This window comes from Macrosteles quadrilineatus, unplaced genomic scaffold (genome assembly GCF_028750875.1).
Source record: "Macrosteles quadrilineatus isolate MER2022 unplaced genomic scaffold, UCM_ALF_1.0 Scaffold_240__1_contigs__length_144371, whole genome shotgun sequence".
NCBI classification, from domain to species: Eukaryota; Metazoa; Arthropoda; class Insecta; order Hemiptera; family Cicadellidae; genus Macrosteles; species Macrosteles quadrilineatus.
Window position 1 is genome coordinate 156 of NW_026542833.1, and position 144179 is coordinate 144334.

The window sequence follows — 144179 nt, forward strand, 5'->3', positions numbered from 1 at the left end:
AGTGGAAAAATCTTAATATCACAGAAACTCTTAAGATTATTTCTTATTAAATTGTCTTATATCTATTCCTATTGTACGGGTTGGTGTCTACCTTTTTGACCACTTTTGCCTATATTTTATTATATTATTCAAGACAGATCAAACTCAATACTACAAAAAAGTTCAGGCGAGAGCCATTGTAATGCGCTTGGATTGTGACATTTATAATTTGGCTTTATATTTAGGCTTTATTATTTGGCTTTCTCTTAACCAACAGATTATTCATCTGCAGAAGAAGTTCATTGTGCTTTTATCGTGTCTAATAACATCCAAACACAGAAACCCTGCCTAAAATAGTACCTATCTTGACAGATGATTTGCAGTGGCCTATTTCGCACCGTGGCCCACTTGCACGTGAGATTTTTTTAAATAACATAACACACTTCGAGTGTAAAAAAAATGGCACAAAGAGTAATTACTATTTAAGCTGCTACTGTCATGACAGAAAGGTTATGCTCCTTTTAAAATAGATCTTATCATCCTATATAAGATACGTTGATTAACAATAATGCATGTAAACGTTGCTAACTATGTAGACTAACATAGAGATAGAGATTATATTGACAACTTTAACTTTATGTAATTGATAAGACTGATGAGCTAACTGATATCCGCATGTCAAGTAATTTCATCTTTTACAGTAACCCCACGACCAATTAATTTCTCAAAACTATGCTAGAGGGTTATATTCATTTGCATTGTAATACGGTATGATGACCGACGTGACAAAGGAAAAAATCAAACTTACACAGCTTAAAGGTGGACCTCCCTTTGAAGTAAGAACGTGCCTTCTCGACAAACATATTTTTTCTCAAATAAAGCATGGATTTAATCTGCATTACGCTGAAGAAATCACAGAAGTGTTTACCACTAAAGATCGATCAATATGATTTTAATACTATTTAAAAGGTTCTTCCAAAAGAAGAGAAACCAGTTAACATTGTAATAATAACTCCTATGATCAACCATATTTTGTAACTAACGCAATAGTGCCAATAGTCATTATTTTTTTACACTTATTACTTAAACAATGCTAAATGCTCAAAATTTGTATAATTTCACTCTATTTATCACAGATAAATGAATTAGTGTAAGCCTTGAAAGTAACCGTTGATTTCGACGGGTTTCACCTAGTTTATTATAATTAACTTAATTCATAAAATTTATAAACTCAAGTTATTTTGCATTTCCAAAGATGTTTTTGTTTGATTTTTAATTAGGCCTACTGTATAATTAGTTCTTCCTTGTACTTGATTTAAGTCAGCTGTTATTGATTTGTCATCTATAGCTAGAACTCAGCTATTTGAACTCAGCTATTGATTGTTGAGTAATTTGTAGTTTTAATTTTGTGATTCCAAGTTAATTAAGAGTTTTTCACATTGATACTGGAACCTTTTACCAATCAAGAGTATGTTGATACTCCTGATATCATGATCAGTACTTGATTGGAAGGGGAGGGACGGTTTCTTGGCGCGATCCCCAGACCTTACGTCTATAGATTTATATGTCTGGGGATTTCGGATTTCTCAAAGCGGAAGTCTACCGTTCCCTTGTACACAATGTCGAAGAGTTATGACAGGGGATTGTAACAGCAGCCAATCGTCTTCAGGAAGAAGTAAACTTGAGAGCTTGTGTGAGAGAGCTAAGGAAGAGAGTTTGTGCATTTAAACTAATGGTGGATATTTTGAAAATCTATTAAAGTAAAATGTAAATATGCTTACCAGCCTTATCCCAAAGTGTACGTAGACTGTTAATGAAACAATAGATATCATATCAAACTTGCTAGTTTCTATAAATTTTCAAAAGGTAAATAGATTTTTTACATCTTCTTTTTTACATAATTTTAATAACAACACCATAGTAAACATTTTGGTTTTAAATACTATTATTTTAGGAGTATTAAATAAGGGTATAGGGGCTTTGTAAGCGTTTTATCAACTTTACATCAATCAAGACTAGTTTTGGTAGTGGATTAAACCATCAATATTAAAGTATTTGATGTATTTTTTTATTTATTTCCATCACAACATAGCATTTCAAACTATTCAATTACAAAAATTTATGAATAAAATTAGATTCATTACAATTAAATTAAACGAAAATTAATTTCAGCTATAGTCGGCATGAAAATGTCAGGTAAACTTAAAATTAGCATTTAAAATTCCCTACTAACGACACCAAGTTAAAAAAAGATTGAATAAAAAATAACTTAAATACCTCGATTTTTAGTTGTAAAATTAGGTAAAATAGGGCTAAGCTGGTCAGGTTAGCCTCATTTTACTTCTACCAGTACATATTTAAATTAGTAATAGTCTATTGTCTGTGCTCCAACATACCTGTACCTGGTTTACTCCACAAGCAACCAATCAAGCAGCCGGCAGTGGGGTACTAATTGCAGTCTGTGACCGTATTTCATGGTTTACTCCCTGGACAGTCTGGGCTTCCATGTACTCCGCATTATGTGATACCGTTGATGAGATCATGAGTTTAACCAAAGATCTAACCTTTATTTTTGTTATTGGTGACTTCAACCTCCCAGATACCATCTGCACTGACCCAGATCCTCAAAGGATAACGTTATCTTCATGCTACGTCAAGGAAAATTTTGTCATATGAACTCTCTCAGGTGAACAGAGTCTTAAACCATAGGGGAGTTAGCCACAACTTGATCTTCTCAAACGACGAGGATCTCGATGTAAGAAACACTGAGGATGTATTGCTACCAGGAGATACGCAATATTTCACATATCAAAACAGGACGTACATACAAAAACACTTAGAGCGCGTGCACGGCTTGAAAATGGTCGGACGTCAGTTTTCAAGCCGTGCACACGCTCTAAATGTATTTGTGTTTTCGTATGTCCGTCCTGCTTCGATATGTGTAATATTTATTCAACCCCTGATTAATATTATTATGTAATATTCGATTACACATATGGAAAAAGGACGGACATACGAAAACACAAATACATTTAGAGCGTGTGCACGGCTTGAAAACTGACGACCGACCATTTTCAAGCCGTGCACGCGCTCTAAATGTTTTCGTGTATTCGTATGTACGTCCTGTTTCGATATGTGTAGTATTTATTCTACCCTGACGCAATGCAAATGAAGACTTTTCTTATTAAATGTGACAGGACTATAGTTTAGTGTACCACTACGCACCTGACGATGGATTTATCTCCGAAACGGCGGTAGTGGAATATCACCCCTGATTGCGAAGACGGTAAGAATCATATAAATTATTATAATATTTTCATGCAATCTGCCACACTCAAGAAGATGTCTGCCTATTGTACATGTGAGTGCTTCCAAATAATTTCTTAACCCTTTTAGCTTACTCTTCAGCCACATATAGGCCTACTCTAGCTGGAGCTTGCAACCTAAGTCTTAAACTTTTACGTTTTACAGACTATGAATCACAAGTGCAATTCATCAGTATAGGCTATATTTCATCAATATGGCCTAAAGTGTTCCTTTTGGATTCACGCTCATTGGAAAGTGGGGACAATCAAATTTGTGGTTATATTTATCAAAAGTATTGGATTAAGATGCTTGCTCCACACTCAATATTACAAGCAGACAACTGCATTATACATATAGTTGTTTATGTATGATACAAAAGATGTTAGAATATGTTATACAGTATAGTTTTCTTTAATTTGGCATTTCACATTACACTTTGGCTTGCTTAGAAACTCTGTATAGTCCATACAACAGAAATTCACAATTTACAGAAACACACACCTGGGGCTCAACTATACCTCTTTCATTTATATTCTGAAACTGGCAACACATTCAACATGAGAATGGAAGATATATTTACTATAAAATTTACTGTAAAATATATTAAACTTAATAATATAGGCCTACAATAAATTTTTACTTCATATTAAACGACAATCATGGATCATGGTTGAAAAAAATTAAAACTGATGTTTTGTTTTCAACAAATTAGTACTAAATAAAAACAAAACATCAGTTTTAAATTTTTTCAAGACGAAGGCGCCTAACCATAGCCCTCTCTTAAAATTAAAAAATCAAAACTTAAAAATAAATGATAACGTAAACTATCTTGGAATCAAATCAAGCCATCTATCTTGCTAGCTATCTATCTAGCTAACTATCTTGGGTGTTCCATCACCTTAGATGGAATATACATATTGATCATATAACCTCAAGACTTGCGGTAGTATGCTGTCTTATGCGCAGACTACAAAATATAGTGGATCATCTTATCTTGATGAAGGTTTATTATGGCTGCTTTCATAGTGTATTAAGTTATGGCATAGTACTTTGGGGCAACAGCAGTGAAGCAAGCAGAGTCTTTCTACTACAAAAGAGAATTATTAGAATAATATGTAAAACCCATTTTTTAGAACATTGCAGACCACTTTTTATTAATCTTAAAGTTCCCACCCTTACCTCCGTTTATATATGGGAATCAGCCATGATGATATGGAAATTTCCGAAAGTCTTCAAACGCAACCACGAAATACATAATTATAACACCAGAGGCCTACTACAAATTGGAAGAATTTTTGGAGGGTTAAGAGAAGATAGGCCCTACCTGAAAATGAAACACCTTTAACGACCACGGCTGGAAAGCTACTAGTGGGATCATCACAAGTATACAAGTAAGTAAGATCAAATTAATTTAATTTAGTAATCAAGCACCTTATCTTACATATAGGCCTATCTTACATCATACGTCACACGTGTGGATAAAAATTACATAGTGTTATGGGTCTGAAATAAATTTCTAATCCAACTTTGAACAAAGCATTAATATTTAATTAATTATTTTAATGTTAAACAAATACACATAGCCTAATAACATTTAGCCTACAAACAATTAGGCCCTATACATAATAAAAACGCATGAATCATAGGAGTTTACTTATAAGGAACTAATACTATCACGATGTCTTTTTCCATTGTAATTTTACTGATCGATAGATTAAAATAAGTCATACAGTGTTAGCTTACCTAAAATAAAGAGCTAAGTTTAGGCTTACCTAGTATTGACTACTATGTCCACTTATTTAAGAGGTGAAGCGTTTTTCCTTGTTTATCGTTAAAACACAGCAAATAGAGAGACTATGGCATTATTAAATTTCAATTACTTATCATAAAAATGCCCACCCATCATTATTCCCCAAAAATGTTTATGAAACACACATTGAAATATCTTTCTTGTCTGTGTGTTAGCAATAAAATTAAACGTTTAACAGTTATTAATAATCTTTAGATCTTTTTATCGTATCATCACGTATTATCACAAAATCATTCAAGAGAGAACGATGAAATGGTGAATGATATTTGCTAAAACTTTGATGTCATCAGAGGATATATTTGTTAAACTAGAAACTTCTTCGTAAATTTCCTCACTTGATCCACTGGAAGCAAAGGTAATAGATAATACAACCACTGCTGCGGCTCTATACATCAAATTGCATCCAGCTTTTGTGAAAGTTTCTTTCTCATTCAGTGTCAAATCCATTCTTCCTGTACACAAGTAAGACAGCTTACGGAAAATCTCTTGATGATGAAGATAATCTACATCTGTGAAGAGGTTCACACGTCCACCAATATTGTCCAGATTTAAATCAAAATTAATCTTTAATTGCTCCAAAAGAAGGCTAACGTAAGTATATACAGTGGGAATGAAAGCTCGAAAGTTTAACGTTTTCCACACTCTCATTTCTGATCTTTTGATTGAAGCTAATGTCATTAATTTGTTTTCGGCTTCTAAGTATCTTTGAATAGCTTTTGCACTTATTCTGGTCGGTTGAAAAACAACTTTAGAAGCAATTTGAATGCATGATAACATTGCCAAAGACGTCTTAGTACACACTTCTTTTTCAACAGAAGACCATTTTCGATGAAATGAGGTTTCATTTCCATCCCAAACTTTCTCAAATAGATCTTTGAACTGAAGCCGAACAAATCTGTCGAACAGCTCAACTGATAAACAACGAACCTCGTTTTGTTGCTTGAAATATGAACATATGAGAAATATTAACTCAACAACAGGAGTGGTAAGTACTAAACCTGGCTCCATGAACAACTTTTCTTCTACACATATTTTATTCCACAATATCAAGTCCTTCGTCCAATCTGATAGTAAATCCATAGTTGAGGTGGTATTGCATTAATTAGTATCACTGTCTATTGAAGTGATGGTGCTAATTTGTAAAACTTTTTATTTGTTTGTGTGCAATCATTATTGACAACTTTAACCCACAATAATAATGATCAATGGAATCGATCAGTTCCAGTTGTAGGTTATGTTTCACAGGAAGTCATTGTTAGTTAATATCACTGCTACCTAAATTGAGCTTCATACAGATCTAATTGTACTATTGTACTATATTGACATTAACATTAGCCAGAAAAACAATAACGAAAGCAGTAATAAACTATTATTTGAATTGTTAATCATTTCATGGTGTCTATAATCTAACAACCACTACTTAATAATTGACAACTGAATCGACACACTTCCGTTTTTGTTAGTAACTTTCAGTGTTCTATAGGATTATGGTGGTTGATACCAGTGTGTTTTAAATACTGATTCCTTAAATACTGTATGCAAACGAGTAGTTAGGGGTTTATAAAATACCTCCGTTGCAGAAAACACGTATACCGACAGAATTCCCGGTTGACTTATTGAATTTTTATCCTAATAGTCCTAATAACAGAATAACATTTACACTTAAATCAACCCCTAATGAATTAAATTATGCTAATTACTCTTTTTGATTAGCTACAATAAGAATTACTTTAAATACATTTAAAATATGATTCGATTTGAGAAATTCACCAAATTTGAATAACTTATTATATATTTTCTAGAAATAAAAATTTGACCGAAGGGTGTTTTATAGACGTATTTTAATTTTAAGGCTTGGTTTATAACTTATTTTAACAATATTGAATACACAGGAGATAAATAAACAAATACCTAAACCTGTACGATAGATTTATTTTACATTAGAACGTTTCAAATATGTAGTACATCTAATTCGACAGCTGATGTTGGCAAGACTGTTTGGGAGGGGATTAATAGTTATAAAAAAATGAAGTAATGAAGTAAAGTTAGTTTAGTTTTAGTAGTTAACTAGTTAACTAACCAGCCAAACTACACACTCTGACACTAGATAACGTTTAATATCTTAACCTCAATGAAGTAAATGTTTTAACAATTAAATAATTTAGCAGTCACAACCTCATCGATTTTTTAAATAAAAAAAACTAGTAATCGCTGAGTTGAGTTGGTATCGTATCTGTGATTGATGTTGGTATTTCAACTAACCTACCATCACGTATTTTCCAGATGAGTTATGAAGTCAGTCTGGGGTTACTAAGTTTAGTTTGTTTACATTTATCAGTCAAATGATTCATAACATAATATCAAGTATTATACTCTATACATTCTTGAAAGCTGTTTTTTTGCTTAAATATTGAATATTAGTACTATTACATCATGGCAAGATCTTTAATTCCAAGTCAACAAAAACTTGCTGAAAAGCTTACCATTCTAAATGACAGAGGAATTGGAATGTTAACTAGGATATACAATATTAAAAAGGTTAGTATTCCTTACTGTTACAATATCATGCTATAGGCCTAGACCTAGTTTTTATCATTGGTAGGCTAATAGTAGCCTATTTTCACTATAACAAAAGAAGGAACAGAGTGCCCTTGGTTTCATTAAAGGCTTATTTAATTCCATTTACTAACCACCTGTTATACTTTTTTAAATCGCAGAGGATACGCGTCCGGTAACCGGACGTGGATTAGGCGTCCGGCAGTTACTGTCATAACCTAACCTAACCAACCAAACTTGCTGATAATTAAAAAATCAAATGAAGGTTCAATTCTCTTTATAACATAAAATTATAAATGCCAAAAATTCTAACAAAAGATGTACAGTTATGAAGAAATTACATTCAAAGCAAAATCTGTGACAAAAAGTTAAAGTTACCGATGTGATTCGAACCAGGGACCTGTAGGATATCAGCCGAGCACTCTATCCACTACACCACGAACAACGCTGACCAAACATCGTATCGTTGTGGTAATGGCGTTCCGGGACCCCACAACCCGGTGACGTCACTACCGGACGCCTAATCCACGTCTGGTTACCGGACGCGTATCCTCTGTGTTTTTAAATTCTTTTTATTGAAATGGTGACCATACAAAGTACCGGCAGGTATTTTAAGCCAAGTATGAATATAGGATGAGTGGCGCGATCTTGTAGTTTTGTTAGTCACTATTCCTACTAGGCCACTAGGCCGACATATTCCTTAGACAAAGCTGTTAATTAATAGCCCATACAGCTAATGGCAACTAAGGGACCTAGGCCTACACTTTATAATGGTATCCAAATTACATTTTTTCCTTGGTATTATCAATTAGTCTAATTATCAGGATAGTACTGCGGATAGTCATAGTTCTCATTAACTTAGTGTGGATGTTAATCCACACCAGGGAGTATCAAAGATCCAAAGATTTTATTAGGCCATTGAGTTTGTAGCCTACAATAGGCTTTGCGAACTACAAAAATGCACTAAAACTAAATATAAATATGGTTACAGTTTCTTAACTGGGATAACTTACGCTAATATTGATTGAAACTATTGATTTGATTCGTAAACCTTAATGCGATTTTTTCACCATCAGCAAGTTTGGTTGGTTAGGTTAGGTTATGATAGTTTTATTTTATATTTAGATAGGCTACATTAAAAAATATTGATTACTAATCATTATTTTCAATTCTATAGTTTCAATCAATATTAGTGTAGCCCAGTTAAGAAACTGTACCCATAAATACCCTCGCCACAGCAAACCTGCAGACTAAGCGGATTTCCATTTGCCTGATTGAATTTACACTAAAATGTTTCCTTAAAATTAACTGAGGCTATCACATTTATTCCCTATTTGAATACAGTATAGGCTAATTAATTTAACGAGTAAGTTATTTAGGTTTGCTGCAACAGGGATTATACCTAAAACTCTTTTTTAAATGTTAATAATTTAACTTAGTAAGGAATAAATCCATTGTCCTATTCCAAATTTTATCAAAATACCTATGTTCATAAACCAGCAAACTAAACTTACAACAGTTTACTTAAAAGTTATTCTCCAAAAGAATAACATGGGAATTTTGAATTTAAATTTTGTTGGAATTCTCTCCGTAACCATTAGGCGCATAATAACGCTTCAATATACTAAATTATTTGATTTTTTAAGCGCTACAAAATGGGTTGGAAAGAAATAACTAGCCTAAATTTTATGTTTTTTGGGTTGAAAATGGGAAAAACCAATTTTTACCCTATAAAACCCCCCATAAATCCCCGTTCCCATAGTTCGATCATGCTTGTTCGCAAAATCGTTAGAATAAATGTAGGTTTACACGTTTAACCCTCCGAGTGTTATTTGTCGATGCTTCGACACATAACACACTTTGTGTAGTGTTTTGTGTCGATGCATCAACTCACAAACACTGTTTACGGCGAAGACTCTATGACTGACAAAATCGGATTGAACTGGATCGAGTTAGGTATCGTTTTATTTGGCAGATTCAGAGCTTTCTCTGGAGGTCTGTCTGTAAGCGCTTTTCATTTTAGTTCCGAAAATATTGTAGCCAGACAGCTGACGTGCGTATTTGTAAACAGCTTGGTTAACCTCGGACCGATGACTGATGTGTTTTATTACGTTTATCATTGTTTTAGTGTTAAAAATCAAAAGTAGTGATATACGTGGTGCATTATAAGAAGATTTAAGTGATTTTGAAGGGCTGGTTGATGATCCTGAAGAACTAGGTAGTGATATTGATGTAAATTAATAACCAGATTCGTAGCTATGGTTAGGCTATGCATTCTTAGCTATACACTATGTACTGAAATCTGTTTTTTGCCCATAAGTTATTTATTTGCAAATCTACTTCCTTATATTATTATATATTTGTAATCCTCGTAAACTTTAGAACAAAGTGGCTATTTTCAGATATTTATAGGCCTATAATTTATACAATTTCATTGAGCGCAAACTTATTTATTTTTTTTTTTTAAATTTTCCAAAATATTTTTTTTTTTACCTAAAAAATTTTTTTGAAACAAATGTTCCTTATGTTTTATGTATAATATTGAAGCCCATGATTTTCCAAACAAAATGGTATATAGAACAGTATAATTAACATTGTTTTCAAGCTTCTCAGATCCGTTTTAATAAAACCTTGCAAATGAGCAAAAAATAGGCAGACATTAAGGCCAAAACAAGGGACACTCGGAGGGTCAAACCAAATGTCATCAAAATCGAATAATTTTTGCTTGAGTTATCGTGCTAACAGACACATATAATATAATACCTGTAGCTACAAAGGACAGAGACAGGACAAAGGTCAACTCTGCAAGTAATGTCTGACCCCAGTCGAGACTCGACACACGACCGACGCACGTCTACATGTCCGTAATAGCTCAAATAAAAGTAGGCCTACCGCGTATTTTTATGCTTTAATCGTGATGTATCCAAGTGTAAAGTTCGTGTACGTGTTTCAAAACTTCAAAGACACACCCAATAGGGAAGATCTAGAACTTTTATTAGGACTGATGATGGCAATTTATTCTGCCAAAATGCATCTCCTGTAATAGGATACAGCTTTATTAGGACCGACCGGCGGACACAGGTAATTTAACCTTTTATTGAATGTCAATCCGATCCGGAACAACAACAAACAACTTAAAATGAACTAATGTTTAAAAAATGTGACTTTCAGTTCAATTTTTCTACGTAATTAGATATTTGTTGGCAGTTCTAACTGCAGTAAACTCGTTTTTAGGCCCGAAATAAACTATTTACAAAATTTGAAGAAAATCGTCGGAGCCGTTCTCGAGATCTTCGTGCAAGCAAGCATACATACATACATACATACAAGCAAACATTGCTCATATTAGAGTATAGGATATGAATAAATCCGAGGTTAAAGCAGTAGCTAGCAGAAAAGACACCAGTCCCATTTCCATTAGCCTACCTTAAAAAGCCTAAATCAGACATCATTAGTATTAGCGCTCATTATATTTGACTGTTCTATCTATGTATGTACTACCTTGTGTTACTACTTTGTGTTACTTGTGTTAGCCGTGTCACCCGACTGCATATACTGCCCAGGCATTCTCGATGACGTGGAACATACATTTTTCCACTGCTAGCGTTGGGAAAGGCCCCGCCTGGAGGCTCAACAATTAATAGGACTGCTGTCGGTGGACACGGTCATACCGATTATGACGGAGGGTGAGGACAATTGGACCTGTGTGTCACATTATATCCAGGGTATTCTCCACGCCAAGAAGATCGACCTTGACCGGGATGCGGTGTAGGTCATTAAGAATCTAAATGCCAGAAACGGTGCGAGCCCTGAGGGCTTAGGTCACACGTTGACCTGACCTGAAGTAATGTGACAAACAATCCCAGGTCTGTGTCCAACAGAGTAGAGGGGGTTTTTTAGTGAGTAGTCTGACAAGCTCAGGAGTCTCACACTACAGGCTGGCTACCTGTGTGCGTAAAAGCATTTTTACCTCCTCTCCCTTAAAAAAAAAAAAAAAACCTTGTGTTACTGGTTTAACTCTCAACATGTTGATTTCAGGCTTGTGGGGATGCAAAATCAAAACCTGGCTTTTTATCAGACAAAACACTTGAATCATCTATAAAATATATTGTCAGAAGATTTCCAAATATTGACACCAAAGGGGTAAGTTTTAAAAATATTTCAATAAATTTAAATTAAGATAGTAGACATTTATAGATTTATTTAGACCAGTCTAATTCAGTTATGCCTATATTTGTGCATTCTCAGTGTTCGCCAGACAATTTTGTAGTTTGTAACATGTTAAATTTTGCCATGAGATTTTTTTTTTGAGTGTAAGGGGCCGATTTGGCTCCAATGCAGTGACACAAATGTCAATTTGTAAATCCCGCTAACGTTTGAGTCGGAGGCTTCCATTCGCTCAGCGCCGGGTACTCTGTACATGCCCGACTGGACCTGTGCACAAGCGCCATTCCCGACTGTTGTCCCATCCGCAGCTCCTAGAGACAGTCGAGTCCACGACAACGGTCAAAGGGATTCGGTCGGAAGCAGTTGTCTGTAAACTACGTGTGCATGAGACAGACGATTGTCAACCACGCACGGTTTCATGAGGACTAAGGACCACGTTTCTGTATAAGGTATTCATCACCTTGCTTTGAATTAGACATTTGTCGTACAGTTCGTTCAAGTCTAGTACAAGTTCAAGTTTCATTGAAGGTTCTGATAAAGTCAGCTTAAGGTCAATCTTGCTTGCGCTAATTTGTCTGTATATTTAATATTCATCATTGCAGGCATACATTAACATTTTGTTTCTCACATAATTTGATACTTTTACTTGTAATCATTTATTGAACTTTATTGAACAATAATTACGTTCTAAGATATTTACCGTTACTCTCATCCCCCCACAGAGGACGAAACAATTTAACTGTTGTAATCATATTAACTTAACGGCTATAATCAGAGCTAGCTATCCAACGTTTTGTGTTACGAATTATCTGTAAGTAAACAGGTAAATACTGTGCAACATCAAGACGTGTGATTCAATTTAGTTAGCTTTAGTTCTCTGTGGTTTGCCGACAGCATTTAGTTATAGTTAGCGATAGTTCCCTGTGATTCGCCCACAGCATTTAGCTATAGTTAACGATAGTTCCCTGTGGTTCGCCCACAGCACATAGCTATAGTTAGCGAAATTACCCTGTGTTTTGCCCATAGCATTAAGCTATAGTTAGCGATAGTTCCCTGTGGTTTGCCCACAGCACTTACAAATAATAGATCCTGAACTGTGGTCCGCCCACAGCACTCAGTGCCTGATTTAAGGTACTTGCGGCCCTAGGCCAAATTACTTGAGCGGCCCTCGCCCTGTGGTGGAAATTACTTGCGATTGCGGAAGAAATCGTGAATATCTCCTATGCATCAAGGGGACATCATAATCGACACCCATGATCGTGGATGAAATCTTGGGCATCTCTCCTAAATCATGTCAAAACCATCATAGGTATCCGTGACCGCGGCAAAATCATAAACATTCCCTGCGAGCTGCAACGGTGCATCATCTTTGACACTCGCAACTGCGGCGAAATCGTCATCATATCCCGTGATTTGTAACCTTGAGGACATCATCACTGTCACCCGAGACAGCAGTGAAATCGTGAACACCTCCCGCGGGCCGCAATCACGGGGACATCATCATCGACACTCGCAACCTTGGTGAAATCGTGTTAAATAATCTCCCGTAGACTGCGATAATGAGGACATCATCATTGACACCCCCAGCCCTGTCGAAGTCGCGAAAATCTCCCGCGCAATCACAATCATAATCGACACTTGTGACTGCGGCTGAATCCTGAACATCTTCCGCGGGCCGCAATCACGGGGACATCATCATCGATACCCGCGGCCGTGGTGAAATCTTGAACATCTCCCTCAGTCCACAATCACGGAGACATCATTATCATCACCTGCAATCAAGGCAAACTAAGGGTTTTAAAGAAAGATTTTTTTATATATAAAAATGTTTTTTCAATCCTCTGCGGCCTAATGGGCCTAGTGGTAAATCCGGCACTGACAGCACTTGTCGATCCCAAACTGTGGTTCGCCCACAGCATCAAATGTAAGTAGGTTACTACGCTTGTGTTTTTATATAAATATATTTTAGGTGCTGCAGTTTTAGTAGTGACTAATACGTGTGTGTCTTGAATAACGATATTTCAGGTGTTGTAGTTTTAGCAGTTAGGTACTCGTGTGTGCGTGTCTTATATAACTGTATGGTAAGTTGTGTAGGTTTAATGCTTACTAATACTTGCATGTTTTTATTTAACTGTATTGTAGGTGTTGGTATAGTCGTATTTAGCAGATTAGCTTCTTCCCTTTCCCCAAGATCGACGCATCTGTCCCCCACCACTACTGCACCTACCTCCGGACCTGTATTCTATCCTAACTGTGGTTTGCCCACAGCACTCTGTCCCGAACTGTGGTTTGCCTGCAGCACACCTTTCTTTCCATATAGAGAACAAATTTGGCAATGATGATAGCGTGGGTTTCATTGTTTAAGATTTTATATCTTATATTCTTTGTCTGAGCCATGCGTTCAGAATATTAGTTCGCCCTTTACTTTCGATTCGTTAAACATTTTAACCCCTGGAACCGCAACCCAGCGCGAATAGCTATCCGGCAACCGGGTCAAAACCGGGCTTGCATATCTTCCAACGACTTTCGGGAAAATACATCGTAATTTGTAAATAACAATCACGTTTTAATATATATACCATTATAATGACCATTTGTATGTTTTACTTAGTAGGTGCTGAATGGTATAACACTTGTAACATACTTGATTGAGATAACCTAGTTAGTACTTATTCACCCTGGGTGTTTGTAATGTGTATGAGAAAATAATAAGAAGTTTATATCTGGCAACTTCCAATATCAGGTCTTGAAATTTTGCAGAATCTAAGGTTTTCTGCTAGAAGAGCACCGTCCTTTAGGTATATTTTTAGTTTAAGCTGTTGTCTTTTTTTAATTATTTCAAGACATTATTATGCCTCAATGTAAGCCTGATAATATTAAGATAAATATGCCATCATAGGATAATAAAAAAAAATTAAAAATCATTGAGCACTCAGGGATTGAGCTAAGGTAGCTAACATCTTAAATCCAGTATGCTGCAATTCACCTTACTTCCTCCCTCTACATACATACGCATAGTTTATATGGAGAAAGTATTGTTTTGTCAACATTTTTTAGTTTTGGTTTTGTGTGGATGGGTGAAACAATTTTTTTTGGGACAGTTCCAAAAATAATTTATAAGATTTTTTACTTTGTATTTTTGTACATGATTAACTCTAAGTTATATAAGATTTATAGATGTATTAAATTTATTGTATGACCTACTTACCGCAACATCAGTTACAAAAGTAGCGCCGGTTACTTGTTTATTTGACCGTCGCTAAGTTGTGATGAAAAATTATCATATACGAGATATAACCTAAAATGCCAGTATTGGTTTCTAGCAAACCTGTCCACCAGCATTTTTTATTGAAGCAATATCAACATTTGACTGTTAATCATTGTGCCTTTACTTCTCGCGACCTTTGCTACAGTATAAAAAAATAAAACATCTAGGTTTATTTAAGTATTTTATAAATTATTACTTACCGGTACATAGCTGAATTTCGAGCACACGCACAATGGACCTCACTGACATCCCCTTCACAACTGACAAGGAACTGGCGCTCGACTTGCCATATAACGGCTAGAAACATAAATATCGAACCTTGCGCTACTCAACATGTTTAGCTACCTACTCAACATGGAGACCAAGTTTTAAAGCGTTATATATAAGTTTACAGATTATCTATGGTGTAGTACTCATGTTTATACGTTAGGATACGTTGTTTGGATTAATAATAAGCAACTAAAGTTGATTTTTTAACATTAAATTAGGACAAACAGATTTTTAAAGTGGAACAAGACCGTACTGGGGACGTGTTACCAGCGCTACAATTCCGGAAGTTATATTTATTATACATATAAAAAAAATTATTTTACTCAAAATAAGATATCCAGTTACAATGAACAGTGTATTTTGCCTTGTTTTCAATTAAAAACAAATAGTTGAAACCAGATTCAATTCATTTCTCAAACAAGGACAGTGATTGTCCCTAAAAAAAAGTTCACCTATATATCCGTTTTGGGTCACACTGAACACAAAAAGTGGCTTTCAAAGTGATGTTTGTGGGTTGTGTGTGTGGATGTGTACAGAGCTATAAACTTCACCTTTGGTCTGATTTTGATGAAATTTTGTGGGTGCGTACTAATCTATAGTATCTCGAGGTGTTTTTTTAACTGTGATTTTTAGTGGGGATTTTTCCATAAAAACCCCATAAAATATCTTTTTATTTTTCAGCTTCAAGCCATCACACAGATTCGAAGTGAGATCATAAAGTCTTTGTCTCTTTACTATTACACATTTGTAGATCTCTTGGATTTCAAAGATGCCGTTTGTGAACTTCTCACAACAATGGATGCATGTCAAGTGCACCTGGACATTGTAAGTATGTTTTTTTAATATTTGATCAACATGTATTGTTTACATCAATTCATATATTCAGATGTACGTAATAGAAACAGGTAAACATTTTTTTTCAAGAGGTTGGCGGCCTCTCTTAACCTTGCATTTGTCCATCCACATAGGCTAACTGCCCATGCGTAGAACGTATCCAGCAAAGCAAGGGGTGAGCCAGTACAACACGAAGGTGGACTGTAATGATAAAATGTTTGCAGCAGTGACCAGGATCCGAACCCACGACATCGCTGCCTTGGGCCCGAAGTCTGTGACACTACCGACTCACCACAATTATATGATATTTATCTATTCTACCATTCCTTTGTTTGGAGGGTCACTTTTTATCCAGAAAATAAATCACAATACCCCCCTCTAAGCCAAACCTGTAGACTAAGTCAATTTCCATTTGCCTGACTCAAATATTTCCTTAAAACATTAATTGTAATTTGAGTACCAAGGTTTGATGCTACAGGGTAGGCAATAAAAATGTCTTTTATTGAAATGTAATCAAGCTTAGCATTAAATCTAATTACTAAGCTAAATTTGATCAAAATTCATCCATAAACAAGCTTACTACAATAGTTTATTTAACCTCCATAAGAAAAACTTAAATTTAAATTTAGTTTTTAGAAATGTTCTTCGTATTCTCATTAGGTGTACAACAATGATCAATAGGCTATACTAAATTATTTGTTTTAAGCTCTACAAAATAGTTAAGAAAGAAGGTGAAAAATTTTATGATTTTGTGTTGAAATATGGGACCCTATAAACCCTATTTCTGTAGTCTGGTCATGCTAGTTTGCAAACTTGTTCGGATACAATTAGGTTTACTCGAGTTATTGTTCCAACAGTATCTGAACGGAATGTGTTTTTGGTCTCTGGGGATATCAAAACGAAAAAGCATATTGGTCTTGGGTCTAGGTCTTACGTTGAGACCTACATTAATAGCTTATTCCCAGGGCCGATTTGCCAAATAGGCACCGTAGGCACGTGCTTAGGGCACGAGACAATTGGCTTTTTTAAGGGGGCCAATCAAATTTTAAAATACAAGAAAATGGTGGTTGTATTTGCATGCGGTCGTGGTAAACTTCTGATAATCCCCCGTGTAAATATCGTAATCGTCTCCCGCGATCGCGGCAAAATTCTGACTATTTCCCGCGGTCGTGTAGACATGATCGTCCTCCATGATCGTGGCAATATACGAACATATCCCGCGGTCATGAGGAGATTATCATCGTCTACCGTGAATGAGGCAAAAATATGATTTTACCCGCAGTCATGTGGACATGATCATTGTCTTGCGTGATCGCGGTAAAATTCTGATCATCCCTCGCAGCAGTGTGTAGACAATAGACATAGTATCGTCTCCCGAAGTCACGGAAACATCACTGTTGTCATGCGCGATCGTGGCAAATTGAATACTCCAGGTAGAAATTCCAAATTCACGCATAATTCCCGGTTCAATAACACTCAAACATAATTTCCGGCTTTCTCGGTCAGTGGACATTGTGTTATAGGCCTATACGCAATACATTGTATATCGCAATGGGGCGCTACTATTACTTCATACTGTGCCTAGGGCGCTGAGAGGGTCAAAAACGGGCCTGCTTATTCCTCATATGGAAAATTTGCTGAAACCTTAATTTGATCCAAACATGGCTTAACTACATAATCCTCTTGTGAACATTCTTGAGTGGGAAATCTGTTGGTACATATAATTTTAAAATTCTATTTAAATGTGATGTTGGTTTTTAGATAATTTTTTGTGATGATTTTCAACCCTTTTTGTGTTTGGAGTTACTTGCCATGCCATTAATGATACTAAACAGTAGTTTGATTTTATAATAAGCTAACATAAAATGTTACAGTGAACAAACTGTTTTAATCTATAGTAAAAAAAAGATTCAACATATAATGTTGATGTGTAAAACCCCTACAAAGGGCACTCGCTGATCAACATTGTACAGCATACACCTAATAACTTCTCTCCTTGTGTTGTATGTACACTGAACTATATGAAACACTGGAACAAACACCGAATATAAATAGAATTATAAGCAAAAACATGGCAGTAACTTTAGTTCACTAACCAATTGATAAAATGTTTCTCCTCAAATTTGACAAAAGGAACTCACATTGGTGGGTAATGAAAAAATTACATACAAAGTGAATAGCCTACAAATAAAGATCAGGGGTAACAAGTAGCGATGTAATATGCAAGCAGTGGAAGTTTGATGAGTCATGCGTGGGGACCAAAGTGATGAGGATTATACCTTCGTGCAATTTCAGATATTTTCCAAATATGTCTGTTGCTTGCACCCAGAACAAAATAAAAAACTCTCGCGCCCCTGACTATAGACGCGGTACTGACTATCTTGTCTAAATACTAGATATGTTAAATAAATATGTTAAACAGCCAAGACAGATATTTCCTCATATCTTTGGTTTGAAAAATCTATTCTCGTATTGAAATACAACAATTGAACAATAATGCTAATCCACTCATTTCACTGAAAACACATGTTATTACCTTCCTTGTAGCAAACCTAAATACAGTACTTGTTAACATTAATTATGTTTGAATAGAAAAAAATGTGATATTATTAAGGGAATATTTGAGTGAAAATCCAATTGGATGTATGGAAATTCGCTTAGTCTGCAGGTTTGCTGCAGTGGAGATATTTATTTATAATCAATATTCTCAGTCTCATATCGTACAATTTTAAGAAAATTTTGAATATAAAAATTATGAAATGATTCTGATTAGACAATATTTATTTTGAACTCAGTTCTTTGTTTCGTATATAGTGTATTAAAATGTTATTTGATTATAGACATCAAAAACCAAAATGAATTTTGAAAAAAAGAGTGAACTTATTGTAAAAACATAATTCATCACAGAAGCTTAACTGCAATAAGCTGGAGGTTCACACTTGTTTCTAAAAGCTTTCCACCTCTATTTTATCTATAAAATTTAAGTACTCTGTCTAGCAAATAAACAATATTTTTACAAACTGTTGTTCTACAATATTGATTCATATTATTTGACCTTTTATTATTTGTACCTGTTTGTAATTTGGTTTCCAGACCTTAAATTTCGAGCTTACCAAAGCTTATTTGGACCTAGTTGTTGCCTATGTCACTTTAATGATCCTGCTGTCTAAAGTCGAAGATAGGAAAGCAGTCCTAGGACTCTTCAATGCAGCGCATGAAATGGTTCACAATCAAAAGTAAGCCTAAAATGTGTATAGCCTGATAAAAATAGATAAGATTTGTTGAGGTTTCCTGTAAGTATATCTTTTGCAGTTTTTTTACTCAGGTTTTATATTTTTAATTCCTACCATGCAGTTGATGTAGAAACTATTTTGATGTAATTGTGATAGCTTTAATTTTGTGTGTAGCTTTAAATAACATACTTCTTTTTAGTAAGAGTTGGCTTAAGATTTAGAAGTTTGCTATCTAGTTAGACATTCAAACCAAGTAAGCCTGCAAAGAGGTAAATAAGTAAGAGAAGCTGGCTTAAAAGTGGCTTTGATGAAAGGTTAGGCAAGTATTAGTGATATTAGTGATTCTCTCATTTTTCAAACACAAACCCACAATATACATCCTTAGTAGATTTTGTTTGTATATTTTTTAAAATAAGAAAATAAAAATAAAATACTTGTGTTTTACCAATTTTGCAGTGAGTAGTGAATTAATTAATTTTATTTTATTTTATTAATTATTTGTGAGCTATAGCTTTGTTACTCTACACCGCAAATAAAATGTGTACATGAGCAAAGTCTGATTCTTTTAAATAAGCAAATGAAAGACATGGATGAATGAAAATGAGGAGTTGAGTCTGGTTTTTAAATAAAAAAAATCAACTTAAAACATTGAAACTGACTCAGCCTCTTATTTTCTACTCTTCATTTTTTAATATACAAAATAGCTTCAACACCAAAGAAACCTTGTAGGCTTATTAATTGGTAGCCTAGTTGGTATGAATTTTAAACACCATAAAAATATGACAGTTGATATGATGAAATAGCTTTGTCACATAAAGCGGATACATTACCCCTCCACTTTCCTCTGCCAGTTTGATTACGCTTATAGCTTCAAGGGATTTTCTATGTTTATCATGTTACTTATCATCTGTTTTTGTTATTTTACAGTGACTTGAGCTTTCCTCGGCTAGGCCAGATGATCATGGACTATGATCCTCCGTTAAAGAGGCTCTCAGAGGAGTTTGTTCCTCATGCCAAACTTCTCTACTCCGCCCTCATCTCTCTCTGGCCCATATTTCACTCACATAACCTCTCGGCAGACAAGTGGAGGTAAGCGCTATACCTCATTCTATAATTTCTCTAACGATAAGATTTATTTTTATAGCCTATTATGTTTTGTAGTTATGTTCATATTCAAAAATGTATAATCTCAAATTCAAATATTAATAATCTGAATCTTACATTTTTACAACCTTTACTGGAGTAATTGCTTTATAAATCTCTCCTATTATATTTGATAATAATCTCTGCTCTATTCTTTCTGATGCTACTTGGCTGTTGATGTTCTGATAATGAATGTTGATTCAGAACCCCTTCCCCCCTCATTAGCTCAAGATGTGACCTTCACTGTTTCTTACCCAAAACCTCCATTAGTTTCAATCAACGAAATGGTTTTTTGAGTAAAATAACTAAATAACTAACACCCTTTTTAATTGTAAAAGAAGGAGGATATCAACTAGCTTACCTTAAAAGTGTAGCTAGGCCACAGAACATCTAAAAGATACACTGTGCACACAATATTTCGTCCCCTGAGGGACTTTGTCAAGTGTAGAGAAAGAGTTTACAAATCCCCCTCAGGGGACAAAATATTGTGTGCACATTATATCTTTTAGATGTTCTGTGGCCTACCTACACTTTCAAGATAAGCTGCTATCCTCCTTTTTCTACAATTAAAAATCCTGGCCTAGAGCCTTTCCTTGGAACAAAACTAACACACTCTTTTAAAAAGCCTTCTTTCAAGTCTCCTTAAAAGCCTTTGTTATCAATACAAAAAACAATTGGTGTATTGGGATTCTCTATGGATACTATTTCTTATGTAATACATTTTATATATTATTTACCAAAAGTGTATTTGATGGTTGAATTGCGTGACATCAATATGACCCCATTTTATTTGCAGATCTGACCAAAAGTTGAGTTTAGTTGGAAATCCTGGACAGCTGTTGAAACCTTCTCAAACAGAAACAATATCTTGTGAATATCTTTCAATGGAGAACATGGAGAGGTGGATTATATGTAAGTGTACCTGTTGTAAACAATCAACTAGATTTGATGCTCTTTTTCTTACATCAGAAGTAGAGAGAATTTGTGATGTTGAATAGAATTCACCAGAATCCAGAAAGTCTCATGGAAGCCAATATTTAAAAAAATTGCATTTCTAGATTGAACTACAAACATACTATTAATAACCCTGTCTAAGTTTGATCTTTACATGATCAAAATTTCAATCATACTTACAAAACAAGGTTTAAATAATTTTCAGTTTTCCCACACCATCAAAAAATGGAGGGATAACAATAATTAAATAACTTCTTGATCAGCATTGTACGTGTTATTCAATTTACGGAAAGTAAGTAAAAGAAACGTCTTTTAACACTTAAAACATTTGCCTTTTGCCTATTGGGTCTGATGATGATTGGAGTGTCCAATCGAAATTGATCACCACTAACCATCTTTTTGTATATTTACCGTCTTGTGAGTAACAGTATAAGAGTAAATATATGTTCTAAGTGTTATAAGATGTTTCTTATATTTACTTTCCGCAACAACAATTATTCCAGGTGGTACAAATAAACCAAATTAAAATATTTATGTATATTTAAAAATTATTTATACTTTAACCTTATCCCCTTCAAGGTATTCTCTGTTGGAAGCTATGCACTTGTCCCAACGGTTTTTCCAGTATAACATTAGTAAGGCCAGTTTAAACATTAAAGGATTCCATGGCACTCCACACTCATTTATAGTGTCTGAAAAGTAAAAATAATAAAACATCATAATCCCAGGATTGATCCCGGGATCATCTTGGACAAGTCCTGAAATCCCAGGATTGGGTTAAAGCCCCAGGATTGGCTAAAACACATACTATGTAAGCTCGACCAAGGCTATTCGGGTTATTTTTGGGTACCGATACCCCCTTGTATGGAAGAAAAATGTATACCAAACTGTCTCTAAATATGGGCAGATGCCTGCGGGTAGGCCTGGATCCAACAATTGTTATCTTTAAGTGAATACTTACTAAGAGTAAATTAATTTAAGTAAATTACCATTTCAAGAGTTATTTCTATGTGTTGTGGTATATTACAGTTGGATTCATGTTGTGCCACCAAGCTCTACAGCAAGAACAGCCCAATAAACTGTGGCTAAGTGCATTGGAAAACAGCTGGGTTGTTGCCCTTTTCCGCGATGAGGTCATCTACATCCATGCCTACATACAAGGGTTTTTTGACACCATCAAGGGCTATGGCAAAAGAATCTCAGAAGTGAAAGACTGCTACAATCAAGCTATTCAGAAAGCGTAAGCTTTTGTTACCTACCCAATTTGAGATTGTTTGTGTGTAACCCAATGAAAAAAAAAACAAAAAAATCCAACAGCTTTTGTTTTTTTGTTGTTGTAGAAATTAAAAAAAAATTTGCAGCCCGTGTTAATCTTAGGTTAACAAAGAGTCTTGTTGATAGGCCTAAAGGTATACAGTGTAATTGAAAAGTCCCGGAACGGTGTAATATAATTTTTACCTTTATTGATAAAGTATTAAAACTTTGTATATCAATAATAACCATAAATGTCTACTCTTTGAAGCTATAATTACATTTTTACCTCTTGAGGGGGATGACCCACGAGGAGTAAAACGAAATTCTCAAATAGCAGCAGAGGTCAAGTTTGGTATCAAATTAAAGGCCTTATTTAGTAAAACACAATGCCACAAACCCAAACTCAAATGGACAACCAAGTGAAAAATGGCAGCCGTTCAAATATTTCTTTAATCTGCAATTTTGAATCTTTTAACGGCTGCCATTTTTAACCCTGCTGATATTTTCAGCTCAAATTTGCGGCATTGTATTCTACTAATAAAGACCTTTAATGTGATGTGCATATCGTACCTTTGCTTAAATTTATGATTTTTTCCGACTTCTAGCGGGCGCCTCACAGTCAGGGCCGCCCCGAGGGTAATAGACGCCCGGGCGATATTAAAATTTTTGCCCCATCCCCAAAAAAAGTATTTGGGGGGGGTTGGCGTTAATAGACCCAACGTCCAATATATCGGTATCAAACGTTTGGCAAGTATTTTTTATAAACGTAACAACTACACTAAACTAAATTGCTAAAAACATTGAATTTATGACTCACAACGGACATCACGAAACGACTATGAGTTGACGTAAGAGTTTGAGCTTTGAGGTTAGAAACAAGCAAGTGTGGGTGGTGCGTGTGGGCGAATACGTAGTGTGCGTGTCTCGGACTCGCAACATTGCCAACAAGTCACATGCCAGACGTTTGTAGTAATTACGAGTTGTATATTAAATAACGTTGTTTCCCGTAAAATATTTGTTTGCGGTTTGCCGATTAATTTTTATCTTCCAAAGCCTCGGCGCCCCCCTAGCTGCGGCGCCCAGGGCGGTCGCCCTGCTCACAGCATTATAAGCACTGCAAATTCAAGGAATCTTTGATCAGCTTTAATTTTTTACTCCATTGTCCGTTTGAGTTTGTGGCATTGTATTATGTATTTTACTAACGGAGACCTTTAATTTGATACCAAACTTGACCTATGCTGCTATTTAAGAATTTGGTCTGACTCCTCGTGGGCAGTCCCCCTTAAGGGATAAAAAAGTAATAATAACTTAACCCTCCGAGTGTCACGCGTCATAAAAACGACGCACAACACACTTTGTGTAGGGTCACGCGTCGCTTTTAAGACGCACAAACATCGTTTACGGCGAAGGCTCTATGACTGACTGAATCGGATTGAACTGGATCGAGTTAGGTATCGTTCTTTCCGTAATATTCTAAGCTTTCTCCAGAGGTCTGTCTCTAAGCGCTATTCATTTTAGTTCCGAAAATATTGTAGCAGACAGCTGACGTGCGTGTATTTGTAAACAGCTAGGTTCCCCCGGACCGATGACTGATGTGTTTTATTACGTTTATCATTGTTTTAGTGTTAAAAATCAAAAGTAGTGATATACGTGGTGCATTATAAGAAGATTTAAGTGGTTTTGAAGTGCTGGTTGATGATCCTGAAGAAGTAGGTAGTGATATTGATGTAAATTATCAGCCAGATTCCTAGCTATGGTTAGGCTATGCATTCTTAGCTAAACGCTATGTACTGAAATCCGTTTTTCGCTCATAACTTATTTATTTGATAACTTACCTCGCTATATGATTATATATTTGTAATCCTCATTAAATTTAGAACAAAGTGGCTATTTTCAAATATTTATAGGCCTATAATTTATACAATTTCATTGAGCGTGAACTTATTTTTTTTTTGAAAATTTTCGAAATTATATTTTTTTTTACCTAAAAATTTTTTTTTTGAAAAAATGTTCCTTATGTTTTATATATAATATTGAAGCCCATGATTTTCCAAACAAAATGGTTTAAAGAACATTAGAATTAACATTGTTTTAAGCTTCTCAGATCCGTTTTAATAAAACCTTGCAAAGGGGCCAAAAATAGGTGGACATTAAGGCCTAAACTATGGACACTCGGAGGGTTAAAAGCGTAGACATTTATGGCTATATTTGATTTACCAAGTTTCATTCCTTTATCTATAATAGTATAAAATATATTATACTGTTCCGGGACTTTTCAATCGCACTGTGCAGTATACTGTATTAGTGTAGATATCACTTGTAATATGAATAAAAACCAGGTAATATTGGGGAATATTGCCCACTATCTCTTGATATCCAAAACTTTAAATTAAGAAAACAAGCTAATGTGATTGTTATTGTACAACATTCTATTTATTTAAAAACTAGCTCAATTCAAGAGGCTATATTTGCTTACAACTGTAAAGCTGTTGTTGTTCCATTTAATGGAAACTGCTTCAACATCACCTTATGGGTCATTTTCAAGTGTAGAAAGTAGGGTTTTCTCTATGAGGAGGCTATATAATTTCTTACAAATTCAAAATAGCTCACAAACAAAAATTGTATAACCATACAATAAATATAACTTGTATATGTAATAATATATCAGCTTGGCATTTTAACAACTTGTCAATATTTTCCAGTACCTACAAACATAGAGAACGAAGAAAGTTCCTACGCACCGCTTTGAAAGAACTTGGACTGATTTTGACAGACCAGCCAGGCCTTTTGGGACCAAAGGTATGATATTCGTCATACAAATTATGTATCAGGGTGTCCACACAACGGAAATCCCGCGAATTCCGGAAATAATAAGGAAAATTTATGGCGCCGTGGATTTTCTAGGAATTATACAGGAATATCAGCAAAATGTGAGGCGTTTTATTTCATGTAATTAATTAATGTGATACGGAAATAACTAACTGTAAAATTGACAATAGACTATATCAACAAAATGTAATATTGTGCACAATCATAATATTGCGTTATCATAATATTTTATGATTCATTAAATTGTTTGTTTGAAGTTCATTGTTGGTGATGGTGAGTTAATGTTGTTCAAAGGTTCATTCAATTGGTTTTAAACCCAGAAGATACTCAATCTCAGTAAAAACCAGCCATACTGTGGACAACATTAAATAGCTTTAAACAAAAAAGTATAACGTGTCTGCTAGAGATAGACAACATGTTGTGTAACCATTGGGAAAAGGAAGTATTGAAATTAAATTAAAACAGAGTGAGGTGATTAAAAATAATATCAACAAGCGTTGATGTTCGCTTGATTGATAACAATAAGACATTTCATATCTTTGTAAAAAGATTATACCAACTTGTACATAAACATTACAAGACTGATAAAAAAATTGAATTTTACATAAAGAGAACATTCAAATTGTCATTCTATTCATCCATACAAGATTTTCTTCGGACACAGGTTTTCTTCAATACATTAAACAAATTCTAGGCTATTACTTGTGTTTTTTTATATATTATTTTCCCATTCATCTGTTAGTAGCTCATCCTATGTGTCTAGGTTATTATAAAATAGGAAATAAAGTTACCATTTTTGTTATTTATTTAAAACGTTGTCATACTTTTACCAATTAATCATAACAGGGGTATTGTTGTTTTGAAAATAGATTCACTTACTGAAGAAGTACGAGCCTAATCTTGTAGGCTATTGCCATTGTATTCTGATAATTAACAACAATCTTGGTGTGTACCGGTATTGCCTTCTAACAACATTGACAACATCATGACCATCACAAGCATTGTTGTTTGCCATTATGCAGTCCTACTTGGTCTCAAATTATTTAATTTGTCTGATATTTATTGTTGTTTATGATTAAATATGTTTTTATACAATCTAAATCTTAAGTACTAGAATTATGATAGCGACTTTGCTACTGTTATAACCTTGTTGTTTGTAACTCAAGCAATGTACATAGGCCCTACTTTTGACATAGCCTATTGTACTATTATGTAATTAATGACTGAATAAACTACTATTATGACTATTACTAAATAATTATGAATAGTCTTTTGATGCTTTGGAAGAGCTGTAAAATTGACCAAGAAAATGTTATTGTGCCTAAGATAAACTAAAGGTTGATAGATGTTGATGTTAACTTTGCACCTAAAAATACAATAATCTTATTCTGTACTAATCAAATTATGTTTGTCATATTGAAGTTCCTTTATTAATTAATTACTAACTTCCTTTTCAGAAAAATCTTAGTGCATGGTCAAATTTACAGTGATTTCTGTAGGTTCTCTCATGACAAATTTTGTTACCATAAAATTTCTGCAATAATAAACAGATAAGCAACTCTCAAACAACTGAATAAAATGAAATAAATTGTTACACAAGTTGGAGGGATAGTGTCTGGTACTAAACGTATCCAACAGTATGTATTGTTATATTCTTGACATTATATTGAGACTGTATGTGTAATTATTTGTAATGAGCATTCTTTCAGCTTTTCTCTTAACAGCCTTGGGTTTGTGAAGTTTGCATTGTCTTACAATTTATTGATTGTAATAAGTTATCTTTGGGTTTACAGGCCTTGCTCATATACATTGCCCTCTGTTTTGCTCGAGACGAAGTCTATTGGCTTCTCAGACACAATGACAATCCACCTCAACAGAAGAGCAAAGGCAAATCTGCTGAAGACTTGGTGGACAGGCAGCTTCCGGAGTTGCTCTTCCACATGGAGGAACTGAGAGGTGAGCAATTCAAGTACAGGAAAGTGACAATTACCCAAAGCCGGGTCATCTGAAACGTCAGTTAACTGAAAGGAAGAGAGAAACAAATCTTAATTAAATTGCGTACCTATTTAGAAACGGCTGCTTAATTATTTCCTACGAGAATAAATTCTCACCCTGAATACCCAGTTTCCAGTGACAGTTTGCCTGCTATGTACAAATACATAAATGTTGATTCTAACTTACTTTGCTATCTAAGCGTAAATGTGTCGCTTAAAAAAAATTTAGATCTTGCGGTTGAAAGAGGTGCAAATGGTTCAAGATTAGCTTGGGATAATGTAGTTGGAAATATCCTGATATCTGACATGAAATAACCTTGCATTACAAAATGTGTATGTGTGGGTTTATGTCATTTAGCTTCATTTAGCGATAAATGCCAGCATCGGACGTGTTTCTTGTAACCAATAAACGTATCACTGACCTTACCTCGGACGTGGCGGGAGATTATGGTGTCTATTATGGTGGAGATTATAATGAGCCTTGTAGCGGCACACAAGCGAACTACGTATTTATATGCCAGCGCTTACTTAAAAAACCGCTCCCGTATGTAATGTAAGAGCTACTGAACTTTTTTTAATCCAAAAAAACTGTGTTTTGGACCATAAAAAATACTTCAAGTTTGGATTCTGAGATACCTTGATAATGCATGAATGATTCTTCATCACTGTTCACTTTTTGGTAACTAGACCCATGCCTATAATAATATTATATACTTGTAGTTAGACTTAAAGAAACATATAGTACTGAAGATTTGTTTGTTTCATCTACTTGTTCTACAACAATAATCTATTTGGCAGTTCTGGTGCGCAAGTACAGTCAGGTGATTCAACGCTACTATGTCCAGTACCTGGCTGGGTTTGATGCCATCGCACTCAATCAAATGATGCAGAATCTCGCTGTGTGCCCAGAAGATGAGAGCATCATACTGTCTTCCTTATGCAACAATATTGCCAACCTAACTGTCAAACAAGGTTAGTAGGGTTATGATTATCGGGAGGGTTAAATTACAAAATAGTTTACAGTTAAATGTTATACAGTAGCAATATTGAGAATGAGAATGAGAATTTTATTGGTCTTTTAAACATGCAGTTACATGCAATCAGACAAGTCATTTATAATAATCATCTGGTAACAATCAGTTAGGCTAACAGTCCCAGTTTGTAAACTGGGTTGACTTAACTTAAATCACACCATGCACATAACAGGCAAATATAATAAATAAATAGTTAAATAATGGCAACTAAAATAGTAGAACAAATAGTGCACAAACTACTCATATCTACTTTCAAAAACACACCATGCACAATCTACTTAAACTTCAGGCACAGCTACAATCAAAAGCACCTACTTACAATAGCTGTAGGAATTTCAAAAAAATCTTATAGCATACAAAGGATGCACCAATAACAGTTCTCGCAGATTCCGTTTAAACTGACGAATCTCCAGGTTTTGTGCTGAATAAGGCAAAGCATTAAATAGTTTTATTGCTAAGATATCACAGTTTAGAAACTAAGTCTAAAATAAGGTATATCTATTAGATTTTTATTGGTAGTAAATTTTCTAGAGGCTATAGTGCTCGCCCTCAAATTGGATTGAACCCATCCATCTCACGCAATTAATCTTTTGATTCGATATGATTTTATTTAATTTCATATAACTTTATTAATTTAAGTACAATACATATATACAGGAATGGCGTCAAGAGTAATTTAATAAAACTAACTTAACTAAAATGTGTTCATGGACACACACACATAAATATATATTGACAATCAGTGTTTTTGGCCTCTAGGAATATCTAAATGAAGAAGTTAATCGGTTTAATAAAAGTTAATTTAGCTACTTTTCTATAGGGAAATTCGCTAAAAGTAAGGGGGTGATGGATAAAAAGTTATAGAAAATAATATAAAAATGTTATTTTACTCCAGATAAATAGGCCTACTTATATCGAAATATTAGAAAACTAACATTAACTAAAATATGCCGTGGGCAGAGAAATTGACAGAAAAAGGTCAGGGAATGTACTAAATATTTTTTTGTGCGAACCCTGTTGAAGTCGTTCCAGTAAAATTATTTAAATTGTCTATGGTTCCAGTTGAAGATAATGAGTTGTTTGACTTCCGAGCGCTGCGACTGGATTGGCTGCGACTGCAAGCGTATGCTTCGGTTGCAAAAGCTCCTCTCGCTCTAGCAGAGAATAGAGACCTAGCATCACTGCTAGACTCAATCTTGTTCCATACAAAGATGGTCGACTACTTGGACGAAATGATGGTTGAAACATCAGATTTATCCATATTTTGGTTAGTATCTCCTTCATACAATGTTCTTAGGTGGTTTACCTAAGTCAATCTTTAATTTCTCCTACACCTGATTTTGTTACATGCAGTAGACTTCCGATTATCCACGAGTGGATTAACCACTCTGCGGTTTAGCCATGGTGGAAAGAATCAATATAAAACCAATATATGAAAGTTAAATGTATAATGAAATGATATATTCTTTATTGACTTTTCAATTTTTACAAATTATCGACAATTTCATAGCACAGCTAAAATTATAGCTTAATCGGCTAATGAATAGAATACTTATAGCTAACTAAACAAAAGAGACATATTACAATACTTATTTGAAATATTACAACTGAAGAATCTTACTGTTTGTTTAAAAAATCTTCTAAACTATAAAACAGGTTATTGTTCAGTGCAACAATACAATGTATTCTTGAAATCCTTTATAGTGTGTGTGATTTAATTATGGATTCAAGAAAGTTATATACATTTTAAGTGACAAAACTATGTGGCTATTTAGAGTTTTGCTAACGATGGAATTCTATTGAGGTATGGTTCTTATTTTTGATATTTTGATTGTAGGTATTGTTTCCAAATTTTGAAAGATGTTGATTTTTCAAGCTTTAATGTCATATAGGCTACAATACAATTTATACCATATAATTAATATACAGCTACGGCCAAGATATTTAGCATGATGAGCTATCATCTTGCGGACAGACTATTGTTTGGAGTCAGTGGTGGTTCCAAGGGGGGGGGGGTCTGTAGGGGTTAAAGCCCCCCCCCCCCCATTAGGGCTTTGAAAAAAATCAAACATACACTACACGTCATAAGAATGTAAAAGAGGTTTTTGGACACTGTACCAGACGTTAAAAATTCACTGCTTTAAAGACTAAACATTTTTGGGGGTGGACCCTCGGACTCCCCTCCTGATGTGGAACAACCCCGCTAGCCCCCCTTGACGAGGTCCTAGAACCGCCAGTGATTGAAGTTGCTGTTGTTAACTTCCCCGACTGCCGATGAGTCACTGACTAAAACCAATGAGTTACATTTTGTATGTTTTACTTTTTGTTATTACTAGGCCCATACATAAGTTCTCCGATATTATTTATTTTCTAAATAGACATTTGTGAAACAAAGTTAAAAAGTACAACGTGAACACTGCATTTAAATCATTTTATTATTGGCGTTTTTGTTTTAGGTTTTGTTTGCATTATCCATGTTTTCAGCTATCCACAATCACTCAGCCACTCTTTATATTCAATTTACCTTTGTTATTGTTGCCTAAGTTCATGTAGGTAAGATGTTTGAAAATATTTAGCCACTCATTATCGTGGATAATCGAGAGTCTACTGTATTTGATTTTATCTGGGGGAGCGAGCTGGCGTAGTGGTTAGAGCGCGGGACTTCGGTCCGTGAGGTCCCGGGTTCGATCCCCGCCAAATCACCACTGGATTTTATCTAAGTGATAATGCCGCAACCCCTAGGTCTAGCCTGAAGTAATGTGAAAAACAATCCCAGGCTCGTGCCTAGCGTCCTAGGACAAAAAAAAAAAAAAAAAAAAAAAAAAAAAAATTTGATTTTATCTGAGTGTTATATGAGTTATGATATCTTGCAATTACTATTATTTTCTCTATTTAGTTGAATTTAAACATTACAGAACTGTTTATAAATTGTCATGATTGTTTGATATTGTTTGTGACAAACAACATTTTGAGAATGCTAGATCACAGCAAAGCTATTTATGAATGAACTAATGTACCTCAAGGCGAATTTAAAACAAGTGTCAATTGGAGATCACAAAATAAGAAAAAAACAGGTCTTATCGGAAAATAAAGATGATATCTAATATGAAAAGGCATACAGAAAATATATTTCTAGGAAGGTGTTTTTCTAGTACACACTTTGTATATTTTATTTTAATCTCAAGTCTGAGATCAGGCTAGAACAAGAACAATTCTTGTACATAGCTGAAAAACCGCCCAGCCATAAGTCATTGGCCCCAACAATATCAAAAAATTACAGCTTTATAGATATAGCATTTACAATCATTTTCTTTTTTTAGTTTTTACAGCAAGATCTTTGAGGACCAGTTTCACATGTGCTTGGAATTCCCAGCCCAGAACCGTTATATTGTTGCATTCCCACTCATCTGCAACCATTTTCAGAGCTGCACTCATGAACTCTGCCCAGAAGAGGTAATTTTTACTTTATAAAACAATTTGGACGTGTAATACTTGGTTAGGCTAATAAAAATCCAAACTTGTCACTTTTGATCGTATTTGAGGTAATCTTCAATTATCTCAACTCCACTTAGATTTGAAACGAGCCAGCAAAAATCAATAAAAACAAATATTATAAACTAAACCAATTTTATGTCATAAATTATATTTATTTCACTTAAAATTAAAACTAATTGGCTGAATAGAAATCTTGAAAAGTAATAGAGTTCAACAAGCTTACCTGAGAAAATTAAAGTGTATTTTGTCAAAATATTACCATACAAAGTAGTACTACCACGGGAAAATAAGCAGAAACTCCTCTTAAGTAATCATATCATTACAAGATCATTTCACCTTTGTTTTTGATCCAGAGTGTTTTAGAAAACCTATAATATATAAGTAAAATGTGTCGTTTTGCCTTATTACAAAAGTAATTTTTTACTATCTTAGTTCGAGTGTACGCTGAGATAAGGTGAAGGTCAGTGATACTTTTTTTTGACCACAAGAAACATATCCGATGACTGAAGGTTATGGTCCTAATACAATGAGTGAGGGTAAAGTGCAGAAATGGATTAGGGAAAGTAAAACTGGTTGTGGAAACCTTTGTCCTTCCTGGTCTTCTATGAGAAGTCCGGGCACCCACCTTTAACACAATACAGTAGAACCCCTCATATCTGGCCACCATGGGACCAAGCCCCTGGCCGGATAAACCAACCTACTACTACCCATTATTACTATATTTTCAAGGCCATTTTGGAACTCTCAAACTCGTTTGCTCTTTACCCTCACTTATTGTTATTTAGGGCAAATAGCTCCAGTCATCAATAATTCAATAATTTAAAAATTGTCTAGACACAGTAAAGTCATCAAGTAAAGTAAACATCAGCTACAGAGCTGTAAATGGTGCTGTTCTGTTCACAAGTGATACACCGGCAAGGGGTCTAGTTGCGGTGTACACACTAACTAGGAAGCAATACGATCAAATGGCCCTTATATATAACAAAATTTCCCTCCTACAAAACTATTTACATATTTTAAAACTTAATTTTATATTTAATTTGTGTAATAATTACTATATTTATTAATAATTCATTGATTTTTATTAAGCATGCAATATGCTTGTCAAATTTTTTTTATAGTATCAAGTGATCACTGTTTGTATTAGTATCTAAGAATCAATCAGTCAATCAATGTTCCAACAATGACAGTGTATAGTGTCTGTTTATAATTAGGGACAATTTTGATTTTATTTTTAGCGTCACCATATTCGGGAAAGAAGCCTTTCTGTGGTCAACATGTTCCTTGATGAAATGGCAAAGGAAGCAAAGAACATCATTACAACTATCTGTGATGAGCAATGCACAATGAGTGATAAGGTACTTGTGATATCTTAAATGTGATAGCATAGGAAACAGGATGTATCTCAGTGATAATCAACTAGCTGCCTAAACCCATGCATCACAACAGCTCATAATGCAAAATACAACAGAATAGTAACACAACAGTTATTGCTAATAATTAGAAGTCTGGGGGTGGTAACATTTTGGTTTTGGGTTGAGCTCATAATAAATACTTATGTTCAAAAGTTACATTTTTTATTAATATTTTTCCTTCATTGTGGATGTAGCCTCCGGATTGCCAAATAATATTAAAAAGGTTTAAATACCTGCTATCAAGGAGTCGAAACTAGTTGCAACTGCAATTAAATGGATTGCTTGATAGCAGGTATTTAAACCTTTTTAATAATATTTTTCCATGTTTTTGTGAACAAGTTCGCCTTCTCCTCATACTTCTTTCACCTTCTAATCTAAAAAAAAAAACTCAAGTCACTTCAACTTTAATAATTTTACCTTTTTCTTGTTAAGCAATATGTTACATATCTTACAATTGAAATAACTACACTTTACTATGGTAACTCTAATCGTTAAGAGCCAAATGAGACAGAATGAACCCTATTTTAAAAATCAGTCCAAAATCTCTATTCTCAAGTACAATTTGTTTGTAATACAATAAGGAATCTACTGCAAATAGATTCTCACTATTATTAATTTGGTTTGAAATAAATTACAAAATGTATATTTTCTTCTTAGAGGTTTTACTAGAATTGATTGCAATGTTGTGACCATCCCCTGCGGTCATGTCAATGCAATTCACATACCATTCCCGTTTTCCTGTCGACTGGAAACTTATCTTGTTGCAAAAAATCTTGAGTGTTTTTGGTACTCGTCTGACCAACAGACAGTTTGAACAGGTTAAAATTGCCCGATTTTGAGTCTTTACCCGTGGACCCCTTGCAATAATTCAACGAAAGTAACAAGTTATGATTAACAATTATTGTATAAAATGAAACCTCCTTCATAGCAGATCTTCTACTCTTATACTTAAAAACACCATGATTGACTAATGATTCAATGCTTATAGATGTATAAGTATTAAATTTAAGTTTAGTGATTGTACTAAAACTGGGGCTACTTTTAGGGAGAAATGTGTAAAACCCCCTTTCTCATTAATACAACTCTAAGGTAATTTCTGAAAATGTACCTGATTTCTAAACTCTGTTGCCATCCAAAGACAAAGAAAAAGACAATTTTGGGCTTAAGAAACTATGTAAATTCATTAAAGAAACTTTCTGAATCATAATTAAGAATCTAGAGGTTCCAGATTTTTAAATAAATTCCTTGCAAATGCCCTTACTTTTAATAATCCATTATCTTAAAATCTGACATGAACTATAAAATTATGATAGCCTACACCCTGAATGCTTAGTTTTATTTCACACAGTTAGGTAAACAGTACATATATGGCTTCTTTTCTGTTTTTTTGTAGTTAATTTTTTGTCATTGTGTGTTTAGAACGTTTTTTTTCTTGTTAGATGGTTATTTTGTTAACTATATTCGACCATTTATAAATATTTGTTGAATGTTGTAGCTACTTCCCAAACACTGTGCAATGCTTATATCTCAAGTGGTTAACCGTAAGAAGAAGGAAAAAAACAAGAAAAATATTTTGGAAATTCCAAAACCAGGAGATGAGAGTTACAGGAAAACAAGAGAAGAATTGACAACGTAAGCCGATTAGTTGTACTGCTTTTTCTCAAATCTTTTCTATTTTCAAGTTTTCTATTTTTACCGAGCACACGGAAAACATTGTTCTATTGATGTCAGAATCAGCCAAACGTTGCAAAAGTAGTTTTTTTTTTTTTTTTTTTTTTTTTTGAAGGGAGAGGAGGGAAAATGCTTTTACGCACACAGGTAGCCAGCCTGTAGTGTGAGACTCCTGAATCTATCGCAGACTACTCACTAAAAAAACCCCTCTACTCTGTTGGACACAGACCTGGAATTGTTTGTCACATTACTTCAAGTCAGGCCAACATGTTACCTAAGCCCTCAGGGCTCTCACCGTTTATGGCATTTGGATACTTTATGACCTACACCGCATCCCGGTCAAGGTCGAGCTTCTTGGCGCGGAGAATACCCTGGATGTAATGTGACACACAGGTCCAATTGTCCTCACCCTCCGTCATTATCGGTATGACCGTGTCCACCGACAGCAGTCCTAATAACTGTTGAGCCTCCAGGCGGGGCCTTTCCCAACGCTGGCAGTGGAAAAAGGTATGTTCCACGTCATCGGGAATGCCTGGGCAGTATATGCAATCGGGTGACACGGCTTTGCCCATCCTGAACAGGTACGACCGGAAAAAGCCGTGACCCGTCAGAAATTGGATGAGGTAGAAGTCCACCTCTCCGCACCGCCGATTAACCCAAGGTTGGACTTGCTTGGACTTGGTTGCAAAAGTAGTAAGGTTCATTGTGATGCCATTAGTTGAATTAAGTTTTAAGTTTTCATAAAACCATCGTTAAAATGGTTTTTTTCTCAAGTAAAAATGTTTCTGTTTGTTAAAAATCAAATATCTTGCATTTAATCTCTCTTGACTTTCAGGATGGATAAACTACACATGGCCCTGACAGAGCTGTGTTATGCGCTTAACTACTGTTCCACCATCAATGTGTGGGAGTATACATTTGCCCCGCGCGAGTACCTTCATCAACACCTGGAGAATCGCTTTGCCCGGGCGCTTGTAGGAATGGTCATGTTCAACCCAGACACCAGTGAGATTGCCAAACCATCAGAGCTTCTGGCTAGTGTACGGGCTTACATGAACGTTCTTCAGACTGTCGAAAATTATGGTGGGTAACATTCAGTCCTAGTTAATCTGTAATATTTTATAAAGTTTTCGCTGAGTAGTAAAGTAGTCAAGGCGGGTTTTCCTAGTTGCCGAATTTGTCTGGCAAATATGGCTCAGGGTTTGTGAATGTCTTTCAAGTCAGTTAGGCACCAGTTTTCCCTGCTGAATTCAGCCGATAGGAAAATGCCTGTACTTGACCCTAGTGTGTTCAGTTGGTCATGAAAACTTAGCCAAATTGGGTAGCTAGGAAAGCCCGCCTCTATAATGCTCACCTGACAATCCTGAGAAAAGTCAGTAACTTTTTAATGGTTAAAAACTAAGAAAAACTTCACAGACTACTTTACAATGACTTCAGAATCGGATGCCTTTATGCATAAGGGAACCAAGCGACGCAGATGGGAAAATGAGCTATTAAGAGTCAAAGTTTAACATGGGTCCTAAATTATAAAAAAACCCAAACCCTTCAAAAATGGTTTAGATGTGTGTAGTTGTGATATATGTAATTATTTATCAAGAGAACTACATATTATTAATGTTTTTTTTTTTTGCTGATATAAGGAAAAATGGCGATTGGTTCTTTTACGCTTATTTGTGAATGTTTCAACAGTTACATACAATGATACAGGCCAAATGGCGCTTGGTTCCTCATGCATGGTTCCTTGGTTCCTTTATGCATAATATAAATTATTGGTTATTTTAGGTTGTGTTTACAAATTGTAGTGAATAGAATGTTGACATATGGTTCTCTAATACAAAATAGATTATCCCACACAGAGAAAGGAATATTATAGGTTGCTTTATGATGGATGGTGAAAATTGTTGGCGCTTGGTTCCGTATTGCAAAATAGACTATCCCACATAGAGAAACACGATTTTTATATATTATTTTTTATAATTTTGTCAAAAGTCATACAACTATGGGAATTTTTCTGGGTATAGATTCTGGTATGTTCTTCAAGATGGCAGCACCAGCTAATTTTTTTATAATTTGGCACTTGGTTCCCATATGCATATAGGCGTCCAATCAATTTCCAACCAATTTGAATCCCTTGGAAAATATTTGGAAGCTATAGATTTTTAATCCAACAACAGTAGGTGGCAAGCAGCTCCCTATTAGTGAGCTTTTTACTAAACCACAGATTTGGATAGAAGTAATCAGAGGATGTTATAGGACCTTGTCAAGGATGGGGCTTGGGGGGTGTGGAGCACAATTTTGAACTTTCAAAGCCGCTTGGTGACTTTCTAAAGCCATTTTTAACACCTAAAACTGTGCCCAATTATCTATAAACTCCCATTTCACCTGCTGTTTGTCTTGAGCAAGTAGAGATTTAAAAAAAATTAACTATGACATATGACAATTGCACTTATGAATTTCAAAACACACTGTAGACTGCGGCCATATCCTCCTAAAAACCGTTTGGTGACTTTCTAAAGCCATTTTAAACGTTTAGATCTGTGTGCAAAACCTCCCATTCCCCCATTTATTTGTCATGAACAATTAGACATTTTCAAAACTTAATAGGACTATGACGAATGCATTCATAAATCTCAAAACATATTCTAGGCTACGACCATATCCTCCTAAAAAATGTTTACTGGCTTTCTAAAGCCTTGACGTCAATAGCTCATTGAATCGTGAATTTCACTTCATGTTTCAGTACATGTTTTCAAAACATGTACCGAAACATGAAGTGAAATTCACGATTCAATGAGCTATTAACGTAAGTAATCTAGTCTTACAATAATATCTACAGCTCAGGGGCTTAACAATGAATTTAAATTTCTAAAGCCATTATTAATGATTATTTTTGTGTCCAACTGTCCAAAAACCTCCCATTTCACCTGTTTTATGTCATGCAAGCAAGTAGACATGTGACCTTAAGTTTTTCTCCATTTCATAGATCTGTCACAATATGTATAGTATCAAATTCAGTAATAGCATTGACTATATAAACTTAAACACTAGTGTTTATATAGTCATGAGGCTACTGGTGCTAACGCTGATGGCTGATGATAACATAGAAATTTTCTTCGAGCGGGATTGACGGTAAGGCCTGCCCTACGTAACCCGACTAAGACTTCCTCTAGATGTTTTAGGTGGTCCTCAAAACTCTTCCCTGTACACCAGAAGGTTGTTCAGATAATTAAACACAAATTTGAATTTCACATAATGAAAAATCGATTCTAGAAGCCTAGTGAGGGTTTGGGCTCCCACAGCTAAACCCATCGGTACCCGGTTGAACTGATACAAGTTCCAGGGTACATAGAAAGCAGTGAGAGGTTGAGACTCCGCCTTCAAAGGTATCTGATGATAAGCCTGGTTAGATCGAATACTTGGCCTTACCGAACCCGTCAAAAGCCGAGTGCAAATCAGGGAGAGGGACAGAGACAATTTCAATCTGAGCGTACAGTTTCCTATAGTCCGAAACCATCCTAGACTTCCCTTTTGGTTTCAGTTCTAGAAATGCTGGACTGACATAACTTAAGCGCGAAGGCTCAGTCACCCCATTATCGAACAATTCATTAATTCCTCTCAAGGTCTCCATCTTGGTAGGAGCTAACTTGTTTGCATGAGAGTAAGTAGTAAGTAACTGATATCTTCCACTTACTTTGTATAAATTAACGTGTTTGGATTGCAGTTCACATAGATATCACCAGAGTTTTCAACAATGCCCTTCTACAGCAAACGCAACAGATTGATAGTCATGGAGAGAAAACTGTAGCAGCACTCTACACACAGTGGTACGTGTCATATAAAACAAGTATAAATAGCGTTTCTTAAAATTTAATATGAAATTTAAGTTTTATCTGGCAAGAAGTTTGTCTGTTGTTGGAATGCTCTCTTATTGAAAGAAATGTGAAATAATTACAACAAGGGTTTAACATAGTAATAAACAGAGGAAACAGGTTGAAGCAAAGTTTTCTTATACACTACACTCCCGATTGACCGAGGTTGGTCCAAGACTTCCTCGGTTACTGAGAATCTCAGATGACATGGATTTAGATTTTCAGGTTACCACATTTGGAAGTCAAATACTTTAAAAATCTTGTTTTATCAATAAAATATAATCAAATAGAATTTTTATGCACACTTTTTTTAAATAGCCGCAGTGTTATTAAAAAAAAATACAAAAACATGTTAAAGACTTCTTAAATTCTCTTTAAAACCTTTAAATATGGTATCACAATTATGGTTAACCAACAGGTACAATAAAAAAAACACATAAGGTGGATATTTCTAGTTTAAAAAGTATAAAATTATTATTTTTTTTAGTTTTACCTGAGATATACTTGACACAATGACGTCAACATCAAAACATTGTAATCACAAAGACTGGCAAAAAGCAATGCGAGCTGGTAATGCCCAAGCGAAAATGCCACTGCTATTGTTTACATTTTCCTGACAGCTGGTCCATCTTAGCAACTGTTAGTGGCCAAACTAAAAATTAAGTAATCATTTTGTAAACTGGTTTATGCCTTAAATAAATAAATTAAATTGAACCTAGTAGTGTGAGATTTTCATTTTCTAGGTGATTGTGCATATTTTTTTAATTGAAATTTTGGCAAATCACAAATCAATTGTTATTTTTACTTTATATAAAAAAAAAAAAAAAAAAACATTAACAATGTAATTATTGTTTTCTGCCCAAAAATTTAAAGTAATATAATATTTCTCTGAAACAACCTCGGATAATCTGAGGGATTGAATGATTGTGAGTGAACTGTATTTTACTAAATGCTTGAATAACAAAATGTGATATGAATGACGTTTATGCAAATCCATGTAAACTTGGAAATCATCCAACAAGACGTATCTGTAATATTATTTAGTATATTACTACACTAAAAATGTATTTAATTAAATCTCAAGTTATATGGACAAAACTCATCTGCCTTACCTACAAAGTGCGTAAATGTGTCCTGATTTCCCATTGTGCATTGGTTGCATCTAACAAGCCATATTACTCTTCAGGTATTCTGAAGTTCTGCTGAGACGGGTGAGTGCAGGCAACATCTGTTTCTCTATGAACCAACGAGCTTTCATCAGCCTAACTGCGGAAGGTGCAATACCTTTCAATGCTGAGGAGTTTTCTGACATCAATGAGCTACGAGCTCTGGCCGAGCTTATCGGTCCCTACGGCATGAAACTGCTCAACGAAACTCTCATGTGGCACATAGCCAGCCAGGTTCAAGAGCTCAAGGTATATATGTTCAATGTTTTATTTGAAATGTATAGAATATGAATAATAATGATGACACAAGTGGTTAATATTAATCAAAACAGGTGGTTTGTCGAGAAGTTTATCCTGAAGTACAGATAAGTAATCAACATGATGCACATTAGGTCAGTTTTGGCAAAATTCCATGCAGAATGAAATCACAAAGTGAGGACTAGGGTGAGTGTACCAGTGAATGACCCTATAAGTGTGACTTTCCACATGTATCCGACATGGAAAACTAGGCTATTAATCTACAGTGTAAAGAATAGTTTCAACTTCTTGTCCGTATTCTCATGTACTTCCTAATAATAAAACTTAATGTATTATGTCCAAACAGAGTATTGAAAAATACAATTTATCACATAGGCCTATAGAGCATTGCACCAGTGAATGACCTCATATTATTTGATGTTTGAAATTCTATTTACCTACTTTTCACCAATCAACCGGTTCTTGATTCTCAATTTGAAGCTGGACACCCTTTGGTTAGTAAAAATAATAGTGACGGGTCGGTACTTTACGTCAAATGTCGGTTCCGCTGGTTCTTGGCAAAAGAACCGTAACCGAGAATCGATGATGAAATGTCGGTACCAGTACTGGTACCTAACCGGTACCGGTACCGACTTTGAAAAACCAACCCATCACTAAAAAATAACCATTTCGTTAAATATAGATTCTACTGAGTGGCCACATTTCATCTAATAAATTACCGTAACCTTTAATCCACAGTCACATTCTGGCTATACCTTGTATCCATGTGGTAAAAAACACATGTGTGTTTTGTGTTCCTAGCAAGCACTTAATCCATCAGAAAACATCGTCATCACAACTCACACAATCATTGTTAAATACATCAATAAACATCGTGTTACAGAAACTTGTTGCGGGGAATAAAGAGGTTTTGGTAGCCCTTCGCACAAACTTCGACAAACCAGAAATAATGAAAGAACAGTTCAGGAAACTTCAGCGTAAGTACCATTTCATTTTTTTTTTTTTGAGCTTACATACTTAATTATAATCATTTAGACATTTTAAAACTTAACTGCTTAAGAAGAGTACAATTTTAAGTAAAAAGATTAAAAAGATAGATAATGCTAGTCAAGTTTTTTACAAGTTATTTTGAATATTTATCATAAAGATAAATAAGAGAAAATTTACAATCTTCATCTTATAAATTTGATTAATATACAACGGTGAATGAATTTTTTAAGACCTCGTTTCCTGTGTTGTTATAGAAATTTAATTAATTGATAAATCTAAGGTCTTACCTTAGCAATCCTATTACTTTATTTATTAACATGCGTGTACTTATACTTTATTATTGTACTATCCGATATTAAGAAGTGTGGGATAACGCCACTTTTAGCCGGTAACTGTCAAAATCATTCAGGATTGTAGGTTGAGGTTATGTTGACTTTGACTACGGAATGAAAAAATATGGTAGTCAAAGTCCTAAGTCAAACATCCGTAGTTAAAGCCAACATAACCTCAACCTGCAATCCTGAATAATTTTGACAGTTGCCGGCAACGTGTTCCCAGACTAAAGTGAGGTTATCCCACACTTCAATAAACCATGGTTTTTGTCCTAAATCTTCGTACCATTTTTGTGTCGGATGTAATTTGTAATGTTAAATGTGAATATACTATCTACAAAACCCATTGGGTGGATTCTACTACAAGTATTTACAACTTATTAACAATTTATTTATTCTTGTTATCAATTTGTTAACTATTAAATACAGTAGGACTATCTCAAAACTGAAGGGAGTTTTACAAGTAAGCAAGGTTTGAATTATCAAGGTGTTGTACAGAAATGTTTTTAAGATACTGAGGACAGGGTGTTGAATTTTGACAATGATGTTAAGTCACAACCTTCATTACTCAACTTTTACAAACTAAATCTTATAACAATCTACTGTCCATATACAGTACATTATTTGGGAGAAACGTAAGTATAACTTTTTGTACTGTATAAACCAAATTAACAACAAGAATTTAGGTTCGGAACATAAAAGATATAATACTATAACAATGAAACCGTTACTGATTTGTTTTATGGCACATTCATGCCTACCCACTTTACATTTGAACCTTATTGCATTGTCAAGTTTTGATGTTTTACAGATGTAGACAACGTCCTGCAGAGAATGACAATTGTTGGAGTGATTCTGAGCTTCAGGCAGCTCGCTCAAGGAGCTCTAGTTGATGTCTTGGAGGAGAGAATTCCTTTTCTACTCAGCTCAATCCTTGACTTCAGGCATCATCTTCCCTCAGGAGATCCCATGGTAGGTTCCAACAAGACCCTAGACCATCTGACCCTAATGCATGTACCAGACTTGCCATGGAAATGTACTGTTCCTGTGTGGAAAGTATCAAGCTAAACAATTTATGAGCCGGTTCAATAAAGAATGAACTGTACTGATAAATGTTAGTGGTTGTTGTCCTGATAAGGACCCTGCTGTCCTGATAAATGTAAGTGGTGGCACCAGGACCCTGCTGTACTGATAAATGTTAGTGGTGACAACAGGACCCTACTGCCCCGATGAGGACCCTGCTGTCCTGATAAATGTTAGTGGTGGCACAAGGACCCTGCTGTCCTGATAAATGTTAGTGGTGGCACCAGGACTCTGCTGTACTGATAAATGTTAGTGGTGGCACCAGGACTCTGCTGTACTGATAAATGTTAGTGGTGGCACAAGGACCCTGCTGTCCTGATAAATGTTAGTGGTGGCACCAGGACTCTGCTGTACTGATAAATGTTAGTGGTGGCACCAGGACTCTGCTGTACTGATAAATGTTAGTGGTGGCACCAGGACCCTGCTGTCCTGATAAATGTTAGTGGTGACACCAGGACCCTACTGCCCTGATGAGGACCCTGCTGTCCTGATACATGTTAGTGGTGGCACCAGGACCCTACTGCCCTGATGAGGACCCTAGTGTCCTGATACATGTTAGTGGTGGCACCAGGACCCTACTGCCCTGATGAGGACCATGCTGTCCTGAAAGGGACCCTGCTGTCCTGATACATGTTAGTGGTGGCACCAGGACCCTGCTGTCCTCGGGCTACTGACTGAGACACCGATTCACCAATAGATGTATTTTAAATTGTCAGAGCTACTAGAACATGAATTATATTAGTGCTATAAAACTGAAATTTGTTCTAAAATCTACAACTAAGAGCAACACTAAATCTAACTAAGTATAAGCTTAACCTACATTAGAAATCTTTCAAATAATTTATGCTGGATGCATATAACAATCAAAATCCTCCTAGTTAAACCTACCTGTACAATTTTCTACTCAAGATGTTGGCAGTAAGTTCATTAACTAATAATTGCAGAGAGATTTTGATACATCACATTACATATGTGAATAAGCATTTAAAGATTAAACTGAGTCCTCGATTTCCTGGAGTCAGTGGGTAAGTCAGCATTAAGAATTTGGGTTTCCGAAATATTGCTTTTACAGAAATATCTGTAGTATAATAGAGGTGAAGTTGTAAAATCAAAACATTTTTGTTTCAAGATCGTCAGTGAAATGGCCTCTGCTGCTGGTCTGACATGCAAAGTAGATCCAACTCTTGCAGCTGCTCTTCGCAATCAAAAGAATGGTAATTAAAATTAATTAATGGAATCAATTACTGCTCTTCAACTGTGCATGTAGAATAATTTCACTCTATCAAGTAGGCAATTCTATATATTTATTTTACTAAGCTAGGTAAAGTAGAACCTCGATTCTCCATTATCCAGGGTAATTTAAGGGAAAGGAGACCACGAATACCTGAAAACTTCAGTTAATCCAGTATGGTATAAAAATATGACAGGCCCATAAAAAACACCGGGATACTGTAATTAATGTCATAATTTTGATTTTTACATCAACATAATACAATATTGGGTAATCGTGATATTTTTATGTCATTAACCTTGGTTTGGTTATAAAAATGTTCAGTTTAAAATCACAGATTCCTCAAACTTGACAAAAAGATTGCTAATCGCTGTACTGCAATAAATCTAAAAAAAAAAAAAAAACAAAACAGAAAGTCTTGTAAGCTACTGCTAGTGATTGGCTACCAGTAAATGCTGTTTGAGAACAGAGGAATGTCGATGGTAATGATCAATTAGCATTGATGTTGCCCGTGACTCATTAAAAGTATAAAATAATACTACTTAAAATAATAACAACACTAAAAGAAGATAAAGATGACTAGTACATAAAAACATAATTTTTCTTTCTCTTTGTTCTACTGTTATTTCTTGAGTATAATCTGTTTCTTATACAAAGATATTTAAAGATTTTTTTTCTAGACACTTAAATTGTATTTATAATATAAATTGCAAACACTTGAAAATGAAATGCCCTATTCTAAATCAAAACCAATATTTACATACAATTTAGGTCATCCTTCTGATTATATATATTAACTAAACAAATATTTAAAACACGTGTTTACGTATTTTACGTGTTTATCACCCTAATTTTTAATTATTTAAAAATATTTGAAATTGTCTCTGTCGGTCGGGACACTAGGTTGGATATCCCGAGGAGTCCGATATGAGGGGTTCTACTGTATTGCTATTGACCCAGTTAATCTAGGTTCTACTGACATAATTTAACTACAGTTTTCAATATGTTTTTTACAAAAATTTTTAACATATTTTTTAAATTTTTATTTTAAGTCTTGATTTTAATTTTAACATTAAGTTATTATAAACGTCTTAGAGAAGAGATAAAAATCCTAATAATTATGCAATGTAAAAGTTTTTATTATTTTGTTTTTAATGAATAAATATTCTTTTATGGGTGGAAAATTACAATACAGTAGTTTAATATTTATTTATTTTAGAGAATTAGTTAAGGTTTATCAACTTTTTAGGTTGAGTTATATTAAGACCTAGTATTCTAATGTTCATTAATTTCAAGGCCTACTGTTAATCATTAATATTTTAAATACAGAAACAGACGAAGATGAACATCTGTTGGCGTGTTTGTTGATGGTGTTTGTGGCAGTTTCCATTCCCAAGTTGGCTCGCAACGACAACTCATTCTACCGAGCGTCGTTGGAAGGTCACGCCAACAATATCCACTGCATGGCTGCAGCAGTCAACAATATCTTTGGAGCTTTGTTTACAATCTGCGGCCAAGGAGATATAGAAGACCGCATGAAGGAGTTTCTTGCGGTATTTGTCTACTATTTAATTAACAAAGTTAAGCTTTAATAGAGTTTTGACTCATTGAGGCCGGGACACACTTAAACGCGCCGTCACACGGCCGAGCTGAGTCCATGACATGGACTTCTGTTGGTGACGGTGATAGGAAAACACACTGTTCCGTTACTACTCCGAGTGACAGCCGTCATCATTGTCTCAAGAGTCAGTTCAACTAAAATATATCCTTAAAAATGTCATATTTATTACCTATTTAAATAACATTAGTTTAACGAGTTCTTAGGTTTGCTGCTACATGGAAGGCAATAAGGTGTTTTTTGTCCAAACATTAATAGCATAGGATGAGATAAATAAAATAAATAGAAAAATAAACCATAGTATCATTTTTTAATAAAAAAGGTCATGTTTTTAGGAAAAAGCAATGAATTAAATAAATATATATATAGGATGGAGAGGACACAGCTAACTCACCTGATGAAAGGTTGCAGACTAGTCAAAGAACACAAACATTTCGCCTCTTTCAGAGGCCTACTTCTGAAGAAGCCTCTGAAAGAGGCGAAATATCAAGTATTATTATGTGTGTGTTTTATGTGTTCTTTGACTCGTCTGCAACCTTTCATCAGGTGAGTTAGCTGTGTCCTCTCCATCCTATATATATATTTTTTAAATAAAAAAATTATCTAAAAAGGGTACTAGGTCTATGGTTTTTTCTATCGATTTAAATTATGGCACAAAAATACTTCAGTGCCTATATAGGCCATAGAAACTGATAAAATAAAAATACAATCTGATAAATATAAAACATAATAGTGTGTGTTCATATAAATATATATATGAATTTGTGAATTTCATGTTTCACGAGGCCGCACCGACACCGTCAAAAAGTAAACTAAACTAGTCCGTGACAGTGCGGTCTCGGCGCGGGTAGCAAACACTGCGACAGTCCTGGCGCGGATCGGTGGTGTGTGTCCCTACACGTTTGAATGCCTTGTTTTAGTTCTCGCCGCAGCACGGCCGAGTATGTCGGCACGGGTGCGGTGAAGTGTGTCCCGGCCTTAAAACAGCAAAAGTATTTATTAGGTTCACATTCAATTTTTGTATGTATTATTGGGGGAAAAGTTCTATTTTCTTCTGCAACCTTTTTACTTGGTGCCTAAGATTAGGTTTTCATTGTTTTAGTATGAATTCAGATTTCAAAATTGATACCAGATTCTAAATCGAATTCTAAATAAAGCAGAAGGTCAACTCAAGGTTTTGTTGGCCTCATAAGAGCTTGGTTGACTTTTTATTATTTTGCAGTTTTAAAATAATTCTTCATTCTGCCAGCTTATTAGGCTCTATTTTTTTTAAGTTTAACATTTTAAAAAGTAAAGTAGTACTGTAAGTACAGTAAAGTAGTAAGTAAAGTAAAGTTTTACTGTTTAATTATGACTCCATTTAAATTTACTATCCTTTTAGCGAATTCCCCATATAGGGAATAAGCTTTAATGTAGGTCTTATTAAAGTGGGAATAAATATGTTTTATTTATGGAAATGTAGTAAAAATGTAATCAGACAAGTTCAAATTCGCTTAGTCTGCAGGTTTGCTGCGTCGGGGTTTTTCACACAAAAAAATTACCTGGAGCCTGTTTTATAATAAAATTCAAGTTACAAGTTATAGCTTGAAACTTGTAATTTCTATTAGATTTGCATTGGGCGATCAGCTGATTTACTAATAATATTAGTTTGTAGTTTATTATGAAACAGGCCCTTGGTCAGATGTTTACACAATTATAGTTGTGTATACAAGAAAAAGTAGTAATCATACGTACAAAATTACTCGCATATAAGCTAACAGCATTGATTTTTGCAGTATTTTATTTAATCTCACTTCACTCTTATTAAAATTGGCGGTTTTGCTTGGTTTGACAGCTTGCCTCTTCCAGTTTATTGAGGTTGGGACAAGAAGCAGACAGAGAAATCACAAAGAACAGAGAGTCGGTTTACTTACTCCTGGACCAGGTTAGTGAAGTCTCATTGCGTTCAGAGAGTTTTGGTTCAGGTTTAGCTAATTTTAAATAAAAAGGGGGTATCTTTACATGAAAAAAAATTACAGCTCTTATAAAAAAATTGTTAACTACTTTCTTGGGGTTATAGAGAGCAGTCTGAATTGTAATGATACGTGGTCTAATCACATTGAAAATGGCCTACCATGCAAAACATGTAGGCTATGTCTGGAGCACTTAGTGTTTATAGCTTTCATAATATTTTAAGATTAAAAAAAACTAATAAGGCATATGTTTAGGAGAAACATGTAACTTTGGAAAGCGACTCTTTGTATTTCATATAATATGCTACAATGCTATGAATTTATTGGCTGTATAATGTGTCAGTTTAGTCCAAACGCCTCAAATTTTTGATTGCTGGTTGATTTTGCTCCGGCCACCTATTCACGTTTTATTCCAAACAGTTGCAATTTGCGCTATTGTTTGTTTTGAAGAATTAGTAGTTATGATTTTATATTTTTATGTTTATTTTAGTTGCAAATTGTTGTGTTTGAAGGATTATTTAGTATTTTAAGGATATAAATATTGTAAGGATATAAATTTATTAGTGACTATGTGTCCTCACCTTGTACCCCTTAGCACAGATAGTGCAAATAGTTATCCCATATTTAATGTTGGTTGTTTCAGATTGTTCAAGAATCTCCATTCCTCACTATGGACCTTCTAGAGTCGTGTTTTCCTTACGCTCTGATCCGAAATGCCTACCACGCTGTTTATAAACAGGAACATTCTCAGGCATAAATGTTAACACTTCAAACCTTTCTTTGTAAATATTTCAACCATATACATAAAATGTTGTTTCTGGCAGTCAATTCATTTGTACATTGGTAGGTGAGTTTATATTAATATTCAGAAGAGAACTATTTCTTATTGTTCTTTTTGAAATAAATTATTAGTTTTGCTTCATTTAGCATCTCCGTATGGTGAAATATCTCCGTATATTTATTATTTATAACATAGTAGTTTAAAGCAATGATTAGTAAGGTTATGTGAAAGGATATAAATTTAATGAGAATGGTTGAGCAAAGGTTCTGTACATAAATGGACAAATGGTATGCTGTGTTTAAAATGAATTTTTAAGTTAATATGGAAAATCAATTTATTCTCAAAATCATTAATACTATTTGGTATAAGTAATACATCACAAAAAAACTGTAAACTTTTAGATTTTAGCCCTTAACTTTTTTTTTAAAGTAAAATGGTATACCAAAATATAAAAACACATATATTGGTTCAAATTTGAAAAGTCATGTTTAAAAGTTTGTTTTTAAAATATATCATTATTTTACATTTTCTATTTTAATCACTTTAATCTTTATTCAGTCCATATTATTAATTTAACATATTGCTCTCAAAATAACCAAGGGGGGGTGGCTCTTTTCTTGGAAGTATCCATTAAGTTTATTTTTTAAGAAAATATTTATTGTTTACTCCAAAACTAAAGACATCCCAACAAATGTTAAAATTTTGCAAAAAGATGAGAACCTTTGCCAGGCAGTTGCCAATTGAATTATCTTTATGTTTAGTTGCAGGTTGTTCTCCGAGTTGTAATACTAAGATTAATGTAAGGATTCCAAGTACCTGTGTTTTTTATCGAATCGTATATTGTAATAAACATTATGTTTTACAACTGACCTAGTAAAACTACTTGCATAGCCATTCTTACCTATAACTTACGTAAAACAAATTATATCACATTGCTTTTTCTATTAGTTTGCATTTATTTGGAATTATTTATTCACTCAATTTCTTATTTATAAAGCACATTTGGCATAATGTTTAAAGCATTAACCACCAAAATAAACATTGATATTTGTTATGATATCTCAATTATTTATTCTATTGAACTGCACGTTTCCATAATATTTATTTATGTTATTAAGCTATGATTGAATGAGTTGTATAACATAATACATTAGAACATACATTTGTCAAGCATTTGTAAGATTTAGAATAAATTAATTGTTTATCACTCAAAAAATTGTGTGTAGCCTATTTCATACCTCATGAGTTTTAAGTGATTGTTAAGTTTTTTGAGTTAATAAGAGATAAGATAATTGATTTCCAAAAATAATACAAGTACAATGGTACCATTTAGTGGCTGAAAAACAACAATACAGTAATGGAAAAGATCCCCTCAAAGACTGTTTCTCCCTTATCTCGTCTTTCTTGTGGCTCATTACTTCCCATAAAAAAACTTTAGATGGAAAAATAAATTATCCGTACTTAACATAACAAGACTCAAAGAAATATGTACAGCTACGCTAATAGATTTTAAAAAAAGGAGAGCTAACTAAGGGAAGCTAACTAATCTTATATATTAAAATTTGGTAGGGTTTTTTTATTCGCAGATTCTGAATCAACCACTTGAGGGATTGTCATGATTCTTATGTTGAAAGAAAGACAACTTTGAGAGGAGAAAGGGAATGTCTAAGCTATAATTTTCATTTTGCTTTTCTGTTTTATTTTGAAAAATTGTAAAGGTAAAAGGCCCAGGAGGTAGGGGGGCCTCCCTAAATCCGCCACTGCTTGGACAGGTCACAGCGCACAATAGGTGTGCTGTGTGACCTGTCCAAGGCTTTTGACTGTGTTGATCATGATATATTGCTAGTAAAATTAAGTAGACATGGAATAAAAAATGTGGAATTAAAATGGTTCATTTTATATTTAAAAAGCCGTAAACAAAGAATTATATTACAGAAATGCAAACTAAATGTAAGTCAGGAGTTAGGGCCTATACACGCTACGGAGTTCCTCAAGGTTCCATTCTAGGACCTTGTTTATTTTTAATTTATGATTTATGTAATGTTACAAAAATGCATACTATTCAATATGCAGAAGATACTGCTATAATCGGCACCGAACAAAAAACATTGGATTTTAAGCAAGACTTAATTACTAATCAGTTTCAACTCCTCGGGGACTGGTTAACAGTAAATGGTAAATCTAAGACTGTGTCAGGCACAACTAATTCACTTTTCAGTTGCTAATGAGAATAGAGAGACATTGTTGTAAATTCAAACCAAAGATCAATATATTCTCAAAGTCAAAACTCAGTCAATTACCTGGGAATTGATATGGGCTGGCAACTAAATTGGCAAACGCACATTAATAATTTTTTATCAAAGAGACTCAGATAAGCTACATTTGTTCTTCAGGTAATTCGAGATACTAAAAATTTAGACACACAATTAAGCAGTAAACCATGCTTATTTTTCTTCCATCATGAATTACCCTTTAATCGTATGGGGTTCTTTGAGTCATGCCAAATTTTTACCCTCCAAAAAAGTATAGTTAGAGTCTTAGCCAAAGTTTCTCGAATTTTTCACTGTAAAGAGTTTTTCATTCGGTTGAAAATTCCTACTTTGTATACTTCTTACATCTTTAAGCTGGCTTTAATGGTTAAAAGTGATTTTGACACATTCATGGAAGATCAACATGAGCATCCTAATAACACTAGATTTAAAAACAATATAAAACCGGTTCAACACAGACTTAAAAGTTTTCCATTATCTCCTCAGTACATGGGCCCAAAAATATATAACAAATTACTTTCTTCAATTAGGGACACTGATTAATTCCCTACATTCAAAAAGGAGTTCAAAAACTTTAATTTGGGAAGGCCTTTTACTCCATTGGAGCTCACGGAAGCTGTGTAGAGGTTCAGGCTCAGCATAAGAACTTCTATTCTACTAAAATACTACGAACTAAAATTCTTTTCAAAAAGTTAGAATATTTGGGAGTAAAGGGATTAGCCCTGGCATGGTTTAAAAGTTATTTAAGCAACAGAACTCAAGTAGTATCAATTAATAACGTAATTAGTGATCAAATAAATGTAGATTTTGGAATTATTCAAGGTTCTACATTGGGGCCTTTACTATTTTTAATTTACATAAATAACATAGATAAAATTAATATTTCTGGAAAAATATTTTTGTTTGCAGATGACACAGCGGTAATCTTTAGGGCACGTACTTGGGAAGAGGTTTTTAATATTGCATCATCAGAATTACAAATATTAAAAAGATGGTTCTCAGAAAACATTTTAACAATGAATGTCAGTAAAACAAAATGTTTGCCTATCGCACTTCGTCCCGCTAGCGAGCCGCCCGCCGAACTCAGACTAACCTTGCACTCATGTGGCACCGCAGGCAGCGATTGCAACTGCCAAATTATTGAAACTGTGTCGCAGTATAAATACCTGGGCATTATAATGGATTCTAAATTGAAATGGGAAAGTCATATACATTTTTTAAAAACAAAACTTAGAAAAATGATTTATGTTTTTTACCAATTAGGTTAAATTTTACGACATGAAGAAATTAAAAGAATTTATTACGCCTACGTTCAATCTCATCTGCAGTATGGTTTAATTGCTTGGGGAGGGGCTTATTCATCAGTAATTGAACCTTTGTTCGTAATTCAAAAATCAATAATTAGAGCTGCGTTAAGAAAACCGAGACGTTATTCTACTGATCATCTGTTCAAAGAATCCCAGTTTTTATCAATAAGGCAGCTATATGTTAAAGATTTATTAGCTTATTCATACATTCATTTAGACCTTATCACCTCGCCAGTAGTTCATAACTATCATACCAGAAACTCAGTGATGATAGGATTACGGGTCCCAAGAGTTCTCAAATCAATCAATTTAACAAATTCCTTTTACATTGCTAATTGCTTGTTGCGTAATATTCCTCCAGAAATTAGGGACCTGCGAGTGTCACTGAGTGTATATAAGAGGGTTATCGCTAATTGGCTGATGGAGATAGGCCTTGACAATACAGAGTCGCTTATCAGCCCAGAATATCTCGTTTAGACCTAACCATCTGATAACTGGACTATCTATTGTACTTTCTACAGCACTCTTTACTTGACGGAATCCACGCCTCAGTAAAAAATTTGGTTTGAAGGAAAAAAGTTATGCTTTAATCGGATGTATTGCAAACAATGTGCACCCCTTGTTATTGATTGCACGTTGCATATGGTTTTTTAGGTTATTTTATAACTGTTATAGTATTAATTGTATAGTGTTATTTTACCAAGTTATTATTAGTTCTTTTTTTTATGTGTATTGTGAAGTGTGAAGAACTTTTATTTTGACAGCAGACAGCTAAGGACTCTATCACGCACAGGTCATTGTGACCCATGTGATATTTTTTATTTTTTGTATTTATTGCTGCAAAACAGTTTGTAATAAATAAAGAATTTTCTCTCTCTCTATTCTATTTTTAGTATAGAGACCAGAATGGCAAATCACCTGTCTCTGAATATAATGGTGATTTATTGTAAAATAAGTAAATAAATATATACAGGGTGTTTTTTTAAAAACTTGCATCTTTATTTATGTAAAAACCGCAATAGATAGAAATATGCAGTTTGCGGGAATCATCTATTGACGTAGGGGGACCAATTGTTTTGAATTCAACGTTACATTCACATTCCCCCCCTTTCCCCCCCTGCCACCAACTTATTTTTTTTAAATAGCAAGGTACCCCTTGTGACATATCAAATAAAAGAGCATAAAAAGAAAATGTTTGATGAAAAAAAATTGAAAATCGGTTCATAAATTTGTGAGATATTCCCCCCCTCACCCCCCCGGAACTTAATTTTTTTTTAATAGCAAAGTACCCCTTGTGACATATCAAATGAAAGAGCATGAAAAAAGAAAATTTTTGGTGAAAAAATTTAAAATCGGCTCATGAATTTGTGAGATAATCACCCCCCTTTTCCCCTACCCATAACTTGTTTTTTAATAGCAAGGTACCCGCCCTTGTGACATATCAAATGAAAAATAAATTTCGCCAAAATTTTTCTTTTTTCATGCTCTTTCATTTGATATGTCACAAGGGGTACTTTGCTATTAAAAAAAAATTAAGTTCCGGGGGGGTGAGGGGGGGAATATCTCACAAATTTATGAACCGATTTTCAATTTTTTTTCATCAAACATTTTCTTTTTTATGCTCTTTTATTTGATATGTCACAAGGGGTACCTTGCTATTTAAAAAAAATAAGTTGGTGGCAGGGGGGGAAAGGGGGGGAATGTGAATGTAACGTTGAATTCAAAACAATTGGTCCCCCTACGTCAATAGATGATTCCCGCAAACTGCATATTTCTATCTATTGCGGTTTTTACATAAATAAAGATGCAAGTTTTTAAAAAAACACCCTGTATGAATTTGAACGGATGGTGTTTTTGGCCTCTGGAGATATCAAAACAAAAAAGTAAATCGGTCCTGGGTCCAGGTCTTACCATGAGACCTACGGTATAGCTCATTCCCCATATGGGAAATTCGCTAATACAGTAGAGTCCTGCATACTCGGCGTAATGTGGACTGGATGGGTACCGAGTTTGTGAAATGCTGGGTTATCTGGAACTAAGGTTAAAAATAAGATCAATACAATTGTTAAGCTTTTTAACCGCCTTTTTCATTTATATTTATATTACGTTATATTAAGTCAGTAGTAAGTCATCAGATATAGTACAACAAATCCTTAGTAGGAGTTGCAAATAATTTGACTTGAGTCTATGATTCAGACTCAAAAAATCACTAATATTCTGAGCCAGGTGATGGCCGAATTATCCAGACTCCCGGGTTATCGAGTGCCGAGTTTGCGGGACTCTACCGTATTCCCTATACGGGGAATTCGCTAAAATATACACAATAACTATTGTAGATGGGTAGAAAAATATTTTTTACCCGGCAAGTGCTGCAATTCCTTGGAATAATGACGAACTAGTAGCAATGTCCCTGGATGGTACAGATCAGTCTAGGAATGTAAAACTAAACCTTAGTAAAATTAAAATTTCAGTCTAAACAGTTCTCTTACTTTTTTGCATGAAATATAGGTCAACAATGAACAATTTTAAAACTTGATGTAAAAATAAATCACATATATTTTAGCACTAACATAACATTGGCAAAAATATAACAAAGACAACAATAACAAAGTAATCCTAAATTAAGAGCTTAACATAGCAGTTTTAATCAGTTGACGTGATGGTGGTAAAAATCTAATCTGGAGAAATGGTAGGCTCAGAAGGTTGGAGTCTTGACAGCAAAACTTGGAACATATGTTTGGCTTTGTGCTGAAAACATCAATCCAGTGGTTGGTTATACAATTAAAGAATGTTTTTTTTTCAAATCAATTGAATCAATCAAATATTCTTTATTCATAAAGTTATAATTAAATAATTATGACCATTCATTACAAAGGATTTATATTGTAAAACTAAAACAAGTTTTTTAAGTGTATAAAAATCAGAAAATCTTAAGGTTACTTTTACATCAGAGTAAAATTAGATACCTGGGATTCAAATGAACGTTTCAAGATTACATTAAAAAATTCTTTGTTGGAATGAAACGGGTTTCTTGTCAATAAGTGTTTTAGTAAGCTCTTGAATCTATTTGTGTTATTTTCTTTTTTTTAGTGAAATTGGTAATTTTTGAAGAAGTTTTAATCCTGCATATGTAGGTTTTTTTGTGTAGAATTCTAAATTAGGCTATGTCTAGGAAGGTTAATTAGAAAGTGTGTGTTATATTTACTTGCAGTGGATAGTAAATTAAATAGTTTTACAAACATATCTGTCTCATACATATACAAACTGTAAACTGTTAACACACACAATTCAGGAAAGATATTTTGAACTGAATCTGTCCTTTTTAATTCCATGATAACTCTAATAGCTTTTTCTAGTTTCATAAGTATTGTATCCAAATTTGCCTTAGTTGTTGATAAATGGCGATTCCATAGGATATGTGGGCGTGAATTTAAGAATAATAGATTATTCTAAGAGTTTCCAAGTTGCAAACCTTGGACAACAGCTGTAAGGCATGAATGCCAGATGATAATTTATTTACTATAAAGTTTATGAGACTATCCCAACATAGATACAAACAAATTTACAAATAAATTTGAGATACAAACAAATTTTGAAACAATATCCCCTCTTGCAGCAAACCTACAGACTAAGCAAATTTACAATTGCCTAGTTGGATTTTCACAAAAATATTTCCTTAAAATTGTCAGGTTTATTCCCTAGTACCCGGGGACCGAGCTTTGCTTGGGGAAAATGATTAGTATACTCTGAGAGTCATTTATCCTTTAATTGCTCCTTTTTTCAGAATATTTTTAATCAGTAAAATAGAAATATCATAGTTGACTTTCTTTATGTAACAGCAGTTATGATTGTTATGTACTGTACAAATTTTGTTTATAAAGAGTGATTCTAAATTAATGTTACACTTTTGAAACTCTAAAAAAATGAAAAACCATACAAACTATCATCACGGGGTGAGAATCAATTGAAAGAGGAGATAGTTGCAAGATTAGCCTCTACAGACATTTTTAGATTTTAACTACGGTTTAAAATTAATTACAGAGCTTAAAATCTATGTAACTCGTGGAATTAAAAATTATGTATGCAATAGAAGATGATTTCATAAAAAAATTACACAAGATTATTGCTAAAAAAACTATAAATGCTCTATGAGCCCCTCTGGCTGCAGAGCATACACTCATTCCATAATTGAAGTCGTCCTAAACCCTAAAACACGGAAAGCATTTTGCTTTTTGAAGGTTCCTCGCAGCTTACAATAATGGCGGCCAACAATAACTAAGTGGTAAATTATGGAGCTAATTGGCCCCTAACGGTATTACTTAAAGCTTTTGACAATTCAACGTAGATATGAAGTTTTAAGATTTAGAGGGGTAAAAGTGTGTAATTATTTTAAAATTGTAGTTAGAATCTAAAAAGTCTGTAGAGGCTAATTTTTTGGCAATTATGTTTACCAAAGTGGTGTAAAACAAAACTTTAGAATGTCCTCTTTCGATTGATTCTCGCCCCGTGTTAGGGAAGTTAGGAACTTCATCAGAAGGTAGAAGACTGGCAGTTAACTGGGACAAAATATTAAGTTTTCTGTTTTGTGTTATGTGTGTTACCAAAGCTAATCTGGACTCTGTCTACCAGGTAAGCTAGCTGATCCCTATCCTTGTACATAATAATCCTTATCAGCCAATTGGCCTTTCCTTAACTTCTTAATATCTAATTTGTGCTTCTCATGGTTATACAAATCAAAAATTTGTCGGATTCAGACAAGAAAACTGCTAATAACTTGTCTACAAGCCCATATTTTGTATAAACAATTCTTCCAATGATATACCTGCATTATATGTACTCCGGCCGACGTCTGAACTATTAGCTGACTGCTTCCGTCCCCCACCAGGTCCAAGAACTGTAGTCCGTGTACTGGAGCAGCTGTATTGCGAACTCCTCGCTCTACCCACTCTTTGCCTATCCACTTGTACACCAACAATGCCTGGGTGAAATGACACTTACTGTGAAACCAGTTAACTGGTCTTTAAATACAAAGCTGTCTTACAAACAACTCTAAAAAGAACTATTCTGGAGAAATCAAATTTTGTAAACTTAGGAAATTATTTGTCAAAATAACTTTTTAGTCCTCTAAGTGTGTTAGAGGAGAATTGTTATGAGCTGTGTAAATAAATACTCTTTAAGAAAATTGAAGACTCAAATAGTTACATAGTTTAAATGAGCTGTGGTTTCAACAACAAAGCATGACGTTTTGAACACCGGTTGTGGTTTTCATCAGTCTCGTTTGAGGCTGTGCACAAAGTTAAGGGAAATTTTGCATACAGATCTTGGTGTGACTAAACGAGATAACTGATAGAGGACGTCTCTGAGACTACCAAGGAAAGCAGCATATCTTGGTACTCTTAATCTTAACAAGAGAAAAGTAGGAAACTCCTCAACTTACATCACTGTCTCTAAGGAAACTGATGAACACCCACTGTCGGTCTTGTTGTGCATATGTGTACGGTCTCCGTAACCCACATATTCCTTTTTTTAAGTTGTTTCTGCATACACATCTTGTCAATAGCCATGGATCTTAATAGACCCCCAGGTTCCCACAGAAACCTTATCGCACAACAGGGTTCATACTTGGAGGGCAGCATAGATTATCTATTGTATGATTTTTGGCTACTATGACCAGACTTAATTGCATTCGGCAAGATAAAAATGTTATGTTTTTCGTTGGGACTTAGAACTCATGTTGTTATCAATAACAATGAAAGCATCATGTATGTATGGGAACAGGCAAGAATAGTAGAGGATAAAGTAAAAAACAATGCGGTGGTAAGATTTGAACTAACTCGCTTGGTCACGATGGGAGTTCTATAGAGACCTTAATTAATCGACAACTCTCATATGAATCCTTATTTACATCAACCTCCCCCCCTCGGTTGTTAAACTTGTCTGTTTAATTTAACCGTCTTACACCCCAAACTTAATATTTTTAGGTTTATGAAACAGTAACACCTTAACTTAAGTGTTGGCACAAAATACTTACACTTCCAAATGTACCAATCAAAATCTCATTTTCCCCATCCATGTCCAAGTCACATACACAAGAGCAAACACACGCATCGTGAGAATCGCTGCCGTCCAGTTCTATTTTGTTGCTCTCTGATAATCCTTTATCTTCAATGTTCCTACAAATGAACTTTGTATTAGAATCTGAAATCCAAGGTTAAGTGGTCATAAAAGGTAGGATAATGGTATGTCAAAAAAAAAGAATGAGAACTTCTACATCTTAATATTTAAAAACAAAACCAATAAATTACACAAAAACTCCCTGTAGCTTGCTAGCTCTCCAACAAAAGACCATATTATACATAGCTCATTAGACAATTAGGCTAAAGTTGCCCATTCCCTAGCAAAAAAATAACCTTTTTATTACTCGTACAGAAAATAGTTATTTTAGTTGACAGTTGAAATCAAATAAAATACTTGTTTCCCAAGCTCTAATTTAGAGCAAGAATAGTGTTGTGGAATTTTAACGTTGTTGTTTAGGTTTGCTATAAACAATTTCTTTATTTCATATATTTTTTAAATAATAGTTTTAATTTGGCAAAGGTATGTTGTTCTGTATGTGTGTATTTTTGTGTTGTGATAAAAAGTATCGTTTATAACTTGTACTGAAAGTTGTTATCTGACACTTTCTCCAATTATTGCCCACCTCAACTTTGCCTCGTACTTGAAACTCACCTTCACATGCGAGGCAAAGCTGATCATGTGCCTGTTTTTCGCTTTGCCCATCACATGAAAGTTGCTGGAAAATACCACTTTTGGTACTTGTAATAAATATACAATCAACTTTTGACCTCAAGCAGTTAGGGATCTGCTCATGGATTAATTCGAATTTATGTCTAAGGCTTGGCTAGAGAAAAACTTCATTTTACACAAGAACAATTATAGTTTATTTAACTTACATGAATACACATGAACGATTGTTTCCATTGCAAACTAAAAGGTGTAGATCGCTATCTTGGCTATTAGAGATTTTTTCAATTGACCCTGAAATATGAAGAAACAAATAGTTAACAAGTTACTAAAACAATTGGTTCAAACAAGGAAAATGAAATAATAATTTATAATTTGCATTATGTCTTTAATGATTGTAATTTATTTATTTTGTCTATAGGGTACCATCAACTGCAAAAATATTTTGAGAATAAATTTGCCGTGTTGGCGCAAACACGGTCAAGAGTGATAATAATTGTAGTTTTATTCATAGGTTATGGCACAGTAAGAAATTGTTGGCTTATCCTCCTCATCAGTGGACTTTGCAGATGATTATATAGCTCTGCAATCGTAGTCTTGACGATGCGCGGCACTAATTGTGAGTCAATCAGTCAAGACAATCAAAATGACACTATTTTAAGCTAGTTGTTGTGAACACAATTTGTAACGCTTCCTTCATAATGGCTGCATAAAGAAATACAGCCGATTGTGAAATTAGGTTGTACTTTGTTTTCTGAATTGTAAGAAAAATTAAACCAGTAACATTCATCGACAATCTACGAGGTTTATGGACAAAATACAATGCAAGTTTTAATTTGATAAATTGTTGAAGGTAAAAGATGGGGTTGACAGTTAATGAAGAGCTAAGTGGACGTCCATCTGTAGTTTATAGTGAAGCTTATAAAACTGTGCTGCACAATACAGACCACGAGCCAAGGAATGCTATGTAAATATCTAGTTTTCATTCATGATAGTGTCATAGCCCTTGCTGCAAATGGGATGAAAACTTCTACCTACAGGACTTTAATTGGGATGTTTTGACCATCCCCTCTACAGCCCCGACATCACACTTAGTGACTTTCGCCTGTTTCTCCTTTTAGGGCATTTCCTTAGCAATCACTGCTTCAACAGTGATGAAGAGCTGAAAGAAAATGTTACCACAAGGTTGACAACATTTTATGATGAAAGTATACAAAAACTGGCACCACACTATGATAAAACGTCTGTCAAATCGCCGGAATAATGTTGAAAATGGTGCAAGCTTTGTACATTCTGTTAAATTAATATTTGTTTTGTTATTTGTGACTTATTTTGTAACAATCAGAGCTTACTTTCCGAACCCACCTTGTATCTGAAATCTGAGAATATTCTTTTTTCAAATTTCTAAATATCAACATTTTATGTTTGGATACCTTCACAATATGAATCCTCAACGCTGAAGCCTCTAGGAGGATTAACACTGTCTGGGGCCATTGAGAAAATCTGGACATGGGTAACAGGACTCTCAAAGATCTCAGAGAGTTTCTGCAGAACAGTGTTGGACAAAGTGTTGACAATGGAAACCTGGGTGAAACCTACATCACATCCAATCACTGTCACCCTCCTGAGAAAACAATAAACACATGTTATAACATTTACCACAGAATCATATGTTGTTCAACATCTGGAGGTTGGCAACACTGAGCCAATGAGTAGACAGCAGCTTCAGATCACTTTATATTTAAACACAAACACGCACACCAATTTTTTTGTACACTGTTTAATTAGAAGTTAGCATGGTAAATTCTGTTTTGATAGTAAGAAACTAGAATAAAAATCAGTCGGGTAATTTGTTTCTGTCCGTTATAATTATCCGAGCCTCGTATCAGTAGTGTGTTGGTCGTCAACGTGATCGTAACGACATGTATAGCTCCTGTCCGTGTGTGCACGTGTTTCGTGTTCAGTGTCAGTGTTGTGACTATACACGTGCAGTGACAGTTTTATGGGTGATAGAAAGATTGACGATTTCTTCAACATTTTTTTTCTTTTCTTTCTTTCTTTCTTATTAAATGGCGACCATACAAAGTAGGTATTTTAAGGCAAGTATGAATGGAGATGAGTGTAGTGGCGCGATCTTGTAGTCTTGTTAGTGACTAAGGCCGACATTCCTTAGACACAGCTGTTAATTAATAGCCCATACAGCTAATGGCAACTAAGGGACCTACAGTTTATAGTGGAATCCGAACCACATTTTAGCCACTGTGACACCTAGATCTACCAAACGTCAATGTGTATCGTCATCACCCGACGTAACAATTTCCCCCGCCGGCGAGACCATGGAGACAGAGAAGGTAGGCCAACTTACACAGGGCCAGCTAATGGCCCGTCTTAGTTCACTATTGGACTAGAAGATGTCTAAGTTAGCTACGAAAGAAGACTTTGTTGGTTTAACCAAGAAAGTTGAAGCTATGCAGGAGGAGAACGAAGCCCTAAGGTGTGAAGCATCAATGAAGAAGCAACAAAGTCTGATGTTCGGCAAGATAGTGGACCTGGAGGCTAGAATCCGGGGAAAAAGAGCCTACCTGGCAAAGATGCGTGCGGAGGTGACGAGACAACAGGCATTAATTTAGTTTGGTTTAGCCACAGAGAAGTAAGATACAGAGGATACAAGCTTATGGGACAACCGTACTTTTAGCTCTGGTATAGTGGGGCAGAAATGTACTTATACCGAGCAAGTAAGAGCCAGAATGGCGATGGCCACATAGAATATTTGTATAGCAGTTGTAGCACACAGGATCTTCCTACAGTGTGAGAGCTGTAGTATGTGATGGCGAGGGGGGGAAAGGAGAGTGGAAGGGGACAAATAGAATTTACTCTAAACACCAGCGACTGGTGCTAGATACAGCTTAAGTATACCATTAAATGTATCCTCTTTATCTTATCTCTCTGTGGTTTAGCTGAAAATACCAAGTCAGATATACTATGTCATGATTAAAATAACAAAGGGTGAATTGGAACATTTTCTTTGTGAATTGGTTGGCAACTACAGTGTAACTAGCTCGCTGGGCGGCCACTGTCACAACTACTTGAGCTCGAACTGGCGCGAGCCGCCATCTTGAATTGACTTCTGGCTGCTGGGTAGAACCCAATAAATTTCCTTTATGTTTCAGAAAAAGCTTTGCAAGAGCTGTGTCTTGAAATAAGTTAAAATTAATATTGAGACTGATTTCAATAATGTGTTGAGAGGGTATGTGGGCAAATATGTCACAGTCACACTTATTGTTAAAGTTCCAAAATGTAAATTTTAGTTTTAAATTGTTTTTTTTTTTTTTTAGTTTGTGAGTAAGCTAAATCCGATCCAAAATGAAATTTCGCTATCTGTACACATCTACTTAAGTTATTTTAAATCAAGCCAACCAACCTTGTGAGATTATGGGTGTGACGAACATTGATCCATAGAACTGTGCTGGGAGGATCAACCAACTCAGGAAACAGCTCAGAGACATCAGTTTCTGACCAACTGTGTGTCTGTAGCTCTTCTTGAAACACATGTATCTTGCTGTCACTTCCCGACAACAGCCACACTGTCTGACAAACACCCCTTCTCAAAAAGTCAATGCATTAAAACCTATTGATGTATGACCTATTGATAATTAAATCCTGAACCAGAATTTCCTTTTGGTTTTGAGTAAAGCTCTCTCAAAGTTTCAAATGCAAACAAAGTACTTTTATTATACCAAGAAACCTGTTAAAGAATGCAAAATCAATACTGTAGGCTTTACCCACTGATATTATTCTGTGTGTAGTTTTAAATATTTAGGTGCCTAATAATATGATTATTCTTCTTTTTGGTAACTCTCTGTTTGTAAAACTTGTAAAAAATGCATTTAATCCAAAAATCCCTATTTAAATCGTCACATAAATTTCTATTCTAGCTAATCTTGTTTTAGTGGAATTTAAATCTTAATAATAATAATAAGAAGAATAACTTATATCCCACAAAATGTCTCAGGCTTAATTTTACGACTTAAAAAATACATCACTCCTCAATTACCTATTTGCATAGTCATCAGGAACATTCTAAAAGTATGTGCATACTTAAATTTGTGTTAGATAGCAAGCAGTATATTTAGAGTAGAATTTCATATTTTAACCATAAGCAGATTAGCTGATGTACAAAATTTCTACAAATTGTCCATAACATTGAATTTTAAGAACTATAATTCAACATTTGGTTATTCGGTTTCTGTATGGAAAACAAAATTTTGAATTTACATTTTAGATAATCATTTAACAACAACCATGCAATATTTTCAAATGTCCCACAAACCTCTTTTTGAATTGAACTGTTTGGTTGATGGACTGCAGTATGAGTTAGGTGGTAAGGGAAGAATTTTAAATCCAACATGAAACAGTTCTGTGCAATGCTATCTATGTTGAGTGTGTAGTTGGTGTCCAGGTCTTGCTCTGAATAGATGTTCATATACATTTCTGGGTGATCTCCACCCATCTGAAAACCATTATAAGCTGCATGAAATAAAAAAAAACAGATTCATGCTACACCCAGTTAAGACATACTAAAACAATAGCTTTTGAGAAACCTGTCTTTCTTGTACCTTAGTGTTAATCATATCAAGGCGACCCTAAGATTGAGAACTCTAGAATCTGTTCTCACTGTTTTGTAATCGTAGGAAATTATGACGTTGGTAACTCAATAAGAATTTATTAATGCCATTAAACTTATTACAGTAATAGGCAACGTCAAACAGTACAACACATAGGGTTGCATGTAGCATTTTTGAGTGTTTCAACTTAGATACTACTTTATCCACATGACATTGGTGGCTTAACCTACAAGTTTAAAAAATCTTCTACAGTGTAAAAGGCATTTGTTTTTAAGAATGTCATTACATACGATTTAAAGTTGTTTACAGACAGAGTTCTAATTTCTAATGGTAACTTATTGAACAATAGATACTGTTGATAATGGTAACTTTTGAAGGTTTTACTTAATATAATAATATAATATTATAATATAAGGTGTAACAATATTGTGCTTATTTCTAGTGTTGTGATTATGATTGCTGTGCTGCATGGGAAAGTTAACTAAATTTTCTTTTACATACATAAGGTTGGAAAAAATATACAGTGATGGCAAAGTTAAGATATTGAGATGAATATAACTAGGTGTTGTGATTTTAGGGGATATTACAGTGATGGCAGGATATGATTATTATGAAATTTTTCAAATGTCTCAGTTGTCACTCTCGGCAGCCAAGCCCATCATTGTCAGACCACGCTGCTACAAGGTCCGTCCTGTTGATACCAAAGCTCGAGTACTGACATTTATGCTCATTACTCAGTACTGGGACTTTTCCCTTCACTAATAATATTATAAATATTTCCTAACCTTTCATGTATTTAGTAAGGTTTATTAGGCTATAGAGATCACACAGAGGGTATGAACCTACCTTGGTGATGGCAATTCCTATGTGGAAATCGTCACACGTTGATGATTTGTTAAAGGCATCAATTGAAATTATTTCTGCACCACCTAGAACAAAACATACATTGACAAGAACAAAATATGTTTGTATATAGGCCTATTTTAGAATACTCAACAAAAAAAGTTATTTTAGATTATGTAATAACTAATTTCAAAAAGAAGGAAATAATTTAAACTAAAATCAAAGTGGTGGCTATTGCAGGCTAACAAATAGATGTAGATGATGTGCATATGAACAACTTTGATTTACATAAGGTGGATAAATAATTAGATTGACATGAACTTCCGTCCACCAAGGCCTCACGTTCAATACAGTAGATTGATATGTAGCCTATTGAGACCTAAGATTATGATTCCCTAGTCTTTGCAACTACGGTGAAGGGGACCAAGGTAAAAGGTAAGACATATTGGTGCCAACACTATCAGATGGATATTGCATGTGTCAACAATTGTAGCACAGGGTGTCCACAGAAAATTTGTCATTAATTTCTATGACTTTCCATGACTATCCATGACCATTACTTCCATGACTCACGAACTTTACTCGAAAATTATAATATAACATACACACACAAATAATACTGCCTAGACATATTATTTTGGAGAAAATGCTGAAATATGTAATAACAGATAACAATGGAGTACAATAGGTACAACAATGAACAAAAACAAACTCAAAACTCATAAAATAATACAACTGTAAATTGAATTGTCGAACATTTGTGAAAAATCCTTAAAAATGCTACAACAGTAGGGGTTACGGCCGACTAGAGCATTGAATGGTCCCCTCAAATCCACCCATCATGACTTTCCATGACTTTTTGCCTATTTCCATGACTTTCAATGACCATTTTTTTTCCTTACCTTTCCCTGACTATCCCTGACTTTCCAGAATGTGGACACCCTGTAGCACACTTTTGCGAAGATTTCAGCTGATGACTTTGACAACAAGCCTTAATTAGTCACAAAAATATGAACATGTAGGCCCCCTTTAGGCCAATTTCACAAATGGGGAATAAGCTATTGGTATAGGTCTTATGGTAAGATCTAGACCCGGGAGCGATTTACTTTTTTGTTTTGATGTTCTCAGAGGCCAAAAACACCATCCTTTAAAATTCAAAATATTCAGATATATGTCCGTTAGCACGATAACTCAGGAGAAAAGCACCCAATTTTGATGAAATTTGGTATAAACCGGTTCTGGAACCAACATGCTCGAACTACAGAAACAGGGGATAAAAATTGGGTTTCCCCATCTTTTACCGCCAAAACAAAAAATATTGCAGCGTCTTTCTTAACCAAGCTGTAGAGCTTAAAAAACAAATAATTACAGTGAATTGTTGTTGTACGCTTAACGGTTACAGAGAAAATTGAAACAAAAACTGTTAATTTAAAACTCCCATTTTATTCTTACGGAGAATAAATTAACTTTCATTGTATGCTTGTTCATTAATATATTTTTATTAAATTTGGCAAATTTATTCATATTAAATACAAGTTGAAAGAAATGTTTTAGTGAAAAGCCAATCAGGTAGATGTAAATTTGCTTAGTCTGTAGGGTTGCTACAGCAAGGGTATTTCAATTTCAAATTTCTTCTGTCTCCAATCCTGTACAAGTATAGTAAGTAGGCCCATAGTAGTGGTGAAGTGTCACCAATACTGTAAGTATACTATTAAGCTGCCTCTGTGTAAGCTGCCTGAAGAAGCAAAATTAGTTTCTTACAGTACTATTTAAAAAAATGAACTGTATGACTAGATGGCTAAAAAAATCCATCTAGTTGTGAAATAAATATTAGATTTTGAAGACTAAGTTAAAATAAAGCTTTCGTTTTCATGTAAGTAGCCTAGTTATTTAAATTTGAGATATATTGTACTGTAAACACTGAATTACCTTGTAAACTATGTATAACAAATGACGTGTCCTATTTCTTTTATAAAGATCAATAAATATGTCTTTTTCTTATTCTTATTGAGCCCCATTAGCCTATACCAATCCAAAAGTCCAAAAATGCGTAATTTTATGAAAAATACTGTTATCTTAATGTTCCAAATTGTATGCTGTGAAAGTCTCTAACATTTTTCAACATCAAGTTTAAATGTGTATAAAAATATACCACTTTCAGAAGAGGACGAAAGATTACTTGACATACAACTCTTGCTACTCAGCAAAGAATGTTTATACCATTGTGAAAAACTTCATTAGCACCTATCACTTTTGACATGGTCTAGGCTATTACTTGTATGTGCTTAATCGCTACTTGTATGTGCTTAATCGCTCCGCATATGATTTTATAAATCATTTGATGTTCAATGGGGTAAAGAGAACAAAAACTAAAACATGTTCACAGAAATAATTTAAATGGCCAGATAAATTGGTAAAACTATCAAAATAATTTTACATTTAGCGACCCTTTTAGGTCTTAAGATAACTTACTTGGTATGTAGGTGAATGAGTGTTCTTTTACTGTAGGTTTCATAGATCCTTCAGGATTTCCGCAGTAACCAAACGAATAAATACTTCTTTTCCAGCTGGCAGCAATAAAAAGACTTACTCCACTGGTCAAATTTAAAGGCACTAAAGAATAAACGTTTCCCTGAGTCCTTGTCATGAAGTAATGTGCATCTACAATGTCGTCCATTACTCTTTTCCTGGAAGTTAATGACAGTTATGTAGATACAATCGTGATTCATTTATTAAGAGAATAACTTAGGCCTGCACTCGGTATGATGAGCGCCAACTTAAGCGTAATTTATTTAGTGCTAACTAACAAACAAGATGAGAATAAGAACATTGTTTATTCCTCTGATCAGGCACAGGGCACGGCCCTAGGGACTTTGCCGCCCTGGGCGAGATCGGCGACCACCCCCCCTTCAACCCATATATATCCCGTTTAATTGTATAGGCCTACTCCCGGGCTTTTTTGAGTGATCACGGAACTACAGTATCTCCATAACTCTTTAATAATGTACAAGGGGTCCCAAGTGTAAGTTAAATTGCACATTTTAAAATTATTTTCATTTCATAAGCTGGTTCATGTTTACAGTTGCAAGGATATATTTTTGTTTATTGTTTATTAACTGACTTAAACATTTAATTATAACAGGTTAAGTACCTTGACGTCCACAATTCCTCAGTCGAACTTCCATTGACTAGTTTCGACTACTAAGTAGTCATTTTCAAAACGGAAAGTTAAAATATTCCATTCATTGAATGTTGTCAAATTTTCTTAAATATACATTAAACACACATAGGCTACATAACACGGTAGACATTTATAAACATAGTCTATTTTTTTGTTAACGATTTTAAAATGTGTTTAGCCTAGAAGGAAAGAGACGACTTGTATAAGGACAATTTTATTTATGACGAAGCACCTGTACATACATCCTGTAATATTCTGTATGTTTTGTGCCAATAAATAAATATTAAATATTTACCCCTGTTTCAACTAAAAACTGTCAAGGTTCCGGATTAGGCATTAAATACACACAAAGGAATAAATGCTTATTTCACTGTTACACTGATTTATTTATTTATTTATTCTCAACGGCAAACACCATTTTACAAACAATACATTAATACTGATTGAAGTTTACTTACATACTGATTGAAATATATCCACTCATAAAGTTACAAATATTAATGTTAGGCTATATTATAGGCCTAGGTACCCACCCTTAATCAAGTTAGGTACTAGATTTTATAATATTGAAACTGAAACTGGATGTTAGTTTGAATCAATAAATATTTCGTATTTTAGACATAAAAATAAACTTCATCGTTTGCCTTACCATCATCAAAATTCGTTCTATTTAAGTTAACATAGCCCTAACCTACAAATATGCGAACTAATCACCTACCTATTTTCAACAAAAATGAAACAATTTTACAATAAGAATTGGTTGAACCAAAATATTAACTTTTATGTCATAATTCCGATGTTTTTAATCCAAGTATTTGATAATAATGTAAAATTATAATATGAAACATGAGCGAAGACAAGTGTTTTTGTTATTATGTTGTTTTGTTTTGTTTTTGTCTGTTCAGTCTTCAGTGTTCATGTTCATAATCATATCGTCGTGGTATCATATGCATGTGAAGTCTTCTTCTTCTTTTCTAGTTTGCTTCAATAAGGCTGGCTTGGTTTACCTACCATGTAGCCACACTATTTCATCAATATCAATACAATTTTCCCGGGCTATTTCAAAATGCAAGCATGATGCTAGTTAGGAATAGTTATTTGTGCAACTAGTGAGAAAAGTGAGCAATTGACTCACTCGAGAGAAATCCTTACTCACGAGCCGTAGGCGAGTGAGGAATGGTTTCTCGAGTGAGGCAAATGCACTTTGAACTCGAGTTGCACATTATACTTTTCCTACAGTTACCACAAAACAAATAAATTGGTGAAGAAACATAACCTATTTTTACACAAAAGTGAACTTTTAATATAACATTTAATGTGAAGTGACAAATACAACAGTACAACAGCTGACCAGCTGATTTACAGCCAGTGCTGCCAACGTATTTCGCGCGCATACGACGTTGCCTGTTACGCGCTCACTATTTCGTGCCTTCACGTTGCAAATCTGGAGTGAGACAAAGTAATTAGAGTGAGACAATGTTAACATTGTCTCACTGATGAGCGAATTGGCCACTTTGCTTTCTCAAATCAGTGAGAGAACATGTACATTGTTAGGTAACTGTAGGAAAATGATTTTTGTTTTTATAATAAATTGAGTTTCCCGAGGTTATATGATGTCAATCCCGTGTCATTGTGAATCGTACATGATTTATCTATGAAGTGTTAGGTATCGATGATAATCAATATATCGTAAATATCGATATTTTGAGGCCGAAATTCGATATTTTTGACATAGATGTAAATGCACCAATATTTTTTTTGCAGTATGGATATTTTTAGCGAAATTATTATTTTCCTACAGTTACCTGACAAAGTGGGGTTCCTTGCACTGATTATAGCACGCAAAGTTGTTAATTTCTGCACTTACTTATACTTTTGCCGCACTCCAGGATATCAACCAAACAAAACAATCAATAAGATGACACTGGCGATTGGCATTAAACTAAAATAACTAAAACCATAAAACTCTAAACCAAAGTACTCTCCATGTTTGCCCAGGCATGCCTGTACAAACATGAGTAGGGTACTTTGGTTTCGAGTTTTAGTTTAATGCCAGTGCCATCTTGATTGTTTTGTTTTTCTTTTGACGATTGTCATGAACTTTTTAACCTAGTTTCAACGACAATAAATCATTAATTTCATTTCATAAATCATTTATTTCATTTCAAACCACACCAAACAGTGTGCTTTTATTAGGCACGTACCGTAGTACGAGTAGGCTTGAAAATAAGCTGGTAACACTCATTGAGATAAATAAATAGATCATAACTGGAGTCACTACTCCCGTTGAATTTAGAGAAAAACGTACCCCGTACCCCTGTGTTTTAGCGTTTTTGCTGGTTTGTTTTCGGTGTTTCGTCGTTTCGTGTTGGCCGTTGTGATCGGTTGGTGGGATGCTTTTTCAAATTCAGCATTCTAACTAATCTAACCATGCTATTTATTTGGATTGGGGTTATCCGTTTTTGATGGACTTCAACTTATTTAAGTTATTGAACGTTAAAACCTGTGTATTTAAAGTAATTTTGATACAATTGTTTTTGATACTAAATATTAACTTATTTTCAAGCTAGATTAATAGTGAAAATAGTCAAGTTTCCTGGTAATTATTTTTATTATGTCTAGCTTAATTATTTTTGTCAATGCTCTACCAATGATATCGTTGTGCCCTACAGGCCCAACTACTTAACTTACATTGAACCATCTGTGTTGTATTATTTATGACCTTGTTAAAACGGGTTGCTCTCGTAAAGTAAATAAACTAAAAAAAACAGCAAAACAGTGTTACGTTTTTTAAACACAGAGTGGTGACTCCTAACAGTAGCTCAGTGGTAAGTCTGCAGTGCAGACGTATTCGGTGTATTAATACGTACGTACGTCGCCGTCCGCAGCTACGTCTGACGGCTACGGAGCCGGCGAGCCTGCAGTTTGTTTATTTTATTATAATATTTTATATTTATTGTTTGTTTTATTGTTTATTTTTATTAGGGTTTCATTAATTTCAGTTAAAATTGCCACGGTTCAATTGCAGCTTTTATAGTAGGACATTTCACAACAAAGGTAGAAAGCGAGCCTTCAGAGACCTTGCACATTGCCAAATCAAAGTTCACCTTGATAGTTTATTTAAAAAAATATACCGTATTATCATTGCATTCAAACAGTGCAATAAACTTCTTATCCTCTTTATAAATAATCCATGGAATATCCAGGCGTTATTTTCATTTTTTAAATTTTTGATTTTAAATGGTGATTGTGTCATAAAATAACGGAAATATAGGATTTTCATAAACACTGCTAGAAACGATTGATTAAAAACTCTAAACAAAATGTTACATCATGCTGCAAAAATTGTGGTTCAAAAGTTATTGCAATTGTTGTGATTTGACCCATAAAATACCATAGTTACAATAGGTGGGTATACTCCCACCTCTTTTAAGGGGTTTTAACAAGCTAATGGGATAAAGTATGTGTCAGATTGCTGATTCCATATTTTACTACAATAAGAATTTCCTGATATCTATGGATATAAAACAGAATTAAAATTAAAAAAAGTTATCAATCGGTAGTTTCAAGCATAAGCTTAGGCTGAAAAGAGATTCATATTCTTATAGCTTTTGTTGAAATATCTGTAGTCAATATTAAAGGCACCATCAGCATATCAAGCACCCTCCCAGTTATCTTTTTAAATTTATTTATCAGCTGAATATAATTTGAATTAAAGGTTAGTTCTGTCTATCACTCCAAAGAGGACAGAGTCCTTAGAGGGATGTTTCCCAAGGTGAAAAGTATCAAAACTTCAACTAATGATATCACTGACATGGTATTTTAATAATTTTTCCTGCTGATGGTAACATTATCACTAGAGAATACGTTGGACTGATACAGCGGATTCAAAACTCTACAATCAATTTATTTAAACATGATAATGTACCCCCTCCCCAAGTAGCTGGTCTACTTTTTACGGCCACTACACTAGTTCAGTTTTAACCGTTAGTGAGAACTGAGCTAAGGTGAAAATTAAATAAAGAACTGTCGAAATTCACTATTTAACCATGAAAGATCTACACCTGTAACTGATGTCATGCTGAACTGTGTTTGTGAGGAGTCGGTTCAATTTGTCAGTGGAATCCTAATACAGGAACAAAATCATGGTTGAAAATATCTTCGAGGGTTTTGCCAATTGCAAGGAATTGAAGAGTAGTTGTTACTATTTCGAGGGGAGTGATAGCTGATTGCATTACTGGACAAGTTTCCTTGTAATTTTTTTGAATAATTAAGCCAATCTTTAAGACAGAATTTTAGTTTGTATATGATGTTCACATGCAAGTATTTTTAAATTTTTAAAAGGAAATCATTCACCCATATAGTTAGTTGGCTTGCTTTTTCCTTTCCGTAGCAACACACATTGTACTGCATTAGTCCGAAACAATTGTAGAAGTACTAACAATGAAGGACTGCACTATCACATGTCTTTAACCAAACTTTAACTTTTAACTGATTTGTATGTGCCTTATTGCGGTCAGTTAAGACTGATCAGTTTTAATTGACTATTCAAACTGATCGTGTATGGGCCACTTTTGTAATCAATCGCAATGTGGCTCTTTGCTGGGAATCAGATGATGCAGCATTTTTTTATATAGGACTGCCATCGTGAGGGACTTTACTATAAAGAACTTCTTTACAGGCTGAGTTGATATGAGCTAATATACTTCTGCTAGTAAGTCATGTGACTAGCAGAGCTAAGTCACTAGTTACAAATGTTTTGTTCACACTGCACTAATTTAATCGCTGCAAGTAAATTGACGCTTTATTTGATTGAGGCTTAAATCACAAGTCAAATTTAGCAAAAATATTAGCATCTTTGTACAAACAATTCACACAAAACTAGGTTAATTTAAGGAATTTAGAAACCTAAAAAGGTATAATTAATTGAAATTAATTGAAAAGCCACAAATTATAATACAAACAAACTGTATTTAGAAAGTCACACAGACAAATGGAATCTTAACGAATATACTGTTTAATAAATAGATACAATAGTGTTAAACCTAAATAATACTTTAGTTTCTCACTGAAAGAAATCAACAACAAATATACATGAAATTAATAGTTGAATACTAAGGTTTTATTTTATTTTATAAAACGCTTAAAAAATATTATGTAAAAAGCCAGTCTTATTTCAAATACAATAATAACATAACTAAGACAATAGTGAATGAGCTTGTGAACAGAAAAACTTAGCTCTACCTATATGGCCAACACTTCATACTTTCCAGGACTTGGTACAGTAAAAGGATATCATAAGCATAAGACTTAACCATAATTAGTACAGAATAAAATCAGAATATATTGTGACAAACCAGAACACTAGTATATTAACAATCAAAACACATTAGTATTGAGGGTTATTAATAGCTACTCATAATGAATGGAAACTCTCTGGTATAATATAAGGAAACTCAGAGGTGAATTTGAATCATTTCTCTTCCTTAACTTTAATCTGCTAGACAAGTCTCAGCAGTAAAAATAACAGCTATGAAGGCAAAGTCCTCTTGACCACTAGAATTGTTTGAGTTTGCCATTAACACAAGGCACATTAGAGTAAATTCATCCCGAAACTATCGGACAGTCATCAAAAATCTTTGGTCGTCATACTGTAGAAATGGGGAGTGAAGATTTACATTTCATCGATTTCAGTCTCCTTCTCAAGGAAATCACGCACAGACTTGTATCCTCTCTCCTGTGCTAGGTAGAACAACTGACCTGTAGGAGTCTTGCCTTTTTGAGTTCGGCAAATAGAGCAATTGCACAGTTCACGGCATGGAGGGCAGGACCATTTCTGCAACAGGCAGAAGACAAGAGGCTTGCAAATAAAACTGTTATTTTGAAACTAGTCACCTGAGACTAAATTAGGGCTGACGACGTAATGTATGTTAACCTATTTATATTGTCATAAATCAATCCTGGAGGCAATGCTGAATAAATTAACTGGAGCTATTCAGATATTACATGTTAATTGTGAGTGAATAGGGTTAAACAAGAATCAAATGGCAAAGAGTTAGTTTCTGTTAGCATAGGACTTATTAGAAAGGTTGAATAATAATTATTATTAGTTTTAGTCTATTATAATATGAAAGACACTGAACAATCAGTTAAAATGAAGAAAAACTTAATGAAAATTAAAACAAACTATCAAAGTTAGATAAAAAATTGATACTTTATTTTATTTGTCTATCAGATTTAAGTTTATTAACCAAAGTTTCATCTTCAAATCAATCAAAGGGATACTTACAGGGTCTTTCAGAGCTTCGACAACGAGTTCGCCGTATCTATTTTTCAAACATGGACCACAAAACTGGCCCCGAACACCGTAGCAATTTTCTGACCGGCAATAAGTTTTCATGTCTAGAGTCTTCTGCCTGAAAGATATTACATTTTTACTACTGCCATAAAAATATAACTTCAGCAAATTTTTAAAGAAGTAATGATCACTACAGGCGCTGTACTTAACAATTATTTTTTTTTTTTAATATTTACAAAAAATAGATCTAAATGTTGATCGGCACGGGTTTTGAATTGTAGAATAAAGGGAGTAGCTACTAGTTTACCTTAGAAGTACAGGTATGCCACAGAACACATAGAAGTCCCCCAGGGCATGAAATATTGTGTGTTTTATGTGTCTTGTGTGTTCTCTAGCCCACCTAGGCTATACTTCTTCTCAAGTGAGCCCATACAGCTCAAGTCAAATGTCATGGCTCCTCCGGAAAAACCCACCACAGTGGAGACCAGGTCAATGATTGACAGTGATATTTTAAGTTCTTTAAATAGCCGAATGGATGATCTTTCAAGGAAATACTCGGACTGTGAGAAGATTCTTGAGTCAATTGAGTTAACTCACCAAAAGATTGATGAAGTCAAAGTATTAATTAATGCTCAGCGAGAAGATATTAACAGATGTCTGAACACAGTTGACGATCATTCCCAAGAAAATTTCAATCTACGCCGTGAGTTGGAGAAGGGGAAGCAGGAGCTCTGTGAGGTTCAGCGATACTCGTGCAAAAAGACTGTAAATACACAGGGCATCCCCGAGACCAGGTCAAAGAATGTTATGGAAGTTGTGAAGAAAGTGGCAGATGTTAACCTGAAGTTTGAGATGGTGGATGCAGTACAAAGACTCGCCGGGGGCAGCGACACATTGAGACTGCGGGGCATCATTCTCAAGTTCGTTCAACACGGCGACTGCGATGAGATGTTATGTCTTGCAAAGGTAAAGTGTGGATTTTCTGTATCCGAACTCGGTGTCACCTCTGAGAAAAGCCTACGTCAATCCGTCTCTCTCAAAGACCCACAGGGAACTACTGTATCTCGCCAAGTATGCAGTGCCTGATGGCTGAGTAAGGTTCATCAGGTTTGGCAAAGGGAAAGGTGTTGATTTGCAAGAGGGACGGTCAGCCAGCCATCCATGTTACTTCCAGACAGAAGCTGCAGGACCTGTAGTGATGATCTACTCTCACCATATTTCCAGTATATGGTATCAATTTAAACATCATTGCTTATTTGTTTGTGTATGTGATTTTATAATTTTTTTAAAATTTGTTTTCATTTAAATCAATGGTAATGAATAACCATTTTATATACCATCAGAATGTAAGGGGTTTAAAATCTAAAGTAAATACTCTTTTCGGTAACATACTACCTATAGAATCAGACATTGTTAGTTGCTTCAGTGGCAACAACTCAGTTTGGTCTGCAACCTTTCTGTGGCATCTCACGTAAGTGCGTGCTGTGTGCACTTCCATCGCCTCAGCCTTACCACAGCCTCTCCTGGGTAGCATAAGTCATGGTAAGCCGTGTCATGGGCTCAGGAGGAACACAGCTTTACAGGTTGGGTAACGTTTCAGCATCTCAGCAAGCTCACTCAGGGTCCCCCTTCGAACTTACAAATGAACTTCGTTGTTTCTCCCAGTCATTTTTGCATATTTTTTGTGATGCTGATAATGGTATCTTAATATTTTTTTTTAATGAAAATCTCAGGATATTATAGCGATTGCAATATTTAAGGCCTAGTTTATAAGGTAAAAAACTCACGAGTCATCGCCATCGTGGGAGTAAATAAACATTACGTCATGCTCATGATGCTGTGATCGTTGTAGATGACCATGAACGTGAATCCAAAGTTACAAAGTATTAAGGATCAACGTTTTCTTGATACCAACAGTATCTCAAGTTTTTTTTTGGAATTGAGGAATGAAACCGGTGCTTCCTTTTTTTAGAGTGACTGCAAAATTCATGGCTTATTCCAAGTTTTTTGGGGTTGTCAAAATTCACAACTTATTTACGGTTTAGAAGGTTTTTGCAGTTGAGTGCCCCTGTCACTCTCTCCTTTTCTTTTCAGGCAGTTGGCTTCAGTCAACAGCTAGACAGGAGACAACTAATTATCATCATACAGTTGTTTTAGATATATTTTACCATTCATCGATATACAAAGGTTTTAGGGTAATTGTTGATTTATATCAGAAACAGTTTACACGAAACACACTATACTGTTTATGTTTTTATTATAACTATTTTATGTTTTGTTATCTTTAGCGTATTTAAAAGGACATATTCATTGAATATTAAATAAATATTTTACTCTATTTTTTACGTTTTTATACAGTAAAAATATGATTCCTACTGAAATTTGGTTTTTATTATACCTGGTCAGAAAGACTGTGTTGCGTCTCTTCACATTTTAAATTCAGAGCGACCTCTGCCAGGTTAAAAGGATAAATTATCAAAAAGGATTTAACTACCTGCATTGGTGACAGGTGGTGCCATCCTCGGAATACACTTTGTCTCTGACACCTTCTGCAACTCTCTTCAGGTCTTCTTCAGTGATGTCGTCAACAGAAGGAATATCACGCGGTGCTCTATTGTTATTTGTGGAGTTTACTTTTCTCCGTTTGGTAGTTTGTACAACTCTGTCCCGGTCATTATCAGATTCTTCCTCATCGGAGCACTGAAATAATTGCGGTACAGTTATAAGCAATTATAAACTCAGTACAATTATAAACAAGCTATTAAAGAGAAAGTTAATGAGGTATGAGCATAACCGTCGCTTATAAGTAAGTTTCCTTACCACCATACAGTTATGGACTGCATTTCAATAAACGATTCTTTACCTCAAAACAATAATGGAATGCTTTTAAATAAACAGTTGGTAAAAAGGGGGAATTTCGAATTTCCCCTGGCCCTGGCTGACATCTAGGAGTTGTCACGAAAAACAAATTCTTCTAAACAGTTGTAGATAAAAATTCCTTCTTTACAATAAAGGAACTCTGGGCTCCCTTGTATAAAAATATCTCAACCCTGGAACTGCCTGTTGGATTCGCTAACATGCTAGCATATTTTGCTGTAGTTGCATGGTTAATTTTAAAAATTAATAAAAAATATTTTTAAGAACGTTATAATATGAATATTGTATAATTTGTTTCAGGAAGAAACAGAGAGAGTTATTATGTCATTTATATTGTAATAAAACCTAACCTACATTTATGACCTATTTATTTATATGTTGTACCTAAAATTGCAATACTATTATACAGGGTGTCACAAAAACCCATAGCGGGCTATGCAGAACCCGCTACTTACAAAAATAAGATGAATCGCTTCGTTTACCAGATATCCGCAATTTTATATTTTTCACATAAAAACTTTTATCTTTAGTTTGTTCCAACCGATCCTTATGAAACTTTGTATGCATGTTAAGGTAGAATTGACCCATGAGAGGAAAAAATTATCTTGATCCAATACAAAATTTCTAAATGGTGGCCATTTTAATTTTTTAAAATTTAAATTACCAAAGAATGGCTGATTTTATAAAAAATGTAAATGGCCACCATTTGGAAATTCTGTATTGGATCAAGATAGTTTAATTCTACCTTAACATACATTAAAATTTTCATATGGATCGGTTGGAACAATCTAAAGATAAAAATGTTTACGTGAAAAATACAAAATGGCGTGGGTGACGCAATAGACACGCCCAAGATAATTTTTTGACTCTGCGCACACACGTTCACTCATTTTTCCTGCCGGGCGCTGGTAGTTTGGCCCACGAAACTGTAAAACATGCGTCGTATCCGAGCTAAATCAATATTAAAAATATATACAAGTTTTGTACCATTAACTATATAGAATATACTTTCAATATAATGTAAAAATTTGAAGCCAAAAAACAAGGGTGCATGAGATCTACCAACTAATAACAATATTCTGTGTTAAATGATAAATCAATCAGCTGTTTTCGATAATACTGCATTGATTTTGATTATTATTTAACCCAACACACTAGTAACCTCTGGTGAGATGGTCCTGAACTTTATCTATAGGGATGGTCAAGTCTCGAAATTTCGGGAAATTTTCGGGAAATTTTTAATCTCGTTACACGCGACGAGATTACTTTTTGGCCGAGATTTTTATCGAGACGAGAATAAAAAAAAAAAAAAAAATTAAAAACGCCTGCAGAAAGTCAATGCAATACCCGCAATACAGGAGCGTGTTTTAGTTGCGTTTCCTTTTCGAAGGCGTTCTTAATTAATTAATTCTTTTAATGTAAATATTACTTTCATTATTTTAATAATATTACTTTAATAACATTTGAGAAGTTTTGTTAAGTGTAAGCAGTGTGAGGAATGTTTTATTACTATAAAAAAAGTCAAAACAAGTAACTATTTTATAAAAATTAATATTGCTTTTATTTTATGATTTATTTTATTTTAGGATAAGTTGAACTCTATCCTAACTGATATCACCATGTTTCCTAATCGTAGGCATTTTTAATAAGTTAGGCGTGATTAATAAAAAAATGTTATGCTGATGTTATTTAATGAAAGATTGTAAATATTCTTGCCTATTATCATTATTTTAGTATTTAAACAGTCATCTAACAATGTTACAAAATCAGGTAAAAATTTCGAACGTGCATTTCCCGTTGTGTATGAGAAGAGAAATCTCGTCTCGAAATTTTATGAGAAATAAAAAATCTCGTCTCGTCTCGTCTCAAACTAAAAATCCAATCTCGTCCATCCCTATTTATCTATTTTATTAGCTTTAATTTTAGCAAATTTTCCATAGAGGGAATAAGCTATTACTGTAGTACTCATTATAAGGCCTAGACCCGGGACCGATTTACTTTTTCGTTTTGAGGCCCCTAAAGGCCAAAAACACTATCCATTCAAATTCATATAAATGTCCGTTAGCACGAAAACTCGAGCAAAAATGATCCGATTTTGATGAAATTTGGTATAAACGTGTAAACCCACATTTATTCAAACGAGTTTGCAAACCAGCATGATCGGACTATGGGTATAGGGATTTAAGGGGGGTTTTATGGGGTAAAAATAGGCTTTTCCCATTTTTGACCCTAAAAACACAAAATTTCAGAACTTCTTTCCAAACCATTTAGTAGAGCTTAAAAAAACAAATAATTTAGTATGTTGAAGCATTATTGTGCGGCTAATGGTTATGGATAAAATTCCAAAAAATTTTAAATTTAAAATTCCCATGTTATTCTTATGGAGATTAAGTCAACTGTTGTAGTTTGCTTGTTTATAAATGTGTTTTGACTGAATTTGAAAAATACATTAATTTCTTACCAAAGTATTAACATTTTACAAGAAAAAACACTTTTTTACCCTCCCTGTTGCAGCAAACCTAAGTACTGTTTAAACTAATTCTATTTAAATAGGGAATAAATGTGATATTTTTAAGGAGGCATTTTAGTGTCAATCCAATCAGGCAAATGGAAATTTGCTTAGTCTGCAGGGATGCTGTGGCAGGGGTATTTTACATTACATGGGAAGTATGTTCTGTGTAAAGTCAATGATTGTACTCTCATTAAGTAATGTTCTGTATTTAATTAATTATTACTATATTTATCATCATAATTATTGTTCAATTAGTGATAGCTTATTTCCAAACCAAATCTGTATTTTTAAATCTCATTTCAATTTCATTAAGTATTGTTGTATCAAATGTTAGAGTCTCACTCACACAAGCCTACATAAAACACACACACTATCTCGGCTGTGTTGCCCGATGCAGGACGAATCCTATTGGTTAAAAAATGTGGCGTGATATGGACATGGATAAATTTGCGGTACCCCTCTAAGAAACATTGAGGTAGCGTCCCTTCCCCCTCCAAAAATAATGTTCAGTTGAAATGTAACTCTCCTCGGCTGAATACGTGCATTGCGCCGTATTTCGTTAGTCTTTCTCTATTTATAAACTTTTACCTCTAAAACCGCTTCTCGGACTCTCTAACGCTCTTCTATCGTTTGTCACGAACAGTTAATAAAACTTTCTCGACGTCAAACTCTGTAAAAGGTGTTTTTTTCTTAAATAAGTTATTTAGTATGTTATCGCTGCCGCCGCTAAGCAGTTACGTCCGCCGCGTCTTCGTCGCGAGTGCCTGTGTCAAGTGCCAACTTTAGTGGATTAGGATTACTGGATTCCCCACAAGTGTTCCCCAAAAGTGTGCACACTTCCCTCATCTCTACTCAACCTACAAGTTGGCTACCCTCTTCCCAAGACGTCGTCGTCTGCCATCCACTCACGGCTTCCGCCCATGTGCCACCTCTACTCTCTAGTGTTTCTTGTTACTCTTCACCCTTGGATTATTGGTGAGTCATATATTACCCTCTTTACGCCCCATTTAATGGTCCTTCGAGCCGGATGTTAATGGACAACGCTATGGACTTTAACAACCGTCTTATACAACAGTAATTAACTCTCAATGAACTTATTCACCATGTGCTAAAAAAACTGTGAAAAGTGCGTTTGCGTCTCCCTTAAAAACTATGAAATAATTATTCACTCGAGTAAACGAATTCGTTGACTGAAAATCTTACTTATAGTTGCAATATAATTTACTGCAATTTCGCTCAAATGATTTGGCGCTCGATCAGCCATTTTTGATTTGATCACGCCACCGATATCGTTTACTTCGTTCCCGCCCAACGTTGTTCCCGCCTCCATATTCAGCGTGTTGCATTCAACTTTGATGCGCCGACGCGACCTATGTTTGCAGATCACGTGGTCAGTTCCCCCTCACGCACCGAACGTTGCCTTTTCGCAGACATTGCGCTCCCTCCCCCCTCAAGCACAGCTGATCGGCGCGGTGCAGACTGATACGTCACTCGCTCCTGTCATATGATTGAGACACCAAAATAAACAAACCACAATACACTCTCTCTTTCTCACATTGTCATTGTTCTTAGATATTGTTACGTCTATTGCTATTTTGCTGTAATGTTAATAATAATTCATTGAGAATATTCCTGGATATATTTATTTTAGTAGGCTAAATAATTATTTCCCCTCATTCAACTCGCTTGTAAACAACTTAAGTTATTTGGACAATCTGATTATTTTCTGAGTTAGGTTCTATTTTAATTGGAGTATTTTAATTATGTATTTTAATTTTAATTTTTGATATCTTGCCAGGTATTATAGGCTCACATTTGCAGTTAAATAGCTATTAACTGTCTCTTTGTCATTGTAATGTATTTGGTTATATTTTACTCTATTGGTGAAAATGCATTTATGTTTTTGATGTGTTCGTTATTAATTAATTATTCTCTCATAAAACTTAATGATTAAGCTCACTGATCTTTTAAAATAATAAGTAGGCCAATAATTCTTATTATTTTATTATTTGTATTTTATTTTCAATTGTATTTAAAATAGGCTATCACAATGCCTACCCCAGCTGTCATCAAGTTTAGTACTTATGAGCGTTCAACCGCTTTAATTAAGGCAAGACTTGATAAAATCCTCACTGCTGTCCAGGCTATTGCTGCCCAACAACCACCACTTACTACAGTGCATTATAGATCGTTGGCGGCTTATGCTAAAGAATCTAACAAAAAGCGTGCCGACTTTGAAGGTAATCTTTACCGTGTTTTGGAAAATATAGATCCTGAGGAAGCTCCCACTACTCAGTTGTCTGATGATCAAGACACAATTAACGATACTCATGTTAAGATACAAAGTATTATTGAATCTCTTGACCCAGTAGATGAACCAAAGACTCCCTCGGCTCATAGCGAGGCAGGTTCAACTGCACCCACTCTAGCTCAAGCCAATATTAGGCTACCGAAATTAGAATTAAAACAGTTTGACGGCAATCCTTTGCAATGGGTTAGCTTTATAAATTTATTTGACTCAAGTGTCCACAGAAATGCTAGTATCTCAAATGTGGCTAAGTTCCAGTACCTACTAAGTGTCGTGTCTGGCGAGCCCTCAAGTCTGATCAAGTCCCTTAACATCACTACTGCTAATTACTTAGTAGCTTATCAGCTCCTCCGAGAACGCTATCATAATACGAGGCGACTCATAACCTTGCACTTAAATCAAATAATGGACTTACCTGACATTTCCTCAGGGTCCATCCGCAACCTTAGAAATTTCATAAATCTTTATTATGAACATTCTGAAGCGCTAAAAGCTCTTGATTGCGATGTTTCATCAACATCAAATCCCCTCCTCTCAGCCCTCATTTTGCGGAAAATGGATACCGATCTACGCAAAAAGCTAGAAGCTTATCGATCGAGCCAAGATTGCGAAGCACACTCACTACCGGAAGTTTCTGATATAATCAAGTTTCTAAACGTTGAATGTAACCAAGCAGAGGATGCAGGGCTGCACTTGCCACAAACCCCTCGCAAGGCTAATTTTAGCCATTCACCGCAACATAAAGGCAAGAAATCTGTTAGTTTTGCTTCTGATAAAACTAGTAAACACGTAGCACTTCTTTCAGCTGGAAAGAGTACCACTAACTTCTCTCTCCTCCCTCAATGTTTTGCTTGCGGTAAAAATGACCATAAAATATATGTGTGTCCTTCTTTTGGAGCTAAAACCCCTCAAGAGCGTTATCAGCTTGTAAAAAACAGTAATAGATGTATATCGTGTCTTGGTTACCATGATAGTAAACAATGTAAATCCAGAAACACTTGTACGACCTGCCAAAGACGCCACCACAGTCTATTGCACTTCCAGACTCCGTCCCAATCAGATTCTAGAGGGCATAGAGAAAATAATACTACAACCCCTCCGCCTCAGGGACCCAGCTCAGTCACGGCATCCGCTCAAAACACGTTTAATCATAAGACTTCATCACAATCTACAGTCCTCCTTGGTACAACTCTTGTCAAGTTGACATCCTCCACCGGACATACTCATGTGTTTCGTGCCCTACTCGATTCAGGTAGTATGTGTGATTTCATCAGTGAACGTGCCGCTCAGCTCCTGGAAACCCCAAGACATAAGTCGACCCACACAATTGTCGGCATCTCTGCCACAACCTCCCAAACTAAAGGGATTACTCGGCTAAATTTAGCTACTCTCAGTGACAACAATGTTGCATCTCAGCACCCATTCCATATTTTGGACAAGATCGCTATTGATATTCCCCGCTCTCGCCTTGCACCGGAAGTGTTTAAAATGGTAAAACCTTACGTGCTAGCTGATCCCACTTTTCATTTACCAAGTGGTATTGACGTTCTTTTAGGCGTCTCTCTGTTTCCTCTCATTCTTACTCACCAAACACATTCAATTGGTGCAAACATGCCATACCTTATTGGCACAAAGTTTGGATTCGTTGTGATGGGATCCGCCCCTGTTGCAGATATAAGTTCCTCCGCTCCGTGCACATATTCTTCTTTTCTCTCTACCAGTGATAATGATCTCCATTCCTCTATCCAAAAATTTTGGACCCAAGAAGAGATCCCACAGTGCAGTAGTAAGACTTTAGAGGAGCAACAGTGTGACAAACATTTCTCTGAAACCCACACACGCAACCAGAACGGCCAGTATGTGGTTAGATTGCCATTCAAGGCTAATCATCCTCCCTTGGGGACCTCTTACCTCCCTGCGCAACGACGCTTGTATTCTTTAGAGCGTAAGTTTGCCGCTCAAAGCTCATTCCGTGACATGTACGTTGCGTTTATGGATGAATATCTCTCTCTCGGTCATATGACCAATATTGAGACTGTCGATTTAACCTCCCCTCACTATTATCTTCCCCACCACGGAGTTTTGAAAGAAAATAGTAGCTCTACGAAACTTCGTACTGTGTTCGATGCTAGTAGCAAGACCAGTTCTGGACTGTCGCTAAATGACATCTTACTCACAGGTCCTAAGCTCCAGACGAACATTTGTGACATTGTGCTCCATTTCAGGTCCTACAACATTGTTTTCTCTTGTGACATTCGTCAAATGTATCGTCAAATATTAGTACATCCAGACGATCAGAAATACCAGCTTATCTTATGGCGTAATAACTCTTCCCAGGACCTCTCCACCTACCAGCTGGCTACAGTCACATATGGGGTCAACAGCAGCCCCTATCTCGCTATTAGAACGCTTCATCAGCTAGCTAAAGACGAGGGTGAGGCGTTTCCTGCTGCTGCTCAAGTTTTAACTTCAAATACGTATGTTGATGATATAATCTCAGGTGCTGACACGGTCGAAGATGCTTTAGAACTTCAAAGCCAGATAATTAGCCTTCTGTACCGTGGTGGATTTGAACTCCGGAAGTGGTCATCCAACGCTAAGGAACTCCTTCAAGCTCTGCCCCAAGAACATCTTGAATTACCTGTATTTCTGGAACATGCTAAAGAACCTCTATTTTCAATATTAGGACTGCATTGGTCACCAGTTTCTGATTGTTTCACCTTCAATATAAATTTCTCTGATGCAGCTAATGAGACACCCACCAAACGTCGTGTGCTCAGCTTGGTTGCTAAAATCTACGACCCGTGTGGCTTTCTAGCTCCGTGTACAATGCAAGCAAAATGCTTTATACAGCTGCTCTGGACCACAGGATTAGGCTGGGACGAAGAGCTCTCAAGTGACTTAACTTCAATATGGCAAAACTTTGTAACTAATACTCAATCTCTCTCCAATATTCAGATCCCCAGAGCATTCCAGTTTTCAGTTTCAAGCGCTATTGAACTTCACGGCTTCTCAGATGCCTCAGAAAGCGGTTATGCCGCAGTTCTCTATTTCAGATGCAAACTCTCATCCGGTGATGTCACTGTACGTCAGATATTGGCGAAAACTCGTGTATCTCCTCTAAAACGAGTCACTCTACCTCGTCTCGAGCTATGTGCTGCTCATCTCCTTGCTCAACTAGCATCATACTGCCTCTCTATGTTTACGAATAAAGTAACATTCTCTCGTACTGTTCTATGGTGTGACTCTTCCATCACTCTAACATGGCTTCAAACACCACCATACAGACTGAAAACTTATGTGGCGAACAGAGTAGCTCAGACTCAAGAACTTTTCCCCTCACATTGCTGGCGTTACATACCCAGTCAGGATAACCCCGCAGATTGCGCCTCTCGGGGAATAACTGCCACTCATCTCCAAAATCACCCCTTGTGGTGGACCGGGCCATCTTGGCTCTCTCAACCTTGCGAAGACTGGCCTAATAGACAATTTACACCTGTAAATTTAGATAGCTCAGAAGAAACAAAAGTGGCTGAACTTTTTGTCTTCACTTCGAACACCAACCCTGAATGGGAACTTTTGACAAGATTTTCCTCGTGGACTAAACTCGTACGCATTACAGCTTACATCCTTCGCTTCATTTACAACGCGAGAAGATCGAACAAGCTGCGAACAAGTTCTCTCACTACAAATGAACTCAAGTCATCAACCACAAAAATTATCCAACTTGTTCAAAAATCATGTTTTTCTGAAGAAATCGCCAATCTCCAGAAATCAGAAAACTGCAATTCTAAGTATAAACGCTTGTCACCCTTTCTCGATGAGCACGGAATAGTTCGTGTAGGCGGCCGCATTAAGAATTCTTCGCTCCCCTATGACAGCGTTCATCCCGTATTGCTCCCCAAAAGGCACCATGTTGTAGATATTATCATAGATGACTGTCACAAAACACATCTTCATGCCGGACCTCAACTCACTCAATCTCTCTTAGCCTCAAGGTTCTGGATCCTCTGTGCGCGTAGTGTTATCCGCTCACGCATATTCAAATGTATCCCTTGTTTTAAAAATAGACCCCGAAACAAGGCGCCTCAAATGGGTAATTTACCCAAAGTTCGTGTCACTCCTGCCAGACCATTCATCTCAACTGGAATGGATTATGGTGGCCCTTTTATTGTTAAAGTCCACAACTTACGCTCAATCAGACACGTTAAGGTCTACTTGTGCATATTCGTTTGTATGGCTACTAAGGCCGTGCACATCGAAGTAGTGACAGATATGACTACAGATGCCTTCCTAGCGGCTTTAACTCGTTTTGTCTCAAGAAGAGGGTTAAGTACCAACTTGTACAGCGACTGTGGTACGAATTTTGTAGGTGCGGATAACGCCCTTAAGAAGATTATTAAGTCCGCTCAATCTTCAAACCAATTTAAGGACTTTGTCTCTACCAAAGGGATTATTTTCCACTTCAACCCCCCTTCAGCCCCTCATCAGGGTGGGTTATGGGAAAGTGCCATTAAAAGCGCTAAACACCACCTCAAACGAGTCATCGGAATGAACATCCTGACTTTGGCAGAATTTTCTACTCTGTCAACACAGGTAGAGGCCGTTCTGAACTCACGCCCTCTTACTCCGCTTTCATCCGACCCTTCGGACCTGACACCTCTCACTCCAGGACATTTTTTGATCGGCGCCCCTCTAACTGCGGTTCCTGAAGAAGATGTCCAAGACGTCTCCACCAACAGGCTGAAGCACTGGCATCTCGTCAAGGCACTCCATCAGCGAATATGGAAGCGATGGCAGCAAGAGTACCTGCACACCTTGCAACAAAGGATGAAGTGGGCCTCGCACCAAGATAACCTCAAAGTCGGTGATCTTGTGTTAGTGGAACAGCAATCTACCCCTCCTCTGACCTGGCCTTTGGCCCGCATTATTGATGTGTCTCCTGGCAAAGACAATGTGGTACGAGTGGTACACTTGAAGACAGCAACCGGCATCCTCACTCGACCCGCTGTAAAAGTGTTTCCACTACCTCTTGGTTGTGAATAGACTATCAATTGATAGCACTTCATGTATATAGCTTTAGTTATAATTATATGTCTTAGGTGTCTGAAATGTGTTCCTTTGTATTTTGTTTTGAATCTCCAAGTAGATTCAAGGGGGCCCGGATGTTCTGTATTTAATTAATTATTACTATATTTATCATCATAATTATTGTTCAATTAGTGATAGCTTATTTCCAAACCAAATCTGTATTTTTAAATCTCATTTCAATTTCATTAAGTATTGTTGTATCAAATGTTAGAGTCTCACTCACACAAGCCTACATAAAACACACACACTATCTCGGCTGTGTTGCCCGATGCAGGACGAATCCTATTGGTTAAAAAATGTGGCGTGATATGGACATGGATAAATTTGCGGTACCCCTCTAAGAAACATTGAGGTAGCGTCCCTTCCCCCTCCAAAAATAATGTTCAGTTGAAATGTAACTCTCCTCGGCTGAATACGTGCATTGCGCCGTATTTCGTTAGTCTTTCTCTATTTATAAACTTTTACCTCTAAAACCGCTTCTCGGACTCTCTAACGCTCTTCTATCGTTTGTCACGAACAGTTAATAAAACTTTCTCGACGTCAAACTCTGTAAAAGGTGTTTTTTTCTTAAATAAGTTATTTAGTATGTTATCGCTGCCGCCGCTAAGCAGTTACGTCCGCCGCGTCTTCGTCGCGAGTGCCTGTGTCAAGTGCCAACTTTAGTGGATTAGGATTACTGGATTCCCCACAAGTGTTCCCCAAAAGTGTGCACACTTCCCTCATCTCTACTCAACCTACAAGTTGGCTACCCTCTTCCCAAGACGTCGTCGTCTGCCATCCACTCACGGCTTCCGCCCATGTGCCACCTCTACTCTCTAGTGTTTCTTGTTACTCTTCACCCTTGGATTATTGGTGAGTCATATATTACCCTCTTTACGCCCCAAGTAATGTTATTGTTATTATTTAATAAAGTTGGTTAATTTCATTAACATTTTGCCATAAATTGTAAATAATTCAAGTCAAGTTAAGCAATATATAAAGAGTTAGGCCTATCTCAAATTATTTGTGTGAAAAATACATATTGAATTAAGTGAAAACTAGTTTTTAGTAAATTTTGATAAAATATACAGCGGAATAAGCTATTACCGTAGGTCTCATAGTAAGACTAAGACTGATTTCCTTTTTCCTTTTGTTTTGATGTAAGCAGAGGCCAATAACATCACCAGTTATTTGTGTGTGTGTCTGTTAGCACAATAACTCTGTGAAAAATATTTCAGTAGGCTATGTGGAAAAAATAAATTAACATGACGTTGTTTTTGGTAAATGGGTAATAGTTTCATCTCACTGAAATTAGTCATACCTCAAATTTTCTAGATAATCTAGCTTACGAGATAGCCCATAATCTTTTACCGCTCAATTTGGTTGTTCAAAAGAGGCTTCACCCCCAGGGAATCAAAAATAAGACTGGACAAATTGTAATATAAAAATAATATAGGTAAAATAAAAACAGGGGATAAAAGTTAAGTTTGGAGAGAATACTTCCAGAATCTTTTAATTGAAAACTTACCAAAGTGTACAACCTTAGTTTATTTAGTTAAGAGTTTGAAAACAATAATTAGACTGCATATGGATCAGTGTTGGGCATTAGGCAAAATTACAGCTAAACGACTGGTGAATTTTGAAAAAAAAACCCTCCAAAGAAAAAATATGGCCCAATCCATGAAGACGGAATTTCGAAATAAGACAACTGGACAAAGATCTGGCAATAACAACTGAAGTAAGGAGTAGACGGATTAGGTGGGCAGGTCATATACTTAGACGAGATGTGGACGTTGCTATCAGTAATTTCTTAAGGTACAATCCAGAAGGCAGAAGGCCTCCAGGCAGGCCGAAACTCATATGGAAGGGCCAAATACACCAGTATCTAAGGAGACTAGGATAAATTAAGAACATGCCGGGAAAAGGCTGGAGGCAGTGTGTAGGCTAAGTACCATTTGGGGTACCATTGGCCAAAGTTCTAGTAATTTAGTATATCTATACAGAGAAAATTTCAAGAAACTGTAAATTTAAAATTCTTATGTTTAAGGATAAAAAGTAAAATGTTGTAATTTGATTGTTTATGGATAACCAACCGCCATTGATCAAATTTGGCAAATTTATTATTTCATATCAAGCTATTTACATTTCAGTTACAAAACACTCTTTATCACCTTCCCTGCTACAGCAAACCTTAGTACTTTTAAACTTAAATGCATTTAAACAAGGAGAAAATCTGCCAATTTTAAGTAAAAATTCTTGTGAAACAACAACCAGGCTTGCTGCGGCAGGAGTATTATTAAAAATACTCCAGGCATTAAAAACATTAAAGTAATTCAATTTATTCAAGTTTAACTGATACTGCAGGTGAGTCTGAGGCTTCGTGATTTTCCATGAGTATAACGACATTCAAAACTCAAGTTTCGCATACAATTTTTTATCCAAATTATTATTATTTAAATGGTAACTAAGGTAAAGAATATATATTATCCTTAACACGTTCAGTGCGGCAGGCATTCCAACAGGCGCTCGCCAATGGCGGGCCCCGGCGCGGCAACGTAACAGCGAACACAATTGGCATTCAAATATTTCCATCTGACGAATAACAAAAAGAGCAGCGGTGATTGTACTACCTTACCCCGAGATTGGACGTAGTTCCCTAAAACACCCAAAGGTAGCAGCACTGCCTGGATCAGTAGTCAGTGGCCTTGTAATATGGCTTGAAGAGAGAAAATCCTCGAAACCGGGACAAAAGCATTGTCAGACGAGATTTTACGGGAAATTTTAGTACCAACCTACACCAAAATAAAGCTTACATTCTAAGCTACAAGCTAGCAACGGTTTTATCGTTCCCCGACAATGGCTGAGCTTATACTGAACTATTTTAGTGGGGATTGCGCAACTACATCAATTGATGTAGGCCGGTTGGGGCGCCCGTTGCGCGACTACATCAATTGATGTAGTCAGCACTGTACGTGTTAAAAGATGGTTTAAAGTGAACTAAGCATCTACAGGAATTATAATAATTGAAGGGCAAATGTCTGTACTTACATAATTTACAAAGCAGATATTTTCATTTCCAAGAATCAGTGTTGCAATACTGAAAAAGTAATTTGATGAACAAATTGACTCGGAGCAATTAGAAAAAAGTACACACTTTGATTAGTCAGTTATAAAACAGTAATTATACTGTTATTTGTTTAATTTATATACACAATTACCAACATATATGTTTACAAATTCAAGATGGAAGACTACTGAAACCAAAACAATAAAAAATTTTCTATAACTCCATTTAAATAACTGAGGTTGACAACATAGAACTTACTTTGTACAACCTGTACTTGGAATAAAATACATTGTACAGTATTGAAAATAGATAAAACTGAAATTTAACTCACTCATCCGCAAACTAAATTAATTTAATTTAATATAAATTTTTATTTTCAAACTCTGTACTTGGAATAAAATACATTGTATATTATTGAAAATACAGTACATCAAACTGATATTTAACTTACTCATCTGCAAACTCTACTCCTTCAAGCTGTTTTTCTGCTATTCTGTTTGATCGCCTCCTTTTGACTGATACGGGTGGCGATATGTTTTCTTTTGTCTTGATCCTCATGGACTTTTTAGGCATTGGCTGTCTACTACTCCTTGTCCTAGTGTGACTGACTGGGGTTGTATTTTGATCCTGGGCTTTAAAGATTCCTAATTTGATCATCTAAAAATAAATACAGACACTGATAATTGAGGCCTATATGAAATTTTTCATATAGTAGAAACAGGTCCGAGCTATTAAGGAATATAGGTGGTTTTGGTAGAGGTTTGTAAACATAATAGTTGGTATACATACTTTAGGCTATAGACTATATAAGTATGAAGGGGTAACAAAAAAACGTTGATTCTTAAAAACACATGGTATATATAAAGGGTGTTGAAAAAGTCTTAACACACCCAAAAATAAAAGAAATGGCTTAGATAAAATTTTGCAAATTCAACCGATCATTGTATGATGACTTTTATAGCGTTTTGCAACTCAAAATTTTCAAATGTAAAGACCCATTTTGTGACCCCTCATTTTAAAATTCTTGTAAAAAAAAAACAATTGATGTGATTTAAAACTTTTTACGACCATCCTGTAGGCCTACATAATGGCGGCCTAAATGCTTTAAAACGGATTTGAAATAAAAATCTAACAACGTCCATTGCAGATACACAATTTAATCATGTTTTGTTTTAGGTTGTACAGAAGTTGATGTGAATGTGAGTTTTTCTCAACATTTATCTGAACTCTTATTGCCATTATTAGGAATAAAAATGCAAGGTAAAATTACAGTCTATTGTTTGTTTATTGTAGCCCAATTTATGTAGGTAAACATTGTTTTTAACACTAAAAAAGACTCATAAATACTATAACGTAAACTCTAAAGACTAATTTTCAAAGTATGATTATTTTCTACGTCTGTTCAAAGAGATTCAAAAATAACTTTTCTAACAACAATGCATTGTGTTAAAAGTAAGTTACTGTAAATATTTTTGGTAAATCAGCTGTTCTTAATTGTTTTTATTTGATTTTTAAATTAATGTTTGTTTTTTAGTTGAGATTCCAACGAGTTGTTAAATTTGTCTCTAGTTGCCAAATTTTATTCACTATTATTTGTAATCCAGTGTACCACATTCGTTTTTAACATTGCATTAAGTGTTTTAGGCTGCCATTATGTACAGGATAGTTGTAAAAAAATTTAAATCACACCAAACGTCTTCTTTTAACAATACCATTAAAATGAGGGGCCACAACATGGGCCTTCACATTTGAAAATTTTGAGCTTCCCCCTATCTACCCTAAAACGGGGAGGGGGCCAATTTGTTATTTCTTGCAAAAAGCTAGAAAAGTCATAATGCAAGGATATGTTGAAGTTGCAAAATTTTATATTAAGCCGTTTAGTTTATTTTTGGGTGTGTTAAGACTTTTTCAACACCCTGTATTTACAAATTATTCACACTTCAACCTTATCACCTTCAAAGGTGTCAAACTGTTGTCCTTTCATACCTCTTTTCGTGTTTGGAAACATAAAACAAGTCACACGGAATAAGGTCAGGTGAATAAGGTGCGTGGGGTAGCACAACCATTTAATTTTTAACCAACAACGAGCGAACATCGATATCTGTGTGCGCAGGTTTGAAAGAACCAGTCTCCTGTGTGCCACAGATTGGGTCTTTTTTGTCAAACGCTGTTGTGCAATCTTCGTAAAACTTCTAAATAGAAGGTTCTCATCCTGGGGAAACAAACTCTGAGTGAACAATGCCTAGCGTAATAAAAAACAAATACAAATCAGTAGGCTGAGACTGTAACAGCCTATTTTTTGTGTATTGATTCTGTTTAATTTGAATGCAATACAATACAATCATAAGGTATGTCAGCAAACAGTTTAAGTAACAATTTATTTACCAAGAAATAATAAATATTTCAGCAAAAATATGAAATGAAATTAGATTAAATAAAGAACCAATATGAACCAATGTAACATTATATTGCATCTAGCTCTAATTAAGATTATTTTTAAACTTACCATCATTGTATTTTCTTGGATATTTTTCAATCTTAAGAGTTCATATTCTGACAGACTATCTCGATCGGCAGCCATTTTTTTCTTAGCGTCTCTTTGAACTTTTTTTTAATGGAAGGAAGTCCTGAAATAAAAGGTTAAAATATTAAACTTATTAATATTGTTAAAATAAAAATAATATTTACCACTCTTTCTGTTGTTGATCAGTTCATGGTAGGAAAGTTTGATGTTGTAAAATAAGCACGTATGTTAATTTATGCAATGCCTTTTTGCTATAGGAATCCAATCAGTTTCATGTTTCTTGATTATTAAACATCACAATTATAGAGGGGTCTCATGAGCAAGAATTTGTGAAATACATTTTCATCAAATAGTTTACTGGGTGTGCATTAATACTAAACAGTTAAAAAATAAACACTCTACAAGTACTGTACATGAACAGTCTTATGCCAAATGTGTATTTATCAATTGCCTGGAGTAAATCAATTAACGTACAGTAGTCAGGCAAAATTATAAACATAAATAAGATAGAATTGATTATTTAATTTCATAGAACTAAAGAATGAATTTGTATAGAACAGGTAAAGAAATCCATTATATTATTAAAGTGATACATTCCAATTTGTACAAACGCTTAAGGCCTTTTATCAAATAAAAATATAGGTATATGGCACATCAAAATTAAGCTTAGAGTGTGTATATTTGCCGAAAAGTATTGGTATGAACGAATTCTCTTATGGCTCAACCCCCCAGGCCAATTTCCAAAGGGAGTGCCTGACATGCTTCTAAAGTTTAAATGATTTAATTCAATTCATTAAACAGCTGGTCAATGCAATTAGCTGGTGTTTGTTTATTTACTCGAAAAAGATGTCTGTGACGATTTATTTAGATTGAGGAAATATGTGGGTAAGAGGGTTAATTTTGGTAGTACAAGTTTTTTAGAGTTTTGCTCACAGTTTCATTTGCAATTTATGTAGTAAGCTAGGCCTACATGTAAAGAGGCTTGACTAAAATTGAAAAATAATTCTAAAACATCTCATTCATGAAGCATCAATAATATCAAGTAATTTATGTTATTGTTACACTAAGGTATGTAGTCATATTATTTTGGATCTATTGATATAAATAGTAGAGGTTTGAAAGTAAGTAGGTTTACACTTTACTGTAAATCAATTTATCTTTTCAAATTAAATCATAGAGTTCCAGCATTTTTAAACACCACTTATACACTGTAATGGCTGCCTAGGAAGTTTAAACCTCTTATCTAAATATGAAGAAAATAATTTTACTTCACTATGTGGTAAGATTGAGTTTTTATTCTTAAATGAATAATAGATGTGTAACTATTTTATACAGCAGAAGATTATAGGTTAAATTATTAACCTAGTATCACTTTTTTGTTAATAATGAAAATGTAGCCTTAGAACTTGAATGGGTGAGGTTCATAACACCAAGTTTAAATAAAACTAAATACTTTAAAATATGAAATTTCATAACCCCAAGCGTAAAAATTAACAAGTAAAGTGTACCGAGTAAAATTAATACCGAGAGATCATAAGTCCAAGTTTCATAACCCAAGCAAAGTCAGGGCATCATGGCCCTTTCTTACACTTAATAGAATTAGATATAAAACATTATTTACAAAAAAACAATATTTAAATAACAAAAATTATCTTACAAAATGACACACACACTCGGTCAGTAGTTAAACGCAAGCGCTAAATCAGTCCTGGGACGTACCAGCTTTAGGCCATACGCTCGAAGTACAATTTTTTTAATGTGTCCGCCACTACAAACCGGGTACGACTATCATGTATTATTATGGATGGAGGTAGATAGTTCCAAAAACAGCACGCAGTTACAACAAATGACCTGTCATATACTATACTGTACTCTGATGAAGTAGCCTATGTGGTCTGATGACGCAAAGTGAAAGATTAAGTATGTGAACTCCTCAAAGTACCTTCATCTACTAAGCTAAAGTCAATTTCAAAAGTTTGGCAATCAATTAGGCTATGTAAAATTGAAAATGCTTAAGGGTATTTTTACTAACCTCTGATCATTCAACTTGAATATTTTTGATTTAATGAAGAAAGGTGTGATTTGCTTAAAGCATCTTAAATCTTTTACTGATTATGATTTTTTAATCTATTATTTTTATTTAGAAGTTTGTTAATATTTTGCATAGGTTACATACTGTTCATGCTTGATTAGGCCTGCTTTCATGTAATGTATTTTTTCCACATTGTGTGGTTCTTTTTAAGTTCTCAAAAAATTTCTCTGGTTTCTACTTCGCTTGTTGCAGTAATTTGCATTTGCCGACCCTGGTTTTTGATGCTTTGTTTTTTTTAATTGTAAATTGCATATTGCATGACAAGTAGACTACTAAGTTATTGCACTGTACCGGTATATGTTTCATGATCAATAAAGAATCATAATCTGAAACAGCAAGTTTGGTGACACCACAAAGACACAGCAAATCTGCTGCTTAGCTCTCGATAGTAAGCTAGAAGAGAAAAAAAATCAAATACTGGACAGCCCTAATTTCACGCAGTAAACAAAGGCTTGGTCCCAATTTTTGTTACCTACAGCAGCAATTTTACCCAAGTTGTTACTTCTTTATCTTTAAAAAACGGACTGTACCCATTATTTATCGTGAGAATATAATAATAGGCAAATTAAGGTCGTTCTTAGTAAAGTAGAAAATCAGTTAGGCCTCCATTACAGAAAATACTATACAGAAAATCATAGCTGTGTATCTGAGTGACTATAGTGTTCGCCTGGTAATCAAAAGATCGTCGGCTCAATCTTGAGAAATGTTAGAAGATTTTAAATGGTTCCAAACTGGATCAAGCTGTCCTTAATTATTGGCTTTTTAGTAAATGGTAACTTACTGACTAATGAGACAGCCGGTCTTGGTCAGCATCAAAGCTACACAAGGCAACTCACTCCATTCTACACTCATCCCTCGCTCATACTGTATTTGGATTTAAACATGCACCTAAGTAGCGTCTCCATCTCAATTGATAGAGTAAGTTGTTAACTCTTCTTATATGTACCGGTAGGTTAAATCGACTTGTGTTTTGACAAAAGAAAAGGATAACTTGGAGAATGTAGAAATTGAAAAGGCTATAGTTTTCCCCCATAAACTTAACTTGGAATAGAAAATTTTTCTTCTTAATACAACAGCATTTCAAGATATTTTTAAGTACAGTAACTTACAAACTGGAATGGAAATAGATTAACTTAGGCCTACCTATCCCTTCCTGCTCTGCAGGTTGCATGTTTGACACAATTTATCCAGTTCTTAAGGTCGATTCACACAAATCAATTTTGGCACAGTTTAGTCTCAGTCAGTCTTCCGTCACTTTATTTACATGATGTTACAGTCAAAAACGTTTAATTTAGGCCTAAACACAATATTCTATCAAATTCTCATCGTCCCTCTTATTGATTGTTACAAACAGTACTTAAAATATAAACACGATCATTTGAATAAAAAAGCACCTATTAAGTTATCTAACCTCAAACACGTCCGTCAGGCATCCGAACAATCCAAAAATATTGGTAAGAAGCTTTAGAAAATAGAACGCAATAGAAATTCCATAAACTAAAGGTCGATTCACACACATCAGTCACGGCACGTTGCAGTCCAGTCACTTCAGGCACTTTCCAGAGTTAACAAAAATATTCTTTAGGCCTAATGGGTTTTATATAGCGCTATCTACACTCACCTGTTGCAGTTCCGTCAGTAGCTCTGCAGTTCAGATTTCTTTTCAACGATATTTTTGGATTGTTCGGACGCCTGAGGGACGTGTTTGAGGTTGGAAAATAGTACTTTTTTTAATTAAAATGATCAAATTTATAGACATAGACATAGACATGTTTTATTTATGAATTGGGTACAAATTATACAATGTAAATCTCAATCGTCAAATACATTATATGGTCTAGTAGCATTTAAATCAAAACGAAAAATAATTAGTTAAATCTATTTTATTCTAAAGATTTAAACAAATAAGTCAAATAAAAATGCCATGTTGAATGAGATCAAGCAGACAGGAATTCTTCGGTACTGTAAAACTCACCTTCCACCAAATAATTTTTCAGTAGTTTCCTAAAACCATTAGAACCCAACCTTGAACTGCACTGCTTTACTTCTTCAGGAAGCCTATTAAAGAAAAAAGGGCCCGAAAAATTTGCATTCCTTTCAGAAAGGGTCAGACGATGACATGGAGTACGAAGATCTCCTCCATGCCTAGTGGGGTATCTATGACATTGACCAACCGATGGAATATCCTTCAGATGATTTACTGCAGACATTATTGCTCTGTAGATGAATATAGAAGGCAAAGTTAAAATGTTGTTCTCCCGGAAGACTCCTCTGTATGAATGGAGTGGTGGTAAGCAATTGAGGATACGCACTGCCCTTTTTTGTACGGTAAAGACCTTACCACCATGGGAAGAACCACCCCAGACTTCAATACCATAAGTCATGACTGAGAAAAAACAACCATAGTAGACTGCTACTAACATTTCCCAGTCAAGAAGAGGTTGCAACGTCCTAAGTGCATGGCAGATGCGGTTCAACTTGCAACAAAGCTGTGATACATGATTGGACCATGACAACATTTTATCCACAGTTAGACCTAAAAATTTCACAACAGAGCACTCTTCTATCTCGAACTTATTCAACGAGACGGATTCAGGGATCTTATTGAGAGTTAGGAATTGCATGAAAACGGACTTATCGGAGTTTAGTCTAAGATTGTTCAGCGATAACCAACTTAAAAGTGAACTAACTGACTCTTCAACTCGAGATTGCAAATTGGAACATGGACCTCCAAACAGTAAGGGTGTGTCATCCGCATAGAAGATTGATTTAGCTGAATGAAGATGTGCTGATAGATCATTAATATACACGATAAAAAGCAATGGTCCGAGAATACTACCCTGAGGAACCCCGAACTTGCATTCAGCGAGATGCGACCGAAATCCTGAAATCTCAACAAATTGCATTCTATTTGAAAGATACGATCGGAACCAAGCTAGTGGAACTCCTCGAACACCATATTTTTCCAGTTTCTCACAAAGAATATTGTGATTAACTGTATAGAAAGCTTTCGAAAGATCACAGAATACACTCAGGGCTGGTTTGCGCTGTTCAAGGTTGGATAATACATCCTGAACAAACTCAACAATTGCTTGAGTGGTTGAGCGACCCGCTCTGAAGCCATATTGGTTTTGTATGAGAATGTTATTCATGTCTAGATGATTCATTAACCTGGAATACATAACCCTCTCCATTACCTTTGATAAAGTGCAAAGAAGAGCAACCGGCCTATAGTTGTTAACATCGCATTTGTCACCTTTCTTGAAGACCGGGACAATCTTTGCTGTTTTGTAAATATCGGGGAAAATACCTGATGACATGGAAGCATTAAACAGATAAACTAAAGGGTCTAAAATGGATGTGTACATTTGCTTTAAAAGAGAGCTGGATATTTCGTCAGAGCCTGTAGATGTTTTTGATTTAAGCGATTGAATTGCTTGCTCTATCTCTCTGGAAGTAACTGGAGACAAAAACAAAGAATGCATTGGAGGGGTCTGCTGGACAAGATTGACTGCAGTAGACGATTCACCGAATGTAGATCCAACAAAAGAACCTGAGAAATGTTTTGAAAAAAGATTTACTACTTCAGAAGGTGACTGAACCAATGAATCCTGGGATTTTAAGATGGGTAAAGAAGAAGGTTTCAACTCACAGGTCTCTCTACGAACAATATGCCAAAGGGCCTTTTGCATGCAGTCAGCTTTCTCTAATTCACATGAGATATCTGTACGTTTTTCCTGAATCAAAAGCCTCCTGAACAGTTTTTTTCTCTCTTTCAAAAGTGCTTTCAAGGCTGGATCCTTAGTATTTCGGACGAGAATACCCAAATCGACATTACTATTGGCAAAATCTTTCAACTCCTTACTCAATGGTTTTTTGTGTTTCCCCCTTTTTTTCTTAATTTTCTTTAAAGGAAATGATCTATTAAAACATGTTTGGACAATACCATGAAAAAATTTGAATTTACTGTTTACTTCATTGACCTGGTGCAATCTACTCCAATCTACCTGAGACAAAATTTCCTTAAAATTAGAAATATTACGTTTACAGAAGGATCGTTTCTTAACAAATAATTCTGTTGGTTTGCAATTGGTTCTTATTGATACTAGCTGAGAATCATGATCTGATAATGTGTTTATAAATGAACGACATGAAACTATTTCAGTGTTTAAATTGGTAACAACATTGTCAAGGAGGGTTTCACTGGTGTCAGTGATTCTAGTGGCATGATTAACTAATTCACGTAAATTGAAAGATAAGAAGATATTTCTTAGCTTCTCAATACTTGGATTAACAGAATTAAGAAAATCAATATTCCAATCTCCACACAGTACAATTAACATATTATTTTTCAATAGATGATGAATTATCTTTTCAAATTAGTTAATAAATTCTTGTTCATTATTGTGTGGAGGTCTGTACAAACAAACAATTAAAAAATTCAAGTCATCATTAAAAACAATACTATTTACAATTTTAATATTTACAACGCAAAACTCGAAGGAATTGGCTTTACATAGCTTCTGAACCATGTTATTTCTATAATTTGACACTTTAAGACTAAACATACTATGGTTGTTATAGTAGATACAAACACCACCACCCAAACCTGAACCTCGACAAAATTTAGAGACACAAGTAAAATTAGGAACAATAAGAGGCTCGTCCTCATGCAGCCAGTGTTCCGAGAGACACAGTATGTCTGGAGGCTGGCTCCAGGAGGCGCAAAGCTCATCTATTTTGTGTCGTGCACTTCTTATGTTGAGATGGTAAATACAAAAATCAGTTGACGTTAATTTGTCGGGTTCAAGTCTGAGTCGAGTGCCCTTTCTAAAAAATCATTTTCAAACGGAGATTTTGCAATTGCTGGTAACGGTGGGAAGTCATCATTGGAAGAGAATGTGGACTCTCTGAAGGAACTATTGATGTTAGGGGTCTGGCTTTCTCTGAATGGCTCTGCTGATGATGGGGAGGAAGGTGAAGGCTGTGGTGAAGTTTGAGATGTCACATCAGGGTAAGGTTCAATAAGAGAGGTTGTGTTGAATAAGGCGTCTACGGCAGTAGGGGCACTTCTCTCAGCAGATGGACCACCTCTTTCAGCTTCACACATCCTGGAAGGTGTAACAAGACCATCAGTTACAACCGGAGCTGGGGTAGATGACTGACTCTTGGCTCGCCTGATGAACTTGGTGATGTGACTAGCTAAACTCTGTTTACCACGCCGGCTGTAGTGGAGTCCATGTCTTGTAAAATCCTGTCTCTTAAGGATGGTGTTTACATCATGATAAAACAGTTTGAGGTTTCCAGTATAGTTTTTTATTGCATTTGCTAGAGTGTGGTTACTGAAGTATATGCTGTTATTGAGTGAGGAGTCATCGTGACGATAAGGCACACTGTTGATGAGGATGTTGGTTTTGAGTTTAAGTGAAAGGAGTGATCGTATTCCCTGTGAAATAGTAAGCTGGGATGGTTCTTTGTAATGCAGATCGTTTGTACCAGCCAAAATAATGATAAAGTCGTCTTCATTAAAATCCTTAACCATGCCCAGGCCGTCATGAATCATATGCTTCAGTTTGGCGCCTGATTTTGCATATACAAACACTTCATAGTCCTTCTCTAACTCCCCCAGGTAATTAGCAAACTCTTTTCCTTGGCTGTAAGCCAGTATTGTAATTCTCTTCCTTCTAGTTACAGAACTTACAGTGGGATGAGCCTCAAATGTTACTGGCACCGATTCAGGTGTTGCCGGTCTGTGGACCTGAGCTTGGACTTGAACCAGGTGACCACGAGATTCAGATGTCGAGGATTCAGATGCAAGAGCCGCAAACCTGTTGTTTACAATAGTCGAGGTTAATTGATCCGGAGTTTTACTTGGTTTAAAGGATTTTTTAGGTGTGATGAATTTTCTGTCTTTAGATAAGGTCGAAGATGGCAACTTGTTTTTTTCTTTTTCTTGTAGACGAAGATTATCAGATTGAATTAAATTTATTATTGCGTTTTTGTTTTTGATTTCTTCTTTCAGTTGACACAGAGACGCCTCCATCTTCTCTACCTGAAGTTTTAACTGCTTAATTTCTTGCTCAACGTTTTCTTCATAACATAAAGAGTTCTCAAAATTTTCTTTCCTTTTAAGCTTTTCACTTTCTAGAAGTCGTGTTAGTAGCTTATTTTTTTCCGAGAGCTGAGAAAGATTTTCTTTTAGATCAATATTTACAGTCGTTGAAGCATCTAATTTATTAAGGACTCCAGTAATGTCAGGTATCAGGTCGACAATAGCATCACTGCTATATTTATCTGAAATTGCAGAGAGTGTCCCTCGAAGATTAACAGCAAAGTCGATTACTTCATCGTTAACTAGTTGTTCTTTTAAATTGCTGAGGTCTTTCTTCGCTTCACGCAATAAATTTCCACGTCCTCGGCGCGTCAAAGGTCCAGTCATTTTCTTAGCTCCTTCGAACTGCTATCGGGCTGTGTGCAGTACAGTTGTGTGTTGCGGGACTGCCTGTCTGTATTTGCAGGTGCAACGGTGATCATACACTGAGTTTCAGCGATTGCTGAGAGATGTCGTGAGCGTGTACTTATGGCGTGTTGCAAGCTTTCACAATATTTACCGCAGATTCCCTTGAGCTGCAAACCTGACTCTCTAATGCGCATGCGCGGATTTCGAATTTGAACTCAACGGCAATCTTGCTACAATAATATTGAAATCCTGTCTAACCTATCATAACGGTCAGAATTATTGCTCATTGATATTATTAATGTCTATTGAGAAAATAAGATTTAGCTAATGTATATCAAGATCTAAAAATAAGTAGCTAATACAGATCGTTGTTTACTCACTAAACTCGTCGTTTAATAGAAAAATAACTAAAAATTCCTTCAGCACATTAACTAGCAGGGACTAACATCGGTAGGTCAGGCCTACCACCCCTGTATATTTTAAGTAATGTTTGTAACAATCAACAAGACAAACGTGACAATCTTATAGAATATATTGTGATTTAATTAAACATTTTTGACTGTAACAACACTGTAAATAAAGGGACGGAAGAGTGACTGCAATCAAATGACTGAAGAGTTTGACAGAGAAATTGCGGATGCAACTGTGACTGGACTGTAACGGAACTGTGACTGGACTGATATCTGTGAATCGACCTTTAAAGAATAAATTTGTTGACTGTGACGTGACTGATTTGACTGTACTGTGGCATGCCGGAACCGATATGTGTGAATCGACTTGTATGCCTATGCTGGCCAAAAAGTACCTACTTAGCCTTTGTAAATAACTTAAGGTACCGGTAGCCTAACAATAAGGTTTTGTACACTTGACATCAGCATAGAATCTACGGCATAGATATTGACCAATATTGATGTGACAAAGTTCTAATTGCGTACGACGACAATAAATCATTTCATTTCATTTAATTTGACGATATGAGAATCACATTAAATAAGAAGATTCAGATAGGCTAAGAGCATTTATATCGGGTACAGTTCCTTAACTGGGCTAGGTCCTATGCTAATATCAATTAAAACTATCGAATCTAACCCTCCCAGTGTTACTTGACGAAAATTCGACAAGCAGCACACTTTGTGTAGTGTTACTTGTCGATTTTTCGACACGCAGACATCGTTTACGGCGAAGGCTCTATGACTGACTGAATCGGATTGAACTGGATCGAGTTAGGTATCGTTCTTTCCGTAATATTCTAAGCTTTCTCCAGAGGTCTGTCTCTAAGCGCTATTCATTTTAGTTCCGAAAATATTGTAGCAGACAGCTGACGTGCGTGTATTTGTAAACAGCTAGGTTCCCCCGGACCGATGACTGATGTGTTTTATTACGTTTATCATTGTTTTAGTGTTAAAAATCAAAAGTAGTGATATACGTGGTGCATTATAAGAAGATTTAAGTGGTTTTGAAGTGCTGGTTGATGATCCTGAAGAAGTAGGTAGTGATATTGATGTAAATTATCAGCCAGATTCCTAGCTATGGTTAGGCTATGCATTCTTAGCTAAACGCTATGTACTGAAATCAGTTTTTTGCCCATAACTTATTTATTTGCAAATCTACTTCCTTATATTACTATATATTTGTAATCCTCATAAAATTTAGAACAAAGTGGCTATTTTCAAATATTTATAGGCCTATAATTTATACAATTTCATTGAGCGCAAACTTTTTTTTTTTTTGGAAAATTTTCGAAATTATATTTTTTTTACCTAAAAATTTTTTTTTTGAAAAAATTTTCCTTATGTTTTATATATAATATTGAAGCCCATGATTTTCCAAACAAAATGGTATATAGAACATTAGAATTAACATTGTTTTAAGCTTCTCAGATCCGTTTTAATAAAACCTTGCAAAGGGGCCAAAAATAGGTGGACATTAAGGCCTAAACTATGGACACTTGAAGGGTTAAAATATTGATTAATAATCAATATTTTGGCTACAGTTTCTTAACTGGGCTATGCTAATATTGATTGAAACTATCGATTCGATTAGTAAACCTTCATGCGATTTTTTCACCATCAGCAAGTTTGTTTGGTTAGGTTAGGTTATGATAGTTTTATTTTAAAATAGATATATTTAAAAATATCGATTATTAATCAATATTTTCAATTCGATAGTTTCAATCAATATTAGCATAGCCCAGTTAAGAAACTGTACCCGATATTTTTAAATATATCTAGGCCTATTATAAAATTAAACTATCATAACCTAACCTAACCAACCAAATTTGCTGATCGTGAAAAATCGCATGAAGGTTTACTAATCGAACCGATAGTTTCAATTGATATTAGCATAGTCCAGCTAAGAAACTGTACCCTTCCATGATTGTAGCTAAACCTTCTGTACAGTGTAGTCCTACTGTACTTCGAATTTGAATAGTAAAGACTACAGAGGAGACGACAAACCCTTGGCTGTCAAACTGTAAAATTTCCGACCAAGAAAAAAAATAGTTTTATCGGTAAACTCTTAATACAATTTGTGCAGTACTTACCAATTATTAGGATACTGAAATAAGGTAATCAACTTAACTTGTGTGACAACGAAACGAAAAGATTGAGAGAAAATAAATTGCTTAGCAGCCTTGGCTAGACTAACGCCATCACCAAGCCAGTCTTGACAGTTGACATTCACAATTCACATCACATCACATCTCAACTCAACCAACACTCAACGAACAGTTCATCATCACATCTAGTCGCCTCGCCAATAGGTGCGCTGGTGGTTGGCGCGCTTTGACGTTCGCAACAGTTCGTCTAACTGCCGCTAGGTATCTCCTCCTGGGGACCGCGCCGAACTTGGACAACGACACACGCGGACAACGTTAAAGTTGGACAGATTAAGTTTCCAGGGTTGTCGTTTGCGTGTAACGTTACCCTTGGACACATTTGAATGTGTCCAGATTCGTCGTGTCGTGCAGCGCCACCCCTGGACAACTTATAAATGTGTCCAGGTTCGTCGTTTGCGTGCAACGTTAAGCTTGGACACATTTGAATGTGTCCAAGGGTAACGTTGCACGCAAACGACAACCCTGGACAACTTAAAAACTTGTCCAGGTTCGTCGTTTGCATGCAACGTTAAACTTGGACACATTTGAATGTGTCCAGATTCGTCGTGTCGTGCAACGCCACCCCTGGACAACTTATAAATGTGTCCAGGTTCGTCGTTTGCGTGCAACGTTAAGCTTGGACACATTTGAATGTGTCCAGTTTCGTCATGTCGTGCAACGACGAATCTGGACATTTGTCTTAAGTCTCTTGTTTTGGGACCTGACTGTACATTCTACCTGTCAAAGTCCATTGTTTGGGATTTCGACCAAGGCCCCACTAGAAAAACACGCCATGCTGAAGGTTCATGACGTCACACTAGTGGATAGATTCACTGCAATATCCCCTATGTTTTAGGTAATAAAGCTGGCTGTTTTCAGATTTTACGGTTACATTTTCGTACAACTATCCACCACTGTGACGTAGTGTTGCACATAGTCGGTATTTTTGCATACATAAAAGTAAACGAATATTTTCTGTTCCCTACGGACGGAAAAACTAACACTTGCTCGGAAAACAACACATGTGTGTAGTATAAGTCTACTTTTTAATCGGTGAATAGCAAGACAACTAAATCGCTGAACGTTAATATTTCGTGCTTGGTGACTGGCGCATGTCTGGAACCGCCTTTAGGATAAAGAAAATGCATCCCTCAGGCTTTTGTTTTGCGTTGTCCATGTTTGTCGCCAATCTTTCAGATCAGTTGAACTATACTTTTTCTGTTTTCATAGCTTAGTATTATTTTTAATTTTCCGGATATTATGGATTAAATATGAATGAAATAATCATGACAGTATTAATAAGATTACATATACGTCTAACGTTGCCAATCGTAATATAGTTTCGGGCTACTATTTCAAAATATCTGTTTGGTTTTCAAGCCTCTTCATCTTACTAATATTATAAATGTGAAAGTTTAGATGTATGGATGTATGGATGGATGTATGTTTGTGACAAGTGAACGCAAAAAATACTGGTCGGATCGGGCTGAAATTCGGCATGATGATAGCTCATATTCCCGATTAACATATAGGCATATTTTTATCCCAAAAATCCTTCCGGGCTCCGCCCCAGTGGCTCTGGAGTTTCCCATGTTAACCTTATGAGAAATGGAATTAATGAATCTTAACAGCTGTTTCAATTAAACAAGTTGGTTCTGTTCTATGATGTTCAATAGCATTAAAGTTACAAGGATTACCAACAGGGTGCAGCACTATTATTTCTTTTACATTTATAACAACAGCTAATTTGCAACCAAAAGGTGAGTGAGCGACTGAGCGTAGCGAACGAACTTCAACCTGGAGGCGAGTGAGCGTAGCGAACGAGCTAACCTGAAGGCAAGTGAGCGTAGCGAACGAGCTAACCTGAAGGAAAGTGAGCGCAGCGAACGAGCTCCAACCTAAAGGTGAGTGAGCGTAGCGAACGAGCTCCAACTTAAAGGTGAGTGAGCGTAGCGAACGAACTTCAACCAGGACGTGATTGAGCCATGCAAACGAGATCATCTTGAAAATTAAGAAGTTAAACGGGGCAAAGCCCGCGGGTTACCGCTAGTTTCACATAAAATTATTTTTGATTGGAATGTGTGTATAAAGACCAGACTTTCTTATTATTAGCATGTAAATATTGTATATGTTGTCCATGCATAACTAATATAAAACGTAGATTTCTATCTTCAAACGTGACTTAATAAAAAATAAATAGTAGTTCAGGTTTATTTAAAAAGTATCGGTGCTATTTGCACATTTTCACACATTTTGTGTGACTGCACAAAAACGAGTCATTCGTATTCCGTTCATCTCAAGTAATTGAAAACCATTGTAGGCCTAAATAAACTCGCATTATTGACACATTAAAAATAACCAACATAAAGATTCTGCATTTAAAAATGGTATCATTACAGTATTATCTTATTACTTATTTAATACGCAAGCAGGATTTTTGTGACAATTACTCCTCCGAAACTACTGAACCGATTGACATGTTTTTGGTCTCATAGGAAAGAGCGTAACGTGAAGTTGTGCAGGAAACTTTCTTTTTAGGGAAATAATTAGAGAATGAGGCCCTAGGGCCCTTTAAAGTTTCGTATTTCTCCATAAGGATAACATGGGGAGATAATTTTTATTTACAGAAACATATGTTTGTTACTTGAAAATAGTCAAAGTCTACTACATAATAATTGCTTTGTATTATGACTGTTAATGTATACTACATTTCAATCAAGGATTGTGTACCTTAAAGTTTACTCATAATGGATCTTACTACTTTATTTTAATGCTGGGAATAGTAAAATTTAGTTGAGAATAAGTTACCATGATTAAGAAAACTTTACGGTACTATAATCTATATATTAATTTGAAACTGTTTTTCTTTGTCATAGCTTTAGCTATCAATTTATTGAGAGAACGGCTGGGCGTAGAAACTTGGTAGAGGTGTCTAAAGAAAGGTATTGGTCTGTAGATGAACCATCAAAAGAGAAACGTGGTAAATTCCCTTGGGGCTCTGTCCCGTGGCCTTTGAATTCCCATCCCATGTTATTCTTATGGAGGAAAAACTGGGTTTTTGTCCCAGCTACTTTGAGAGAACGGCTGGGTGTAGAAACTTGGTAGGGGTCTCTAAAGAAAGGTCTTGGTCTATAGATGAGCCATCAAAAGAGGAACGAGGTAAATTCCCTTGGGGCTCTGCCCCAGAAGCCTTTAAAGTTGCCTCTTCACATTTGTTTACCATATGCATAATTCTACACTACTTTTAATGAAACAGCTGTTAATATTTAAATTGTGATTTATTGAATTTTTCAAAATGAAGTACAGTATTTGCAATGGGTTTTTCTAAATTTTAAAATCGATTTTATTCTGCATCGTGTCATGTTTTGCAATATAATGTTCTATTACCAAATCAGTGGAAAATCCTAATATCACAGTAACTCTTAAAACTATTTCTTCAGGAGTTAACTTATATCTATTGTATGGCTTGGTTTCTGTCTTTTTTTACCACTTCTTGGAGATTGTACGTAGGTGATATTCTTTGGCGTATTGCATCTGTAGACGAAACTTGGGTGGGTGAAATTATTACAATGGAAAAAAGCGATAAATTCTTGACAATTTTATATAGGCTAAAAATAAAACTGAATTAACAATATGCTACATTTCTTGAGCAATCATTGAAATAACCGATTTGCAAACAATGGAAACATAGAAAAAGGCATAGAACACAGCCAAGTAGAAGAAAAGAAATATTTTTTTTTCATTTATAATCGTTATTATAGACAACCTAATGCGGCTATGAGAGGGAAAAATTTGTAGAAACTCTGAAACACAAGATCAGCTTTTTGAGAAAAGATAAGATATTTACAAAAGATTTTGATTATATCTAACTGTTGTGTAGATCGTGAGTATTTCCATAATCTTCGTGAGTCGCCTGTAATACTTCGCAATTGCTCGAATTCGAGCAACAGGTACACTAGTACTTATTTAATACGCAAGCAGGTTTTTTGTGACAATTACTCCTCCGATACAACTGAACCAATTTACATGTTTTTGGTGTCATTGGAAAGAGCGTGACGTGAAGTTGTGCAGGAAACTTTCATTTTAACATGGGAAACAAACATTGTTATGAAACTCCAGCTGTTGTCAGGAATGCTGTTCTACTATTTAATTTAATTTGTTTACAAGGAAAATAATTGTTTCTTGGTGCCATGTGGTCAATGAATTATACTTTTGCATATATTTTAAATGCAATACACTATATAAATGATAGTGATACATTAAGAGATATTCATTTAAATGATCAATAAGGACGATTGAGCCTATATTTTCCTGGTAAGTGTGCAGTAACTGTTTCTTACAGTATCTTATATTAAAACCGAATTATTCTTTTCTGCAATCTCATCCCGTAGCGAAGCACGGGCAGAGCAACTAGTACTTATTTAATACGCAAGCAGGTTTTTTTGTGACAATTACTCCTCCGAAACTACTGAACCGATTGACATGTTTTTGGTGTCATTGGAAAGAGCGTAACTTGAAGTTGTGCAGGAAACTTTCTTTTTAGGGAAATATTTATAGAGTGAGGCCCTGGAGCCCTTTAAAGTTTTGTATTTCTCCATAAGATTAACATGGGAAAGAAACATTGTTATGAATCTCCAGCTGTGGTCAACAATTAAAAGTGAGAAGAAGAACATATGTTAACTGAAAACAGTCAATGTAGATTTTGACTGTTTTTGTTGGAGATTGACTGTACTAATTTAACTGTACATACTAATTTAACTAATTCAACTGACTATACTAATTTAACAGTTTGCTACAAACATTTACTGACTTGGTTGAATTGAAATATTTAACAATTTGAATTTGGGTTGGTGTAAGTATTACGATGGGAAAAGCGAGAGAGCCTGGATAAATTGATGTACTAAAAAGAAAACTGAATTAACACTGTGCTGCATTTGTTAGTAATCATTGAAAGAGCCGTTTTGCAAACTATGGAAACATAGGAATGTCATATAACACCATTAAAAAGAATAAATAGAAAGTCATCAAAAATTATGACTGTTATTCGTTTTAAAATAACGCCTGTAATACTTAGTTAGCAATTGTTCGAATTCGAGCAACAGGGACACTAGTCATTTTTAAAGCGGCACCATATTATAGGCCTAAGAATTGATGTTGTAACGGTTAATCACATATTTTTTAGTTTATTGGCCTATATTTAACATCGGATTTCCTCTACAAATTAGACGCATCATACAGTTTTGTGTTAGGCCAAAAAAGGTTACGTTCATTCAAAACTAATGAATTCCACTGATAATAAATCTACTGTCAGAAAATAAGTATTTTTGTATACAAAAAACTGCAAATAAACACTCCGAAGACTCTAAGATGTGATTTTCAGCTGTATAATGTATTTTCTAATGCTGATTTTAAGGACTTGCAAAAAAAAATGTCATGGTCTTTACTTTATGCTCTTGAGTCTGGAGCATATTTATACAAGTGTTAAGAGTGCACAGTGTTTTCTTACTGAATCTCATTAAAAATATGTCTAACGAAAATAAAACAATCATGTTTAAGGTAAACTAAACTATTATAATTTGGAACTCTAGTTAACTTATAAAACATATACCTTGCCTTACGTGTAAATCATGTTTATTTAAAACTAGCTAAGTACCCGTTCTACGCACGGCGATAGTGTAGTCCTCACCATTGAACACTTTATCCAATTTGACATTTCCATTAACAAAAGTGCTCTTGACTTTTTCGTGAAACACTGAGTAATAAAGACATTAATGCGTCACAAACAGACATACACACGAAAATTCAGAATTTAATTAGTTAAGGAATTTGCTACAATTTAACCATAGCAAAGTACATATAAAATCAGTAAGCGCCGTCAATGAGTGGAAACCTAATTTGTGTAAGCTAGTGACGACGATGATTTAAAAAAAATGTAAGTTTCCCAGCCCTAAACAGCACTGATTCAAGGTTTTCCCCGGTTATCAAAAATCAGGAACAATTTGATACACAAAGAATCTCCGGTTCCTGACCTGGATGATGCCAAGCTATTTAATTTCATTTGCGGTTACACATTATTGCACTTGCGATTAATTAAATCCGCTATGTAAGGACAATTTTCTTTTAATGTCACTTTGTTTGGCTTTTATTTCAAAACGTGAATGAAATTGTTGCGGTATTTGTAAACAACATAATGTAAACACATCAGTGACAGCTATATTTACAAAGTAGTGAGGCCATATTGTAATGGCTAAAGACACTCCCGCCAACCCCGTGAATACATAAAAATGATTTAAAGTAGTGAGGCTATATTTTATTGGCTAAAGACACTCACGCTAACCCCGTGAATACATTAAAATGATTTGAATCTTGATTTTATGTACTCTCGTTTTTCCGGAGATGGCCGCGTATGCCTTCTGGGCCGTGACAGACAGACAGAAATTGAGATAAGACTTGTTTCGGCTAGTTTAATGTATAACACGTAAAAGTAACCAAAAAAATATATAATTCAGAGAAAACTATAATTTTATTTATATAGATTTGTCAGTATTATTTGATCTGTGATCATCAGACGAATGTCTATCCTCTCTACTATGTTTATTAAGTATATTGGCTCGATTGTAAAGGTATGGTATGATTAATAGTTTTATTTACTTTTACGTCATTTTGTAACCATCATGGCTACCCATAAGGTCAATGTTACAATTTAAAAAATTTGAGTTACTTTTACATTATATAGGCATTATTAGAAATTGAGATTGTTTCGTTCAAAACTTTCCAAACATTTGTTGAAAAAGCTTGGTAAGTTTGGCAAAAATATGTTTAGCCGTTATTGAGTGTGATAGTGTTACAAGTTTTACATTGAAGCCGATCCCAAAGAGCTTTGCTTCGCTCAGCTCAGTTATTATAATCGAACTAGTAAACCTCTGGTTTACATGAATCCTGTATACAAAATAATAATTTAATCCTAATATTATCGGTTCACTTTATATAGATTATCAGGTTATTGTTTATTGACCAGAATCATTAAAATATATTACATTGTTAAGACTGACTGACTAATAATGCACTCTGATTCGGATTCTTTGACCCTTAACGAGTTATTTTTACCCGCGAGTCTGTGACATGAGTTAGATATTAACCGATTTTACTGGTACCTTTAGATGAGACTACTAGCATAGATGAAGTACTAGTATGTTTCAGAAATCTGTAGTAACTAATATGTAAAATTGGTAACTAAATGAATTGTTCTAAAAGAAATTTCAAAACACGTCACTGATTGTAAATAAATTATAACGTAAAGATAAAATTGAAAGTTGATATGAAGAACATTACTCTAAACAGGTCACCATTTGTTTTCAGAGGACGTATTATCTCGTTACACCATGGTACAGTATTTGTTAAGTGACGTTTGCAGTAAAATTTGAAACGTGTCCAATATCATACAAACCAGTGATTTGGATTGTTTTGTATAACAATTTTCCAATAAATGATGAATAAATAAAATTAATTAATAAAAGAAAAATTGTTTTATCAACAATCCGGAAACTTAAGTTTTATATTGTCCAATATGTAAGATAAGTTTCTCTCAGTTAGTTACTGTTTTTTGGCTAGGATTGAAAGTTTATATTTGGAATCTCTGATATCTCATAATTAATTTTACTTATTTAAGTTGTTCATTTTTGTGTTTAAATGCAAGCAAGACACTTCTCTCGCTACAATAGAAGGCCTAGTGGTAAATAATTATTAATTCTTCCAAATACTTTATGAGCTATTTAAATGTATGATTAATTGGCCAGAAGTCAGACAGCATCTTAAAGATTTAGTCTCAAATGCAACATCTGTTATGATCTGGAACTAAGTTTATATTTTCCACTACAATTTTCTTACAAATTCTAATAACCAAAAAGCTTTTAGTATTTTGTTAGCCATTTCATGACTGACACTTTTGTATGCTGAGGTGGCCACTTAGCAATGGTAGGTTTAAACTACTAGGTGGCGTTTGCAGAAGCATCCACAAAATTGAGCGGAATCATCAAGGGTTCATAATATATTGTTTTTGTCATACTACATAAAACAGTCGTTTTTAATGCATGCGTTGCGGGTCTTAAGTAGCATTTTTACTCTTTAGGGAGTAAGAATCATTTTAGGCCTCTATGGAGTAAAAATCAGCTGTTGTCAACTCAGTTGTAAATTTCTATTGTAAACGATTGCATATATCGAAAATATGTATCGATTCGTGCTTCGTAACCATTTTAACCTACAGTCTACAGTCTCTTCCAATAACATTTTAGCATTGCAGATACATTAATCAATTCCCACACTCAACACTGCTCACCTTTATTACTTCCTTCACCACCCCCTACGTCCGTGCTATATCCGTGATTCGCAACGAGAGAGAATATGTTACATAGATATACTGGATGAAAAGAACCAACGAATAAATAAACAAAATTTCGATAGATCAGCAGCCTGATCATTTTCAAATTACTTTTCGTATAAATTTATACGATATAATGAAATAAATTACGTTATACATTTGAAAATTCCAATATTAAGTGTATTCATAAGAATAACGTAGACACTTTTAAGGCAGGCAGGGCAGAGCCCTAGGAGAGTACTCTTATGGAGAATAAGTGAACTGTTGTTGTTTGCTTGTTTATAAACAAAATATGATCAAATTTGGAAAATGTATTTATTTATACTATACTGTCAACATTGAACTATAAAAACACCTTACAGCCTTCCCTGTAGCAGCATACACAAAAACTCGTTAAACTAATGTTATAGTAGGGAATAAATATTTCATTTTTAAGGAGATATTTTATTGACAACTCAGTCAGACTAAAGTAAAGTAGCTTTTAGTCTGCAGGTTCGTTGTGGCGGGTGTAGTTATAGTTCCGTAACGGTTTTGCAAAGTATTACCCGTAGTGGATTCACTAACGATCTCAAATACACGCCTGATATGTTGTCATTGTGTATCACCGCTATTTTGCTGCTTTGTTCAAATAATCCTCAAACGAATCAGTTTTATTATTTCAACCTATGTAGGTACGATATGTGATCGTAGGATACGATAGACTGCACATTGTGAAACAGGTATAGTCGAGCAGGATCCATTTACACATACCGTAATTAAATAATCCATAACAATTTGACTGCTCTATTGCAGTTGTTTCGCCACGGAAACGTTAAAATCTAAGGCATCTGTTTGCTTCATTTTGTTAGTTTATCCATGTTAGAGGTTGACGACTGATACGTTCAATCATTGAAAAACCAAGGACAAACCCCCAGACAAAAACACTCCACATATTTCGTTTCTATAAACCATTAACAAATTTTGATTTCAGCCGCAGCTCCATATTGCAAATGTATGTTTTGAAGATTCAAATGTGCCAAAAACAATGGACAGCTAATTACTATTGAAGGGCACTAAAAATCACTTAAATATGGCAGTTTTAAAATGAGACTTAATTAACTTTTCTACGACATTTAGCAACACGTATATTGAACAAAATCTGTAGATTTGAACCGTCCGTTTGGGACACGGTGTATCCAGGTCCCATATAGGTTTTAATTTTTTATTAATATCCAGCAAACATTTACAACGACCAAATAAACATGCAATTAAATTTCCGAATTAATAAAGTACAATGTGTTTCGCGGACTATGAGTCACTACAACACAGTGTAATAGTAACAGTGTGTTAGAAAGAAGCCTTGTAACAATAAGGCGTATTCATGGCATTTCTGTTTTAGGAAGCTCATTCAGAGTTTACCAACCGAGCAAGACTGAGAATTTGATGACCCTGGTGTACAGTCTATTCAAAAACTAAAAGTGTCCAGGTTCGTCGTTTGCGTGCAACGTTACCCTTGGACACTTTTGAATGTGTCCAGTTTCGTCGTGTCGTGCAACGCCACCCCTGGACAACTTAAAAACTTGTCCAGGTTCGTCGTTTGCATGCAACGTTAAACTTGGACACATTTGAATGTGTCCAAGGGTAACGTTGCACGCAAACGACAACCCTGGACAACTTGAAAACTTGTCCAGGTTCGTCGTTTGCATGCAACGTTAAACTTGGACACATTTGAATGTGTCCAGATTCGTCGTGTCGTGCAACGCCACCCCTGGACAACTTATAAATGTGTCCAGGTTCGTCGTTTGCGTGCAACGTTAAGCTTGGACACATTTGAATGTGTCCATGTTCGTCGTTGTCTGCTTTTATCGTTGTCTGATTGAGGCGGTGTCTGCTTTTAACGTAGTCCACGTTTAACGTTGTCCAACTTCGACATCGTCCCTCCTCCTGAGTGGAATTTACACAGTTCTCGCTCTGGTTTTGTAGAAGCTGGTACATGACCTGCCCAATTTGCTCTGAACCATTTTAACTTTCTCTTCCGCCTCCATGTGCATGCATATCTAATCAATGTTTTAAAAGCCGAGAGTCGTGTCTCTTACCTGAGACCGATGATTGGCTTATAATACTCAATCCTCTACTAGTTGTAGTCGTCACTCAGACGAGACCTTCACGATAGAACACCACCGTGGGTGGCTATAATTGTGCCCAATCGTCCTAAAACTAAAAATATTACTTATATTAAACTAAAAGATTCTAAAGCCCCAGGTTCAGCAGGTCTCCTGTCTCCTCACACGACCTCAGTCCAGTCCCAGTCTCCAGTCCAGTCCAGTCAGTAGTCCAGTCTCCAGTCCAGTCCCAGTCTCAGTTCTCTCCCAATGGTTGTCAATGTCAAACTGTTGTTGTTGTCAGACCGTAGAAAGTGGCTCGTAAAGGTTTCCCGCTAAAATGTTTTTTATACAAAAAAAAAACTATATAAACTAAAAAAACATGTTTCCCCATAGATAAGGTGTTATTATCTCTATGGGTAGCTTCTCTATTACTTTCAAATAACTAAATTTAATGTACCATGTAATCCTCACTTAATCCAATTTTGATGATTTATTTTTCATTTTGGTACTGCTAATAAACTTTTTGACGTTTCAAAACCTATATATAAGAGAAATGTGTTTTTGTCTGTTTGTTCATCTTCAAAATATTCAAATATTCATACTATCATATAATTCGTTGCTTATGTATTTATCGTAAAAATTGTGTTAATAAACTTTCTTTACCCTCAACCATTAACTATTAATATACAGTATATTATGGTATGTTATATGTATGATTACATCAACTGTATTAATAGTAAATGTCTAAATCCAGAAACAAAGTTTTAAGCACCAGCTTTCAAATACATCGTTGTACTGTATTGTGTTGTTATGCTGAATTTAGTTAAGTGGCAAGAAAAAGATTTGCATTCCATTAATGCAATCTACATTATATACATTTTATACTGTACGTTCTTGTTGGATATTTTCTATAGGTGGTTACTTTCTTTAGTGTTCTTTGAAATATTCACTTTACCAATCAGAACGAACCAAGTTGATTGGTTGGCATTGTCAACATCATCGAAACTAAAGCTTGGAAGTTGGAACTAGTGATGGGCGATACGGACGCGTATCGCGATACAGCGATACGATACGTATCGGAAAAAAATATCGTATCGCCGTATTGAATCGGGCGTCTGTATCGCGATACGCGAATCGTATCGTCAAAAATATCGAAAAACGATACGTATCGTATCGTTTTCCCCCTCCCCTACCTAACATAGAAACGGCAAATTTATATAAGTACCTGGGGACCAAGCTTTGCTCGGGGAAAATCATTAGTTTACTCTGAAAACAGTTAGTATTGCAGATACATTCATTAATCCATTTCCACACTCGACACTGCTCACTGCTCACCTTTACTACTTCCTTCACAATTCCCTACGTCTTGGACCTGTTTCCCTATCCTTCCCATAGAATTTTAGGATTGCAGATACATTAATGAAATTGCCACAGACAGTTCCCACCTTGGCCACCTACACTCTCACTGCTAGTGCTACATAGCACGCAGCACGCTAGTGGAAAGGAAATGGACTGGACTGGGATGGGACTGGTACATTATCAAGTAAAAACAAAAAATACACACGTCAAAAACTCCTATTTCAAACCACTTTCAAACTACACATCCACAGAGTACAGATTTTGCAGGTTGCTCAATGCTCGGCCTACGCAGAAAAAGCTTAAAAATATCGTTTTGACATGAATCGTATCGCTCTATGTGCCGATATAAATACAAATATCGTTTTAGGCGATACGATACGTATCGTTTTTCAAATATCGTATCGAAATATCGTATCGTCCCTCGCGTATCGCGATATTCCGATACGATACGATACGTATCGCACATCACTAGTTGGAACTGAAATGTAATCCATGTGTGGCCCTATTTTACTCAACTCAACATAACCACAACATAATATAGCTAAGATACCTACAATTTATTTATTTTTCTACTAATTGAATTTGATATTAGTTATAATGGGAGCCGAAGTGAGGTGGTTGTGTTTTAGTGCATTACTACTTTGTTTGTTGAGTGGCATTTTAAGTAATGCTCCATTCTCTAGATTTGAGTACAAATTTAGTTTTAAACCTCCTTACTTAGCACAAAAAGATGGGAAAGTGCCGTTTTGGGAATATGGAGGAAGTAAGTATATAATGTACAACCTAAACACATTACTTAAATATTTAAATGTTATATTTTCTTAGGAATGTAACTTTGATCACATTTTCTTCAGGCCTAGGGCCTACATATGCTTAGTAGTTAGGCCTAACTTACCAAATGTGCTATGGTAGGTGCGACCTCAACTTCTGACATATTGCCAGCTTTTCCATCGACTTGTAACTGGTATTAAAATGTCATGTTTATATTAACCCTCCGAGTGTCCATAGTTTAGGCCTTAATGTCCGCCTATTTTTGGCGCATTTGCAAGGTTTTATTAAAACGGATCTGCGAAGCTTAAAACAATATTAATTCTACTGTATATACCATTTTGTTTGGAAAATCATGGGCTTCAATATTATACATAAAACATAAGGAACATTAATCAATATTTTCAATTCGATAGTTTCAATCGATATTAGCATAGCCCAATTAAGAAACTGTACCCTTTGTTTCAACAAAATTTTTAGGTAAAAAAATATTTTGAAAAATTTTCAAAAAAAAAATAAGTTTGCGCTCAATGAAATTGTATAAATTATAGGCCTATAAATATTTGAAAATAGCCACTTTGTTCTAAATTTTATGAGGATTACAAATATATAGTAATATAAGGAAGTAGATTTGCAAATAAATAAGTTATGGGCAAAAAACAGATTTCAGTACATAGCGTTTAGCTAAGAATGCATAGCCTAACCATAGCTAGGAATCTGGCTGATAATTTACATCAATATCACTAACCTACTTCTTCAGGATCATCAACCAGCCCTTCAAAATCACTTAAATCTTCTTATAATGCACCACGTATATCACTACTTTTGATTTTTAACACTAAAACAATGATAAACGTAATAAAACACATCAGTCATCGGTCCGAGGTTAACCAAGCTGTTTACAAATACACACGTCAGCTATCTGCTACAATATTTTCGGAACTAAAATGAATAGCGCTTAGAGACAGACCTCCGGAGAAAGCTCTGAATCTAACAAAAAGAACGATACCTAACTCGATCCAGTTCAATCCGATTCAGTCAGTCATAGAGCCTTCGCCGTAAACGATGTTCGTGTGTCGAAAAATCGACAAGTGACACTACACAAAGTGTGTCGTGAGTCGATTTTTCGACAAGTGACGCTCGGAGGGTTAATAGATACACCTTTACTCGGGTCTCAATAAGCCTAAAACAAGCTTACCAATTAAATTTTAACATTTAAAAAATATCTGTAGGCCTACGCCTAGGCCCTAGTCTATTTCTTGTTCCTTTTTATTGGATCACATACTGAAATCCCTTCACATGACCAAAAATCATCTTTAGGAAAACAGTGTGGTGGTTAAAAGTTAATTAGCGAGACTCATTCAAACATAAGTTAAGTAAAAAAAAATAATAAATAGCCTACAGCATTGATCCGTCCGATTAGGCCTAGGCCAACTGCGTCAAGATGAAAGTGTAGACGGTTGATAGGCTTGTCGCTGAATTGTATTTAGCTTTGGAAAGTAGGTGCCTTGCTCAAATCACATTATGTGATTTGAGTACTTAAAGGCATTTGACTGTGTCTCACATGATGTTCTTTTTAAGAAACTTGAATTCGATGGTGTTAGAGATTGTGATCTAAATTTTTTCAAGTCATATTTAACAGGCAGATCTCAGTTGGTAGATATTAGGGGAAATGTTTCTTAAGTTTCAGAGGTCAAGCATGGTGTACCGCAGGGGTCAATATTGGGGCCCATTTTATTTTTGATATTGATAAATGATGTTAGCTTTAATCTGGACTGTTTTTCTACTGTATATGCAGATGATACATCATTGGTCTCTTATCATAATAACCCTGATGTACTAAGTAATATGGTCAAAGATAGTTTTGAAAGAGCTGTGTATTGGTTTACTGTCAATGGGCTTTTTATGAATGAAGAGAAAACTAAAAACATGCTTGTGTCTATGACTAATAACAGATCAAATCAAAACCTGGAAAGTAGTGTAACACTGTTGGGAATTTCTATTGATAGTAAATTGTCATGGAAGAATCATATTGAATTAGTTTGTAAAAAATTATCAAGAGTGATATGTTTATTGTGTAAGTTAAGAAAAATGTTACCTGATGTTTATTTAAAGATGGCTTATTATGCATTCTTTGAAAGTATATTGAGGTATGGTTTGGTTGTCTGGGGTAATGGCATTGGTATTGATGATGTCTTGATATTACAGAAAAAAGCAGTTAGACTTATAACCGGTTCATCTTTCCCGGCACATTGTAGGCCTTTGTTTGTGCAAACAGGGATTTTGACTGTGATTAATCTTTACATTTATGAAGTTATAAGGCTAGTGAGAAAAGATATTGATAAATAAGTTATATGTCTAGGACTGATGTTCATGATCACTTTACTAGGTTTAGGAACAAAATTGACATATCTAGATGTAGATTGACAAGAACACAAAAGTATCATCACACTCTGGGTTTAAAGCTTTACAATAAACGGCCAAACTACGTTGTAGATATTACTAGTGATAAGGTATTCTTTGAAATTCTGTATAAATGGCTCGTAGAAAACCCAATGTACCAGATTGATGAGTTTTTAAATTCTGAAATAGTTATTTGAATATGCTGTCATCCTACATAGCTTTAAATAGAAAATAGTATTAGCTTTAAAGCCTGACACTTGTTTAGACTAATTTGACGAGATCTATTGTAAACAATGTATTTACTTAATGGTCAATAAATTTCTTATTCTTATTAAAAACTAGGCTATTTAACTCATACAACAAACTTAAGCTAGGCCTATAGCTTATTTTCATTTTTATTTTTTTTAATTTGATTAGGTTATATAACTTGAATAAATTTAAATAACTTTAAATTTTTTGTAGTACAGTTATATAGGCCTAGGGCCTATGAACTCATTTTAGGCCCATTAAAAGTTGTGTGGTCTGGCGAGAACATTTATCCATGGAACACATTTGAATTTTTTATTGTGCTTACAGTTTGTAATTGTTATTTGCAGTAACGGTGATGTTTAGTACTTACTATATAAATACCCAGGGCCCGCAGCTTTGGAAGGTAAAAAATTTAACAATGTTATTGGCAAACCGCATATGAATATTTTACGGAAAACTTGTAAACATTTACCTTATCAATTAGGCCTACAATGACTAAGTTATTGTAAAGAAGGGCAATCTATAGCTTCGTTTTATTCATTAAATAAATGCCGTTATTTAATATACAACTCGTAAGTTACTATTACTAATTTTACATCTGGCAAGTGACTTGTTGGCAATACTGCGAGTCCGGGACACACACACTGCGCATTCGCCCACACGCCTCACCTACACTTGCTTGTTTCTAACTTCAAAGCTCAAACTCTTTCGTCAACTCATAGTCGTTTTTGATGTCCGTTGTGAGTCATCATAAATTCAATGTTTTTAGTAATTTAGTTCAGTGTAGTTGTTACGTTACGGTTAGCTCAGTGTTGTGCGAATTCGAACTGTGAATATAGACGTGGTTTTGATGATATGCTAACAGCGTAACATTACTAAGTTAAGTTAACATGGTTTAGGCTACATTGACCATCTATGGACCCTTTCATATATTTAAACAAACTCAATACTGTATATAAAGGGTTTATAAAAAATACTTGCAAAACGTTCGATATTGATATATCGTACGTTGGGTTTATTGACCCCCAAATACCTTTTTTGGGGAGGAGGCGAAAATTTAAATCTCGCCCCGGGCGTATATTACCCTCGGGGCGGCCCTGTAAATACCTTTAACTTATGTATTTCTTTCATTTAAATTATTTTAACACTGTCTTTATTTTAACACATAAGTTAATAGGCCTATAGGATTAAGTTATTTGACCCTATAATAACACAAAATGTTGTAATTTCTTTCCAAACCATTTTGTAGAGCTTTAAAAAAATAGGCTAATTTAGTTTGTTGAAGCGTTTACGCTTAACAGGTTTAAGTAGAAAAAAACAACTGTACCGGTAAATTTAAAGTTCCCATGTTATTGTTGTAGCCTAGACAATATGTAAACTTAAACCGGCCTGTAAACTAAACTAACTAGGCTTATTGATATTTCACTAAAATACCCCCGCCACAGCAAACCTGCAGACTAAGCGAATTTCCATTTGCCTGAATTGATTTTAAATTAAATCTATTTAAATAACATTAGTTTAACCTAGGTTTGCTGCTGCAGGGAGGCTAAAAACTGTTTTTTAGTAAAATAATAATAATTTAGAATAAAATAAATAAATCAAAAACTATCCATAAACAAGCAAACTACATGTTACAATATTCTCCAGAAGAATGAGGTGGGAATTTTATATTTAGTTTTTTTTTATTTTATCCGTAACCAATAACCGTACAAAAACTCTTTAGTCTTTAATATACTAAATTATTTGTTTTTGAAGCTCTTTATAAAGGTCCTGAGAGAAATTGGGAAATTTTGTGTTTTGAGGGTCAAAAATGAGAAAACCCAATTTGACCCCATAAAGTCCTCTGTAAAACCCTTTTACCATGGTCCAATCATGCTGGTTTGAGAACTCATTTAAGTTTATCCCGCATTACACCTTTACCTAAACCAAATGTTATCAAAATGGGACAAAAGCTCTCAAGTTATCGCGTTTACGGACACATATATAAATCCATAGGGTATACATATATAACTTTTTGAACGGTTGGCGTTTTTGGCCTCTAGGCACATCAAAATGAAAAAGAAAACTGGTCCCGGGCCTTGACGCCTACGGTAATATCTACTTCACTTGTAGGGAAATTTGCTATAATACTTTATCATCTTCGCTGTCGCAGCAAACCTAAGTAACTTGTTAAACTAAAGATAGTCTATTTAAATATGGTTATAAATAGGCTATGCCATTTTTAAGGACATATTTGATTGAATATCCAATCAGGCAAATGGAAATTCAGTTAGTTTTCTGCGGCGGGAGTATTTTTTTACAACATAGCCTAGTTAAAGTTAAAGAGAGTAAAAAAAAGTTGATAGCCTACCACAAAGCAAGTCATAAAATGTGCAATATAACCCCCTCCTTAAATTGACTTATATCAACCCGATACACAAACTCAACAGGATTAAATTAAATATTTGATAACTGCCACAGGTACAGCACTGTTTGGAACAGTTTAAGCATTTTTCGGACATTGTTTTTTTTTTGGTCTCAATGTCCGTATGTGCCTGTTAAATGTTTTGACGACCTCAATAAGCTATGAGAGAGTTCTTGACAAGTATCTTAAGACGGGGAAACGATTCGTCATCCAACCTTGTAATATTTTTAGGAGTCATCAGACAAAATCAAAGTAAAATAACCCCTTATTTATATTTTTGAACCATCTTGTATTTTTCTGATAATGATAGCCATATATCTTACATTGAGTGGTCTCTGCTAGGCTAAGTGCTGTAAATCAATTGAAGTGATCTTGGTGGACTGGTACTTCTAGGTGTCAAAACTGCAAAGCTGCCAAAATTTCAGCAAGCAACCTCAACAGTTTAAATGATGAGTAGTTGAGTAGGGACCTTTCAGGCCTAAACTTCTACGTAGGCTTATTTAAAATGTGTTGATTTCCTATTAAAGTGCTGAACTGTCCACACATTAACGTTGTATTTCGGCCCCTAAAGCCACAACAACGTGTTGGTTTTGGGACTTTCTGCAATGGACTTGAATTATATCTCAAAATCTTTATACATGAATTAAGTTTAACATTATTTCTGGGGAAATATTTGAGCATTTCAGGCTTGTTTAAAAATTTGTTCTCAATTTATTTTGAATATTCTTTGAATATATGTTATAAGCTATGAAATGATTTTTTTGTTACATGTAACTTTGATAGTCAATATATTGGAATAATAGGAGCGAGTTTTTACTTAGTAGCTGCAGAGCTGCTTTAATTTTATTTTCGGTCACTCAACCAAAAATATAGGTTTTTTTACTTCTGCTGGGGTCACATCAAACATCTTGGCCCTTGGGTCCCAGGTTGAAATTGGGTTTATTTAATAAGAGATGATTAAAAAAAGACAAATGTTTATAACATTACTCATAAATGGTCATAAAATATTGTCCATTATTTCCTGAGATTATGGTGAAATTATAAACGTCTCCTGTACTGCAAATGTATCCTGTAGTGAAATTATCACCCACCTATTTGTAGCAAAAATCGTGAATTTCCAATTGCACATTCTTTGTAGACGCTTTCTGCGACCGTGGTTTCCTGTGTATTCTACAGCTTATTTTACAATAGCCTAATCCTCCTGAAGGCCTCTCCATTGGTAAATGTTCACTCTTAAAAACATAGTTCAGGACTTTTTTTATTGTCACATCTAGTAGGCCTATTCTAAGTAAACTGACCTTGATGACTTGACTTAGGAGCTTCTATATTTTGAGTACAAATCAACCTAAGAATCTGTCCAGATTGTGCAGGGCTTTTGATTTATTAAAGAATTTCCCATATAGGGAATAAGCTAGGCCTACTGTATTAATAATATGAAATGGAAATGATTAATCTTTGGAAATTTATTGCATTATGTTCCTACTCTCAGCTGTCCCAGTAAAGTAGCTGTAAAGTTAATAAATCTTTCGTTAAAACATGTAATCTGAGAACTAAGCCAGTTAAAACTATCTGAACTGAAAAAAATTGATATAAAAAGTAAGTCCCTGATCTTACTTAAACTTCTACTCTGGATTTTTCAAAAGCTTAAGAAACCTCTTTTTTTCTCAATTTTAACTGGAAGGTGTTTTTGCTTTATCATGCCTTTATCTCCTCACTTAGTAAGCGATTATATATTTTAACTGCAGAACGGCAATGGTTCTTCATGTTTCTAATATTTAAGCTCTCTAGTTCTTCTATTATTTCACAGGTCCTCAATCATGACGAAGGAGACTTTCAAACCGCAAAATCACTTGACCCCAGTTAGACTGAATTTTAGAATCTAAGATGCTTTATAGTAGATATGGAATCTTGGTTTAATCAAAATACAGTAGGTAGGTAGGTTTGATGTTAGTGAGAAATAACATTTTTGGCCCTAACATCCTATTTATCAAACATAGCAGTATATCTATGCTGTATATAATTGCATACTGTCAAATTGAAGAGTCCTTATCGAATGGCATTGATGTAGTATGTGGCATACTTATACATTAGTATGTGAGTCATAGTTGATTTGAATGAGTATAGCTTAATCAGTAATAGATGGGTTACTTAGACTGGGACCTGTTTTATCATTCAAGTTAATGGAAAAACTGGTCATAGTCTAAAATCCATAAATATTTAACTAATCCTTTTCTACTTTAGAAAAATAGTTAATCAACAAGATAAGAACCAAGCATATAAGTCATGCCTTGTCAATCATCCATATTAATTTAAGATAAATGAACTGCATCTTATATTTAGGTAAAATATATTTTGTCTATTTATAGATTTACAATCAAATCGTTACAGTTTCTATAATAATTGCTTAAATAATACAATAAAAGGTTTAAATTACCTGTATCCGTCAAATGATCCTGGTTTGTAGTTGGTTGACTACAGCTGTTTCATGTTAATATTAAGACATCTTCAGGTTAAATTGTTTTTACCTTGTTTTGAACTTTAAACCTTATGACGACCATTCTATGGAATAAATCAATGCAACAATTTGACATGAAGATGTGTTAATATTAACATGAAACAGCTGTAGTCAACCAACTACAAACCAGGATCATTTGACGGATACAGGTAATTTAAACCTTTTGTTGTAAAAATTAGTGATCCAGAGGCTATACCATAAAAATGAGCTTAAATAATGTGTGAATGTGTTTTTATGCTAATTGTGTTGCAGTTTTTTTCCGTAAAGAATTGAACTTTCATTATTTTCAAAAGTTTTTACTTTAAGAGGGCTCTACACCTTTACCAAACGACTGATCACCACCTGACCACCTCCGTATTACTCAAATTCTGAGCTTATTAAAGCACTTATCGACTTTCAGTGAATGGGAAAATGTTTCTAATGAAATAAACTAGGTTTTTAACATATTTTAAAGTATTTAATTTTTACGAAACATATTTTATTCAGGGTTAAAGGCAATGAAAATTGGTTATCTTCTTCTACATAAACCTTAAGAATTTAAACAAAATTAGAAGTTTTTCCGTTTTAAAACCCTTATAAGACATTGCAGATAATTTCCCCCTTGGTAGGACTTGACAAAAACCAATAGTTAACTCATAAATTGAGTAATTTGTGAGGGTTGTTTGCAAAACACCCCTGTACGAAGGAACTATCACCGCCGAGGAGATATTCGTCAGTGTTGCCAACCTGTTTCTCTGCCCATTAGGACATGGGACGGGTGTAATTCCCCAGAAAGGCTCACTGTGTCCTTGAATTGGATAACTATAAAGACACAATATTTGTCACTTGACCCATATCGTAATTCTTGATAAATGGCTAAGTCAAAGCATTATATTCGGGCTTTTACCATTCAGTGAATAATATGATCGATAACGTAAAAAAAATATGATTAAACCTAATAAATGGTAATACACAAACATTTGACTCAAATTAGTCCTTCCATAATTTTGTTATGATTATTTTTACAATAAAAAGTATAACTTCAATAACATCGGGATTTTAAAGTTTGCAATCACTATTGAGATGCAATGTGAAGTTTCTGCAATCATTACTTAGTACCGGAAGATCGAGCCTTGCTCGGTTGTGGTTAATTGGGTTTAATCGGACGATATCGTAAACAGACATGCTTAGTTTAAGTGCTTCTCGCACAGATTTGTTCTACTGTATACCAATTAAACCCCCAGATGTAATTATTATACTTGGAATGCCTCTATACTTTGAGGATTATGTTTTGGTGTGAGAGGGCTAAGTAATATAATCAGTATTTGATCGGAACTATTTCCCCCTATATCGAGTAATCTTCAGTGTAGGTAATCTTTTCTCAATTGTAGACTCTCGCTCATCTGTATCGGCCTTGTCTGGACTCCCGCTAGTCCGGATCGGCAATTGTGATTTTTTTTTAGCGGCACAGTACAGTAGAACTCCGATTATCCAAGCTAAACGTGACCAAGACTACCAAGGATAACCAAGAAATCGGATAACATGGCAGTAAAAATTATTACCGGTGGAACTGCATTTGCCCGGCTATCAATACTGTGGCCTGGACCTGGAACAAAATTGAAAAAATGGGTTTATACAGTACTGTATTAACCGTTCCATATAATCAACATTTCTTGTAAATATTTTATCATTTTTCAAAAGCTGATCTGGTTTTTTCATATTTTCTACAAATGTTTCACAATTATAGCCGCTTTAGGTTGTCCATGTTGATCTTCGTCAATGATAATGTACCGTGCATGGTACCACCCATTGTCGCCAGTACATTTACAAATTTCAGTAATTTTTTAATAGTGAAAACATTTTTTTTACATTACATAAGAGCTACCTGATTTCCTGCGTAACCTCTCTGTCACAATTTTATTTGCTTCAACTGGCATCAATTTGGTTAGTTACTGTTATATATAACGTAAATTATATTGACCTGAAAAAAATGCAGAGTTGAAAGGCCTGATGTGTTGTTCCGATGGTCTTTTGTTTCCCTTAATTGTGAATAATAGTTGAAACCCTCAATGAAGGTTTTAGTAAAGGTTTCTTGGATGCAGTCATATTCTAATAAATCACTTGACTTTTATGGATACATATATGTAATGTCCTTGGTGTACCAGTTTTATTCAGTCTTGAAGGGCTTTCCTCTGCAATGATCACAAAGTTAAGTCCATGTTTCCTACAAAAATAGTAGCACTTCGGCTAACATCCTCGTTCATCGTTTGTAGGAATCTTCATTTTGTAGATTTTCTTCATTATATAGGCTAATAACAATTAATAGTAAATTCTTAAAAAAAAAACATTATCTCTATTTTTTTCTACTTGAGGGTGTTCAATGACTTCCCTATGTTTCCATAGTAAACAAATCGGCTCTTTCAATGATTGTTCAAGAATTAATATAGGTATAGAATTAGCCCCATGTCAAACCATGTTAAATGAGATTTAGTTGCTTTTGTATTTTCTTTATGTTGTCTATTTCGAGCGTTATGTCATAACTTGGCCAGTCAGTTACCTTTTTAAAAGCCTTGTCCGGTACTAATTTTGCAATCGGTTTTAAACTAACTTCTCGATGAGCTAGACTTGAAACTTCACACATAGCTCATAAATGAATGACAATGCAATATTATATCATTTTATTTGCATAGCTAGTTTTTATTAGCTCACTTTCTTGTCCGGTTTTATTTTATCATTTTATTTTCATATTTCCCTTGAGCTATAAGCACCATGGGCTTCCGAAGTTTCAATGTTTACATTTTGGAAGAATGTAAATAATATATCAACTGGAGTCAGCTGTAAATACTATGATTTGAAAGTTTGTTCAAAGAGCAGAGGTTAAGAGGTACAGTTTCTGCTCCCGAGAGATTTAAAAAATAATCAAAATTTCAAAGTAAAGATAAAGATCTGATTACAGATTATCAATTGCATGCGCCCCACATTTTTGTTTTCAATCTTACAAGTATTTTTTTCTCTCCACATAGCCTATTTATAAATTATTTTCTACTTTTTAGTGCGTTAAAAAACGTGGTATTAAAAAAAAATTATATACAGGGGGTCCCGTAAGTAAACAGCCAAACTCCGGGAAATGGTTCTATGAGTCAAATTGAAGAGAAAATCAAGAATAACATTTTTTCCAAAATCGCTTCGTTAACCAGATATCCGCCATTTTGTATATTTTATATAAAAATTTTTATTTTTGAATTGTTTCAACCGATCTTTATAAAACTTGGTATGTAGGTTAAGGTAAAAAATACCAATGTTAGAAAAAAGATTCATCTTGATTCAACTTAAAATTTCAAAATGGTGGCCATTTTAATTTTTTAAACTTAAATTACTCATAAACGGCTAATGTTATGGAAAAATGTCAAGTACACTTTTATTTAGCATTTTTAATTCCCTATCAAACAATACCAAGTTCAAAAAGATCGAATAAGAAATACCTGAAATTTCACGATTTTTAGTTGTAAAATGGGGTAGAATAAGGCAGAAGCTAGTCAGGTTTGCCCCATTTTACAACTAAAAATTGTAATATTTCAGCTGTAAAAAAAAAACGTCTGTAAACATTTCTGCTAGAATGCTCATTTGTGTGTTAAACTAATTTTGGCTGTGCAAATGATATCTCAAATTAAAATTATTTTCTCAAATTGCAGTATGATAACTATAATATACAAAGTTTTTTTTTGACGATAAAATTAAGCCATAGGCATATAACAGTAAATTAAACACTATACAGATATTCTTTGAAACTATTTTATCATAGTCACAGAAGATAAATCTGTATACAATCTTCTGATTGGTTTGGATTGCTCAAATAAATACTATCTTTCTGTAAAAGATTCTTCCTAATGAGTGTAAAAGTTAAATTTAAGAGTGTGAAACATTGTCCTAAAAGGTTGAAAAATTAAACTTGAAGGAAACAATCCTGTGTTTAGGTCTTATTGTTTTGATACAATTGAAAGTATCATTAGAAGATAAATCAATATAAATGACCGTATCTAATTTATAATATCTTCCCAAGCATTATCCCCATCACCAAAGCAGGATTGCTGTTATGCACATTTTCATAGTAAAAACTAGTTCCGAGTTTATGCCTAGCTAGGAAAAAACCAGTCTTATCCTATAGACTCATTGGATTTTTGCTAGAAATCTTTTCACCATTTTGATGAAGCACCAAAATGTTGAAAATATCATAATTTTTTAAACATCACTTTTGAGATTGTTTTTACCGAAAGATTATTTCTTGTTAAGTTTATAGAATATAGATTAATTTAAACTATTTACAGATGCGATTGCCAGTGCACAAAATGTGAGAGTTGCGCCATCACTAAGAAGCCAGAAGGGTGAGAATTGTTTTGAAATAATTGTAGGGTAGTTATATAGGATTAGTTATATAGGTTATATATAGCTAAGTTATATAGGTAGATAGGATAGTTATATTCTGAATGCCAGCATTTTTCCTAGAAGCATGATGCTATTAAATAAAGAACAAAATAAATTTTTAGCGGTTCTACAATTGAATATAGCCTAGGCCTGCCTATCAGCATTTCAAATTAATAAAAATACAATAATTGTATTTTTGACATAATCTTATCTTAGGAAAACCCCTTTTTGGTACAACTCATAGATTTTAAAACTTGACAGGTGTTGTCTGATAGCCTATTTGAAGCAATAAATTTTATTTTTCATAAGAAATGTCTTGTAAAAAATTGTCAAACTGTCAAAAAAAGTTACACTTTGAAGCACTGTCTTAAATACAAACTGATCAACTTTTATATTCAAATGGATTAAAATACCGAAATGCATAGTATTTGTCTATTTAAATGAATTAACAAACAACATAACTGAACTGTATAGAACAATTGTTCATATCTGCTCAGTATTGTCATATCCATAGTAACTATGACACATTTCACATTTGTGTCAATAAGCAACATTCACATTACTTTTGTCATAACAAATCTAAATACTTTGTTTGAAAGTTCATTGTTGGTGATGGTGAGTTAATGTTGTTCAAAGGTTTATTGCGGACATTTTCCATCACGAATGTAAAAAACAATACACAACGTTTCGGGATCTGGAATCTGATCCCGTCTTCAGGTGAAAAAACTTAACTAACACATTACAACTAACAATACACAAACGCCCAACCTAAGTTGGAATACACTACCGAGGGTAGTAGTAAAAAAATATGCACTGTATAGCAGTCAAGTCATGATACAACATGCAATTAATAACAAATCACAAAACACTATAATCTATAAAAGGTTTACGTACAAAAAACTCACACAATGGAACACTAACAACACCGTACGCTATGACTCCACCAATGAGACTGAACCAACATGGCTGACCAATCGGAAACACGGAGACAACGGAAATGGCTTCCGGTCCCTGGAAAAGTAAAACCAACAAAATGGCGGAGCGATGTACGATGCCGCAAGATGGGTGTTAATTATGTTTATTCCTATCACGAGTTTTACTACGAGTTAACATAACGTGCGAATTTTGAGGAGAACTCGTTATTTCCCTATTTATTGAACAATTAAGTTCCCTATCCTTTAGTTCCTTGTTCAAAATGGGTAGCCAAAGTGGCCTTATTTCAACCGATGACTGACTGATTGGTTGGTCTGCTAATTTAATGTATGAGGCTTCAATGAGTTTACGTTTGAAAAAATGAGGTTCCTTATGGACAATTTTTGCCTCTTCAAAATTCATACGATGATTTTCGGACCAGCAATGATGAGCGATCTTAGATTCTTCCACTAAACCTTTTTTGGTGTTTTCTCTGTGTTCTTTGATTCTAATGTTCAACGGTCTTTTTGTCTCGCCATAGTAAGGCCTGGAACAATCATTGCAATTTATTCTGTAAACACAGTTTTTAGTATCCTGAGTGTCATTTTTGGGTTTTGTTTTGACGAGACTCTGCCTAAGTGTGTTTTGTGTCCTAAATGCTGTTTGCACATTAAATTTCCTAGCAACCCTTCTGATTTTTTCCGACAGTCCTGACACATACGGGATTGACATGTGGACGAGTTTTTCCTTGCGATTTTGTAAAGGTTCACGCGTAGCCCTATCTTCCTCATTCCCTATCAGTCTCATTGGTGGAGTCATAGCGTACGGTGTTGTTAGTGTTCCATTGTGTGAGTTTTTTGTACGTAAACCTTTTATAGATTATAGTGTTTTGTGATTTGTTATTAATTGCATGTTGTATCATGACTTGACTGCTATACAGTGCATATTTTTTTACTACTACCCTCGGTAGTGTATTCCAACTTAGGTTGGGCGTTTGTGTATTGTTAGTTGTAATGTGTTAGTTAAGTTTTTTCACCTGAAGACGGGATCAGATTCCAGATCCCGAAACGTTGTGTATTGTTTTTTACATTCGTGATGGAAAATGTCCGCAATAAACCTTTGAACAACAAATCTAAATATCTAGACATTTCTCATATAGGTAGGCTATTAAGTTTATTTGTATGTCAGCTGGAATACAGTGCTGGCCCAAAAATATAACAGTGCAAAGTTTTCCTTTTCAAAACTCTTTGTGGTCTCTAACTAATCATAATCAACATATTTATTTGTTTAGGTGCAATATGGTCAAAGCTAAAAACCAACTTTCAATGGTGGGAAGTTGACATTCTGTTCCGAATCACTGGCAGAGGTCGGATTGGAGCTGATGGATTGGTAAGTTTTCCGAGTTCTAAAAAATTTTTCTATAGTTGAACCTTAGGCTGTTTAGATACTTTGAGTTATGTCATGTTTAATGGTATGCATAGTTAAAGATTCAATTAGTCAAACAAAATTGGAAAGTGTAGGAATATGCAGAATGGAGTTGGTTGAGACAAGATAGGGATAGAACTTTTAATCCCAAAAATTTATAACTACAATTAGTGAAGTTTTTTTATTTCACAATTAGCTTCATAACACATTTGACACATGTAATGGTAATAATTAAAAAGTGTTAAAAAACAATCATACAATTGTAGTTTAAAAGACGATTGTTTATTTTGGCAGACAAATAACGCAGGTAGGAAAGATTGAAGTTAACAGAAGTTGCCAACCTTAGCAAACAACCTTGCTACTATGTATCATAGCTCATTAATTCTTAACATACTCTGATTTCACAATAGGTCCTGTTTTAATTTCAAATGATTTCTGTTCTATTATCTGACTTTACTTTTTGACTTTTTGATGCACTACTGGGAGCAAAAAATATATTTATAAAACCTATATCTTAGTTTTAATTTGTAAGTAAGGATTTCAAAATTAGTTGGAAGTATACCAGAATAAGACTCAGAATAAAAGTGTTTGTCAAATTGTCTCTTAAAAAGTTATGCACATATAGTTATCTACATATTTTGCATTATGCACAATAACTGTACTGCTAACTGTAAGTTCTAGTGTCGTTTAAAGGCTTCAGTTTCACTCAGTCCTGTCTGCTGATGGTAGCTCAGTTGACTAAGGCGTTGCAGTGACGAGTGTAGGGCTGAGGTCTTTCTACATGGGCAGATTCAAATCCTGCACATGTGCAATCTATGTCTTACTAGTATTTAGCTTAGCTGGTGAAAGAGCCCACCTTAATGAAAGGTTTACAGTATATTTGGAAGTTGATGGCATTAGTGATTTTAATAAGGATTACACTCAACCCCTCTTTTGCTTCTTTTTAAACACTAGTATGAGGATGAGGACACAGGTTTTTCTTTTTGGGCTCTTATTTTGAATTAATATGGTTATATCGGGTTAAAAGATATAGCCTAAAATTTTTAAGGCATAATAATAGGACATTTAAAAAGATAGTGGTTATAAATCAGCAAAGTAGATAAGAGCTATTACATCTTAAGCGACCAAATGTTACTTAGTGTGGTGAAATGCAGTAGTATGAATGTTAATAAAGATACCTGGGCCCAATATATCTTTCACTAACCACTACTAATTAACACACATTTCCTGTCCTAGTTCAAACTCTATTGGAAAGAAGATAACTACATTGTCATATTGCACAATAACACCTTAGCTGCCTATCACAGCCAGCTTTTGTGATGTTTAATATATCTAATTAATATAGTGAACAGAGAAATAATTGTGTAAATGGACTTATTCTGATTCGTAATAGTAACTTGATATAGCTAACGTGAATTCAAATATTAAATGCATAAATTTGGAATATTGATCACCAGACCACGACCATTTGGTAAACCTATTGTCTATTGTCGAGCCTACACCCTTCCCCAACCCCTACTATAATATCTACTCATTCTATTGGTACTCATCCAATATGAAGATGTCCTCTTTCCCACACACACACACACACTACATTCCACTACTTCGTCGTCTCTTTGCGCGGGTGAATCTTTTGGCTGCGTGCTCACCTAGTCTAGTTGCGTCACGTGACCTTACGCGTTGGACTTGTGTCTTGTAGCGGATCGCTACATAAGGAATGGAGTATTTGGGCTATTATTAAATTGGCTTACCATATTTTACAAAGCGATCCTTTAAGCGAAATGTAAAGCAGTCAAATGTGTACTTACCCAAGCTGGAGACCCAAACAGGTGGTTCAGGTGGTCTGAACTGTATTAAAACAAGTATGGGAGTTATGAGCAAAGTCCTACCTCTATTACCGGTAACACATTTGTGGCAATTCCTAAGTTAACTTGGGTTTGTTTCCCAGTAGTTTTTAATTTTCGATTTTTCTTTCAGGCATTCTGGTTCACTCAGAACAAAGGAGATTATGATGGAGAGGTGTTCGGAAGCTCGGACAAATGGGTTGGTCTCGGAGTTTTCTTTGACTCTTTTGATAATGATAACAAACACAATAACCCATACATCATGGCCGTCATCAACGATGGAACCCGACAGTTTGACCATGCTAAGTAAGAAATAAATGCAGTTTATTAAAAAAAAAAAAAAAAAAACTGTAGCATTAGAACAGAACACAACCCACCATGGTCTTTGTAGATTGATTGTGAATGGTCAATCTGGTTTCATCAAAACATGGATTTCCCAGAGTTGGTTATAAGTTTGCCATACCACTATCAAGACTGGTGGCTAGCGGAAAATGTTTGGCTACTGTTGCTTTTTCATATTTCTAGGGGTGGCTGGGTAGCCGAGTTAACAGTGCTCAAACAGTATCCTAAGGATCCCATGGTGGATGGATGCTATAGCCAGTTCCTATACCCTATGTTGATTCTATACCCAGTTATTGGGCTATTTAATTAGTGATGCAATCTAATAGCTGGGTGACATTACACATTAACAATACAGGTGTATGGACCATCATCTCACAAAACTACAACATACGTCATGATATAGAAAGACACTCTGACAAAATATAAATGATTTAAAACATTTTTGTTGAAAATTTCAGATCTTTTGACAATATTTATTACTAACAATATACTATTTTACACTATAGGCGAATACATTACACGGTTTTAAATTTCAACAGTTTGGCTAGGGTACTTCAAAATATTAAATTGTAGGCCTATCATAACATTTAAAGATAAAATTAGATGCATTAAACGGGTTGTGAACTTAGCAATAGTAACATAATATCTAAAACAGTCAAAAATGAACTACTAGCCTATTTATTTATTGGCATAAATTGCTCATAATATGGTCAAGGAAATCTAAATTGATTCCTGTCGTCTTTTAAAATGTGAAGGCTTAACATAACTTTCTATACAAAACAATTTAAAAACAACACTTTAAGCTTGTTTAAAACTTTTTAAGTGAACTTAGCTGAACTTAGTCTTATAGTTTGTAGGTCTCATTCCACCCTCTTATTCTACCGGTGTGAGCCAATTAAAATGTTCAGTATAAATCTTTTCAAGGTTTTTAATTCTTCACTCTAAACATATCTTTAGTTGTAAAATAGGTGCCATGCTTAACAATATAATGCTTCACATAAAACATATGAAACGGGCAAGCTATTCACTGATATTTCCAACAATACACGTTCTTCTAATGTATTATGGAAAATCAATATTTTTCACCTAAAAGTCATATATATGTCATATCCTGCTTTGCATACTCCTCCTTACTAGTTTACCATTTTGAGGTAAAACCCTATGGCTGTCCAAAGTTTGTAATGTTCAGGTACTGATGTGAATTTTTTTATGAAACGTCCACAATGTAGGCATTATCTTCTTGATGGTCTGAGCTATAAGCTGTATACAGTTTTATTTCAATTGAGCCCCAGATGAATGCAATCATAGTGTGGAGGCACATTCATAACATTTTGTTTGTGTATTGGTAAACTTGTGTTCTTATTGACTAGTGTATTTACAGTATATGATCCAGTTAATCAGCTGTCGACAAGAATATAAATAATTACTGTTCCACTTTTGTTGATTTTCAACTTACAACTTTTACAGTGACGGAGGAAGCCAGATGATCGGTGGATGTTTGCGTGATTTCCGAAACAAGCCTTTCCCAACAAGAGCTAAAATTGAATACTACATGAACACATTGACGGTAAGTTCATATTATAGTATTGGCAGTTATTAGTAATTAATCTATTAATCTTATATTATAACAACGCCTGCTTGTATATTTTACGTGGGTCGTCCAAAAAGTAAAGAACTTTTTAGCATGGTTAAATAAAAACAAAACATATCCAACGACAAACTTCATTTACAAAGCCACTATACTTTATCCTTATTTTCTATGTAATCCCTATTGTTGTTAGTTAAGACACTTGTTGTAATGTAATGTAATGGAATACAACATCGGAATAGAAAACCTGGTCCCACATTACTTTGAGAGATTTTAGCCATGTTGTCACTTCTTATTTAAGTTTCTCGTCCTTTCCAAACTGTCCCCCCCCCCCCAAAAAAATGCCTTTGACTTTGTAAAAAGGTGAAAATCACTCAGTGCTAGGTCAGGGCTGTAACTGATGATGAAAGATTGTCCACTTTAGACTTTGAAGTTCCTGCCACGTTCGTGTTGAAGCATAAGGCCAGGCATTGTCGGGAATGAAAAAGACTTTGGCTGACAGCGTTCAACATCTCATGTTTTGAATGCGACGGAGTTGTTGTCAGTCTCACAATAGGATTCTGAGTTTATTGTTGCACCTCATGACATAAAATCAATATGGATTAATCCCTTACAGTCCCAAAAACTTTTTGAGCACTCAAAAATCAGGTTAAAATTTTCACTTCACATTTTGTAGGATTTCCAAACTATCAATGTAGGCTATATATAGTTTATATTTATATCACAAATTCATATAAATACATCATGGGGATTGGTCAATATTAAGACCCTTCTATATGAACAATAGTACTCATAAAATTATATGTATTCCCTTTATTGCTTTGACCGCATTTTATTGTAATTTAATTTACAGTCAGTTATATTATATTCAAACATTTTTATTCATCATAACTAATGTACATTGATGTAAAAGTGTCAAAATACTTAAAATAAAAGTACTATATTTATTTCTGGGAGGTGGAAAACTCATCAAAAGAATATAAAGCTAAATTTATTAGTTTACTATATGCTCTTTTAGAACTTTCTGAAATGTTAGGGCTTTTTCTTTTTTTATGAATTTAGGGACAAAATTTAGAAAAAACTTTCCCAGCATATGAGGGGGTTTAAAAAAAATAATTTGCGAGGCTGGACAAACTCCCTTTCCCTCCTGAAATTATAAGAACGCAATGAATTTTCAATTTAATTCTTCCTTTGATTCTTTTTTTTGTGATTATAATTGTTTAATGAATATGTTGCTATAAACTGTGAAAATTTGCATGTAAAGATTAAAAATTTGTACCAATGTAAAACTGTTGTAAAATGTTCTTTTGCTGAATCATCTCGTTTAAGCTTAAGTAAGCATAATTCTACTAGGCTAGCCTCATTTTGCTGCTTCAGAATGCTATCTATGTTTAATATTTTGTTGACCCATACAATGCTAAACGGAATGAAAGATGAGAGTGAATGTGAGCAAAATATATACTTTTTAGATTTTGGGGCATTCAAATTACAATAAAGAGACATTTTTGATCATGCAAAAATTCCAGAGTTAATTTTGATTAGGTAACTTATATGTACATGTTAAGGCATACACATATCCTCTGGTAGAGAAGATATTAGTTTTATTCTGTGCATAAACATCTACATCAAGCTAGCCTAGATGGGCAAACAGGCAAAAATAGTCAATGTTTTAAAATACCCCTGCCGCAGCATACCTGCAGACAAAGCGAATTTCCATCTACCCGGCTGGAATTCTACTAAATTATTCCCTTAAAATTAATTGTCCGATTTATTTTCTATTTAGCCTACATATCATTAATTTTGATGAGTACTTAGGTTTGCTGATACAGGGAAGAAGATATGGGGTTTTTTTTATTGAAATATTCATAGCGTAGTATGAAGTAAACAAAATTTCATTAAAATATGTCCATAGACAAGCAAACTACAACAGTTTATTTATTCTCCATAAGAATAACATGGTAATTTTAAATTTACACTTTTCTGGGGATTTTTTCCGTAACCGTTAACAATACAACAATGCTTCAATATACTAAATTATTAGGTTTTTTTCAGCTCTACAAAATGGTTTGGAAATAAATTGCAAAATTTTATGTTTACAGGGTGAAAAATTGGAAAACACATTTTCACCCTATAAAACCTCCCATGAACCCCCGTTCCCATAGTACGATCATGCTGGTTCGCAAACTCGTTTGAATAAATGTAGGTTTATACCAAATTTCATCAAAATCGGATCATTTTTGCTCAAGTTATCGTGCCAACGGACACACACATATATATATATATATATATATATATATATATATATGAATTTGAAAGAATAAGAATTAATTAAGAATTAAAAAAATTCGTTCCCGGGTCCAGGTCTTACCATGAGACCTACGGTAATAGCTTATTCCCTATGTGGGAAATTCGCTAAAACTGCAAAACTAACAATACTTAACAAAACTCAGTCAAACACACAATTGAAAGATTGTTTGAAAGTCGAGTTTCAATTGACGTTTGGCGTTTGTTAACATACATTAATCATCACACATCTGTATCACATTGATAGCACGGTTCAAACAGACTGAAAGTAAATATTTGTTACCTGTGGATTCATTTGGTTTAAACAGTTTGAGCCTTTGTTTGCATCCTAACGATGAACAGGCTGAAAAAGATACAACCAATTTAAGTTCTAATTTAACGACACTTAAAAAAATATCACTGCAAGATGATTATATAATCACTTAGAAAAAATAACTTGATAAATTGAGTGATTTAGATGTGTATGATTTGTATTAGTAAGTATACACTTTAAACTGAATTTGGTGTTTTAACAACTAAAATATTTAAGCAAGAGTGATTAATAGTTTTATAATTATTTTAGAAAATTCACCGTATAAGGAAATAAGGGCGATTTTGGATTGAAAACTGGGCTTTCCAATTTTGACAATCAAAACATAAAATTTTGCAATTTCTCTCCACACCTTTTTGTAGAGTTTAAAAAACAAGTAATGTTGTACATTGAAGTGTTGTTGTAGGCCAAATGGTTACGGAGAAAATTCCAAAAAACTGCAATTTAAGATTCTCTTGTTACGGTATTCTTATGAAGGACGAGTAATCTGTTGTAGTTGGCTAGTTTAAAAATATATCATTTGGATCAAATTTGATTAATTAATTTATTTTGTATTCAGCTATTAACATTTTGCTATTAAAACTCACCTTAAAACATTCCTTGTATCAGCAAAGCTAAGTACTTATTAAACCTAAAATATCATTTGAATAAGTAATAAATCTGACATATTTAAAGAAATATTTTAGTGAAAATGTAATCAAGCTAATGGAAATTCGCTTAGTCTGCAGGTTTGCTGCGATAGGGGTATTTTGTTTTAATATCCCCACTCCTATGAGGCTTGGATCAAATTTGGTAAATTTATTTATTTCATACCCAGCCATTAACATTTTGCTAAACAACCCTTTATAAGATTTATTGTAGAAATACTAAAAACTAACGTTTCTGTACACAAACCTAAGTAGAGTAGAACCTTGATTATTCCCGGGTAAAGGGGGGAGAGAGACCACGGATAACTGAAAACTACGGTTAACTGGACATTACATAAACATACATTACAATTTACAAACAAATAAAACCGCTTACTATCTATAGGCCATTAATGTGATAATTTGTATATTAGCTTTGACTATTATAATACAACAACTAGACATTCCATCCCTATGTTAAAGTTGTAGCCAGGTTTTTAATACAATTTGTCTTAGTTGATGTGAACCACCTACAGATTGTGCTGATCTAAATTACTGATTTCTGTCAATTACATGATGGCTTTTACCAAGCCAAACTGATGGAATGACTTATTATGAGCTATAGCAACTGTTGTGACCCAGCAACTATGTCAGTAACGAAAAATAAGGTACAAAATAGAGTTTTAGATGCTAGTGCAATCTGTGACTGGCTCACACAACTACATTCTTTTTTAGTAAAAAATTGGCGACAGCTGATCCTTATAGATGGGTTGTCTTCTTCTGTATCCAATAGTCAATGATATTAGGCTACATCCTCAAAATACAATTAGTAAACTATTGCACAATCATGATGTGATTAGGCGTTAAGGTCTTAACCTTGGTTCAGTAATAAAAACTGTAATGTTTAAAATCACAGCTTACTAAAACTAAACAAAAAAATCCAAACACTATTCAGCAATAAATCATGTAAAGAACAGAACAGAAAGTCTAGTAAGCTACTGCTAGTCATAGGCTATTGATGCTACGTGCTGTTTCAGGACAGAAGAATTTAGTAATGTAAAAACATTAGATAACTCCTAAAAAGGTATAAAATAAAATCATAGTACTGTACTTGTAAAGATAGATAATGACAATAGTCGTAAAATAAGATTATTATAACAATTACATAAAAACATCGCTTATTCTTTAGAATCCAAATCCATTGTTGTAGCCCCGAAACTGCTATTTAGACTAAAATAAGGCCTATATGTTATGTAGGTCATGTTCCACAATGGAAACACCAACAATGAGGCTGACATGGAAGTATGTTTGAGAGTGGAGGGGGTGACATTGCCGTCAAGCGGACATTTTGGTCTCTCTGCAGCCACTGGGGGACTAGCAGGTAAACTACAACTAAATAAAGAATATTATAATGTCACTACTTCTGTCAATATTGTAATTTTTCGTAGCAATTTTAAAATATTGGCATACCAAAAGGACTACTAATTTGTAATTTAAGTTTTAGATTTTCTTTACAAATTCTAGGAAAATATCACTATATAGCCATACTGTGTAGCTGTAAACTCACACAAAATCTCTAAAGGGTTCTGTGAGTGTAGGCATTATCCATATAGCATGAGGGTTTTTAAAATTTTATCTAAAAGCTCACCATATGGTGAGTCGGTGGCTCAGTCGGTAGCGTCGCGGACTTCGGGCCCAAGGCAGTAGTGTCGAGGGTTCGGATCCTGGTCACTGCCACAAACTTTTATCAGTACAGTTCACCTTTGTACTGTATCGGCTCACCCCTTGCTTTGCTGGATACGTTCCACGCACAGATCTGTAGTCTATGTGGACGGGCAAATGCAAGGTTAAAAAAGGCCGCCAACCCCTTAAAAAAAAAAAAATATTTAAAGGGTTTGAACAACTATTTTGTTGGGAATCCATAAATATTTTCTATGTTTACATAACTACCCTGTAAAGTAAAACCCCGTTTTATCCAAAACCGCAGTAAAATTCAATTCAATTGACAAATTATCCAGGTGACGAGAATTGTCCGCCGTAGCTTTGGAAGTAGGCGCATGGACTCAGTCATTGTCGTGATGCCACTGATCCTCCTAGCTTGATTTGCTGACCTCTTGATGACCAGTAAGGGTAATATATTAATTGCTGCTTTTTGTGTTGCAGATGACCACGATGTACTGCATTTCCTGACCACCAGTCTGTACCCACCCGGAACTTCACCCCAGGGAGCAACCGTTGGTCAAGCAGGAGTCAGTCCTGAGGACCATGAGAAACTGGCCAAAGAGTACGCTGACTATCAAAGGAAACTTGATCAGCAGAAAGAAGAGTGAGTAGTGCCAATCATAGCAGTAAACTATAGCATTCAATGAATAGGACAAAAATCTTCAGCAGCATATCTTAGATCAAACCCAGAACTACAGATATGTAACTTTTTATTATTTTAAGCCTGGAAATCCAACCAAGAATTAATTCCTTACGGCCATTGAATTGCAGCCGTTGTGCATTACCAATATTTAGATCATTCAGGGTGTCTAGTTGTCAGGAAAACGGGAAAGTCGGGAATTAGTACTAAATTTCAAAATGGTCTTGAAAAGTCGGGATTTAGTCTTTACTGTATTTTGATATCAACGTCGGAAATTTTTATAATTTTGCCCCTATCGCACTAGACGACAATCATGTTTCCGTGACCGCGCAAGACGACGATCATGTGTCAGTGACCACGGGAGACGATGATGATGTCTACACGGGCGCGGGAGATGTTCATGACTAAGGCACGATCGCGCTAGACAACGATCACGTTTTCGTGACCGCAGGAAAAGTGATCATGATTTTTCCCCAATCGTGCCAGATGATGATGTCTTCACGGCCACGGAAGATAGTCACGATTTTGCCAGACGATGATTACGTTTCTGTTACCGCGGGAGTCAATGATGCCTACATGGCCGTGGGAGATGTTCATGAGTTTGCCGCGATCGCGGAAGACGATGATGATATCTACTTGGCCGCGGAAGATGTTCATGATTTTGCCGCGATCGCGGATGACGACGATAACATTTCCATGTCCGCGGCAGTCAATGATGATGTATACACAGTCGCTAAAAATTTTCTTGATCCAAAAAAATCAGGGCTGTGCGAATAGTTCGAAAAACGAATCGAATCCGAATCTTTTTAGAGATTTGATTCGGATTCGAGAACGAATCTACTGTTTCTAACTGGATTCGGATTCAGAATCGATATTCGAATTTACTGGTAAGAGATCCGGGTTCGGATTCGATATTCGAATTTCTTGGAAATAGATCCGAGTTGGGATTCGTTATTCAAATTTACTAGATTCTAATTGAATATAATTTTCAATATAATTTTTTAGACACTAAAAAACTACTTGTGCACTCCGATTTGCTGTTGACTGGTTCATGTTAGGAACCTGACCAACTTGGTGTTAGGTTTTAGGCACATTAGTGTAGGTCGCATTTGAACCCTATCTTGGCTATCAGTAAACTTAACCTCACAGTGTTAGTTGTTACTTGTAATAGTAATGCAGACATAGGCTTGTGTGGAGGATTAACACCGAGGTGTATAATAGGCTGGGCCTATGTTTTAGACTACACAAATTGGTAGTCCATCACTTTTAGCGAGTAACTTAGGCCTAGGTGGTATGCCTAACTTAAGCCCAATTTTTTAGTTTCAAAACTTCAAATAGGTAGGCCTAAATTTTATAACTTTTTTATTTGGCCCATTTCAAGAATTTTTTTAAGCAATTCCCTAAGTTATTTCAGCCCCAGAAAATGTGGTCTAAAAATGTGAAAATTGGTACTGCTGACTTTCCTCGGATTTGGATTCGACTCTGAACAGGTTTAAATATTCGGATTCGATAACAGCTTTAAATTTCAGATTCGGATCCGATCCAGGTTCGATAATAGGTTCAATACATACCCGACAGGTTCGATAGTGAGTCGGTGGCTCAGTCGGTAGCGTCGCGGACTTCGGGCCCCAGGCAGCGATGTCGTGGGTTCGGATCCTGGTCACTGCCGATAACATTTTATCAGTACAGTTCACCTTTGTACTGTACCGGCTCACTCCTTGCTTTGCTGTTAACGATCCACGCACGGGCGCTTAGTCTATGTGGACGGGCAAATGCAAGGTTAAAAGAGGCCGCCAACCTCTTTAAAAAAAAAAAAAAAAAAAAAAAAAAAAAAAATGGCTGTAAATTTGAGATTCGGATTCGACCCAGATTCGACTCGGGATTAATTAAAATGTTCGGATTCGATAAAATCTGTACAGCTATGATTCGGATTCGGATTCGAACCAAAATTTCTGGATTCGCACAGTCCTGAAAAAAATCGAAATTGGCTAGTTAAAATTGTTCATTGTTGCATTTTTTCTTTACTTGAAAAACACCCCATTATCCTAATAATACTTAATGACATAATGACAGGGGTTGGTGAATTGTAATCAAATTATTTACAAAATTTGGTTAAACTATAAAAATTGGTATTAATATCAAGAATCAATAATCGATACATTTCAGAATCAACACATCACTAATTGTTGAAGAAAATAGTCTTGAAAAATCTGTAATTAGTCTTGAAAATCCTGGAATTAGTTTTGAATTTTAAAATGGAAATAAACTAGACACCCTGTCATTTGATTTTCAAGATGTTCAGTCATTCCAGTAGACAAACAAGGTGGATTGTGATTGGGAAAACTGATGTAATCAGGTTCTTTCTCTTACGTCTCTCTTCGTGAAGAAATTGCTTGGAACCATTAGCTTTGTTTCTAGATCTGACATCAGCGTACTGCACTCTGAAGGAATGATTTCTATAACAATATACCGGGTTCCTCCATATTGTGTCTTCTTAATTCAATGCAATCAGATAGGATAACAATATACACCGGTACTTAAATGCAACTCTAAGATGGCTTGCTGCAGAGATTGGTACTTGCATCATTGCTGTTCAACGTGTATACTGCCTACATTACACTCACCAGGGAAAGAGCGTGGGACTCTGGTCCCCTAGGGTCCGGGCTCAAATCCAGCCCAATCACCAATAGATTTGTTCTAAGTGATAATGCCCACTAGGCCTAGCCTGAAGTAATATGGTCATGGGCCTAGCGTCCTATTATGTGAAGGTGGGACATGCAAAAAAACAATGTATATATTCCACTCACTCTTCCTCAGAAATTGGTCTTATATGACATTCAAGCCATGTTAATGGTGGTATCATACCAAATGCTTTCCAAATCAGATTCATCACAGAAATGTATATTTTTTGCAGCTATCGTAAAGAACATCCTGAAGTTGCGAAAGACTCAGATGCAGATCTCGATGAGTGGTACGAGTCAGACAATCAGCGAGAGCTGCGTCAGATCTTCTCAGGCCAGAGCCAGGTAAGCTATTGCAGCAGCAACAATTATTTTATGCTTCTTGTTTTAAAAATTTTAAGTAATTTTTATCATTAGCTCTTAGCAGTAATTAAACTGGAATCTTCAACCCATGAACCAAGAATCAAAGTTAAAACTGTGTTGCTTTGGAGGAATATGTAGGAGTTACTATTTGATTTTCAGCGTTTTGTATAGCTTTAAGTAATTTATGCATCGCTAATAAATATTAGTGATGTTAACTCAACTGTCAAACATTACAATGAAACTATTTTCCCAGCTAGTACACCTTTAACATCTCATAATCCATTGTAATACAATAGGCCTAATGTGCCTACCAAGTCTTGTGTTAAAATGATTCACTGTAGAATACATGTCTACGGTTGGTATTTGCGAGTATTCAGGACATACACAAAATGACAACTATTTTCTTTATAAATGGATTTTTTTGTTTCTTGTGCCAGAGTGGTAACTTTCCCATTTAGGTATTTCTGTTGTTCTTTCTGATATGATATGGAAATAACATTTTGTTTTTTTTAGGTTATAAGAAAATCATGTAGGAAAAGAATTAACACAATCACTACCAAGTGTCAGGAGACTACACATACAGAGGGTGTGACGTCCAGTAATGAACCTGTTAACTAGGGATGGACGGGATTGAATCTTTAGTTTGGGACAGGACGGGATTTTTATGTCCTTCCCAATTTTCGGGATGGGACGGGACGGGATTTTTTCTTCTGCATAAAAAGGGGTTGTTAATATTCTTGAATATTGCAGTTACCAAAGAGACAAACAAAAACAATTTTTACCGTTTGTGGCACTGATCTATAAAAACCAAGAAATGGGTAACAATTTACAGGTATACAAACTTGTGACTCGCGGTCATGGCGTGATCGTCGAAATTACTCGGCGGTCACAACGCGATCGTCGAAATTACTCTTGTTCACGGCGCGATCGTCGCAGTGGCATAACTAGTCTGTCTGCACCCCAATGCAAGTATTCCCCGTGCGCCCCTATTCGTACTCATTCTCCCCCCACCATAACACCTCCAACGAAACTATTAGCGACATTTCTCCATACTTCCTGGATACTATTTTATACACACGACATTGTACAAAATCTATCCAATTAGAGAAAGATTATTCAAAGAAATATAATTTATTATGTACAGTAGTTTTAAAAGTTAATTATTTAAAAAAAATAATATTCAAATAAACGGTATCACCAATCTGACATCCTTACTCCCATAAGCTTGTCAACAACCTTTATTATGGGTAAGCGGTGGCAGTAACTATGATATTTTATAGGGAAAAATCACAAAAGTTGCAATAACCTTTGAACTGTAATTGTTACAGCAATGGGGGTTGCACTATTTTGTTTAGAATTATTAGGACCATAACACATTAATTTTAATCAAACCGGTTTTTTTCCTAAAATCAGATTATTGTTATTTTATGGGTTTTTTTTATGGGAAAATAACATAAGTTACAACAACTTTGGAACCGTAATTATACAGAAATGGGAAACATTTTTTTCAAGTTTTAAAGGATGGTGACATAGTAATTTTAGTCGAAACTGGTGTTTTTATAAAATCAGATTTTTTTGTTATTAGGGGTTTTATTG

General features: G+C 34.9%; 4 protein-coding genes across 5 annotated transcripts; 2 read left to right on the top strand and 2 right to left on the bottom strand.

The window, feature by feature from the left end:
• Nucleotides 1-7184: 7184 nt before the first annotated feature.
• On the top strand, nt 7185-49667 carry LOC128982386 (membrane-associated protein Hem-like). Its single transcript, XM_054401344.1, has 23 exons — nt 7185-7633; nt 11690-11794; nt 16038-16181; nt 19284-19426; nt 20351-20512; nt 21363-21478; nt 22550-22760; nt 25477-25573; nt 27397-27559; nt 28396-28569; nt 29694-29898; nt 31952-32084; nt 33365-33484; nt 35037-35173; nt 36048-36295; nt 38934-39036; nt 40268-40496; nt 41389-41482; nt 42639-42799; nt 44040-44124; nt 45471-45694; nt 47594-47683; nt 48355-49667. Exons 1-23 carry the CDS (start codon nt 7529-7531, stop codon nt 48466-48468), a joined length of 3363 nt encoding a protein of 1120 aa, XP_054257319.1. The 5' UTR covers nt 7185-7528; the 3' UTR covers nt 48469-49667.
• A 4940-nt stretch (nt 49668-54607) lies between these two features.
• On the bottom strand, nt 54608-68353 carry LOC128982388 (KICSTOR complex protein kaptin-like). Of its 2 annotated transcripts, none has more exons than XM_054401347.1 (10): nt 68181-68353; nt 66754-66968; nt 64285-64367; nt 63144-63323; nt 62235-62401; nt 60247-60437; nt 59023-59107; nt 58101-58242; nt 56892-57047; nt 54608-54817 (listed from the first exon to the last, which is right to left on the bottom strand). In XM_054401347.1, exons 2-10 carry the CDS (start codon nt 66956-66958, stop codon nt 54743-54745), a joined length of 1284 nt encoding a protein of 427 aa, XP_054257322.1. In that variant the 5' UTR covers nt 66959-66968; nt 68181-68353; the 3' UTR covers nt 54608-54742. The 2 variants fall into 2 exon arrangements, with proteins under 2 accessions (XP_054257322.1, XP_054257323.1); XM_054401348.1 differs by lacking the exon at nt 68181-68353 and adding an exon at nt 67996-68090.
• A 4086-nt stretch (nt 68354-72439) lies between these two features.
• On the bottom strand, nt 72440-103347 carry LOC128982390 (cell division cycle-associated protein 7-like). The gene is made up of 7 exons (XM_054401349.1): nt 103213-103347; nt 92101-92221; nt 90046-90251; nt 89576-89624; nt 76255-76460; nt 73752-73878; nt 72440-73298 (listed from the first exon to the last, which is right to left on the bottom strand). The coding sequence occupies exons 2-7, from the start codon at nt 92173-92175 to the stop codon at nt 73137-73139; spliced, it is 825 nt and encodes a 274-aa protein (XP_054257324.1). The 5' UTR covers nt 92176-92221; nt 103213-103347; the 3' UTR covers nt 72440-73136.
• Nucleotides 103348-115563: 12216 nt separating this feature from the next.
• Nucleotides 115564-142565, top strand: LOC128982387 (protein ERGIC-53-like; the record flags this gene model as incomplete). Its single annotated transcript, XM_054401345.1, has 8 exons — nt 115564-115849; nt 127730-127786; nt 130030-130127; nt 132141-132313; nt 133817-133916; nt 138435-138558; nt 139341-139503; nt 142454-142565. Coding segments are annotated over exons 1-8 (993 nt in total), but the record flags the coding sequence as incomplete, so codon positions are not given.
• Nucleotides 142566-144179: the final 1614 nt, after the last annotated feature.

Excerpts from the sequence above, each read along its gene's own strand:
- LOC128982386 (XM_054401344.1), top strand. The coding sequence starts at position 7,529 with ATGGCAAGATCTTTAATTCCAAGTCAACAAAAACTTGCTGAAAAGCTT. Across the intron at positions 28,570-29,693 it reads CAACCTAACTGTCAAACAAG|TTGAAGATAATGAGTTGTTT; the intron begins GTTAGTAGGGTT and ends CTATGGTTCCAG. Across the intron at positions 44,125-45,470 it reads TCTTCGCAATCAAAAGAATG|AAACAGACGAAGATGAACAT; the intron begins GTAATTAAAATT and ends TTTTAAATACAG.
- LOC128982390 (XM_054401349.1), bottom strand. The coding sequence starts at position 92,175 with ATGGCTGCCGATCGAGATAGTCTGTCAGAATATGAACTCTTAAGATTG. Across the intron at positions 90,252-92,100 it reads TCCAAGAAAATACAATGATG|ATGATCAAATTAGGAATCTT; the intron begins GTAAGTTTAAAA and ends ATTTATTTTTAG. Across the intron at positions 76,461-89,575 it reads ATATCTGCTTTGTAAATTAT|TGCTCCGATGAGGAAGAATC; the intron begins GTAAGTACAGAC and ends CAATTATTTCAG.
- LOC128982388 (XM_054401347.1), bottom strand. The coding sequence starts at position 66,958 with ATGGACGACATTGTAGATGCACATTACTTCATGACAAGGACTCAGGGA. Across the intron at positions 64,368-66,753 it reads CTCATTCACCTACATACCAA|GTGGTGCAGAAATAATTTCA; the intron begins GTAAGTTATCTT and ends GTTTTGTTCTAG. Across the intron at positions 57,048-58,100 it reads TGATTGGTACATTTGGAAGT|GCATTGTTGGTGTACAAGTG; the intron begins GTAAGTATTTTG and ends CATTTCACCCAG.